Source organism: Saccopteryx bilineata, chromosome 6, assembly GCF_036850765.1.
Source record: "Saccopteryx bilineata isolate mSacBil1 chromosome 6, mSacBil1_pri_phased_curated, whole genome shotgun sequence".
Taxonomy (NCBI): domain Eukaryota; kingdom Metazoa; phylum Chordata; class Mammalia; order Chiroptera; family Emballonuridae; genus Saccopteryx; species Saccopteryx bilineata.
Genome location: NC_089495.1, coordinates 138916596 through 139030033, shown reverse-complemented (window position 1 = coordinate 139030033; position 113438 = coordinate 138916596). Strand labels below are relative to the sequence as shown.

The 113438-nt window shown below is 44.9% G+C and overlaps 1 protein-coding gene across 3 annotated transcripts; it reads right to left on the bottom strand.

The window, feature by feature from the left end:
* Window positions 1-14481: 14481 nt before the first annotated feature.
* Window positions 14482-89011, bottom strand: TAF1B (TATA-box binding protein associated factor, RNA polymerase I subunit B). 3 transcript variants are annotated; one of them, XM_066234614.1, is made up of 15 exons: window positions 88939-89011; window positions 87511-87609; window positions 83071-83158; window positions 80292-80389; window positions 77659-77754; window positions 74035-74185; window positions 56419-56566; window positions 50589-50688; window positions 38230-38377; window positions 32150-32327; window positions 31547-31593; window positions 28284-28374; window positions 21162-21232; window positions 20452-20674; window positions 14482-14936 (listed from the first exon to the last, which is right to left on the bottom strand). In XM_066234614.1, the coding sequence occupies exons 1-15, from the start codon at window positions 88954-88956 to the stop codon at window positions 14735-14737; spliced, it is 1758 nt and encodes a 585-aa protein (XP_066090711.1). In that variant the 5' UTR covers window positions 88957-89011; the 3' UTR covers window positions 14482-14734. The 3 variants fall into 3 exon arrangements, with proteins under 3 accessions (XP_066090711.1, XP_066090713.1, XP_066090714.1); XM_066234616.1 differs by lacking the exon at window positions 77659-77754; XM_066234617.1 differs by lacking the exons at window positions 20452-20674; window positions 21162-21232.
* Between the last annotated feature and the right edge of the window lie 24427 nt (window positions 89012-113438).

Sequence of the window (113438 nt, the reverse complement as noted above, 5' to 3'; positions counted from 1 at the left end):
TGTGGGCCGAAAGAACAGGACCAACCCCCCACCCCTCAATGGAGAGAGGCTGGAGGACGAGGACCGCGCAGAGGAGATGGAAAAGGGGGGAAGCACTGATGTAGGAGGAAAATGGAAGCTGAGAGAAGAAAGTGAGACAAGCGTGGTCAGCAGATCACATGCTTCCAGGGGTCAACTAACACAAGGATTTAGCAACACGGAGGCCACTGGAGCCTTTATTCCGCTCCAGCAATCCCTCACCTACTCTTGACTGCTTCCTCTCCCTGTTTTCCAGGCCCCTTGGGACCTAAGTCAGCAATGACAGACGCTTCTGGCTGTCCCCTCCTGCCATTTTCAATTTCTATCCCTGAGCCTGGGTACAACGCTGGAGCATGGAGCCTGTTCTTTTTTTTACTCGCTGTGTTTTTGTTGTTATTGTTGAAATAAATTATATTTTTAAATGATGTATTTTAAGAAAAATATTAAGTGAAGAATAGCATAGGTGGCCCATAGATAGGGTACATATCATCAGAGTTGTGTTGCTGACGTGACTCAAGCTGGAAACAATGTCTCTCTCCTCTTCCTCTGATCCATCTCTAGATGTGGCCAGAGCAACCTTCCTAAAGCACAACTTTTAGATCATGTGACCCTATTACACTCAAGGTGAAGTTCAAACTCCTCAGCAGGATGTGTAAATAACAGTTCAATCTGCCCTTTTGCAATTCTGCTCCTTCTGGAGCTGCTCACAGCTAAGAACCTCCCTGCCCCTAGTCCCCTGCTCCTCCCCCTCCTGCTTGTCAGCTCCATTCAACCTTCCAGACTCTGCAGGACTCCCCATCCCCCTGATGGTCTCCCACACCCTCTAGGATGGTTAAGTGTCCTGTGCGTGCGGACAGGACCGCATCACCCACTACCATCTTCACCATATCCTGTTACCAATGCGATTTTCTGTTTGTGTCTGTCTCCATTATAGTGGAGTGTTGCTACCATGTTAACACCCAGCCTTCTGGTACACATACAGGAAATGTCCAGTATGTGTATACTAAATGGGGACGTTCCTCTGTAGGTTTCTGATCAGCCTCTGTCTCCACCCTCTGTGCCACATCTGGAGTTGACTTAAATGACCTTCCTGTTGCAGAAGACTGACAACCTCATGCTCCGGTCCCAGAGCCTGATACACAGTAGGCATGAAATAAATATGGGACAAATAAAATCAAACCATAAAACTGAAAACAAGAGCTGTAAGGACCCTGGGTGTATTAATAAAAAAAAAATTCAGTCTATCTTCTAAATGTGAATATAGACTTATTTATTTATTTATTTATTTATTTTATTTTTCCGAAGCTGGAAACAGGGAGAGACAGTCAGACTCCCGCATGCGCCCGACTGGGATCCACCCGGCACGCCCACCAGGGGGCGATGCTCTGCCCCTCCGGGGCGTCGCTCTGTTGCGACCAGAGCCACTCTAGCGCCCAGGCCGAGGAGCCATCCCCAGCACCCGGGCCATCTTTGCTCCAATGGAGCTTTGCTGCGGGAGGGGAAGAGAGAGACAGAGAGGAAGGAGAGGGGGAGGGGTGGAGAAGCAGATGGGCCCTTCTCCTGTGTGCCCTGGCCGGGAATCGAACCCGGGACCCCTTGCACGCCAGGCCGATGCTCTACCACTGAGCCAACCGGCCAGGGCCTGAATATAGACTTATTTAGATTGTCTCTAAGAGGTCTTTAAAACAGAAGTTAAAATCCATACCTATGAGATTTTGGCAATATCTTTTTTATTGATTGATTTTCTTTTTTCTTTTTTTTTTTTTTTTAGAGAGAGAGAGAAAAGGGGAGAGAGAGAGAAAGAAAGAGAAGCATTCATTCATGGTTCCACTTAGGCATACACTTATTAGTCACTTCCTGTATGTGCTCCAACCGGGGCTCGAACTTGCAACCTTGATGTTTTGGGATGACGCTGTTACCCACCAAGCAATTGGTCAGAGCTAGTTTTCTTTCTTTCTTTCTCTTTCTTTCTTTCTTTCTTTCTTTTTTTTTGTTTTGTTTGTATTTTTCTGAAGCTAGAAACGGGGAGAGAGTCAGACAGACTCCCGCATGCGCCCAACCGGGATCCACCCGGCACGCCCAGCAGGGGCGATGCTCTGCCCCTCCGGGGCCTCGCTCTGCCCAGAGCCACTTTAGCACCTGGGGCAGAGGCCAAGGAGCCATCCCCAGCTCCCGGGCCATCTTTGCTCCAATGGAGCCTCGGCTGCGGGAGGGGAAGAGAGAGACAGAGAGGAAGGAGAGGGGGAGGGGCGGAGAAGCAGATAGGCGCTTCTCCTGTGTGCCCTGGCTGGGAATCGAACTCGGGACCTCTGCACGCCAGGCCGACGCTCTACCACTGAGCCAACCGGCCAGGGCCTTTCTTTCTTTCTTTCTTTCTTTCTTTCTTTCTTTCTTTCTTTCTTTCTTTCTTTCTTTCTTTTGTTCTTTCTTTCTTTCTTTCCTATTTTTTAAAACTTCTAAAAAGAATATGTACTCGCCTGACCAGGCGGTGGCGCAGTGGATAGAGTGTCGGACTGGGATGCAGAAGGACCCAGGTTCAATACCCCGAGGTCGCCAGCTTGAGCGCGGGCTCATCTGGCCTGGACAAAAAGCTCACCAGCTTGGACTCAAGGTCGCTGGCTCTAGCAAGGAGTTACTCGGTCTGCTGAGGCCCGCGGTCAAGGCACATATGAGAAAGCAATCAATGAACAACTAAGGTGTCGCAGCGAAAAACTGATAATTGATGCTTCTCATCTCTCTCCATTCCTGTCTGTCTATCCCTATCTATCCCTCTCTCTGACTCTCTCTCTGTCCCTGTAAAAAACAACAACAAAAAAACAAAAAAAAGAATATGTACTCATAGTGTTAAAAAAAGAAACAAAAAGAAAGAGGGAGAAGTAAAGGGGGGAAAAGGAGGAAGAAAAACAGAAAAGAAAATTCAAAAATTAAAAATACACAGGGTTTAGAACAGAGTCCCTCTGTCCCCCCCGTCCTGTCTACCTCCCCAGATATGACCACTGGAGATTTTTGTGTCTTTTCAGACATTACCTATGTATGTACAGGCATACATGTGTTTTATTTTCTTACACGGGTGGGATTCACATTGTGCATCTACTTCTTAGCTTGCTTGCTTCCCTTCCTGTGCCTTAAACATTTCCCTGTCAGCACACAGACATCTACCACACTTAAAAGAAAATGGCTGCATGGGATTTCTTTGAACTGATGTATGACAACTTAACTAGACTTGATTGAGGAGCAGTGAGAGTTCTTTGCCCCAGTTTTTCACAACTACAAACATCTTGCAACAAACATCTCCCTAACTGTATACTTTACACCCTTGATCAAGGACAGCCACAAGATAAGTCCCTAGTTACTGTGAAAAAGGTACTCCTCTTTGCAGTTTTTAGAGATCTTACCAAATAGATTTCCGAAAGGCTGCCCCACGTAGACTCCTACCAACCGGGCATTGGACCGCCTGAAGGGCCACCCCTCATCACCCACGGTATCAGCAGACTTTGTTTTGTTGGTCTGTTAGATGAAAAATAGCATCTCCTTGTTTTTGTTTTGTTTTGTTTTTAAATTCTATTTAGAGAGAGAGAGAGAGAAGGGGGAGGAGCAGGAAGCATCAACTCCCATATGTGCTTTGAGCGGGCAAGCTTAGGGTTTTGAACCAGCAACCTCAGCATTCCAGATCAATGCTTTATCCACTGCGCCACCACAGGTCAGGCCAGCATTCTCTTGTTTTGATTTACACTTTTAAAAAGTTATGACTGAGGTTTAGCATCTTTTTATTTGTTTTGCAATAACCTTTTAAAGCTCAAGAATGAGGTCATGCTTTTTAAAGAGCAGGTGGACCTTTGAGGTACCTTCCCAAGCAATGGGCCTCAGAGAAGGAAATGACTTTTTTTTTTAGAGTGAGAGAAGCATCAGCTTGTTGTTCCACCTAGTTGTGCCATTTACTGCTTCTCACATGTGCCTGGACTGTGACTCAAACCAGGGATATCAGGACTGAGCAGGCGCTCTCGAGGTCAAACCCTGAGTGGGGCTCAAGCTGGTGACCTCGTCACTCTGGGGCTGCATTTTATTCACTGTGCCAGCCAGGGCACGGGAATGATTTTGGACGCCTCTCTAGCAGGGGACCATGTGATTCAAACAGACTTGTGGAAGTCAAGAGGCAAGTGAGTGAATAGACAGAGATGCGAGACCCAGGTGCTACTGGCCCACAGGGTAACTTCAGTTGAGTCATTTCTCTCTGGGCCTCTAAAAAAGGAGGAGGATGGACAGGTCATCTGGTCCCCTCCAGGTCCACTGTCCCATGCATAATTCTAAGAATGGTCGCTGAGAGTAGTTCTAATCTTAACTGCCCACAGTGTACAGACTTAAGCCCCTTAGCTTAGCATTCTAGTTTCTTCTCCATCTGGTCCTAACATACATTTTCCAAACGTATTTCCCGGTTAAAAGCCCTCAGTGCCCTGGACCCAGTCACAGTGCTCCCCTGAATATATCCAGGGCTCAGGCTCCAGGTTGCCTGCTCCATTCCTTCCCGCCTCTCCCCACCCACTCCAGCATCTTCCCACAAGGCCAACCTCCAATGCCACATCGCCCAGGCACCCTCCCCATCCTATTCCCATGACCCTGGAGGGCTCAGCTTATCCTTTATTAAACCACTCATTGAAGACTTGCTCTGCCTTTTAGTTGATTCAGTTCCGTGTGAGTTTGAGAGAATAATGTTAAGTCAAGCAGCTCTGGGTACAAATCTCAGAACCACCTGCTGTGTTTACATGAAGCAATCTATTTCTTGGCTGGTCCTCGGTTTCCTCATCTGTAAAATGAGAAAACCACTATCAAGTCTTGCAGTGTTAATGAAGAAAATGGAGTCGAATGGCACACCAAGACACTTTCTAGTTTGGCCTCCATATTCTTTAGAAATTAGGAGGAGAGGAACCCCGTCCGATTCCTCCTGCGCTTGCAGGTTGGCCGTGCGACCTAATACTAACCTGACGGACCGCGTGCAGGGCTCATCATGTACAGGGACCTCACCCTGACAAAACAGCCTGTATTGAAGGAGCATCTAAAGTAGTTGCGACATAATAGCAGAGCCTCCATGCCTGACATCCAAGACTCTGTCCCACCCAGCTCCCGGGAGCCACTGTGTCTCGTGCTGGGTGCCACTGCCCGTGGTGAGTTGAAAGTCTTCCCCTGTGGAGAAATGGGGTGTGGAAGGGAGAGTGTGGCATCTCCACCCTTACCTCCCAGATCTATGACTCAAGAAAGTTATTTAACCTCTGAGCCTCAGTTTCCTCAATTGGGAAATACGGGATAATAATTCCTATCACCAACTGTTCTGTTTGTTAGTTTTGTTTTTGCTTTGTGAAGTGTCTCAAACAATGCCAGACCTATAGGAACCCAATAAATATTAAATATTTCACCTCCCCATTTTTTTCTCACTATGAGGGACAGAAACTACATCTCATATAGAAAAAAATCCCTCATAACATAGAATAAGGGTAAGCATATTATAGAGGATCAAGAATTATTGTTATTCAGAGTGGTAATGACATTAACCTTCCTTCGGCAGTTTTCGAAGTTCCAAGTGACAGCATACCTGAACTCATTTGAGTGTCTTTTTTTTTTTTTTTTAATTATTGCTTTGAGAGAGAGAGAGAGAAACATGGATTCATTGTTCCACTTATTTATGCATTCATTGGTTGATTCTTGGTCATTTGATTTTTAATTTTATTTTTATTGAATTTATTGGGGTGACATTGGCTAATAAAATCATGTAGGTTTCACGTGTACAATTCTAAGACACATCATCTGTGTATTGTACTGTGTTTACCACCCCAAGTTAAGTCTCCTTCTAAGGGTCATTGGATTCTTAAAACAACCCTTCGGGGTAGACCGGGTTACACTCATCTTGTAAATAAAGAAACGAGGTCCCAAGAAATCAAATGATGCATTCAAAGTCTCAGAGCCAAAAAATCCAAGACTTGAACCCAGACTCTCGTTTCCGGATCCCACACGTTCCTTTCTGAGTGGCGGTAACTGCCGATGTGTATGTATTCCCACTCGATATTCTGGGTTGAACCCGTGGCCCCGTTATAGAGCAGCCCGGGTGCTTTAAATCCAGCAGAACCAGTGCTGGTTCTTCCCAGAGACAATGTCTGGTTTGGCCCAGGAGATAGCATTTGATTGTTCTCTAAATTGATTCTCAGATGCAGGGAACATGTTGACTCTCGGGGCTGTCCCAGGGTTTGGCCTCCACGCACTCTGTTTTCAAACGTCCTCAGGGGCGTTGTCATGAGTGTGCTTGCCCATGAAGGCTTTGTCCTTTCCTCACCATGCCTGCCCCCTGACGCCAGGGTGACAGCGGTCTCAGGGAGTCTGGTCAAATACCCAGGATGTAATCCAGACTCTCCCTGTCCTTGAGTGGAGGCAGAAGAAGCTATGTCAAGGTGGGCGTCACCCTCTGGCTGGCATATTCTTGCTCTCTCACATTCTTTTCCTGTGGCTTCACTGTAGATGGATCACTCCAGTGAAGGCTCGGCAGTTGCAACACAGCTGCCAGAAAGCCCTTGGCCGCTGAACACTGGCCTGAACCTCCAGCAAATGTCTCTGGCCTGTGACAGATTGGGAGGCATGGAGCTATTATTCTTACTGCCCTTTCAAGAAAACATTCAAGGGGGGTCCTGGGAGGGCTGGGAGGCGAGGGTTCTGCCTGCTGGCTCATGCTTGCTTATTTTATTCTTTGAGGAAAACATTGGTGGTGGTGAAACATCTTCATTACAAAACAATGTCCATTTAAAATTGAGTTGTTATCTTCACTTTACAGGTAGGAAATCAGTGACGAGGGATTCAATCACTTGCTCTAAAATGACATTTCTTCTTTTATTTTTTTAATTTTTATTTATTTATTTTTTATTTAGCAAGAGCGAGTAAGTGAGAGAGAAAAAGAGACAGATTGGGACAGACAGACAGGAAGGAAGAGAGAAGAGAAGCATCAACTCATAGCTGCGTCACCTTAGTTGTTCACTGACACTTTCTCACATGTGCCTGGACCGGGGGGTGGGTGTGGGCTGCTACAGCAGAGCGACTGACCCCTTGCTCAAGCCAGTGACCTTGGGCTTCCAGCCAGCGACCTTGGGCTCAAGCCAGCAACCATGGGGTGGGTCATGTCTATGATCCCACACTCAAGCTGGTGGGCCTGCGTTCAAGCTGGCAACCTCAGGGTTTCAAACCTGGGTCCTTAGTGTCCCAGGCCAATGCTCTATCCACTATGCCACTGTTTGGTCAGGCAAAATGACATTCTTTTATAGCAATCCTTCCCCAGCTAAGAGTGTTCTTTACTTGAAATTTGACTCCCTTTTGTACATATGTAGAAGTAGGCGACAATTAGAAAGGGGAAACTGGTGGTTGGAAAAGAGGAGGGAACAAGTCAGGAGCATTTGGTGACAGCACCAAGACAGAAGAGATGTGGAAGCAGCTTTTCCATTTGTGAGATGGCTTTTCATGCGGGGAGGGGGCCGGGGTATGTTTGGTCTGAAACGATTGTGGGCATGGCTGCAGCTCTATTCCTTTGGAATTGGGAGGTAGATGAACATTCTTACTTAGGTATCCCTCAGTCCTTTTATGAAGAGTGCCTCGAGGAAGCCCCAAAACTCCAAGTGACTCTGCTTTGTGGATCAGCAGATGGAGGCGCCAACTCTGAGACCAGAAATCAGAGGACTTTTAACGTGTGGATAGCGGACCAGGCAGAGCACAAAACAAATGCTTCGTAGTATGTACCCGAGCCTTCACAAAGCAGAGCAAATGTACAGGCATCTCATTGGAAATGCACAGGAGGGAGGTCCTACAGGGTGTGTGATGAGCCGCGGGCAGTTGGTGGACAGCACTACATGAACCTCGTCATGACAAATTAGACAGGTAAACTGTCCTAGGTATGCTTATTCTCTGGCATGTTGCCTAGATTATTTTATCTTTGTGAATTCTATTTTTCACGTAAGGTCTCATGTTTCTTAACCTCAAAATCTTCCACCCCTCCCTTGGATGTACATGGACACGACTAGATCACAATCCAGCACTCACGCTGATGGACCTGAAGGCTGGGTCCGTCAGCACACATCTTGTCAGGGCGCTAGGGGAGGTGTGTGCACTGTGCTTTGGGCATGATGAATTCCTCCTGGGGGCCGAGGTGGGGACGTGGAGGAGATGGCATCCCAGCAGGGTCACAAAGGGAGAATGTGGGCTCTCCTGAGAAGACCGAGGACATTTCTGACAGAATGCAGCATGAGCAAAGGCCCTGAGGTTAAGACATCATAACTAGTTCAGGAGCCCCTTGCCTGAGATCAAGGGAGGCGACCAGAAAAGTGCGGGATACAGATGTGTTGTAGAATTGTGCACCTGTATAATTTTTTTTATATAAATTTATTTTATTTTATTTATTTATTTATTTATTTTTTACAGAGACAGAGAGTGAGTCAGTGAGACGGATAGAAAGGGACAGATAGACAGGAACGGAGAGGGATGAGAAGCATCAATCATTAGTTTTTCATTGCACGTTGCAACACCTTAGTTGTTCATTGATTGCTTTCTCATATGTGCCTTGACTGCGGGCCTTCAGCAGACCGAGTAACCCCTTGCTGGAGCCAGCGACCTTGGGTTCATGCTGGTGACCTCGGGGTCTCGAACCTGGGTCTTCCGCATCCCAGTCCAACGCTCTATCCACTGCGCCACCACCTGGTCAGGCGCACCTGTATAATTTTGTTAACCAGTGTCACCTCAATAAATTCAATTAAAAATAAAAAGGAAGAAAAGTGTAGAAACCACACTCTAAGGAACCCCCCAGGCCAAGCTATTGGCTGTAAGCAGCTGGGAGCCACAGAAGGATATTGAGCCTTATAGCGTGATTAGCTCTATTTTTAGACAGTGCCTGGCCAAGGAATGACACAGGCTTGGACAGGAGAAACCTCTTGAAATCCACCAGGAAGGAGATGACGAGGGCCTGAGCAGAGCAGTGACTGTATCTACAGGGACTGGAGACCCGCCAGAGAGGGACCCAGTGGTGGAACTGTCAGCCTGAGTGACGGCTGAGATGTCGGGAGTGACAGATAGGGAAGGCCTGGCGATTTATAGTGTGGGTGATTAGGAGACAGAGCAGCAACAAGAGACAGGGTGCAGAGAGGACAAACAGGTTTGGTGCGGAGGTTTGGGGGGTGGGGTGGGGATAGACTCCAGTCATAAATGCTAATGTTTTCTTCTTCATAGGAGCACTGGGGTTCCTATGTTCCAAACTGACATCGCCAGGAGTTAAGGTCTTTGAGAGGCTGTCAACCAGGGGAAACCATAGATGTTGGCTAGCTGGCCTGGGACCAGGACATCTCAGTCAGTGTCCTTATTTGTGAAATCACACAGAGCCGCATCACAGGGGCAGGCAGATATTTGGGGAGGTGGTGGGGTATACTACGGGCAAAAGTCATGCCCATTTCCCCCCATCTCTTTCAAAAGTACTCCAAGTTGATCCAATTTGGAAAGCAGACACCTGAGGTCGTTCATTAAGTAGCGACCATTGCCCTGCAGTAACCGATCAGAAAGTAGGAAGCTTTTGGTGCTTTTTCCCTTGTTATCACCCTAGCTAACATCAAGGGCATCTACGGAACATCTTTTGGATGTAGGGTTCTATACAGAGCCCTGAGGAGCGGCCCCCTGTCTCAAAGACTTCCAGAGAGTTAGGAAAACAGGACAGGGCATGGGTGCCCTATGTGAAATGTGCAAGCAGGATGTGCGGAGGAGTTGAAAGGCTGCAGGGAGAAGGTGGGAAGCCCCACCCTCCGTGCCTGGGGGTGGGAGTGCGGGGTGTCCTACGGTGAAGGACAGGCCCTGGTCCTCAAGCCTTGGTGAGGAAAGGCGGGCAGGGGAGCCCCTGCCACGTTGCTAAGGAGCATCGATCCTGGAGTGTCTGATGCAGGTCCCTAGAGAAACTCTGTGGGTAGATAGTGAGGAGTGGAGAGGGATGGACATGTGCAAATTGTGTTTTGGCAGGACTGACAGCAACCCAATGGGGGGGGGACCCAAGTTCTCTACCCCAGGTCCTAGGAAGGGTGCTACCTAGGGGACAAGGGGTCCCAAGTAGAGGAGACTTTTCCAGGGAGACTTTTCCTCTGCTGTGAATTTCTAAGGACAGAAAGGTTAAAAAAAAAGTAAGCAAACACATTTTATAATATTTTCTTAACCTCTAACATGGTCAAGAACACATTTTTCCTACTTTTCTCCTTGGGAGTTCTAAAATTCAGAGACCACCTTTTTTACTGCAGGTAACAATCTCTTCATCTGAAATAATGTGGACAATGGTGACCAAAGGTCATGATATTTAAGCGCTATTTTAACTTAAAAATGCTTTTGGGAGTATTGGTGAGTCACCCAGGTCAACGCAAATATCTACAAAACATGCACCAATTGTTCCAGAAGGAAATAATCGTTGCAGAAGGGCAAACGGCCAAAGGAGCTGAAATGCCAGGTTCTTAATTTATAAAGTCAATAAAAGAACCTCTTTTGTGAGCTCTTCTCAAGTCATAGTGTATTGTCAGGCAAGTCTGGCACTGAAATCACTTTTATGCTTAAGTACTTCACACGGATGCAAAACGCGGGAACCATAAACTAAAAGCTTCTTGAAAACATTTTTTTTTTTTGTAAGAGACTTAAGATTGGGTAGAATTTACTCAGCTTTCAAGAATGCAGAGGCATTTCAAATAAAAAAAAGCCAGCACCTAACTACTCAGGATAAAAATACACCCTTTTTACTACCTGCCACATGGCCTATTTCACAAAACTCTTATGGCTGCCGCACTTTGGAAATTCTATTCAAGGTTTTCCTTGAGACTCAGAAAAAATGTTCCTTCTCATTTTCTAAGCAATATATCATTTTGTGTAAATACCTATAGGGTTGGATTCATACTGACTTTTTTTTCTAGGTGGCTTTGTGCCAATGGAAGAAAAAAAAAACCTAAATAAATAACAAAGAACTATAGACACGCCCCCAGCTCTGGGCTCTCCTCCTTTCTTTGGGCGTTAAAAGGCTCCACGTCTGTGTGGCAATGACAGGTCTGCCACCCCCTCCAGTGAGATAAGGCATCCATGGCTCATGGCCCTGTTAACCATCATTACATCCCGTAATAATGTTGATTGACCTGATGTTGGAAAGGAGCCAAAACTGGCAGGTAGATGACACTCCCTTTGCTTTTAAGTCTAACACAGAACCTCAAGCTGCCTAAAGAAATCTGCATTTTTTTAAAGGATTAAGAGGAAGAAAAAAAATACAATCAACAAAACTATGTTCAAAATATATCAGATATCCCTGTAGATTAATGAAGTATTTGGGCCAATGTTTTGGATTCTCGTGGGAAAAGACTCAGTGCATGTTCATGGATGCGTTTTTAATATAAAACACGTAACAGCTTTTGTTTTAACCTATGGTGACCAAACCTTTCTTTGCTATAGTTGTAGATAGATTTCTCTAGCTAGGTTACATGAGAAAACACATAAAATGTTCAAGATAAGATAATAAATGTGTTTCACACCTGTGTTTGGATGATTCAAATTTGATACTAAGACCACTAAAACCACAGCATTTAACTCAATTTTTGCACACACATGCTATATGTGCATGGCTTTGAGGTTGGACTAATCACTGAGAGACATAAAACAATTTTTTCCCCCAAGTGAGAGGAAGGGAGATAAAGAGACAGATTCCCGCATGTGCCCTGACTAGAATCCACCCAGCAAACCCCATCTGAGGCTGATGCTCTACCCATCTGGGGCCATGCTTGCAACCAAGCTATTTTTAGTGCCTGTGGCAGATGCTCTACAGAGCCATTCTCAGAGCCCTGGGCCAATGTGCTTGAACCAATCAAGCTATGGTTGTGGGAGGGGAAAGGGAGAGAGAGAGAGAAGGGGAAAAGGGAGGGTGGAAAGGCAGATAGTCGCCATCTCCTGTGTGCCCTGACCTGGAATTGAACCCCAGACATCCACACACCAGGCAGATGCTCTATCACTGAGTCAACCGGCCAGGCCTATAAGACAATTTTTAAAAACTCATTTATTGATTTCAGCGAGAGGAAGGGACAGAAAAAGAGAGACAGGAACAATGAGGTGCTCCTGTATATGCCCTGACTGGGAATTGAACCCGCAATTGCGCCTCAGGATGATGCTAATAACTGAGCTATCCAGCCAGGGACATAAGACAATTTAAAGACTCCTTTTTTCCCCTTAAGTATCTGCTGCATTCTATTTTCAGCCCCCAGCAGTCTCTGGTTTCACACTATCACCATAGTTACTGGATCTGAGACCCCGTAAAATTGTACTTGATTTTATTTCCCTCTAAGATGGTTGCCTAAATGGTAAAATTATATTTCACTGTAGTGGTATGGAATTATTTAACAAAAAATGTAATTTGTTCATAAAAGATTCCACCCAGCCTGACCTGTGGTGGCGCAGTGGATAAAGCGTCGACCTGGAAATGCTGAGGTTGCGGGTTCGAAACCCTGGGCTTGCCTGGTCAAGGCACATATGGGAGTTGATGCTTCCAGCTCCTCCCCCCTTCTCTCTCTCTGTCTCTCCTCTCTCTCTCTCTCTCTCTCTCCCCCCCTCTCCTCTCTAAAATGAATAAATAAATAAAAATTAAAAATAAGAAAATAAAAAGCTATACTTAAAAAAAAAAAAAAGAAAAAAAAAAAAAAAGATTCCACCCAAATCAATAAATATCACAAGTCACTCTAGTGGTAAAATAATGTATTAGCACCCATGAAAGGAGATTAAACATTTGATCCCTGGCCCTCCACAGGATACCTTCCTGGGAAGCCAGCTCCTCTGAGCCATGGTCCTGCCTGGGGTGTCCACCTCTTCCTCTTCCACGCCCCCCACTGAACCCCACTTGTACATGTCATGGCTCTTAGCCTACTGCTGCCTTATTTCATGACGGTGGACCTTTGTGGAAGTAGCTGAGGCAAGCATTTAGGAAGAGATAGGGGCTTGAGGAGCCCCTGTCGGCCAGCTCCAGGGCCCATCTACCTCTGAGCCTGGCAGGGACCCAGGGGACACATGTAGGTGGGGGCTCTTTGGCCATCTCACCCTTGAACCCAGAGGCCATCTGGGGGAGACAAAGAAGGGAAAATCAGCCCTGATAAGGATTTGAACTTTCACTTGGCTAAATATTTACCCCAAAGTGACTGTTTCAGCCCCAAAGAGACTGATATCTTTAATTGGTAGGACTGAAGGTTCAAGGAGCATTCCTCCCAGCAGGATAAAGGCTTGGGAAAAGTTACAGATAATAAAGTCAAGTGGCATTATTTTTATAGGTCGTGTGTGGTGAAATGAATTTTGACTCTGTTAATATTGTAAGTTTCTTGAGAGCAAATACTGCTCAAGTCTCTTGAGAGACAGCGTAGTGCAATAGTTCATTCCAGATTAGTTGTGTGATTTTGGGCAAGCTACTCAACCCCCGTGGGTCTCAGGCACCCCATCTGTAAAATGAGAATAACCACATCATGCAGATGTTATAAGAATAAAAGTATTATTAGGTCTGTCCATAAGACAAGAACAAATCTGGGGGCTGCAGTTCTTGTGTACTCCGCCAAATTCCTCTCCTGAGCAGAGGAGGTGTTGCTTGTTTCAATCGTTTCTTCCTCTTCACAGCTAAGTAGTATTCCACAGCATGGATATACCACCTCCATTACCTGCTAATGGCTGTTTGGGTAGTTTTACTTTTTGGGCTGTTTCAGACAAAGTTGCTCTGAATATCTGTGTATAAGTCATGGTGTGGAAATGTGCTGTTATTTTTCTTGGCTAGACACCCACAAGTGCAGTGACTGGGACATATGGTAGGTGCACTATTCACTTTTGAGAAACCATCAAACTGTTTTCTAAAGAGGTGTTTAATATTCCCACTAGCAGTGGGAGTGCCAGGTGCTTTAAACCCTTGCTAACTCTAGGGTTGGTCTTCTAGAACGTCAGTCATTCTGGTGGGTGTGTGGCAGTCTCTCCTGGTTTTAACTTGCATTTTCCTAATCATTAACAATAATCAAGCGCCTTTCGTGTGCTTACTTGTTTTCTGTATGTTTTCTTCGGTGAAGTGTCTGTTCAAATCTTTTGGTCACTTTTAATTGTTATATTTATTACTATTGAATTGTAAGAATTATTCGTAGGGATACAAATATCTTTCTCCAGTTTCTCATTTGCCTTTGACTTCAGTCACATTATCAATCTTTTCCTTTTGGCTTCTGGTTTTCAAGGATGCTTAGAAAGTCCTTCTCTGTTCCAAGCTCATCAAAGAATTCATATTTGTTTTCTTCTAATATTCGTAAGACTTTATGATGTTTTGATCTTTGACCCATATGGGATTTACTTTGGGGGATAAAGAGTAAGGAATGATCTGGTTTAAAAAACAAATTTATCTCTAAAATACAATAAACACACATTTCTGGATACCATTTATATAACACTATTGTTTTAATTTTCTCAAAGAATATTTATAATTAAACAAAATAAATTCAAAGCTCCCTTGTTTTCCAATATACATTGTATAAACACAATGGATACATATATGTGATATATGTTTGCATGTCTATGTATGGATATACGAGGCAAAGAATTCTATTTCCCATGATTCTCTGGACTATTCTATTACAATTCAACATTAAATTCATTATTAAAATATCTTCCACAGAAAGTTTCTATTTTATTTTTCTCATTTTTTCACTTTCTTGGATCCTGAAGATTTCTTTTTCCCTTCACTGTATCTTTTTTTAAAAAGTCTCTTTTCAATTAAGCTCACTTCTTCATGGAGGGAATAGGTCTTTATTCTTAGCAGGAAGGAGAAGAGTTTTAGTATAAACTGATAACTCAGGGAAAAATTGGATTCTTCATAGGTCGTCACATGTTTACAATAGCTAGAAAGGAAGAAAAAGGGAGATGTTATCTTTAAATGGCCATCTAGAAATGCATGCATCTATCCCTTGAACATCTCCCAAATGGAAATGAACAAATATATGTTAGACTTAAAACAGTAATCTGGACTGAAAGGAAACTTAGAAAACTTTGGTAAAACTCCTTAATTTTACAAAGGAGAAAACTTTAGCACTGCCCCTGGCCACCACACAAGGGATACATAGGTGGTCCTGGAGCCAGGTGTCACAACTCCTGGCCCAGAGAGTCTGCCACTCTAGGTGGGCCCTTACTTTGTACCATGAGCAAGGCAAACAAAAGCACACAGGGAGAGATTCTGGACCTATTTTTTAAAACAAACAAAAGAAAAGAAACAAGCTAGAACTGCCACCCAAAATAAGACACCAGACTTAATTCTGCAGCTTTCAGTGTATGTATTATAGGAATAAGAGTTTGCAAAGCAATTTCACTTATTTTAAAGCAATAGTACCTGAATCTAACCAAATCCCTATCACCAAATCTCTAATTCTAACTGCCAATCTCTCACTAACTCTGACTATACCAAAGTATAGGCAATCAGGGGACAAAGGAACATGGTAAATGGCTCTTGGGACAGAGATAACAATTATATGATACGGGAAATCGTACAGAACACATGACCTAGATTACTCAATAAGTAAATTGCAAGGGGAAAAAAAGAGATAAAGGAGGAATTTACAAACTAAACCACTTAAAGGATATCTCAGCTACTTACAATTGTGTGGACCTTATTTGGATTCTGACTTATCTAAAAAAGCAGATGACAATCAGGAAACTCTAAAAAGTGACTACGTGTTTGATAATTTTTTTTTTTTTTTACAGAGACAGAGTCAGAGAGAGGGATAGATAGGGACAGACAGACAGGAACAGAGAGAGATGAGAAGCATCAATCATCAGTTTCTCGTTGTGGCACTTTCCTTGTTCATTGATTGCTTTCTCATATGTGCCTTGACTGTGGGGCTACAGCAGACTGAGTAATCCCTTGCTCAAGCCAGCGACCTTGGGTCCAAGCTGATGAGCTTTTTGCTCGAACCAGATGAGCCTGCGCTCAAGCTGGCAACCTTGGGATCTCGAACCTGGGTCCGACACTCCATCCACTGCGCCACCGCATGGTCAGGCTGTTAATATTAAGAAATTATTTTAGGTTACTTTTTATGTCTAATGGTATTATAGTTTTGCTTTTTAAAAATTTACTAACTGATTTTAGAGAGACAGAAAGAAGAGAGAGAGGGAGGGAGAGAAAGGGAAGCATTTATTTGTTATTCTATTTAGTTGTGTGTTCATTGGTTTCTTCCTGTATGTACCCTGCCTGAGATTGAACCTTGGTGTTTTGGGACAATGCTCTAAGTGACTGTGTTAACTGGCCAGGGCTATGGTCTTGCTTTAAAAATATTTCAATGTTTGGAATTTGCTTCCAAATAGTCTGAGGTTTGGGTGGGGGTGACTGAGCTGAGGTATTAGTGAAGCAAGTCTAGCCTTGTTTGAAGCTGAGTGACAGGCACATTCTACTATTCTCTCTTCTTTTGACTTTTCATTTTTTATTTCTTTTTTTTTTTGAGAAAGAGAGGAAGCAAGAGAGAGGGACAGGGATGAGAAGCATCAAATCATAGTTGCATCACTTTAGTTACTCACTGATTGCTCCTCATATGTGCTTTGACCGGGGGCTCTAGCCAAGTCAGTGACCCCTTGCTCAAGCCAGCAACCTTGGGCTCAAGCCAGTGTGACCTTGGGTTCATATTGGGGATCCCACAATCAAGCCAGCAACCTTGGGCTCAAACTAGTGAGCCTGCACTCACACCAGCAATCTTGGGGTTTCAAACCTAGGACCTCAGTGTCCCAGGTCGATGCTCTATCCACTGCATACCCACTGGTCAGGCAGCAGAGGTCTATATTTAAGACGGGGCAGTGTAAACCCTTCGTATGAGAAGTGCGACCCTCTATAGGAGTTCAAATGCATGCAAAGGGAATGGGCTGACGTGTGCACCACATACAAATAGAACCTAGTGACAGAAGTTATTATTTGGTGGTCTCAAGTATGCTCAAAATGGCATATGACATTTGAGCATTATTTTTTACTATAGTTTTAACAATTAAATATAAATCTTAAACAATTCAAATCACTTCTTTGGGACACCCCAAGCGCCTCCATTTCCCATGAAGACAACCTGAAACCCGGCTGTGCCTCCTCCTGAGGAAGGGCAGAGGAAGCACCTGCCCCTTTTGGGAGGTCAGGGACAGACGCCCTATTAGCCAGCGCCTCCGGAAGGTCTCTGGACCTAACTAATTCTCAGTCACTGGCCTTTGTACAGACGGGGACTTCTGTAAATGGGAGGAATATTAAGGGCAGTTCATCCACGCAGGTCGTCAGCTCTGCCACAGGCAGAAAGCGTAACCAAGCAACCGCATCTGAATATTCCTGCAGCCTTTGGAGAAGCACTGTGAGGAGCATGAGGAGCGCACTCAAGAGTGAGCTCTGCTAACTCAGGCCCAGCAGGGGACATGACAAGGCAGAGACCAGTGGCACAAAGCCGCCTGACTTACCAGTCTTGCGTGGGCTCCTCACGGTCCAGGACTACAATGAAATTTTAAACTCTGGAAAAGCCACGGCACTGACCACTGCAAAGGCACAAGCACCTCAGGGGTGGCGCTGACCTCAGGGTGGTGATTTGGCCTTTTGTGGCTGCTGCTATGAAGACACTGCCCCTCCTTAACCCTCTTACACTCACTGAGCAAGTTTAGAGCAGTTAATTTTAATACAGGTAACTTAATTTTATCATCTTCATCTGATTATCGTGATAAACAACTCAGGAAGTGAAATTCAAATAGAAAATTAGTTTTGATTAAAATAATCAGAATTATCATAGTTATCATTTATTTAGTATTTACTATGTGACAGACACCAAATAAATACCTCCTTTGACTCTCATAAGAACCCTTGGGACAACTTCCATCGTTCATTCATTCAACAAAAACTTGGTGAGTACCTAGGCCCTGATATAGTCCCTGGGATGTTTCATTAATAAGACAGCGGCCCAGCTAAAGGACCTGACGTGTTCATGTGGGGAGGAAGACAAATATGCAAACAGACACATATACTGTAACATTCAACAATGACACAGGCTATAAGGAAAGAGACAGCTACAGAGCAAGGCAGGCAGAGAATGATGAGATGTGTGGTGGAGGTGGTGATGGTGGTGATGGTGGTGGTGGTGATGGTGATGGTGGTGGTGATGATAGTTGTGATGGTAGTTGTGGTAATGGTGGTAGTGATGGTGATGATGGTTGTGGTGGTGATGATGGTGATGGTGGTAATGGTGGTGATGGTGGTGTTGATGATGGTGATGGCGGTGGTAGTGATGTTGATGGTGATGGTAGTAGTGATGATGATGGTGGTGGTGATATGGTAGTGGTGGTGATGGTGATGGTGGTGGTGGTGATGATGGTGGTGGTAGTGGTAGTGATGGTGATGGTGGTGGTGATGGTGGTGGTGGTGATGGTGGTGGTGGTGGTGGTGGTGGTGATGGTGGTGGTGGTGATGGTGATGGTGGTGGTGGTGATGATGGTGGTGGTGGTGGTGGTGGTGATGGTGGTGGTGGTGATGGTGATGGTGGTGATGGTGGTGGTGGTGATGACGATGATGGTGGTGATGGTGATGGTGGTGGTGGTGGTGGTGATGGTGATGGCGGTGGTGATAGTGGTGATGGTGATGATGGTGGTGATAGTGGTGGTGGTGGTCTTGGGGGGGGCTGGTGCTATTTTAGACAGAATGTTAAGAAAGGCCTCCGTGGGGAACCAAAAGAACTGAACCCATGTGGATATCCAGGGGAGAAGCCTTCCAGCCTGAGGCATGACATGTGCAAAGGCCCATGTGGGGACTGTACTCAGTAAGTTCAAGGAACAGTTAAGAACCCTATGTACAAGGGGCAGTGAGCACAGGAAGGGGTAGCTGAGGCAGTCAGAGAACAGCAGGGCCTGTAGGCTCTCCTCTGAATGAGATGGGATCCACTGGAGATGGTGAGGGGAGGAAACGGGCAGCATTACACCTTACTTTTATAATCAGGGCAACAGAGCTGTAGATATGGTAAACATCTTGCCCACAAGCAGCAAGTAGTGGAGCTGGGATACAAACAGCCAAATTCATTAGCACATCCCCTTAACCACCGTGGGAAACTGCCATATAGACAAGTTCTATGTCAACATAGGAACAAGATTAGTAAAAAGAGACTTTTCACAATGAGAAAAAGTCTTTATAATCTAAAACATTTTGAGATATTATTGACATATAAATTCTAAGTGCACAATATGATGACTGGATGCATGAATAGATTGTGGGATGATTATCACAATAAGATAGGTCCTCCATCCCTAAAACTCTTAAACAAGACTTAATGTATAATTCCTATTTTCTTTTTTTAAAAGTTTATTTATTTATTTATTTTCTTTACAGGGACAGAGAGAGAGAGTCAGAGAGAGGGATAGATAGGGACAGACAGGAACGGAGAGAGATGAGAAGTATCAATCATCAGTTTTTCATTGTGACACCTTAGTTGTTCATTGATTGCTTTCTCATATGTGCCTTGACCGTGGGCCTTCAGCAGACCAAGTAACCCCTTGCTTGAGCCAGCAACCTTGGGTCTAAGCTGGTGAGCATTTTTTATTTTGCTCAAGCCAGATGAGCCCGTGCTCAAGCTGGCGACCTCGGGGTCTCGAACCTGGGTCCTCAGCATCCCAGTCCAATACTCTATCCTGGTCAGGCTATAATTCCTATTTTCTTAATTATAAGTTCATATTCTTCTATTTCCAACAAACAGCCTATCTGGCTCTCATGACAGTCAATTCCCTTAAATTTTATGTGCCTTAAAAAAAAAAAAAGGATTTTATTTACTGATTTTACAGAGGGGGAGGAAGCAAGAAGTATCAACTCATAGTTGCTTCACTGTAATTGTTCATTAATTGCTTCTCACATGTGCCTTGACAAAGCAAGCCCAGGATTTTGAACCAGTGACTTCAGCATTCCAGGTCCATGTTTTATCCACTGTGCCACCACAGGCCAGGCATATGTGACTTTTTTTTTTTTTTTCAGAGACAGAGAGAGGGAGAGACAGGGACAGACAGACAGGAATGGAGAGATGAGAAGCACCAATCATTAGTTTTTCGTTGCGAGACCTTAGTTGTTCACTGATTGCTTTCTCATATGTGCCTTGACCGTGGGCCTTCAGCAGACCGAGTAACCCCTTGCTTGAGCCAGCGACATTGGGTCCAAGCTGGTGAACGTTTGCTCAAACCAGATGAACCCGCGCTCAAGCTGGCGACCTCGGGGTCTCAAACCTGGGTCCTCTGCATCCCAGTCCAACGCTCTATCCACTGCGCCACCGCCTGGTCAGTCGTGACTTTTTTTTTAATTAGAAAAGAATACTACTTCAGGGCAAACTAGAGATTTTATCAGGTTTTTGTCCTTTGATTTCTACAAGTATCACGTACCTTTTACAGAATTTCTGTGTACTAAGCCAATATAGTAAGTTCTTGGTTATCACTGACTGGCCTTTCTTCTGTAGTATTCCCTGGAGACTGTGTCCATGGAAACAAGTTCTGTCTGTGTCTTCTTCAGTCCAGTTGAACTGAAAACTTGACGGGCTTTTTTTTGCAACAGTTGGTGCTGAATCAACCAGTGCACTAAATTGTTTTTGCAGATTCACCACCATTTCTGGAAATGGAGGAAAAGATTGAAATATAAATGAATGTTAAATCCCTATAAAGTCTTTAGTTCACTTGATAGTAAGGTCCCTATGTTGGTTTCTTACTATGACAAGTGCTAACTGAAACTGGACAAGGGGTCTAGGGGGAACTACTTTAAAAAAGGCTAAAATGGTTAAGTTTTAGGTTATATACATTTTACGACTTTAAAAAAATGAGTAAGACAACCTAAAGGCAATTCTCCAAACCGAGAGTTTGGAGAGTCATAGGAAGATAGGACTGGGAGTTGTGGTGGGAACCACGGCAGTCTGGTGGACGGGCTCGTTCCTAAAATAGAGTCCTAGAGAGCTCTTGCAGAGGCTGTTGTATCTTTGGATGTGCATTGGAACACTTGTTAAAGAAGAAAAAATTACTTGTGAATTCACTTTTCAAGTCAAGATACGTAGCTGTTTTGCAACTGCATTGCTACCTGGCATTCGTGAGAGGATGGAACTCACCTCTCCTTTTGTAGACCACCGATTTGTCAATGGAGGAGTAGAACAGTGGCTTTTCGCTCTTCCACACATACCTGTACAAGGTAGGAAAACTGTTGGAGCAGGACGAAAAGACGGACCTACGCCCAGTTCAGAGAAGTTTCTCTGAAGCAACATCTGAAATTCCTGAAGTTCAGTGTAAGAGCGCTGGCGTGGAGTGACCAACGGATCCGTGCCTGTGCTCACCTCAGCAGTCAGCACGCAGCACGGGAGCAGAGAGCAGGCCAGCAGGAGGGCGGGGCCTCCCATGAGCCTCCAGGGGCCGCAGGACCCTGAAGAAGCTGTCACTCATGCAAGGAATGCACAAATGGGTTCCCTCACCACGAAGCCCCCCTGCTGCCTTGTCTCATAAGGAGAAGCCACCTGAAAAACAACTGCTTCTCCTTGCCTTTGCCCAACTGCCCTTTTGTTGAGGATTGAGTCAGTGGTTCCTCTGCTTCTGATAAGCTGACAAAGTAAACAGTAAGTACCAGCCTGCCATCATTTAATGCCTGGAAATCAGTCCTGACCCTGTTGGGCACAAGAAGGAAAGATCTGGATTCCAGCAGACACAGTCCTAACAGTGCCTGCATGGACTAGCCACCTTCCCTTTGGGAATCCCCGCCAGGAAGGTTTCACTATGAAATGGATATCCCGCATTGACCTACAAAATACACACAACATTCCCTCCAGAGTGAAGACAGACACGTGGGGTTCTTCCAGATCGGGGGACCACCCTCGAGTCAGGCTCAAGGGAAGTGGCAGGCTCCGCCTCCAGGTCTAAGGACCCCTGCTGGATGTCACCAAGTGGACTGCTGCTCTGGAACAAAGAACACTTAATGTTCATTTTTTGGTCCCATTTTCATCAACTCTTGAGTTTCCCAAAGTGAAGGATTTTCCTAATTTACCATAAAACATAAGAACTGCTGCCATGGCCAGATAGCTCAGTTGGTTAGGGCATGATCCCGAAACACAGAGGTTGCTGGTTCAATCCCTGGTCAAGGCACACACAGAAACAGATTGAGGTTCCTGTCTCTCTCTCTCAAATCAATAAACATTAAAATAAAAAGAACTCTCTTCTTCTTGATCTCAGGCCATGATCTTATTTTGTAAGGCCGTGGGTAATTGGAAGAGGTCTGACTCAGAGGGCCTGGTTCTACCACTTCCCAGTGCTGTGACCTCATGTGAGTCATTCGTGACAAATTCTGGAGGTTCTCAAAGGTGGAGACTGTCTCACCCTTCTTTGCGTCCCTAATATTGGCAGTGAATGGCATGTGGAAAGGACTCATTTATTTATATATTTGTTGAAGAATGAATGGAAGAATAAAAGAACAAACAGAAGAATTCAACATCTCTAAAGCAGTCTGCTTTTACAGGGTTGTTGTGAAGAAAAACTAAGATAATGCATGTAATAATTCTTTGACTTCTATACAATTGTCAGAAGTGATTAATGCCCAGTGCTTGACAAAGTGTCTGACTAGTAGACACTCAAGAAGTATCTGGCCTGACCTGTGGTGGCGCAGTGGGTAAAGTGTCGACCTGGAAATGTTGAGGTCGCGGTTCGAAACCCTGGGCTTGCCTGGTCAAGGCACATATGGGAGTTGATGCTTCCAGCTCCTCCCCCCTTCTCTCTCTCTGTCTCTCCTGTCTCTCTCTCTCTCTCTCTCTCTCCCCCCCTCTCCTCTCTAAAAATGAATAAATAAAAAATTAAAAAAAAAAAAGAAAAAAAAAGAAGTATCTGGATTTTCTAAAAAAAAAAACTGCCTAGCGTGTGGAGGACCCGGGTTCGATTCCCGGCCAGGGCACACAGGAGAAGCGCCCATTTGCTTCTCCACCTCTCCGCCGCGCTTTCCTCTCTGTCTCTCTCTTCCCCTCCCGCAGCCAAGGCTCCATTGGAGCAAAGATGGCCCGGGCGCTGGGGATGGCTCTGTGGCCTCTGCCTCAGGCACTAGAGTGGCTCTGGTCGCAACATGGCGACGCCCAGGAGGGGCAGAGCATCGCCCCCTGGTGGGCAGAGCGTCGCCCCATGGTGGCCGTGCCGGGTGGATCCCGGTCGGGCGCATGCGGGAGTCTGTCTGACTGTCTCTCCCTGTTTCCAGCTTCAGAAAAATGAAAAAAAAACAAAACAAAAAACTGCTAAGGAATAAAAAATCAGGAATTTATATATTTTTATTTTTCAAATTTATAGTATTTAATTATGGGTACTTTTTCACCATTCTTTTTTAATGCTGAAAGAAAATGCATACAAAAAGGAAACATTTTAGTAATATTATAATAGCAAATGCCATTTTAACCAATTTAAGAATTAAGATTTTTTTCCAAAGATTTCAAAAAGACTTCATCAAATCAGTAAAATCTTGATGTGGTATAAAACAAAAATGTTAGCTATTTACTTTGAATTCTCATGGGAATTTAAAATATTAAGACAGAAATGGAACTTCTCTAATTATTACGGAGCAGTAGAGGTGTCATCACTGTTAACAGTTGATGGTCTTCCCGAAAATGATGTGTAAAGTAAATTTTAGCGGGCTGTACCACACTTAACATAATCAGCGAACTTGTCATTTACTCCTACTAAATGAATTCGTAATTTTTTCAGATATCTTTTTTGTTATTTGTCTTCTTTTTTTTTCTTTTCTTTTTTTTTTTTGTATTTTTCTGAAGCTGGAAACGGGGAGAGACAGTCAGACAGACTCCCGCATGCACCGACCGGGATCCACCCGGCACGCCCACCAGGGGCGATGCTCTGCCCACCAGGGGGCGATGCTCTGCCCCTCCCGGGCTTCGCTCTGCCGCAACCAGAGCCACTCTAGTGCCTGGGGCAGAGGCCAAGGAGCCACTCCCAGCGCCCGGGCCATCTTTGCTCCAATGGAGCCTTGGCTGCGGGAGGGGAAGAGAGAGACAGAGGGGAAGGAGGGGGGGGTGGAGAAGCAGATGGGCACTTCTCCTATGTGCCCTGGCCGGGAATTGAACCCAGTCCCCCGCACGCCAGGCCGATGCTCTACCGCTGAGCCAACCGGCCAGGGCTTGTTATTTGTCTTCTTAAATAATAAAAGTAACAACACATTCAAGGTAAAAAGAAAAAATCTCAAATAGAGTCTCAAAAAGAAGTTCCCTGAACAGTTCTAATTCCACTATCTGGATAAACTCACTGCTAAAAATTCCCTGTGAATACCTAGTCTAGATAGATGTTCTTAAGCATTTATAATAAATGCCTACACAGGTATCAGGGATGCGACAGTCAAGGAGGCATTATGAGTTTTTTGGGGTCACAGGCCAAGAAAATGTGAAAGGCAATTTAAAATCACAGAAATGTTTATATCTGTGTTTTTCCACTGCTAGTCCACCAGAAATTTCATGCAGGTCTGCCAGAGCTGGCCACCCTGATGTTGTGTGAAGGTTATCGAATTCTATAATCAGCGTTGCCAACTCTTTTGCAGTCCAACACCAATCCACGGACCGGCAGTTGAAAAACACTGGTTTATATGTCTCCTTCAGAATTTACTTTATTTTGCTTATCTCTTTCCCAAACTACAAAGCTACAAAAAACGGAAGCACACAACAAAGTCATAATGTTTCCTACAGGATGCCACAAAGTCCTGTACGCTGTGAAAAACTGAGGTGTAACTTACATAGAGCAAATTTGTCCTGTGTACTACAAAGTCTGCCAGCTCTACAGACAGACACCGTCACATAACCAGCACTGCGATTTATGCAGAGAGCGGCTCCATTGCTCCCCGAATCCCTCACGCCTCTGACAGTCAACCTCATCCAAACCCCCAGGTCTTATCTCAGCAACCACGGACCTGATTTTCCATCCCTATAGTTTAACCTTTTCGAGACTGTCAGATAAATGAATCATACAGTATGTAACCCTTTGAGACTTTCATTTAGCATAATGCATTTAAGATTCACATGTATTGTTGGGTATATCAGAAGTCTGCTCCTTTTTATTCCAGTGTACATATATACAGTTCATTTTTCCATTTACCAGCTGGAGGGGGTTTGGATTGTTGCCTGTTTTTGGCCACTGTGAATTAAGCCACTATAAACATTCGTATATTAGGTTTTTGTGTGAACTTGTTTTTCACTTCTTTTGGGTAAATATTTAGAACTTAAAACTACTAAGTAGAATAAAAAGTATATATATAACTTTATGAGAAATTGCCAAACTTTCTAAAATGGCTGTATCATTTTGCAATCCCACGTTTGGCACCATCAGTTTTTTGTTGGTTTTGTTTTTCAGCCATTCTAATTGGTGTGGAATGACATCTCATCATGATTTTAATTTGTATTTCCCTACCAACGGTGAACATTTCATGGATAACCTATACATCTTCTTTGGTAAAGTATTTGTTCGAATCTTTTTTCCATTTAAAAAATTGGAATATATAAAAAATTTCTTATTACATGATAATTTTTTATATATTCTGGATATAAACCTTTTATCAGATAAGTGACTTGACATGTCTCCCAGCCTGTAGATTCTCATTCTCTTAACAGTGTCTTTTGAAGAGCAGTAGTTCTTTCCTCTTGATAAAATCCAATTTATCGTTTTTCTTTTATGGATCACACTTTTAATAACTCTCCTCTGACAACATGGAAGATGATGTCCAGAAGAATAGAGAGAAAAATTAGAAACTTATGTCAACAATGGGGTGGGGTAGGCTAAGACAGAGACAGGTAGTCACATGCACAGTGGCTTTATGCCCAAACACTGTTCAGTAGTTATTTACATATGCTAGCTCATTTTTTAATTTAGAAATTAAATTCAATGGGGTGACATTGGTCCATAAGAACACAGGTTTCAAGTAAACATCTATATAGCATTTGAACTATTCATTGAATTGTGTGCCCATCACCCAAAGTCAAATCATTTTCTGTCACCGTATTTGTCCCTCTTACTCCCCTCCCCCACACCCCTTCTCCCTGGTAACCATTTTACCTTTGTCTATGTCCATGAGGCTCAGTTTTATATTTCACCTATGTGTTGAATCATATGGTTTATAGCTTTTTCTGATTTACTTATTTCACTTAGCATAATGTTCTCAAGGTCCATCCATGTTGTCACAAATGGCAATATGTCATCATTTCTTATGGCTGAGTAGTATTCTATTGTCTATATGTACCACATCTTCTTTATCCAATCTTCTATCGAGGAATATTTCGGTTGTTTCCATGTCTTGGCCACTGTGAATAATGCTGCGATGAACATGGGGATGCAGGTGTCTTTGAGTACCAATGATTTCAAGTTTTTCAGGTAGATACCCAGTAGGGGGATGATTTCTGGGTCATATGGTAGCTCTATTCTTAATTTTTTAAGGAACTGCCATACTGTCTTGCATAATGGCTGTACCAGTTTACATTCCTACTGGCAGTGAATGAGGGTTCCTTTTTCTCCACAACCTCTCCAACATTTGTTATTACTTGTCTTGTTGATAATAGCCATTCTAATAGATTTGAGGTAGTATGGCATTGTATTTCTGACTTGCATTTCTCTAATGGCTAGTGAAGACGAGCATCTTTTCATATATTTATTTGTTGTCTTTTTGGGAGAAGTGTCTGTTCAGGTCCTCTCCCCATTTTTTGAATTAATTTTTATGCATGGAGACAAACTGTAGTCAAGTTTCATTTTTTTACATGTGGCTTTCCAATTTTTCCAGCACCATTTATTGAAGAGGCTTTTCTCCATTGTGTGTTTTTGGCTCCTTTGTCAAAGATTATTTGCCCATATATATGTGGTTTGATTCTGCTCCATTGGTCTGTGTGTCTCTTTTCCTGCCAGTTCCATGCTGTATTGATTACTGTGGCTCTGTAGTATAATTTGAAGTCAGCATCTACTCTCTGAAGTGGGATCTTAGTAATGGATCCTCTAGACAACCTCCTACCTGAGGCTGGTGTCTCCCAGGAAAATACCCACAGATACCCAATTAAAGAGACATTTCTCCTCCAACCCGGAAGTGGAAGAACCGGGATCCTGGGTGTCCAGGGGTTATCAGAACACATCCATCTCCCACCTCTTCTCCATCATCATCACACATCAAGCACAAACCGTGAGAAACCATTACACTTCTTGCTTTTTGACAAGAATCCTCTTCCCTGTTGGGCTTTATTCATCCCTGGAAGTCTGTTTCCCTATTTAAAAATCTCTCTCAAATTAGAGGAAAAAAAATCTAGTTCTACCTGTGAAAAATGAAATTTAGTTCTTACAGTATAAAGCAGGCATTATTATTTCAATTTATGAGGAAACTAGAACTAAATGAATTATTTAACTACTTTTAGCAACCTTGGTTTTACTCAAAGGATTTAAATTATTTGACTGAATGAGTACTATTATAAATTTACATAAAATACAGAGATTCTAACTTTTTCTTCAAAGTCTCATAGAGACTCAAAGTTCTAAACATAGATGAAACTGTTCAAATCAGAGGTCAATAGAAATGTACTCTACATATAAGATATAGTATTCCTGAAAATTTATAAGCAAACTAAATTTCAGTGCACAGAGGCTAAAGGTTTAATAACTTGCCCCTGAGTCACACAGCTCATCTGTAATAGACTAAGGATTCAGACCTAGCACTGAATCTATGCTCGTTCCAATTTACCGCAATAAACCGATGTCAGAATGAGAATTCAAAGTCAAACAGTGAGACCAACTGAATTAAATATATTCTCTTTCTGCTTTGCTTTGTTTTGATTTCCATAGGGATCTTTATCTGGGGAGAACATTCCAATTAAGGAAAAAAGTTAATTAGAATATAGTTGCTGCCTGACTTGTGGTGGCGCAGTGGATAAAGCGTCAACCTGGAACGCTGAGGTTGCCGGTTCAAAACCCTGGGCTTGCCTGGTCAAGGCACATATGGGAGTTGATGCTTCCTGCTCCTCCCCCCCTTCTCTCTCTCTCTCTCTCTCTCTCTCTCTCTCCCTCTCTCTCCTCTCCATAATGATTAAATAAAATCTTTAAAAAAAAAGAATATAGTTGCTAATATTTCTAGAAAAAATGTCACAATACTAATGAGTCTATACTGATAAAACTTCAGCTTTCGGATGGAAAATAAAAGACTTGGAAATAAGTAGGTGAATATAAAACTAGGAGAGATAACATACTTTGCCCTGGCTTCCTCCCATTGTTGTTTTTTCTCATCAAAAGATTTCTTCATAACTTGGTACCATTTTCTGAAATCAAACCATGGCTTATCTGGAAAAAAAAAGAATCTATGATTATTAACCAAATAAGTCACATTATAATAATATACATAGTTCATCTGAATCTTCATTCACAGATATAAGTAAATATTTATGTAATAGCCCTGGGAAAATATGGATGGAGTCTCTGTCTCTGGACTCTGATATAACTCCCCTCTCTGAGCATCTACTGACACCACGGCCCGACAAGAGTATGCCGAAACTACCTTCTTCTGGGTCTGTTTTTCCTGGATTGACTACTACTGCCTTGAGAACAGAGGACATGTTTTGTTCGTCACTGCATAATCAGGCAGGCCTCTTCCTCTCAACCCAGCACTGTGTTTGGTACATGTGCGCTGGTATGTCTGGGACTACCTGGATTAAAGAACAAATGGTTGGCCCTGGCCAGTTGGCTCAGTGGTAGAGCACTGGCCTGGCGTTTGGAAGTCCTGGGTTTGATTCCTGGTCAGGCCACACAGAAGAAGCACTCATCTGCTTCTCCACCCTTCCCCCTCTCCTTTCTCTCTGTCTCTCTCTTCCCCTCCCACAGCCAAGGTTCCACTAGAGCAAAGTTGGCTCAGGCACTGAGGACAGCTCCATGGCCTCTGCCTCAGGTGCTAGAATGGCTCCAGCTGCAACGAAGCAACACTCCAGATGGGCAAAGCATCGCCCCCTAGTGGGCATGCTGGGTGGATCCTGGTTGGGTGCATGTGGGAGTCTGACTGACTGCCTCCTGTAACTTAAAAAAAAATACAACAACAAAAAAGAACAAATGGTTGACAAACATGTAAAATGGCATGGCAGTGGCTGAACCCAGACTCCAGTGTCATCAGCTCATATCTGGTTCCTTCTAGTCCTAATCCAAACCCAAAGCAAGTAAGGCAAGTAAGAAAGCGGACTGGGTGAACAGCTGGCGTACGTGTTCCTGATGTTGAGGGCAGAGAGGTGACAGAGCTGGACGGAGCGAAGCATAGTCGCCGTTCACTCCTGCGCATACTCTACATGGGAAGATGGGAAGGGTGGGGAGGAACCATGAGTGACAGGTAAAGCAGAAAAGAGGACTACAGGGGGAGGCGGAGGAGAAAGGAGAGCCGGCTAGGGAGGAAGATGCTGAAAGGCTAAATTTTTACATATTCTCTCATGAAGATAGGCTCCTTCTAGGTCTAGTCAAAAATCTTTTCAACTGGCCAAAAACCATCAATTAATCCAGTACAGCCTTGGAGGCCACAAAGCCACAGAGGAGAAGCTACACCATAGGGCCAAAGACAGACAACAATGATCACAATCGGCAGGACACCAGGCCCTGTGCCGTTCTCTAGACGACAAGTTCCCTGTCGCGATGTGGCAGGGATGGTGGCCAAAGACGGGAAGCAACACCCCCACTGACAGCACAGACTCACACTGAGGATCAGACAAGACAACATGTCAGAGTGCTCTGTTTATGCTCAGTATCCACACAGTCCATAATGGCCCTTCCGCGTGAGAAGGGATATTAGGAGCCATTTTGTTCAACCTTTCATTCTACACAGGAGCCAACATGAGGTAACATGGAGAAATAAGTATTATAGGTGCGTATATTCTGAAAATAGCACATACATCACTGAACATATATGTGGAATGTAAGAGAAAGTTAAACTCACAGAGGGAGTAGACACATGGTTGCCAGGGGCTTGGGGCAGAGGGAGTGGGGAGAGGTTGGGCACGGATACAGACTTTCAGTTGAAAGATGACAAGGTCTGAGGATCTGATGTAAAAATGTTGTGACGAGTTCATGACTGTACTGTGGAGGTGAAGTTTGCTGAGTTACACTTAAATGTTTTCACCAAAAGAGAGAAATATGTGAGGTAATGAATGCATTAATTAACCAGATGGGAGGAATCCTTTCACAATGCATATGTATCTCAAATCAGCACAATGTACACTTTAAATATTTTACAATTTTATGTGTCAATTATTCCTCAATAAAGCTGAAATTAAAAAATAAAAGGACAGGCCCTGGCCGGTTGGCTCAGTGGTAGAGCATCGGCCTGGTGTGCAAAAGTCCCGGGTTCGATTCCCGGCCAGGGCACACAGGAGAGGCGCCCATCTGCTTCTCCCCCCCTCCCCCCCTCCTTCCTCTCTGTCTCTCTCTTCCCCTCCTGCAGCTAAGGCTCCATTGGAGCAAAGATGGCCCGGGCGCTGGGGATGGCTCTGTGGCCTCTGCCTCAGGCGCTAGAGTGGCTCTGGTCGCAACATAGCGACGCCCAGGATGGGCAGAGCATCACCCCCCGGTGGACAGAGTGTAGCCCCTGGTGGGCGTGCCAGGTGGATCCCAGTTGGGCGCATGCGGGAGTCTGTCTGACTGTCTCTCCCCGATTCCAGCTTCAGAAAAATACAAAAAAAAAAAGAAAAAAAGAAACTAGCATTGAATCTAAGAATTCACGTAGTTATCAAACTTTACTGAGTTTTCTCAGGCCAGTCAATGTTAGGCGCCAAGGATACATTTCTTTAAAAAGGAAGAACGATATGGCCCTTCCCTTTAGAAGCTCATAATCTACTTATTTGTCTGTATGTTTATCATTATGGACCACCTACTAGAAGTCAGATATTCTTCTACACACTTCACAAATACTGACCATCTAATAGGGACAGACACACTTAGTCTACTGGTTGTTATCAATGTGCTAAAAATCTAACAGAAATCTGGACAGCAGTGGTTGCGGCATGACTGATTAGTTCTGATTTGGGAACAGGTGATGGGAGTAAGTGTGAAGAGAAGGCAGAAGAGGGTATTTATGTAGCATCTTGAAGAATAAAGACAGATCTGCCGATTTTAGGAGCTGGAGGTAAAAAGGGAAGAGGGTCTCAGGTAGAAGAACCAGTGTGAGCGAAGGTCGAAGGCTTTGGGACAGAAGGCGGCGTCATAACACTGCCCGCAGGTTCATGGTCTAGTATGGCTAGTGAGTGGGGGCTGGGAAGAAAAGGCAAACTGGCCTCTACACACTGTAGTTGGTCATGGGAGGTTTTTAGCAGCCTAGAGATACAATTAAATAACTATATGAAAAATTAAGCCGGACAGAAGGTAGATTTATATACATGAATATGTGTATGTGTACATGTGTGTTTTTAAAGTTTCTTCCCTACATTTATTGTATCTTTTAATCCACTGTTTATCTTTTAGTTTGATTGACAAAAAAATTAAGTACCTTCTTTGTTCTCTTCATTGTATCTTTCAGCAACAGTAGACAAAGTCCTGGAGATACCAATAAACAAATGAATTTATTTAGAAATCATTTATATGAAGACAGTGAAATTTTGAATCCTTCTGAAAGAAAAGTATGAGAAGTCTTGAAACTGATGGCAATGCTAATGGAGAAGCACTCACTGATACGTGGAGAAGATGCTACAACCGCCGCTCTTTGATGGTATCTGGGAGGGGTAATATTTTAAAATTTCTTTACTTTCCAAAATAACCTTTGAGACATAGTGCCAGGAGCCTGAGGACTAAGTGCTAAAGGGTCCCCTGGGGTTTGTGGGCGAGGATTTAAAACTCAGAAGGAACAATGGTAAACGTGTGTCTGCCTACAAAAATATAAGTAAGACATGACACGACCAACTTACTGATGTAGAGTGAAACCTCTGACAACTAGCTGAGTCACAGCATTCTGTGACAGCAGCTGCCACTAATCAACACTCTGTACCAGCACGTCTCCATTTTCTATTGGGATAATACATGGAGTTGTTCACTCTGAATAATCAGGTAAGAACAACACAACCCCCCTCCCCCCATAAAATGGATATAAACTTACCATTCTACACTGTCATCCAATAAAAAGAGCAATTTCAATACTATCACGATCACAGCCATGGCTTGTACATCATATTTAACAGTTTGTCCCTTTTTACCTATGGGGTCAAATGTCAAAAAACCTACTTCTCCTATTCCAGCCATTTTTACCACCTGGCAGGTGAAATCATTCATTTCATCTGTGGAAGAAAAAACAGTCAAACATGAAATAAACTCTCTGGCCAACTAATGTGTCTATCCATACGACAGTCTTTATCTTAAAACACGGTACTGCGCTACAGCTCGGAGACACATTTCCTATCATGTGGGAAACTAATGGTAGGGTCTTCACAACGCATATCTTCTCCTGTTTTTGACTTCCTAAGACATCTACTATTTATAAGCTCCATCTTGGTACCTAATCCACAGTCACGAGTCAGTTCCTGCTGTTTTATACATGTCTCTTGTCTGTGTTTCTGTAGCAATTAGTGCTCCCCTGAAACTAGCTCTCCAGCGAGACCAAGATCTTCTATATAGACCTATTGTGCACTGTAACTCGGAGGCAGGGAGTTTAGGGTCTGTGCTTAGGGTTTCTGATCATTGTCTCCGGGACTGGCGGAGTCACTGACCTCAGCTTCTTCATCTGTCACATGGGTCACAGTGAGGAGGTGAGGAGAAATGAGACTAACTACCGTATTTCCCATGTATAAGATGCACTCCCTCCCCCCCCGAAAAATTTGGGATCTAAAAACTGGATGCATCTTATACAGTGGTTGTAGATTTTTTACTTGCATTTCCCACTTTTTTGTGCTTGTTTTTGCGCTCATTGTTGAAGACAGTGATTTGTCATCAGACACAGATGAGGACAAGCTAATGGGAGTTTTGACAGTGATGAGGAGTTGTATGAATTTTATGATGAATGAAACTTGAGTTCAATAACTTTATGTAATACATTTTTTTTCAAATGTTGGGCTCCCAAATTAAGGTCTATCTTATACATGGGGAAATACTGTAAGATAGTGCTGGTAAATACACTGAAAACTCTAAATTACTACACAAATTTTTTACTCACTAATCCAAGTGAGTAATTTCAAGTAGAACAGCTATCACTCCTAAGTGCATTATCAATCATACCGAGTTGAATTGAAGCTCCTACATGCATGCAGCCACACGTCCTATTCACTCTACTCCCTTACTGGAGTATACAGTACAGGGGTCAGGAGTAGTTAGGGAACCAGACTGCCTGCACTAGAACCCCTGCTCCATCACTTACTAGCTCTGTGACCTTGTATAAGTTACGTGACCTCTCTGCACCGTAGCTTTCTTCATCTGTCTCAAAAAGGAATGACAGTAGTACCCAGCTCACAGTTATTGTGAAGATTCAATGAATTAATATACCTAGAGTGACCCTGGCCAGGTGGCTCAGCGGATAAAGCGTCATCCCAGTGCACCAAGGTTGTGGGTCTGACCCCCGGTCAGGGCACATAAGAGAAGCAACCAGTGAGAGCACAACTAAATGGAATAACTAAGTGGAACAATGAGTTGATGCTTCTCTCTCTCTCTTTCTCTCTCTATGCCTTTCATTCCCCCTCTCTCTCCTATTCAAACCCCCTTCTCTCTCCCTCCTCCCATCTTTCTTTCCCTTCCCTTTTCTCTTTCCCTTTCTCAATGGGGGAAAATAGGTGTGTGTGTGTGTGTGTGTATGTGTGTGTGTGTATACATACACACACAGATCAGTGCCGGGCATAGAGTGGGTACACACACACACACCCCTAGAGCTCTCAGATCAGTCAGTGCTGGGCATAGAGCGGCACACACACACACACACACACACACACACACACACACCCCTAGAGCTCTCAGATCAGTGCTGGGCATAGAGCGGGCACATACACACACACACACACCCCTAGAGCTCACAGATCAGTCAGTGCTGGGCATAGAGCGGGCACACACACACACACCTCTAGAGCTCTCAGATCAGTGCTGGGCATAGAGCGGGCACATACACACACACACACACACCCCTAGAGCTCTCAGATCATTGCTGGGCATAGAGCGGGCAGACACACACACACCCCTAGAGCTCTCAGATCAGTCAGTGCCGGGCACAGAGCGGGCACACACACACACACACACACACACACCCCTAGAGCTCTCAGATCAGTCAGTGCCGGGCACAGAGCGGGCACACACACACACACACACCCCTAGAGCTCTCAGATCAGTCAGTGCTGGGCATAGAGCAGCACACACACACACACCCCTAGAGCTCTCAGATCAGTGCTGGGCATAGAGTGGGCACACACACACACACCCCTAGAGCTCTCAGATCAGTGCTGGGCATAGAGCAGGCACCTAATATACATGAGCTGTTGTCCTGACTGCTCTCGAGTCCAGCCACCACTCTCCCTGTTCACTGCTGCACCTTAGCTGACCCTCGTAAGGGGTCTTCCTTCCTCTGTCTGACCCTGCTGTGATCCAATTATCTTGCTCCCCTGCTCTCACTAACTCATTAAAACATGAAAATAACACTTGAATCTATGTTAACACAATAAATAAAAAAATTAGTAAAAGAAAAAAAAATCAACCTAAAAAAACATGAAAATAATTCATTTTCAAATACATTCACTAAAACTATGTATTATCTGTATTGGAGTACAGAGGCTATAGTCTCTTAGATAATTTAAAAACTGAAACCATAGTATTGTTATTATTATAAAGAATGACATTTCTTGAAAACTGTCTTCTCTATTTTTTTAAATTAATACCTTGAACTGCTTCTCTTACACCAAAAGTACAGAACAAAAAAAAAAAAAGCAAATGGAAGAAATTATGAGAAAGGCAGCAGAGACAGTAGAGAAAAGTAAGGCATGCAGGCTCCTGAGCCAGTGCCCAATGTGAAGAACACCAGCTCCAGAACGTGAAGACTGGGGTCAAGTGTGCCCTCTGTCACTGGCCAGGCAAGTGCCATGGATCCTTGCCATGTCTCCCTGTAAAGGAGGTGATACACATGGAAACACTCAAGTCCCCTGCAAATTATATATATGATTGTAAAACCTGCCAGAAATTCTCTCTAGCAGGCCTGTCAGTCCCAGTATGAGGAACAACAATAGAAAATGCATTTGGTGGCGCAGTGGATAGAGTGTCAGACTGGGATGCAGAGGACCCAAGTTCGAAACCCCGAGGTCACCAGCCTGAGAATAGGCTCATCAGCTTGAGTGCAGGATCGCTGGCTTGAGCCCAAGGTCACTGGCTTGAGCAACGGTCACTCGCTCTGCTGTAGCCCCGGGGAAAAGCACATATGAGAAAGCAATCAATGAATAACTAAGGAGCTGCAATGAAGAATTGATGTTTCTCATCCCCCTTCCTGTCTGTCTGTCCCTATCTGCCCCTCTCTGACTCTGCCAAAAAAAAAAAATGCATTTGGAACTCATTCAAAGCCATCAAAGAGTCAGTGCTTAATCAGCAAGGATGTGTGACACACTGGATAAAACCTTCTACCTAGCTCGAGGCCCACATGGTCACCCGTAAAGGCTCTTGGGAGGGGCATTTGCTGCTGCGCCATGCTTACAACAACTGTCAGCTTTCTGGGAACCCTACGAAGGGCAGTAAAAGTGCCAGGTGCACGGTTCTCTTCTTTCTGGCACTATAGACAGCAAAATAGCACATATGAAAATGTCAACAACCTACAGATCTCCATCTGTAGGAGATGGGGAAGTTTGCAAACCAATGTCACATTTTGGAACCTAAAGAACCTAAACCCTAAGGTAGAGGGACTAGAACATCTTAATTTGTAGATGTCTTTTGTGTACTGTCTCCCACACTGCTAAGTAATACAACCTCAATAAAGGGTGTTCATAAGACCCAGAAAGGTAGAAGGAAGGAAAAAATGCACTACCATCACTTAGAAATACCACTTTAATGTTTTAGTATATTTACTTCTAATATTTTTATGAATATTTTTATTTTATGTAGCTGTAGTTATGTTATACATAATTTTGTAATTTGACTTATTTCACTTTTTATTGTAACAAACATTTTCCATGCTTTTCTGAAATATTCACAAACGTGATTTTAAAAGCTACATAATGCTCCACTGAATATGTGTACTACTATTTACCTAACCATTACCTTTCTGTTATATATACTGCTCACAAAAATTAGGGGATATTTCAAAAGGAATATGGAGCTATAAAATATCCCCTAATTTTTGTGAGCAGTATATTTAAGTTGTTTCTACTTTTCACTATTATGAATGAGGTCAATAAATGACATTTATGTATACATTTCTTTCTATATTTGAAATTATTCCTATTAAACGGTTTGTGAGGAGTGAAATATCTTGACCCTGATTCTTTTTTTTTTTTTTTTAAATTTTTTTTACAGGGACAGAGAGTCAGATAGAGGGATAGATAGGGACAGACAGACAGGAACGGAGAGAGATGAGAAGCATCAATCATCAGTTTTTCGTTGCGACACCGTAGTTGTTCATTGATTGCTTTCTCATATGTGCCATGACTGCGGGCCTTCAGCAGACTGAGTAACCCCCCCGCTCGAGCCAGTGACCTTGGGTCTATGCTAGTGAGCTTTTTTGCTCAAGCCAGATGAGCCCACGCTCAAGCTGGCTATCCTGGGGTCTCGAACCTAGGTCCTTCCTCATCCCAGTGTGACGTTTTATCCACTGCGCCACCGCCTGGTCAGGCTTGACCCTGATTCTTTATACTGTCTCCACAAAGGCGCTTAGTAAATATCAGAGGATAGCAACGTCTCTCTGCACAGTCTCTGGGTTAATTCTACCTGTCACTCTCAGGTAGAATTAGGGAAGTTAGGGGAGAGATACTGCTACCCCACACACATCGGCCAGCACAAGTGCCGCTCCCTCTGTCCGGGTGCAGCCATGCAAGCCAGTGTCTGCTGCAGCCCAGTGGTGGTGGCTACATTTTGGGAGTCCCTCTGCTATTTCTTCCGCTCCTAGTACTACTCCCTTTGGAAGTTCAAGATTTTGGAGTATGTGAAAGAACACAGGAACTTGCCATATTTTGAAAGAACCATCAAAGAATTAAATTTAAAAAAAAAATCTAAAACAGTAATTCTGCTCAATGCAATATATCAAAATACAGAAATCTGAGTTTCCAAATTTTGGAATCTTAATCAAATAGACAGTAACTTCTGAAATTTCCAGAAGAGATGTAGATTCCCTGGCTTGATAAATATATTTTAAAAGCTTAGATTATTTTTGTTCCTTTAAAAATATTTTAAAATTATACTCAATATTTACATTTGTGTATGTCACTACATATTTATATTTATTTTCTAGTTAAAATTATACTATACACACAGTTTTACATATTGCTTTTCTCATATATCCATTTTCCTTTTCTATTAAAAATATATTAAATCATATTTTTTTATATTACTTAAGCAATAGTATACTCACACTATGTTTGTATTTTCTCTTAAAAATGAAAGTCCTGAACTTCTCATTTTTCTAGTTTAGCAAGAAATTCAAGAATGGATTCCATCAGCAGATTCTATCGGATAACCTGTGTCTTATACATTGTGAACAAAGCCTAGTGAGTCTCTTATTATATTCTGTGTTTCACTGCCTAAAGAGTTCATGTGATCCAACCAGACTTTAATCTCCATTTGTTTCCAGGACTAGAATTAGCATTATGTTTCCAACAGTAAAAAATGTTACTATAAATTAGCTTCCGCACTTTTTAAAAATTATAATTCATTATGTAAAAATAACATTTTATGCAAATGAAGAAGTGCTGCTTTGCGGGGGGGCCCCAGGTCATTGATAACACATAGAAAGCTATTACTTTATTGTACTCAGCAAACTTACTGTAAAAACCAAATACATGCGCTCAAGTGCAGCCCTCTCACCAAAATAGAACTCTTCATTTCTGAACAGTACCCGTTTCACCATTTTAAGTGGTCTGATGTATTTTAAGAAAGGAGTGTGAAATAAGCTTCATGTTGCTATGGACCCTGTTGGGTGGCTCTACGAGTCTATGATTTGAGAGGACTCTCTATCTTGATCAACAGGACTGTAGTCAGTTAGAAGCTTCCTCACCACAAGTAGCACTCGCTTACCAGGGAGATTGACTTCCATCAAGTATTTCATGCACAAGATGTTTGGGTGAAAGTAGGAGTCTTCAGTTATGTCTGGGAAACGAGGCAGGTCTAAAAATACGGCAAGTTCAATCACCTTTTTATAGATGTCCTCATAGGTAGGCCAAGACTGAAATAAGAGAGAGACAGTTAAGGCAGCAATTCTCACAATATAAATTAGTTTTTCAAGTATTTTCTGATTGTAAGGCAGTGTTTCTCAAAGTGTGCGCCCTGGCGCACTGGTGTGCCTTAGAACAGTGGTCCCCAACTTTTTTTGGGCCACGGACCGGTTTAATGTCAGAAAATATTTTCACGGACTGGCCTTTAGGGTAGGATGGATAAATGTATCACGTGACCCAGAAAAGCGTTAAGAGTGAGTCTTAGACGGATGTAACAGAGGGAATCTGGTCATTTTTTAAAAATAAAACATCGTTCAGACTTAAATATAAATAAAACGGAAACAATGTAAGTTATTTATTCTTTCTCTGTGGACCAGTACCAAATGGCCCACGGACCAGTACAGGTCCGCGGCCCGGGGCTTGGGGACCACTGCCCTAGAAGATTTCCAGGTGTGCCCTATGGTATTTCAGAAAAATATGTGCCGGTTGGGGACCAAAAATCCAACAGGGTTTTGGAGTTTAGATTTTTGGGGGACAGAGGTGTGGGGAACTGGCTGTAAACTGACAGTGTGCCCAACCCCCCAGCTCACTTGCCAGATTAGGTTGCAAAAGGCTGTTAAGCTATGGTGCAGGATTGTTTACAGTCCTCCATCTTCCCCAGAAAGACTGGAGGCAAGTTTCTTCTATCCTTTGTATGGTGTAAAGTTAAGATGATATGTATGGTGGGGGTTTTCTGCACTCAACACAATCAAGAGTAAAAAGAGAGGAATTCTTCAATGTATTGACGAGGAAATGAAAGTTTGCCTTTCAAAAACATGCCCAAACATTGAAGAAATCACTAGGACACATCAGGCTCATATTTCTCATAAACACAAGAATGAAAAAACTTAACACATTTGTGCCGGGACCTGCTGAATTTACTAAATCTTACTAAGAATGTATCTATATATATAAAAAAATAATATTTTTGGTTTTTAAAATTTTTTAACCCCTCTTTTTTATGAATTCTAAAAAGCATAACAAAAAATGTAACATAAAAATGTTTTTTAATGTCAGAATAAATTTAATTTTGTCGTATTTATTTTGTTTAATTACCATAAAAGCATGCTTGTACTTTATATTTTTTTCAATATTTGACTTAATTGTTATAACATAGTTCTCAAAAATTTGTATATAATGCACCTACAATTATTTGTAGGATTTTAAATGCGCCCTAACTTCAAAAAGTTTGAGAACCACTGTTGAAAGGTAATATGCACGCACTGAATGTAACTGGAGAAAAGCACGAAGGGAGGACACCCTCTACCCTAACTCAGCAGTTTTACATAGCAGTCACACTAAATTAAAAAGCCACCAAAGTTCTGTTTGGCTCATAAATTCTTACTGCCCGTTACCCACGATATAAAGTGAAGTCATAACTTCTTCCCAGTCATAGAAGAAGTTAGGGGGACAGATAGAGCTGAGACTCACTGCGAGTGACAATGTTGTTTTAACTGTTCAACGCAGGTACCCCCCCACATTAACCTCCAAATTCACAGCTAGCAAATTTAGCTCATGTTACATAATATTCACACGCTTCTAGATGACTCAAACAGATACTTGTATACCAATGTTCACAATAGCCAAAAGGTGGAAACACCCCACGTGTCCATGAATAAATGGGTAAACACATGTGGTTTATCCATGCGATAGAATATCCTTCAGCCTAAAAGGAATGAGACTCTGACATGCTACAACAGGGATAAACCTAGATGTCATCTGAAGGGAAAAAAATGCCAACATATTAGAGACAACATAATTAGAATAATGAAGCTAAAGATTTAAAAAATTTAACATAAGGCAACCAACCTAGTGGGAGATGATTATTTGCAAACAACACCTCCAAGAAGGGGTTAATATCCAAAATTTATGAAGAACTCATATAACTCAGCACCAAACAAGCAACCCAATTAAAAAAATGGCAGAGGACCTGAACAGACATTTCTCCCAAGAAGACATACAGATGGCCAACAGATACATGAAAAGATGCTCAACATCACTAGTTACAAGGAAAATGCAAATCAAAACTACAGTGAGCCTGACCTGTGGTGGCGCAGTGGGTAAAGCATCGACCTGGAATGCTGAGGTCGCTGGTTCGAAACCCCTGGCTTGCCTGGTCAAGGCACATGTGGGAGTTGATGCTTTCTGCTCCTCCCCCCCTTCTCTCTCTCTGCCCCTCTCTCTCTCTCCCTGTGTACCTTCTCTCTAAAATGAATAAATAAAATCTAAAAAAAAAAAAAAAAAAAAAACTACAGTGAGATACCACTTCACACCTGTCAGAATGGCTATCACCAGCAAGACGGGCAATAGCCAGTATGGGTCAGGTTGTAGAGAAAAAGGAACCCTCATTCACAGCTGGGAATGTAAACTGGTGCAGTCACTATGGGAAACAGTGTGGAGGTTCCTCGAAAACTTAAGAATAGAGATACCCCTCTTCTGGGTATCTACCTGAAAAATTTGAAACCATTTATTTACAAAGATATGTGCTTCCCTATGTTCATCACAGCATTATTCACAGTGGTCAAGACATGGAAACCACTGAAGTGTCATTCGATAGAGGACTGGATAAAGAAGTGGTACATATATACAATGGAATACTACTCAGCCATAAGAAATGACAAAATACAGCCATTTATGACAACATGGGTAAACATGGACCTTGAGAATATCATGCTAAGTGAAATAAGTCAATTTAAAAGGCTAAGAGCCACTTTTAGGTGGGATATAAAACTGAAACTCACAGGCTGCCCCTCAAAAGGGTTAGTAAAGGGTAAAGGGCCAAACATCTGGCAACAGAAGATGATCTGACCTTGGGTGGTGGGCACACAATGCGATATACAGAACATGTATTATAGAACTGTACAACTGATACCTATATGACCTTATTGACCAATGTCAGCCCAATAAATTTTATTTAAAAAGGGAAAAGAAACCCAAAGAAAAAAATTAAAAATTTAAGATATATAAAATCTACAAACATTCAAAATCTGTACTACTTGCTAATATCTAACTTTATTTTACATAAAATATCTTAGCAATAGAGACATATCCTTGGGGGGACAAAATTAATAAACTGTAACTATTAAATATATTAACACCAAGATCTAGTGCCTCTCCTGGAAGACAAAACGTGCTGAGCACAGAGAGAGTGTTAACACCCACCACATCTCTTGCTCAGGGCCTCTGTCCAGAGATACCGCCTGGTTACTAGTTAATGGTTCTAGTAGGAGACTGAAAAGGGTCTTAGTGCCTCAAATGAGGGAAGGGTTATAACTAGATGTCACCACTGCCCACCATTTCCGTCCCAGGGGCAACATCAAAAGAATCAGAATGCTACCTTCTTCCTCCGTCATGGCCTAACCGTCCCTACACAGGTGGGCTATGGACTAAGCTCCCTACACATGTGCTCCCCTTCCAACTGAGCCAGGCCAATCTAGGGGGCCAGGACTGCTAGCTCCCCCAGGTATTTAACACTCGTGGCAGAAAAGGCCGAGAGCGCTGTGGTCAGAGAATAAGACTGGAGTGAAACGTTTTTGCTCTTGTCCCTTGGTTCTCAGCCCAGAGAGAGGAGTCAGGCTCTAATTCTGACAAGATTCTAAACCATGGATAACTTTCATGTAATAATTACAGTAAACTTTTTTTTAGTGTTTTATTTCTTTTTAGAGAGGAGAGTGGGAGAGAGAGAGAGAGAAAACGGTGGGGGGGGGGAGCAGCAAGCATCAACTCCCATATCTGCCTTGACCAGACAAGTGCAGGGTCCTAAATCGGCGACCTCAGCATTCCCAGTCGACCCTCTGTCCACTGCGCCACCACAGGTCAGGTGTACAGTAAACCTTTAATGGCTGTGTTAGAAGAATCTTATTTTGACTTTTAGGAAATGCATCCATGCAAAGAACAACGCAAGGGAAGGGTCTCAGAGAAGCTGTGAGGTGTTTGTACCATATTTTCATCGGGTGTGTGGAATCTCTGATGTATTAAGTAGAAGAGGCCAACCAGAATCCTGTGTAAAACACTGCATGTTTAGTAAGGCCTAATGGCGTGTTTTTACTGCACTTTGGTTATCTGCTAGTTTAGTAAGGCCTAATGGCGTGTTTTTACTGCACTTTGGTTATCTGCTAATCAGTCTAATTCTACTTCAAATATTTTGTGGAACAAGCTGGAAGAGTAAAAGAAAAAAAGAGGTGGAGATGGAAGACTAGTCATACTGCTCAAAGCACCATCTCCACCAGAATCAGCTGGGTGGTGTTTGTTAAAAGTGCATGTTTCTGCATCCCATACCAGACTTACGGACTCAATCTCTGACATTGGGTCTAAGAATCTGTAGTTTAAATAAGATCTCTAGGATATTCTTATGCAAAAATAAATCAAATAAAATGCAGTGGCTTCTCCTTCTCCTCTTCCATGCAGCCCAGAAGAGACCCTCTCCTGATGTCTGCCCATAAGCTTGAAAACAGCAGTGCACCCACAGGTTCCAGGGGCGGCTACGACATCGTGGGAGCCGGAAGCAACCCTCACGCTGTCTGGCAGCAGTGACTCTGGGAGGGAGGAGGGTGAGGGACACTGAGAACACCTGTCATCATGACACTCACCTTAATTCCCCCCACGGGCAGCCTTCAAACCTGTCGGGTTATTATTCCAACAGAGGTTGCACAAACTACCCCAACAGCTACACAGGGCCCACAGAGTGATGGTGAGCAAATCCAGAGTAAAGTTTGATGGCTTGGAGTGTGCTGAAACCTGATCCGGTGAGACCGTCACCTGCAGGTGCCTGAGTGGTGACTGCTCTGAAGGAGGCTTTCTTCCCTCCCCGACAGGGACCTGGTTTCACAGAGGGTGTAAGACCGCTCCAAGGCAAAATGAGTCATCATGGCAAAGTGCCACTCAGTGGGTTTGGCGGCACCAGCATGACATCTTTTCTTTTTACTCATTCAGAGAAGATCAGAATGTTGTTGATCAACATTCAGAACACTGGAGAGGTGCTTGGGGAGGAACATCGGTGTCCTCTCGACCCTCTCGCTGAGTCTGCTGAGGGGTGATGAAGCAAGGACTCTGGAGGGGTTCAGAAACCCTGTCAAAAGCCATGGTAGAAAAAGATCTGCTTAGAAATTGGTCTGTGGGTGGGAAACATAAAAAATAAAGCAAATCAAGGCTGAAAAGGTAGCAGCAGCCCCACTGGCAGAAAAAGCTGTGTCTCTAATAGAGGCAGGTGTGTTTAGGCCCAACTCTGCCTTAAGCAGTGATGACTACTCAGGACCTGTACAGAGATGGCGTCCCTTAAAGGGACCAGATTTGCAGTTTATTCTACTAGGAGAGAGAGGTAGGAAGGGAGGGAGGGAGGGAGGGAAAGGAAGGAAGGAAGGAAGGGAGGGAGGGAGGGAGGGAGGGAGGGAGGGAGGGAGGGAGGGAGGAAGGAAGGAGAGAGAGAGAGAGAGAGAGAAAGTTATCTAGCTGAAGCTGGGGACCACAACTCAGCAAAATGCTAAAATGGAATGTATGCACCTGTCTCCTGTCCCGAGCTTGCTCGAGGCAGGGTGACGGCAGGAGGCGTGCCAGGAAACTGAAAACACACCACCCCATCCGTGCTCCGTGCTCTGTTCCCGATGTTTCCAGTGAGCTTTGTCAGACTCACATTTACTGGGACAGAGGGGCCCACTGAAACACTAACAGAACCAACTTAATGGAAAAAAATAGTTCACCTAGGATAAAGGGTTAAGGGTCTTTAAAGCTCTCTCTCTCTTTTTTTTTTTTTTTGGTTTGTTTTTAAGGTGTGCTCTACTTTCTGGAATAACAAAAACAAAATAAAACCCAACGCAGAAGAAAAACAGTCCCTGGCAGCCCACACACACAACACTATGAGGGCATTATCTTCACTGCCATCTCCCAGAACAATTGCACCTTTTGTCATTTCTGGTGGAGGTACAGCTGCTGAAGAAGCCAAGACTTAGTGGAGAAAGCTAAGACTTGGACAGAGGGAAGAAAATGCCTCCTTTGTTCATGAAAAGCCGTTTCCATTTAAAAGTTTCAACATACTATGGAAGAGTGAATGTACTTTTGTGAGAAAAGGCAAAGCATACAATGAAGAAAAGCTGCCTGTCAATTAAACAAACAGTCATTTGAAGACATCCTAACCTTCCCCCCCCTTTCTTGAACATCGAGGGGACGGGCAGGAGGGAATAGGACCGTCACTAGCCGTGGCTGGAGATGTGTCTAAAAGGCACAGCAAATACGACCCATAGGCTTCTACAGTGGTACAGACTCATTTAATTATAAGAGTAAAAATCATAAGATTCACGTGTTTTTTTAGAAGACCACACGGCTGTAATGAATTGTCCTAGCACACATTAAAAATGGAGTGCTTAAGAAAGCGTTTTACTGAATTTCACAAATATTTCAGTGAGCGTATTTTCCTTCATGAAGCAATGCCTTCAGGCAGGTAAGAACAAGCTAGAGTTTCTGTTACACAAGAGCAGACTCTTGTGATAAACCTGATTATAATACCCTGCCAGAGGTGAACTTCCTGCTTAGCTATTAAAAAAAAAAAGAGTACAGTACCTCACCCTTATACTTATTGTTGTTCTAAAGCAAAGATTCAGCCAAGAAGAAGCTAATGCTACATGCACCTGTTAATCCACACTTCTTTTCTTTTTTTAAAGAGAAAGAGAGAGAGAGAAAGGTGGGGCAGGAGCAGGAGGCATCAACTCATGGTAGTTGCTTCTCGTATGGGCCTTGACTGGGTAAGCGCTGGGTTTCGAACCAGCGACTTCAGCATTCCACGTGGACGCTTTATCCACTGCGCCCCCACAGGCCAGGCTGTTATCCAAACTTAACACAAGACTTTCTATTACAGAGAACAATTAATAAGGAATAAAAGTACTGCCAGAAGTAATGACAAAACACTGTAATGTGTTATTTGTGGAGGAAGGACAAAATGAATTCTGCGTGTACTATGAGTCATCTTGCATTTTCAGCCCACTAGAATGATCTTAATGGTTGTAAATCTACCAGGTAGTAAGAAAAAGTACTTTTTTATGTTCAAAGTCTAGTCTACTGGGAGTCTGTGGTGAATATATTACTTTCTGTGAAATACGGTCTTGGTCCTGGGGTGAGACTGTATCAGAAAGATTGTCAGCTTGCACAGATTAGACAGATGTTATGAATAAATAAAAACATATGAACTGATGACCAAGGAAGACTTGCCAACTGCACAGGAGACAGAAATTTGTTTGGGCCCCAGAGTCAGAGCTAGGAAAAACCTAGCAGAGTCCGCCTTCTTAAAAGGTGTCTGTTCTCCAAATACGCTCCTGACTGCCGCATAAGCTATGTTCAGGTTCCACTTATCCATACCCAAGATTAAAAGCCAGCATCCAGGGGAGCAGCTCAGCCCCCAGTAATTTTACTGGAGCTCAGCAGGGTGATGTGATTATGTCTGCAGCGATGTACCTTTGCCACGTCTTCATTTTCTTTGCCCCTGGTTCCCATTCTCTCCTCCTGGAAGAAGAAGGGAGGGCAGGCCAGGCTGACCATGTAGAGACAGTGTGGCTCTAATAGCTGCAGGTACTTCTTACCACACTGCCCACAGGAAGGGAGTGCCAACCTTTATTTATTTATTTATTTATTTATTTATTTTCATTTTTCTGAAGCTGGAAACAGGGAGAGACAGTCAGACAGACTCCCGCATGCGCCCGACCGGGATCCACCCGGCACGCCCACCAGGGGCGATGCTCTGCCCACCAGGGGGCAATGCTCTGCCCATCCTGGGCGTCGCCATGTTGCGACCAGAGCCACTCTAGCGCCTGGGGCAGAGGCCACAGAGCCATCCCCAGCGCCCGGGCCATCTTTGCTCCAATGGAGCCTTGGCTGCGGGAGGGGAAGAGAGAGACAGAGAGGAAAGCGCGGCGGAGGGGTGGAGAAGCAAATGGGCGCTTCTCCTGTGTGCCCTGGCCGGGAATCGAACCCGGGTCCTCCGCACGCTAGGCTGACGCTCTACCGCTGAGCCAACCGGCCAGGGCCTTTTTTTTTTTTTTTTTTTTTTTTTTAAGTAAGAGGAGGGGACATAGTAAGGCAGGCTCCTGCATGCGCCTAGACCCAGATCCACGCAGCAAATCCCGTCTGGGACCAGTGCTTGGATCAACCCAGCTATCCTCAGTGCCTGGAGCCAATGCTCAAACCAATTGAGCCACTGGCTGCAGGAGGAGGAGAGAGAGAGAAGGGGGAGAGAAGCAGATGGTCACTTCTCAAGTGTTCCCTGACCGGGGATCAAACCTGGGACTTTCGCAGCTGTGCCAACACTCTCTCCACTGAGCCAACCGGGCAGGGCTGGAAGTGCAGATCTTATCAGAAAACTTAATCGAGGCTTTGGAGATACATGATCCATAGTGGCTATTATAGTAACAGTATCTAATTCTGCACCTTAAATATCACTGTCACAGTCATTTAAACATCTGGCAACAGTGGGATCGATTACTATTTGAAAGGATACAGAGAATAAATATTTAGTATTATTTTTATAGAGTGAAGTTTGAGTCTCTATGTGTGTGTATATATAAAGTGAAATCAAATTTCTTAATCCAGAAGGCAATTCCTGGTTAGATATAAATCTCAACCATATAACCCAAGCCCGGAAAGCAATATCCTTTGCAAGAAGCTGAATTTATGGTAATTAGAATTATAAGATACCATGATGAAAAGTAAGAGTTATATCCACAAACTTCCTGGAACCTACTTTGAAAACTTTAGTTTCCAAAAATGACACCTTCTAGTCCTTCCAGCGGCTTGACTACCCTCCTCACCCCAGCACCTTAGAGGAAAAACTCTCCCATCTGAGGTCTGGAAGGGAGCCCGTTATAATTTGAATATCCTTGACATGCCTCCATTCAGAATATATTATCTCCAATAACCCTCATTAGAACCCTAATGGAGTGAAGGTATATTTATTCCCAAGTCACGTTTCTTGTCAGGCCAGTTTTCTTATTGAAGAAATAAGAAAAGTAAACAAAGCGATCTCTAAATTGCCCCCAGCTTCAATATTCCTCTTCCCGTCAGCAGAATGTTTAAAGGCTCAGATGACTAGCCACAATTTTTAGCAGCTAAATTTAAAATGACTGATTAATGAATTGTTGTTTTTTTTTTAAAGTAATATTTTGACACAATATTTTTTTTAAATTTTTTTATTTATTTATTCATTTTAGAGAGGAGAGAGAGGGAGACAGAGAGAGAGAGAGAGAGAGAGAGAGAGAGAGAGAGAGAGAGGAGAGAGAGACATGGGGGAGGAGCTGGAAGCATCAACTCCCATATGTGCCTTGACCAGGCAAGCCCAGGGTTTCGAACCGGCGACCTCAGCATTTCCAGGTCGACGCTTTATCCACTGCGCCACCACAGGTCAGGCTGAATTGTTTTTAAAATAAATTATTTTAAGAAAAACTTCCGTGTGACAGTCTCAGGGTAGCAGCAGTACTGTCCCAGGAATGCCCAGGAGGTCCAGGCTTCCTGTCTCATCGAGTGTGGGGTGAAATCTGAGAAGATGAACAGCCAATCAGCCTAATGCACAGGCTAGTTCTGAAACTAAGAACTCATGTTGCTCTTTCCCAGCCATGAAGGGCTCCGGAAGTGTCAAGTGCACCTTGTACCTCGGGCTTGTCCTCCCGGATTCTGCCCAAATTCCACCACATTGCTGACAAATTAGCTGGCGCCTGGAGTGTCTCCTGTCCTTTGTAGCAACCATCACAACCCTGCTGGGCTAAGAAGGAGACTAACCTGCCTTTCCATAAAGGTCCACCTCCAGGAAGGCTGTCCTGGTCAGCCAGCCTATGCCCCAGGCCAGATATATGTCCTCGCTACCCCACTATCACCACTGACAGGATCACCCTTCAGCTGGATGCTCTGTTCCATGCGCTGTGGCCCCAGTTGCCACCTCTGCCACAGGGCCACCTGTTGGCTTCAGTACCAGTGTGGAGCGCCTTTGCTCTCAACAGCCCACTCTCTCTCCCTGCCCCGCTGCTCCTCCTTCTCAGTGCATGCATTCTCCCTCTTTTCTGTCTCCTTCCAAAATGGAGGCTGCCTGACTCACACTGGACTACATTCAGGGTGAGAATACCAGGAGTTACCTCATATCTCCGTGTTTCCTCATCTGTAAAACGGGGAAATACACTACAATGTATCCCATAGGGTTGGTCTGAACCAGTGGTAGTAGTCAACCTGGTCCCTACTAACCACTAGTGGGTATTCCAGCTTTCATGATGGGCGGTAGCAGAGCAACCAAAGTATAAATAAAAAGATAGATTTAACTATAGTAAGTTGTTTTATAAAGATTTATTCTGCCAAACTTAGCGAAAATCCTACTTAAAGTACTTGGTAAGTAATTATTATTATATGCTTTAACTTACTGTAACTCTACTTTATAAATTTTATAAAGTAAAGTTACTTCCCTACTTTATAAATCACCATTACTCTGGAACTGGTAGGCGGTTAGAAAATTTTACTACTAACAGAGATACAAAAGTGGGCAGTAGGTATAAAAAGGTTGACTACTCCTGGTCTGAACAATAGACGAGTTACAAAGTCTCTGAAACAGGCCTGGTGTGTAACAAGCACTCCTACTGCTATTATTTCTTTAGTGTTCTCCTGGGCAGGTGGGGCTGCAGTTGTGCCCTCCTTCCCTGTGCTTCCCACAGCTGGGCAAGCAAGCACATCTGGAACCCATCCTTTCCCCCCTGGGTACAGATAAACAGTGACTACCCAGAAGCAGCACAGGGAACCCCCTCCAAGATCCTTCATGTTCTCTTCGTCTATGGGAACTGCTCTGGAACAAGTTGTTCTGAGGGTGGAGCCATTGCTGGTTTAAAAACCTAATGTTCTCTTCAACTCATTCACAGAGACCAATAATCTAATTCAATGCAAAATGCTGCTGATATTTAGTAACCTCAGGAGTAAAATGTTCCGGTATGTTACACTATGTGTTTCCCATCATGCACTCCTTCTGGCTCAATGCTTCAACATGACACGTCCTAGTCATTTAAGTGTTCTGAGACCACGGGTGACAAGGGCAGAACAGCAGGCCAACAGGGCAAAATACGACACAGTGAGCATGAGGCCTGATGTGAGACAGTTCCAAGTTTGGGACCAGTAACTGTGCGACTCTGGCAAGTCATTCTAACTTTCTGAGGTGTTTGCTTATACATAAAATGGGGATACAGTGAACCACAATGACCATAGTAAGGACCACAAACATCTCAAGTTAAACTGCAAACAAAGTGAAGGTTGTGAAGATTAGGGAGGCCTCTGAAAATAACTCCTGAAGTGGGCAAATGGGAGAGAATGTTTAATATTAATACTATTTAGTAAACTGAAACCTTCTGATGATGGAAAAGGGAAGCCTGTGAGTACTATAAAGTGATAAAGACTCATAATGGAAGGACAGAAGCCCTTCTTCCATAGGAGACATCTGGAAACATCCAGAAAAGACTAATGCAAGCAAGGACTGACAATAGTGCCTCTTGAAGCAAGATAACAACTTTCTTTCATTTTCTCCAAAGCAACATAGTGTACAAATAACAACAAAAAAATTTCTTAGAAAATGTGAAATTACTTGAGGCTCTCTATAGAAAACTTTCAAAGTTTAGTCTCAACAATATACCTTTTTGCAATGCACACACCTTACACTACAGCTATATTTTGAGGATAACCTAGAGGATTAAAAGAAAGAACGTAAGATGAGACTCAGAGACATGAACAAGAATGTGATGGCAACAGGGGTGGGGGTGGGGGGAGGGGGGATGGGGTGAAGAAGGAGACGGGTTGGGGGAGGGGAGGGGCACAAAGAAAACCAGATAGAAGGTGACAGAAGACAATTTAACTTTGGGGGAGAGGTATACAGCACAATCAAATGTCAAAATAATCTAGAGATGTTTTCTCTCAACATATGTACCCTGATTTATCAATGTCACTGCATTAAATTTAATAAATAAATTTTTTTTAAAAAGAAAAGAAAGAACGTAAGGAAAATAAAAAATAACAACACTACTCTTCATTAAATTATGACTAACATTCCATATTTGGACAGAACATGAACTAAATGACATTTAAAAAAACTCTAACACCAAATGAGAAGTCGGACAAGGAATGCAAATCACCATACTACTCTATTGTCTTATTAGTGACTATAAAGTAAAAAAGGAAATAACTTACCTCTATTGTAAAGATTCCTTTGTCACGCCCATATAATTTCATATCTTCTGGAAAATGCTCAAAAGCATTTATGTAAGGAATACGGCCCTCTTCAACAAATCTGTATTTTTAAAGAGTTTCAATAAGATATATGTCCTGATTTAGCAAAGTAATCGAAAGAGTTGTATTTCAAAGAACATGGTAAGAATCAGTTGAGTGTGTTGTCCTCATATTTTTCAGGATGATACATCTGAAAACATCTGTTACTCTCTGTACCCACGTGTGGAGAAAACCTCTAGTTACCTAGTGATCTCTTCAGTTTCTGATTAAGCAGATGGGCTACTTCTAGGAAGCGGCATCCTGCCTGTCAATCCCCGCCCCCCCCCAGGCTTGTCAGCAGGGCAGTCCTCCTCTCCCTGTCTCCTCCACACAAGGAGCTCCTCTTCGGCTCTCAGTCACTTCTTCAGGGAGACCTTCTCTGACCTGTTTCCTTTGTTGGAACAGCCCCTTGTCTACCCGTCTGTCCCCATGACCTGCGACAGTACGTGGCAGAAGACTCTCGCTAGCAGAACAATTAGGGGAAGGGACCTTGCCCATTTGCTTACTGCTCCATCCCAATGTCTGGGACATTGAGGCTGATCAAATTATTATGAGTAGATTATTGCATATGAAGAAAATAGCACATATGTAAAAATAAACACACGTACATATTTATTTACAATTAATTCATTAATTCAACAGAAATTCATGGAGTACTACATACCCAGCACTAGTCTGGGCTGTGGGGTTACAGCAGTGGACAAAACAGGGAAATATTCTCATTCTTAAGGAGTTCACATTTAGTGAAAAGAGAAAGACGGCCAATGAAACAAACAAAATACATAGGATGTTAGGTAGAAAAAATAATTTTGTAAGGAGAAAAATAAAGTGGGGAAGAATATTAGAGTTTTAAAAATATTTTTATTTATTGATTTTAGGGAGAGAAGAGAGAGAAAGGGGGTAGGGAGAGGAGAAGGAAGCATCAACCTGCTTCTTATTCGTGCCTTGAGCGAGCAAGCCCAGGGTTTCAAACCAGTGACCTCAGCATTTCAGTTCAACGCTTTATTGGCTGCGCCACCACTGGTCAGGTGATAGATTAGATTTTTTATTTATTTTTATTATTTATTTATTTATTTTTAGTGAGAGAGAGAGAGAGACAGGAAGGAAGAGAAATGAGAAGCATCAATTCGTAGTTGCAGCACTTTTAGTTGTTCATTGATTGCTTCTCATACATGCCTTGACCAGGGGGCTCCAACTGAGCCAGTAACCCCTTGCTCAAGCCAACAATCTGGGGCTCAAACCAGCGACCTTGGCCTTCAAGCCAGCAACCTTTGAGCAGAAGCCAGTAACCACAGGATCAAGTTGATGATCCCACACTCAAGTCAGTGACCCCGCACTCAAGCTGGATAAGCCATGCTCATGCCAGTGACCTCAGGGTTTCAAACCTGGGACCTTAGTGTCCCAGGTCAATGCTCTATCCACTGCACCACCACCAGTCAAGCTGTATATTAGATTTTTCAAATAAGAACATTGTTAAGGAAAATATGATCAAGACAGAAATAAGTTAGTATACAAAATTTTTGCCTCAAAGTCTGTTTTTGGTAGAACCAGTGGTTCAAGATCAATATTGATTCAACTCTAATTCCAAATTAAAAATGTGATTTAACTTTTTAGTCTCCTGAGCATTAAAGTAAATGTTATATGTAACAATGATGTTTTATGAAGTATAGCGATGAATCAGAATTCACTAGAGCAGTCCTGTAGGGAGACCCAGCTAGGTTTACACAGCATATTTTAAGTAGAAGTATCTGTGCAATAGCAATCCCTTTTCACATTATGTTGGAGCTTTCTGGTTCAATATTATTTTATATGCAGGATGTACTACATGTTTATCACTCATAACTATCTAGCATTCCATATTAATATATTCATAATTTATTAGTCATTACCCCTGTTTGATTATATAGCTATATTTTCCAGCACTGTGTAAAGCACTAATTGCTCAGAGAGGAGTGAGACATGGGGCACGCCCAGCAGGACTCACGCGGGACACACACACAGTGCGTGCTGGGCGCCAAAGGCACAGAGGCAGAACGAGAAACCTGCCAGGGGAAGAGAGACATCTGCACACGGCAGGTCTCGGACACCTGGGGTTTTAACAGTTTTTGCCATTGATAAATATTGCTGCACTTCACCTCTTTCCAAAGTATTTTTTTTCTTTTTGAATTTCCTTTAAGAAAAAATATCTAGATTTTCCCAAAGTTCTAAACAATCTATTTGCCTTGGTAAGTATTATCAGACGGGTCCTGGGATCAACCCCAATGCCTAACTCGGCAGACAGACCCATCTGGCCTTTGCTTCTGAGCCCCCAGCCTCATTTTCCGCCTCCCTAAGATCGCCACTGCCACCAGCCTCCTCCTGCTCACGCACAGAGCATGCTCTCTCGCTCCAGGGTTTGGCTTTTGCAGCCTCCCTCTACCTGGATTACTAGGAGTACTCCCATGTTCACCTGCTGGTGCTATTTTCATTCAAAGTGCGGCTTAAATCCCCGTTCTCAGGGAGATCTTCCCTAATCACTAGCCTGAAGCAGCCAGCTGGTCCTCTGTCTCATCACCCAACTTCAGTCTTCTGCACAGCACCTCACTGTTTGATCTTGTTTTACACATTTATGTATTTGCTCATCTGTTTCCTCCTCTAGTCTTAAACTTCATGAGAGCAGAGACTTGATCAATATGGTTCACAACGGTATCTCAAGAATAACACCTGCATATAGTCAATATTCGATAAATACTCGTGGAATGAATACATGCTGGCTATTTTTATTTATTACTGTTATTGCTAGGTAGGCAGGGTCCAGTCATGGCTATTTTTAGGGTTATGAGTTTATCTTAAGGAGCACGGATGCTGCTAACAGATTTAAACAGAGGAATAACATATAGGACCAGTATAAGATAGATGGGTATTGTAGCCAGACTAATCAAGTATTCTCTTCAAATCAATGTATTTAAAATATTTGTCAAAGATAGGGAGTAGTTCTCAATTTAGCATCTATAGGAATCTTTTGGAGGGATTATTAAAACAGATATTACCAGGCCATCCCCAGAGTTTCTGATTCCAAAGGTTAGAATGGGCCCAAGTACTTGCATCACTAACAGGTTCATGAGGTGATATGGCTGGTCAGGGGGCCCCACTTTTAGAGCCCTTTCTATGAGAAAAGCAGAGAAAGAGAACATTTTCTTCTTTTACTCCAAGCAATTAAGCTCGGGCCCCAAATCTGTATGTGCACAAAGCAAAATAAAAGCCCTCCGGCTAACCAGATTCAAGCTCCTCCAAGTCACTGTAGCATTCCCCTTGGAGGGAGAGAAAGGGAAGGAGGGGAAGGAGAAGGGAAAGAGAGAGCAAGGGAGAGGCAGAAGCAAAGAGAGAAGGGGGGAGACAGAAAGAGACACAGACGTAGGATCTTACCCCTAGTCTTCCAACCACCTATGATATTCCCCTGAGAAGAATTTCAGGTAAAGTCTGATTTCCAGGAGAGTTTTGCTATCACCTCAGAGATAGCTCCGGGAAGGATGGCCAGCCCTTTCTCCAGTGTTAATGACATGATTAGGTTGCTGTTTCTGAGAGCCCTCTGGTTATGGAGGGAAATGAGGGCTGCAGGCACAGGGCTCACATGGCAGGCTTCTCAGTAACCCAGGTGAAGACAGAGACAGAGGGAAGGGGGAAAAAGAAAAGTCAAACGAGTTACTTTGTAAGTATAACTGATGGGATGCAGTGACTGACAGTATATGCACAGAGGGATAGGATGTAGTGACTGAGTTTTTGGATAGGATACAGCAGAGTGCACGGTGCTGATGAAGAAATCACAGGAGTGGGACTGAGGCAAAGATGAAGACCCTCTTTAGCCTTGCTAGTCTCGAAATGCCCTAGAGCAGTGGTCGGCGAACTCATTAGTCAAGAGAGCCAAATATCAACAGTACAACGATTGAAATTTCTTTTGAGAGCCAAATTTTTTTAACTTAAACTATATAGGTAGGTACATTCCTTATCGAGGTAGCGCCCACATGTGGTATTTTGTGGAAGAGCCACACTCAAGGGGCCAAAGAGCCGCAGTTTGCCAACCAGGGGTCTAGAGACACTGGAGGAGCGTCCAACAGCAGGTGCATCCCTGAAAACATGGGTTCGACCCTCAACAAACAAGTCTGGGCTGGAGACGCACACTTGTGAGTCATCATCTTAGAGACAGTAATTAAGGCCTTGGCAGAGTTTGAGGTCACCCACTGAGGGCATACAGAGCAAGCTGAGGTTTTTAACTTAGCAGTAAAATTCAGTGAATGAATGAATCACGGACCATCTGCAGGCAGAGTTTATCACATCTGAGAAAAGCTTCAATATTTGGTTGATGTAGCCAAATTCAAAGGCACCATCATCGTTTACAGGAGGCATTTTATTTAATCAAAGGGCCTACTGCCAATAGCAACGATGAGGGTGAAGAAGAAGAAGGAAGAGGAGGAGAAAAAGGAAGAAGAACAAAGAAGACAAACAAGAACTAGCACCAAGTTCCTGTGTGCCAGGCACTGCTCTAAATGCTCCTCATGCAGGACCAACGACTGGGGTCCTCACTGCCTCTGACGCAGGCGCCACTACTCCCACCTTACCAATGAGCAGACAGAGACAGAGAGAAACAAAACTTAAATTAACAGTTACTCCAGGTCACAGAACATATAAGCACCAAACCCAGGATTCAAACCCAGAAGTGGGGTTCTAAATCTATGTTCTTTCTTTATTTTTGAGAGATAGAGAGACAGATAGGGACAGACAGACAGGAAGTGAGAGAAATGAGAAGCATCAGTTCTTTGTTGCAGCACCTCAGTTGTTCAGAGATTGCTTTCTCATATGTGCCTTGACCAGGGGGCTACAGCAGAGCGAGTGACCCCTCCCTCAAGCCAGTGATCTTGGGCTCAAGCCAGCAACCAAGGGTTTAAGCCAGCAACTTTGGGCTTCAAACCAGCGACCTTTGGGCTCAAGTCAGTGACCATGGGGTCATGTCTATGATCCCACGCTCAAGCCAGCAACCTTGCGCTCAAGACAGCAACTTCGGGGTTTTGAACCTGGGTCCTCCACGTCCCAGTCTGATGCTCTATCCACTGCACCACCACCTGGTCAGCCTAAATCTATGTTATAAAAACCACTCTACACATTGATTAAACCCAAAGGTTATTAATTAGAATACATAAAGAAAAAGAGAATGAATACATTAATGATTTTCGCACATCTTCTATTGAATGAGAAATTCTTATGCACAATGCCATACTTTACTCATTAACTATAAAACCCCGTAGATTATCTTGAAACAGTGTAAATGCCAACTATCTACATACTAGGTTCTTCCAACAGTTTCATTTCAGTTTTGCCTTATAAACATAGACAATCTCTATTTTAACTCTTAACCACACTAATGCATACTTTTGTGTAACTTCATTAATAAGCATTTGCCAATCTAAGGGTCATCTGTTCACCTTCTCCCTTAGAAATAAAAAACACTAGTACTTCTACGTGTCACTTTTTACCTTCAAAACATTCTACTCACAGTAAATAATTTTCCAACACCCCACGTAAGGCAACTACTATTATTTCCACTATATAAACGAGAAAAACAGCCCAGGGAGGGTTAAATCTCAGAAGTAGGACTCAGGCTACCCAATCTTTCCAGTCCACTCCTCAATCTAGGCGTCTTTGTAAAATTAAAAATATCAAAGGTGTCCCTTAGTTCGCATAGATGGTCAGCAAAAACATCACAAGAGGCCCAGCTTACCTCAGAAGGTCTGAAAAAGTAACTGTCTCTCTCTGCCACAGCAATGACAGATAGCAGAAAGCGAGGGTCCTCGGCACGGCCATCTTCATGATCCCCTTCCGCAGCGAGTACTCAGTTCCATCGAGGGACCCAGAACAAAAATACATTCCTAAGGGCATAAATGGAGAGTATTTATTTATTTTGTATTTTTCTGAAGTGAGAAGCGGGGAGGCAGAGAGACAGACTCCTGCATGCGCCCAACTGGATTCTACCCAGCATGCCCACCAGGGGGTGATGCTCTACCCATCTGGGGCGTTGCTCCATTGCGGTAGGAGCCATTCTAGCGCCTGAGGTGGAGGCCATGGAGCCATCCTCAGCACCCGGGCCAACTTTGCTCCAATGGAGCCTTGGCTGCAGGAGGGGAAGATAGAGAGACAGAGAGGAAGGAAAGGGGAAGGGTGGAGAAGCAGATGGGCGCTTCTCCTGTGTGCCCTGGCTGGGAATCGAACCCAAGATTTCCACATGCCGGGCCGACGCTAAAAGAAGATTTTTTAAAGCGCAAGTAACAAGTTTGGACAAGAGAAGAAATAATAAAATCCACAGAAGGCACTTAAAATATCTTAAAATCAGGTGGTAATTGATAAAGTCTTTATAAAGAGCAGTCTGGCAATAAGCCATGACGATTTAAGAGGAAATTGGCCAAAAAAGGTAATTGTTGGTTCTTTGTGGGAGTTGGATGGACTTAGATACTAAAGAGAAATTTGACTTTTGAATATTTTATGAACAATTTTTTCAAATAAATGAAAGTATAAACAATTACAAAGCAAAGCAAAAAGGTTGTTAACTCCTTTGACCCAGGCCTCGTGTCACCTGTCCCCTTCCCTGAGAGGCTCTGCAAACACCAGCGAGGTGGCACCCCGCCCAGCCGCATGCTCTGGGCATCCTCTACCATGGGCATTGGTTCATCCTCACTCGCTCAATCCACACTTAGTCATCTCATTCTTTGTGCCACAGTTCTAGCTCTGGGGAAATGACAGAGAACAGTGTATCATCTCTCTTTTAACTTATATTCTAGTCATGGAAGAGAGTCAATAAACAACAACAAAAATGGCAATTGAAAGATGGTATGTTACATAGAAAAAGCAATGCAGGGACACAGTAAGTGATGGAAGGGCCTGCCATTTCGCAAGGGTGGACAGAGAAGCTCTTTGAGCCTACCTGAACGGAGTCAGACAAGAGTCTTGAGGCTCTCAGGGAGAACAGCAGGTGCTTCAGCAGGAGTGAACTGAAGGAACAGCCAGGAAGCCCGTGGGCTGAGAGCATCATGGTGAAGGGAAAGGGGTCGATGACACAGGAGGGAGAGAACAGCATGGAAGGCTCTGTGGGTCACGGGCTGTACTCTGGATCCTACTCTATGAGAGCCGGTAAGAAGAGTCCGAAGGCTTTCAAACAGAGAGCAACATGACCTCCTCTGTGTTTTATAAAGGTCTCTCTGGCTGCTGTATGAAGAACAGTGTCACGGGGGCCGTAGTGGACCCAGGACACCCCTGTCTCAGGACAGTGAGGACAGGCTCCTGGGCTGGAGCAGCGGCACTGACAAATGCTAGACTCTGAACACAATCTGAAGAAAGTCAAAAGGATTTAAGAAAGAACTGGATGTGAAATATGAGAGAAAAATGAAGACAAGAATGATTCTAAGGTTTGTGTCTTAAGCAACAAGAAGAACAGAGATACCATTTACTGAGACCAGGAAGATGGCAAAAGCACAGGTTTGATGAGATCAATCAAGATACTAGCAGTGTTTCAGGCTGGGACCTACTCCTAATTTAGAGCTCTCTTTCCCCCTTTTGCCAACTTGTATTATGAATCTACCTTTGCCACCCAGCTTAGTGTATCCCAAGGTTCTCTTTACCATGCCACAGTTGCAGAAGAGCTCCAGGGAAAAGCAACCTGCTCTCATCTCTCCAGGCAGAGGAGAATAGAAGCTCCATATCCACGCATGCTGCAAATGGCTTTTCCAGTCTACCTGAATCATTACCAGCTAGAAGCAGCAGTCATTGGGACTTGGACATGAGCTGCAAAGTATAGAATGGTGACAACAATTCCAGTGCCATGCGGACTTTTCCTGGATGTGGACTTTTCCTGGACTCCTGCTCCCTGTGACAGCTCCTAACAGACTGAACTGTGGTTGGGTTGCATTTTTCAGGGATTTGGCATGGTGATGGGGCCAACTTGGACTTGGTGAACATGTTAAGGACACTACTCTTTTATGGATTCTTGCTGTATTGGCCAAGAGTTTGCTTAAAGGCTTTTAATCATTGTAAAAAAAATAGAAGACTGGATAAAGAAGATGGGGCACAAATACACCATGGTATACTACAGGGGTCCCCAAACTACGGCCCACGGGTCGCATGCGGCCCCCTGAGGCCATTTATCCGGCCCCCGCTGCACTTCCAGAAGGGGCACCTCTTTCATTGGTGGTCAGGAGCATAGTTCCCCTTGAAATACTGGTCAGTTTGTTGATTTAAATTTACTTGTTCTTTATTTTAAATATTGTATTTGTTCCCGTTTTGTTTTTTTACTTTAAAATAAGATATGTGCAGTGTGCATAGGGATTTGTTCATAGTTTTTTTTATAGTCTGGCTTTCCAACGGTCTGAGGGACAGTGAACTGGCCCCCTGTGTAAAAAGTTTGGGGACCCCTGGTATACTATATTCAGCTAGAAGAAATGATGACATCGGATCACTTACAGCAGAATGGTGGAATCTTGATAACATTATGCGAAATGAAATAAGTGAATCAGAAAAAAAACAAGAACTGCAGAATTCCATACATTGGTGGGACATAAAAGCGAGACTAAGAGACATGGACAGGAGTGTGGGGGTTACGAGGGGTGGGGGGAGGGAATGAGAGAGAGGGGGAGGGGGAGGGGTACAAAGAAAACTGGATAGAGGGTGAAGGAGGACGATCTCTCTTTGGGTGATGGGTATGCAACAGAACTAAATGACAAGATAACCTGGAATGTTTTCTTTGAATATATGTACCCTGATGTATTTATGTCACCCTATTAAAATAAAAATTTATTTATATATAAAAAAAAGATACTAGCAGTGTACATGGTCACTGCAACATCTTGTTAATTATCCGAATGGAAATGCTGAGTAGGCAGCCAGACATAAAGCTGCAGTCAGGGGGAGGCTGGGTGGCAGACAGGGACTTTGGAGTGCTCAGGAACCAGCTGCTGCTTCAGCCAGAAATGAGGGTAGGTGAGGGCAAGGATGACCCTGAGAGACTCCGAGCTTCCTGGGACAAGAACTCTCCAAGTTATTCCTCAAAAACCCCTTCCTCCCAATCCTGCGGACCCATCCTCACAGCACCTGCCAGAGACTGCTCTTCCTTGTGCAGTGTGCACGTGTGGTCCGGCTCCTCCCACTGCCTCTAAGACCCTGGATGCCAGGCAGCTTGCTCCCTGGTGTCCCCAGTGCCCCGAACAGGCCCTGGCACAGAGCAGGAACCAAATAAATATCTGCCAGCAAACAGATCTTGCAGTTCTACTCCCTAAGATTTTCATCCTGGTGAATGATTTCTAAAATGTGCAAAGATTCAGGGTCAAAGCATGTTGTGGCAGCCCTGCTTACTCTATGAAAACAAATATTAAACAACCTAAGTGACAGGGTTAGAAATTGAATTAAATAATTCCATACAATGCTGTATTATGTACCACTTCCTAAATATTTTATCTTTATTTTTATTTTAGGTTTTGTTGGTTTTAGAGGGGAAGAGGGAAAGAGAGGGAGTGAAAAACATTCCTATGTGCCTTGACTGCACAAGCTCGTGATTTCGAACCGGTGACGTCAAAGTTCGTCAATGCTCTATCCCCCGTGCCACCACAGTTCAGGTGATAATTTCCACAGTATTTTAAATCAGTGGTTCTCAAAGTATGATCCCTGGACTAACTATGTTAGGATCACCTGGGAACATATGAGAACTGTGCCAATCTGTGTTCTAACAATCCCTGTGGGTATTCTGGTGGATGCTAGAGTTTGAGGATGACCGTTTTATTTTAGTTGGTTGATTCCTATATGTGCTCTGACTGGGGATTGAACCCGCAACCCCAGTGTGTTGGAGGGACAACACTAACGAACTGAGCTACCTGACCAGGGCTGGCCGAGGATGACTGTTTTAAAAGAATATATAAGAACATAGGTTTTCACACAACATTATGTTAAATATATACATATAAAAATATGTATAAAACAACACGTAGGAAGTTAAGATATCAGGTTGAAAACACACATTTGCCTCTGCTCTGTCTCACTAAAACAATTATAAAAGCAATTTTAAAAGATATCCCAGAACAAACCACATGGGAGGGGAGACAAGAACAATGGAAATTTAAAGTTGGAAAGCATGTGAACAGGGGTTACTGCCTGCAATCTGAGAAACTGGATCAAAGCCAGTACCTGGAAAAGCCAACACCAATCTAATTTCCCCCTGGGGACTACTAAAGAAGGCTCTGGAATTGGTTAAACTGGGTACCACTGGACACAGGGTGAAGGCAGGGCTCACCCCAGGACTGCTTGGAAGTCTGTTTAAGAAGCAGTTAGAGGCCCTGGCTGGTTGGCTCAGTGGTAGAGCATCGGCCTGGCATGCAGGAGTCCCGGGTTCGATTCCTGGCCAGGGCACACAGGAGAAGCGCCCATCTGCTTCTCTACCCCTCCCCCTCTCCTTCCTCTCTGTCTCTCTCTTCCCCTCCCACAGCCAAGGCTCCACTGGAGCAAAGTTGGCCCAGGCGCTGAGGATGGCTCCTTGGCCTCTGCCTCAGGCACTAGAGTGGCTCTGGTTGCAATAGAGCATCGCCCCCTAGTGGGCACGCCGGGTGGATCCCAGTCGGGCGCATGCGGGAGTCTGTCTGACTGCCTCCCCGTTTCCAACTTCAGAAAAATACAAAAAAAGAAAAAAGAAGCAGTTAGAGCTTGGCCTGTGGTGACGCAGTGGAGAGCATCGACCTGGAGTGATGAGGTTGCTGGTTCAAAACCCTGGGCTCGCCAGGTCAAGGCACGTACAACAAGCAACAAGCAAGCAGTGAACAACTAAAGTGAAGCAACTACACTTTGCACTCTTTCCTATCCTCTCTCTATAAAGTCAATACATAAAGTTAATACAAAAACGAAAAGAAGTTAAGACACTCAAATTCCTACCCCAACACCCTGCAGCCAAATGCTGCCCCTCCCCAATCTTGGCAGAACATTGTAAGTTCTGCTCTAGAGAGTAAAGAGGTCTCCAGACTAGGGACCCTAAGGCACATACACTGCCCAGAGCAGGGGTATCTTGCTGAGAAGAGGAGTGAGTGAAAGTTTACACATGAGTCTGAGACACCCCCTATGCCCCAGAGGGCCTTTGCCTCCCGCCCACTTCCCAGAACAGCCAGGATTACACCCTCTAACCTGAAGACTCAAAGAGGTTTCTCGGACAATCTGATCAGCTCTGGGGAAAAGATTTCAAGGTGATAGTGCCGGAGATGCACTAACAGCCCAGCTAGGCTGCCCCCTCATGCAGAGCGGAGCAGACAAGCTCACCATGCGTGCAGTTTCCAATCAATGTCTTAGTCTCCATTTCTCAGCAGGAAGAACCATTGTAAGCTCACTACACATTTGAAAAAAGCCTCTAATACAGTCACACGTCATTTAACGGCGCGTTATGAGAATTCATCATGTGAACATCATGGAACCTAGTTACACAAACCTGGCCGGTATTTAGCCCAGGATGTACCCAGAAGGCTGGGGGGCGGGGGCGGGCTGCACGGGAAGGGCTGAGGGGGCAGCCATGGAGGGGTAGTAGATCTCAGGAGGAGGGAGGGAAGAGAGAGGGAGAGCAGAGATCAAGAGTCACAGATTAAAGCTTGAAACAAGAAATGGTAAAAGAAAGAGAGAGAGGCCGAGACTGAGAGAGAGGAGGCGGGGAGAGGTGGGAATGGGACTGGAGGAAAGAGCTGGAGACATGCAGCAGAGGAAGTGAGTTTGTGTAGTGTATGCATGCAGGAGGGGGCGCAGCGGAGGAAGTGAGTTTGTGTAGTGTATGCATGCAGGAGGGGGCGCAGGGTGGGCTCTCCTCCTCCCCAGCCCAGTCCTCACCCCGCCCCGCCCTGGGTCTCACCTCCACAGGTACAGGGCCACTGCATTTACACCACCCAGAGTGAGCAAGACAAAAACTCAGTATCACAGTTGGGTCCAGCCTTTCTTTTCAACACTGCGAACCTGTTGCTTGTAACCCATTATAACCTCATGGGACTGCAACGTGTACGTGTTCCCCATTCACCCAAATGTCGTTTGTGGTGTGTGACTGTATGAACAGCAGAGGTCAAAACAATAAAATTAGGGGAGGAAATATCATTAATATCCTCAGCAAAAGAAGATACTCCAAACAATGAGGGGGGTCAACCAGAAAAGATGAAATGGGATCAAGGAAATAAGGAATTTAACGAGAGAGGTGACAGAGGGGCAAGGAGACCACAAAGACAGCTGGGTCACAGGTCAGAAGCTGCAGAAAGAATTTTTCCAGAACATAAAGATGACCGAATACCTAAGGAACTGAGAGACGTTTTCAGAACTGGGCAAAAGTGTGGAGCAACCCCAGTAATGAATTATAGAATAGCAATAAATAAACAGAACACTAAACAAAGAAGATAATTACCAACCAGAAAAACCAAAGGATGTACAGAAAATGTAACCATGATATGTAATGTGGCTCAGGTACAAACTTATAATAATTTAAGCACTAAATATTGATCTAATAGAAAATTATAATTATACTGGGAAGACAGAGAATGAAAAATGCCTAACTGTGTGCTGCTAACCGCTGGGAGAAAGGGGGTGAGGAATATGTGGAAGGACTGGGACTTCATCTCCCACAGGGGGAGTTTCCTGGTTAATTCCCAAACCAGAGGGCATGATGCAGCACCAGAAGCGTGTGACCCAGAAACACGGAGGAGGTTGCAGGAGAGGGAAACTGATGCCACAGGGGGACAGGCCACTGAGGGGAACAGTGGGCTACAATTTTGTTTTTACAACTTTTTATAACAAGTCTTACAAATATATTTGAATTACATGCATGTACGATTTTTATTTAACGAATAAAGAAATAGTTTGACCCTGGTCAGAGGCTCAGTGGATAGAGCATTGGCCTGGCATATGGTCATCCCAGGTTCAATTCCTGGTCAGGGTACACAAGAGAAGCAACCATCTGCTTCTCCTCCCCTCCCTCTCCCCCTTCTCTCCCTCTTCCCCTCCCACAGCCAGTGGCTTGACTGGCTGGAGCATGGCCCTGGGCGCTGAGGATAGCTCCATTGGAACACATCAGCCTCAGGTGCTAAAAATAGCTCAGAACTTGAGCATTGGCCTCAGATGGGGTTGCTGGATGGATCTTGGTTAGGGCACATGTGGGAGTCTGCCTCACTATCTCCCCTCCTCTTACCTAAAAAAAAAGAAAAAAAAATAGTTCACTTTTTTTGCAAAAACAAAATAAGAAAATGTTCCCTTTCTATATGTACATGAAGAAGAAACTTCCTGGAATGATCTATAGCAAAAGTGATTATTTCTGGATGGTACAACAACTGCTAATTTTATTTTCCTGATGATTATCCATATTCTATAGTTTTGTGAAAGGAGTTATATTAAGTTGCTTTTAACGTAAACACTAAAATAAAACTGTAAGGACCATCACTTACCACAAAACAAACATACAAGACAACACAGGTCAACAATCATGATGCTTAAAAGGCTTGATGGTTTTAGAGGAGCGGGCCCCCTGGGAATGCTTGCGGAAAGCAAGGAGAGGAAACTCCAAAGATTCATAGCTGCCCAATTATTCTATGACACCAACTTCTTTACTTCTTTGGACAGAAAAATAACATCTGACATCTGTGTCATAGTGCAGTCTAGCAAGTAATGCAGATATGCTGATTAAAGGAGTCTTTAATCTCTGAAGGGCAAGGGGCCTGTGAAGAAGGAGTTCATACAAGAAATATTTTGTTGAAGATTTTATATAACCACACTTTGGATTTCAACAATCTCTAACACCAGAGGGTTTGGAAGCTGTCTCCAAAAGAACTCTCAACACACATAAAGATTCTAGTAATCTGTAATAAAAGCTGGTTTAGAGAGTGACGTCATGAAGATGGCGCCGTGAGCAGCGCATCCGTCAGATCTCCCCAAAATCTCAACAAATTTGTCAACTAGAAACAGAAAAATTTATCTTCGGAGCATCCTAGAGTTCCACACACACACTGAAAGCAAAAGGACTGTTGCTGAGGAGGGAATACGCCTGTGGTGAGTCAACCCACCGTGCAGCTGCCCGCGCCGCGTCCCGGGGAGTGCCGGCAACCACCAGCGTGCTCTGAGAAGCCGCATGCCCCGCCCACTTGCCGCGCCCCGGGGAGTGCCCACAACCGCCAGCGTGCTCTGAGAGGCCACGCGCCCCCCCCAACCGCGTTCTGAGAAGCCGCGCGCGCCGAGCCGCCGAGTCCCGGGGAGTGCCGGCAACCACCGGTGTGCTCTGAGAGGCCGCGCCCCCCCCCCCAGCCGCATCCCGGGGAGTGCCGGCAACCACCTGCGTGCTCTGAGAGGCCGCGCCTCCCCCCAGCCGCGTCCCGGGGAGTGCCGGCAACCACCGGCGTGCTCTGAGAAGCCGAGCGCGCCCCGAGCCGCGTCCCGGGGAGAGCCGGCAACCACCGGCGTGCTCTGAGAAGCCGCGCGCGCGCCCTGAGCCCCCACGTCCGTGCCAGCAACCACCGGCGTGCTCTGAGAAGCCGCGCGCACCCCGAGCCGCGTCCCGGGGAGTGCCGGCAACCACCGGCGTGCTCTGAGAAGCCACGGGCCCCGTGCCATAGTCTGGGAGGGGCGCCAAACCTGTCTTTCCTAGTCAGGAGATTCTCTCCGTGGACGGGGCACCTCACCCAGCCATTCGAGCTAACAATCAAGCGTTGGGCAAGGGGCGCGTAGGCAGCCTGAAATACTCTCTGGAGCACAGCTGCGGATCCAATCACTGAAATTAGCTTAACCCACGAAATCTACGCACCCACGGGGCTCTAATTGATAAGATCTCTCCCAGTTCAGTGATCCAAGACAAGAGGCATAATATTTTTCAGTGCCTTTCGCTAAAGGGGCAGGGGCAATATCTGATTGACAGAGCCTCCATATTCAGGGATATACCTAACAAGAGGGACTTGGCAGATATTAAGATCTATATAGCAAGCAGCGAATAGTGCATCTTCTTTCCAGCCAAAACAGGCTACAAAGTGTGGAAAGCCTGGGTTGAGTGGTCCAACTGAATGGTAGGCGCTGAACAGTCACCTTGACAACAATTGACTCCCAGCCCCACCTGATTACGCTGGAGGCTCTGACTGCCAGAGCCTTACCCAGAGCCTTGGGCTGAGTGAGGATAGAGTGGGGATTTCCCAGCTCTTTGAGCCTCTTACTCCCCAGACAGAAGCAGTGGCAGCCTCATAGCTGGATCACCAGGCTGCTATTTCAGAAAGGGGAGACTAGAGGAGAAACTCCAGGAAAGCAAACTCTCTCTCATTGTTGGACTCTACAAACGCCAACAAGCCTTGACTACCAGCGAGACTAAAGCCAATTATATGACATTGCCATAGAATCCCATCAACTGCAAATCCCTACCTAAGCGTGACACAGGGGCAGAACCTGGGGTACAGAGTCACCGACCAGGAAGAGGGAGAGAAAAGAAAAAGGAAGAAGTTAAACTCTCAATATCAAGAAAAATCCACAGACTTTATAACTTGTTCCACTAATTCTTTGTTGTTGTTGTTTCTCTCTTCTTTCTTATTGCCTTTATTTGTATTTCCTCCATCTCGGTCCTTTTATTCTCTGCCCATCTTATGCTACCCTTTTCTTGAACTACACTACCCATGAGTGTTACATTTTATTTCTTTTCTTCATCCTTACTCTCCCTTAGGGTTACACTCCAAAACCCTTAACTCTCACTCTCTCCCCTTTTGATTTCTTTTTGTTCTTTTTTGTTTTTTTCCCCTTTCCTTTTTTTCTTCCTTCGTTTCTCTCTTTTTCTTATTTTTTCCTTTCTATTCGTTCCTTCTTTTCTCCTTTTACTTTTCCTCTCATTTAATCCTCAATCACGAACAAATTATTTAATTTGGGACTCAAGTTTTTTTTTGTTTTTCTTGCTTGTTCTTTTTTTTTTTATTTTTTTTTATTTTCTGCTTTTGTTTTTGGTTTTCCATTGTTTGTTTGTTTTGTAGCATTTTGGGTACTTTTTACATTGCTTTTTAACTCACTAGCATTCCTCCCAACCCAAAGTCTCCATTGTATTTAGTCTTCACTCCACTTAATACAACAGATTTTTACTTATTATTTTTATTTTTTTCTTCTTTAAATATTATTTTTTCTCTCCTTTTTTCAGTTTCCCTCTTATCCCTCTCACTATAACTCTTAGTCGACCATCACTTACAAGCAAATCATTTTATGCTTGTCTAAGATATCCTCCTTTTTTTTTTTTTTTGCATTTAGTAGGTCCCTACTCCCTTTTTTGCCCCTTGAACTCTTCACCCCAAATCAGGCCCTCTGTTATAGGCAGTTTTTGTTCCATTTAGCATAATATAATTCACAGGTCATCACAATATTTACCTAAAGAGGTGAGAGGAGGGGAGGAGAAGAAAGGAAAAAGGGGAAAATAATAAATCATTACTTTTTTTGAGTGTGGAGTGTTTTTCTTTTTTTTTTTCCGTCCCTTTTTATTCTTTATTAATTCTAATTAACAATATCAACAAGACCACCTTCAGATGCCAATAAGTAAAAGGAAATTGAATATTATGGATACAAAAGATAGAGAGGTAACACAAATAGATGTGGAAAGATCTATGGAGAAAAGATTTAACATACTGGAAGCCTTGGAGCCAAATGACAGAGAATTTAAAATAGAAATCTTAAAAATACTCAGAGATATACAAGAAAACACAGAAAGGCAATTTAGGGAAATCAGAAAACAACTCAATGATCACAAAGAATATATTACCAAGGAAATTGAAACTATAAAAACAAATCAAACAGAAATGAAAAACTCAATTCACGAACTGAAAAACGAGATAACAAGCTTAGCTAATAGAACAGCCCAGATAGAAGATAGGATTAGTGAAATAGAAGACAAGCAACTTGAGGCACAACAGAGAGAAGAAGAAAGAGACTCAAAAATAATAAAAAACGAGAAAGCCCTACAGGAATTGTCTGACTCCATCAGAAAGAATAACATAAGAATAATAGGTATATCAGAGGGAGAAGAGAAAGAAAATGGAATGGAGAATATACTCAAACAAATAATAGATGAGAACTTCCCAAGCCTGTGGAAAGAACTAAAGCCTCAAATTCAAGAAGCAAACAGACCACCGAGTTTTCTTAACCCCAACAAACCCACTCCAAGGCACATCATAATGAAGATGACACAAAACAATGACAAAGAAAAAATTCTCAAGGCAGCCAGGGAAAACAAGAATACAACATATAAAGGAAGACCTATTAGATTATCATCAGACTTCTCAGCAGAAACTCTACAAGCTAGAAGAGAGTGGACCCCAATATTCAAAGCCCTGAAAGAGAGAAACTTTCAGCCAAGAATACTATACCCATCAAAGCTATCCTTCAAGTACGAAGCAGATATAAAAATATTCACAAATACAGAAAAGATGAGAGAATTTATCATCAGAAAGCCCCCACTCCAGGAAATACTAAAGGGGGTTTTCCAACCAGATTCAAAGAACAAAAGAAAACAAAACCACAAGTAACAGCTCCACCAAGAAAACAATAAAACCAAACTTAAACTGTGACAACAAAAGAAAAAAAGGGGGAGAAAGGATGAAGATTAACAGTAGCAAAGGACGATGAAGCGCAGAAATACTCATAAGAAAGGGTACTACAATGAATATGGTAGGTACCCTTTTCATTACTTAATGGTAACCACCCTTGAAAAAACCACCACAAAAACACCTGACTTAAAAAAGGTAGCAACAGAAGAAAGAAGTATGGAATACAAACAAACAAAAACAAATGATAGAAAAACAAAAGAGAAGAATCAAACAAGATACAAAACTAACAGAAAGCAATTTATAAAATGGCAACAGGGAACCCACAAGTGTCAATAATTACACTAAATGTAAATGGATTAAACTTACCAATAAAAAGACACAGAGTAGCAGAATGGATTAAAAAAGAAAATCCAACTGTATGCTGCCTACAAGAAACTCATCTAAGCAACAAGGATAAAAACAAATTCAAAGTGAAAGGCTGGAAAACAATACTCCAAACAACACCCAAAAAAAAGCAGGTGTAGCAATACTCATATCTGATAATGCTGACTATAAGACAAAAAAAGTACTCAGAGACAAAAATGGTCATTTCATAATGATTAAGGGGACACTGAATCAAGAAGACATAACAATCCTTAATATATATGCACCAAACCAAGGAGCACCAAAATATATAAGACAGCTACTTATTGACCTTAAAACAAAAACTGACAAAAATACAATCATACTTGGAGACCTCAATACACCGCTGACGGCTCTAGATCGGTCATCCAAACAGAGAATCAATAAAGATATAGTGGCCTTAAACGAAATACTACAATACCTGGATATGATAGACATCTACAGGACACTTCATCCCAAAGCAACAGAGTATACATTTTTCTCTAGTGTACATGGAACATTCTCAAGAATTGACCATATGTTGGGCCACAAAGACAATATCAGCAAATTTAGAAAAATTGAAATTGTACCAAGCATATTTTCTGATCATAAAGCCTTGAAACTAGAATTCAACTGTAAAAAAGAGGAGGAAAAACCCACAAAATTATGGAAACTAAACAACATACTTCTAAAAAATGAATGGGTCAAAGAAGAAATAAGTGCAGAGATCAAAAGATATATACAGACAAATGAAAATGAAAATACGACATATCAGAATCTCTGGGATGCAGCAAAAGCAGTAATAAGAGGAAAGTTCATATCACTTCAGGCCTATATGAACAAACAAGAGAGAGCCGAAGTAAACCACTTAACTTCACACCTTAAGGAGCTAGAAAAAGAAGAACAAAGACAACCCAAAACCAGTCGAAGAAAGGAGATAATAAAAATCAGAGCAGAAATAAACGAAATAGAGAACAGAAAGACTATAGAAAAAATCAATAAAACAAGGAGCTGGTTCTTTGAAAAGATCAACAAAATCGACAAACCCTTGGCAAGACTCACCAAGGAAAAAAGACACAGGACTCAAATAAATAAAATCCAAAATGAAAGAGGAGAAATCACCACAGACATCATAGATATACAAAGAATTATTGTAGAATACTATGAAAAACTATATGCCACCAAATACAACAATCTAGAAGAAATGGATAAATTCCTAGAACAATACAACCTTCCTAAACTGAGTCATGAAGAAGCAGAAAACCTAAACAGACCAATCAGCAGGGAGGAAATAGAAAAAACTATTAAAAACCTCCCCAAAAATAAAAGTCCAGGCCCAGACGGTTATACTAGTGAATTCTATCAAACATTCAAAGAAGACTTGGTTCCTATTCTACTCAAAGTCTTCCAAAAAATTGAAGAAGCAATACTTCCAAACACATTTTATGAGGCCAACATAACCCTCATACCAAAACCAGGCAAGGATGGCACAAAGAAAGAAAACTACAGACCAATATCTCTAATGAATACAGATGCTAAAATACTAAACAAAATACTGACAAATCGAATACAACAATATATTAAAAAAATAATACATCATGATCAAGTGGGATTCATCCCAGAATCTCAAGGATGGTTCAACATACGTAAAACGGTTAACGTAATACACCATATCAACAAAACAAAGAACAAAAACCACATGATCTTATCAATAGACGCAGAAAAGGCTTTCGATAAAATACAACACAATTTTATGTTTAAGACTCTCAACAAAATGGGTATAGAAGGAAAATATCTCAACATGATAAAGGCCATATATGATAAACCATCAGCCAACATCATATTAAATGGCGTAAAACTGAGGACTTTCCACCTTAAATCAGGAACAAGACAGGGTTGTCCACTCTCTCCACTCTTATTTAACGTGGTGCTAGAAGTTCTGGCCAGAGCAATCAGACAAGACAAAGAAATAAAAGGCATCCATATCGGAAAAGAAGAAGTAAAGGTATCACTTTTTGCTGATGATATGATCCTATACATCGAAAACCCAAAGGACTCCACAAAAAAATTACTAGAAACAATAAACCAATACAGTAAGGTCGCAGGATACAAAATCAACATACAAAAGTCCATAGCCTTTCTATATGCCAACAATGAAATATTAGAAAACGAACTCAAAAAAATAATCCCCTTCACGATTGCAACAAAAAAAATAAAATACCTAGGAATAAACATAACAAAGAATGTAAAGGACCTATATAACGAAAACTACAAGACATTGCTAAGAGAAATAGAAAAAGACACAATGAGATGGAAAAATATTCCTTGTTCTTGGATAGGAAGAATAAATATAATTAAAATGGCCATATTACCCAAAGTAATATATAAATTTAATGTAATTCCCATCAAAATTCCTATGACATTTTTTAAAGAAATGGAACAAAAAATCATAAGATTTATATGGAACTATAAAAAACCCCGAATAGCTAAAGCAATCCTAAGGAAAAAGAATGAAGCTGGGGGCATTACAATACCTGACTTTAAACTATATTATAGGGCCACAATAATCAAAACTGTATGGTACTGGTGGAAAAATAGACACTTAGACCAATGGAACAGAATAGAAAGCCCAGAAATAAAACCACATATATATGGTCAAATAATCTTTGATAAGGGGGCCAACAACGCAAAATGGAGAAAAGAAAGCCTCTTCAACAAATGGTGTTGGGAAAACTGGAAAGCCACATGCAAAAGAATGAAACTCGACTACAGCCTGTCCCCGTGTACTAAAATTAATTCAAAATGGATCAAAGACCTAAATATAAGATCTGAAACAATAAAGTACATAGAAGAAGACATAGGTACTAAACTCATGGACCTGGGTTTTAAAGAACATTTTATGAACTTGACTCCAATGGCAAGAGAAGTGAAGGCAAAGATAAATGAATGGGACTACATCAGAATAAAAAGTTTTTGCTCAGCAAGAGAAACCGATACCAAAATAAACAGACAGCCAACTAAATGGGAACTGATATTTTCAAACAATAGCTCACATAAGGGCCTAATATCCAAAATTTACAAAGAACTCATAAAACTCAACAACAAACAAACAAACAATCCAATAAAAAAATGGGAAGAGGACATGAACAGACACTTCTCCCAGGAAGAAATACAAATGGCCAACAGATATATGAAAAGATGCTCAGCTTCATTAGTTATTAGAGAAATGCAAATCAAAACTACAATGAGATACCACCTCACCCCTGTTAGATTAGCTATTATCAACAAGACGGGTAATAGCAAGTGTTGGAGAGGCTGCGGAGAAAAAGGAACCCTCATACACTGTTGGTGGGAATGTAAAGTAGTACAACCATTATGGAGGAAAGTATGGTGGTTCCTCAAAAAACTGCAAATAGAACTACCTTATGACCCAGCAATCCCTCTACTGGGTATATACCCCAAAACCTCAGAATCATTGATACGTAAAGACACATGTAGCCCTATGTTCATTGCAGCACTGTTCACAGTGGCCAAGACATGGAAACAACCAAAAAGCCCTTCAATAGAAGACTGGATAAAGAAGATGTGGCACATATACACTATGGAATACTACTCAGCCATAAGAAATGATGACATCAGATCATTTACAGCAAAATGGTGGGATCTTGATAACATCATACGGAGTGAAATAAGTAAATCAGAAAAAAACAAGAACTACATGATTCCATACATTGGTGGAATATAAAAACGAGACTGAGAGACATGGACAAGAGAGTGGTGGTTACCAGGGGTGGGGGGAGGGAGGACGCAGGAGGGAGGGAGGGAGAGAGTTAGGGGGAGGGGGAGGGGCACAGAGAAAACTAGACAGAGGGTGACGGAGGACAATCTGACTCTGGGTGAGGGGTATGCAACATAATTTAATGACAAGATAACCTAGACATGTTTTCTTTGAATATATGTACCCTGAAATATTAATGTCATCCCATTAACATTAATAAAAATTTATTTAAAAAAAAAAAAAAAAAAAAAAAAAAGCTGGTCTATATTTAGAGGTCTGTTTTCCACCATGGTTTTTTGTTTTTTAATGTAGTGTAAAAATAGCCCTGGCCAGTTGGCTCAGTGGTACAGCATCAGCCCGATGTGTGGATGTACCGGGTTCGATTCCCAGTCAGGGCACACAGGAGAGGTGACCATCTGCTTCTCTGTCCCTCCCCCTTCCCTTTCTCTCTTTCTCCTCCTGCAGCCATGGCTCAATTGGTTCGAACGCATCAGCCTTGGTGCTGAGGAGAGCTCCATAAAGCTTCCACCTCAGGTGCTAAAAATATAATAGATCCGTTGTGAGCATGGCTCCAAATGGGCAGAGTATTAGCCCCAGATGGGGGGTTGCTGGGTGGATCCCAGGCAGGACGCATGCAGGAGTGTCTATCTCCTTTCCTCTCACTTGGAAAAGAAGAAAAAAAATGTGGTTTAGAAACAACTAAAATCATGAATAAATGCTTTGGGAAGGTCTGTATCTGTAACCTTAAATAGATTCCTTATCTATTTTAAATTATAGAATTAAGTCAGAAAATAAAATACACATACACACATGTAATATGGTTGTTTTTTGTGTGACAGAGACAGAGAAAGGGACAGATAGAAACAGACAGATAGGAAGGGAGAAAGGAGAAGCATCAATTCTTCGTTGCGGCACCTTTGTCTCCTTACTTGTTCATTGATTGCTTTCTCATATGTGCCTTGACGGGGGGGGGGGGGGGGGGGGCGGGGGGCTCCAGCAGAATGAGTGACCCCTTGCTCAAGCCAGTGACCTTGGGCTCAAGCCAGTGAACTTTGGGCTCAAGCCAGTGACCTTCGGGCTCAAGCCAGCGACCATGGGGTCATATCTATGATCCCATGCTCAAGCCAGTGACCCAACACTCAAGCTGGTGAGCCTGTGCTCAAGCTGATGATCTTGGGTCCCCAAACCTGGGTCTTCTGCATCCCAGTCCAATGCTCTATCCACTGCGCCTGGTCGGGTACATGTAATATGGTTTAATTCAGCTGGATTTAGCCTATGCCTAGAAACTGGAAATATCATCTTTGCCTCCTGTCTGCCTTACCAGATGACTAAGTTCTATCATTTTTCTACTGTAGCTTTTCTTTGGAAGTTCTGAGCCCACACGTATATGAGCTTTATAGAGTTGGCCCCCTTTGTCCTGGATCCACTCACTGTTTAGCTCCCTTTAAACATCAAACAAAGACATTCATGTGGAGACAATTTATCTTCTTAAAAATGACATGAAGATTACATTTTATTTCCCTTTTTCTTAGCCATAAATTTTGCTAGGCCAACTTCCTTTCCTTGGACTATGAAGAGACTGGACTACATTATTTTTGAGATGCATCCCCAACTTTCAAATTCTAGGCAGATGGAGTCTCCTCTTTACCTGATTGTGACGGTCTGCTGCGTACCGGCTTCCGGGTGTGGCCATCAGGCTGAGACTCGGCGCCACTCTCCAAGGCAGAAGGGCCGCTGAAGCCACTCAGCAGCTCAGGCTCACTGTCCCAGGCTGAATGACCGGGATTGTCTCCTGATTCCTATTTGCAAAATAATACAAAGTCACTGCATAGGAATTTAAAACTGCAATCAATTCTCATAAATTTAAACAATTCCTGACCATCACAAACACCATAAAGAAACCACTCCGACTAAGTGCCACTATCTACCGAGTCCCTGAGGCCCAAAGGGCGCCCAGGCAGCTCAGCCAGGGCTCCCCAGGGACGGACTGTGGACGAGCATGAGTGGGGAACCACCAGGCTTCCTCTCTCTGGAACTGCCACATCCCTGGTGGCTCCAGATCCAAACCAACAGAAACACCAGTGTCAGCAGGGACCCCCCGCATACCGCCCGCCGCTCCACTGAGCCTGCCTGGGGAACCTCTGCTCTGTGTCCTTCTAATTCCATTTCTCCTGCTCCACCACCCTTCCTTCTCCTCCTCCCCAGCTTAGCTATCACACCGGCCTTCCAATGGCTCTTCCACAGGGAGTTCTGTCTCTGAACTTCGGTGGCACTTACTGCTCAAAACACTTAATTGACGAGGGTTAACGATCTCATGCCATTGTTTAATTTTTCACACGTGTTGTTAAAATGGTGGTTAAAGTGTCTCTAAAAAAGGTCCACTGGTTGCCGACCTAAAGGCCCCATTCGCTGACATTAACCGTGGAGGAATCGTTAACAGAAAAAGAAGCCCTGCTTCTCAGCCGTACAAGTCAAGAAACTTGATTTTATTAAGAAGAAATAAGACTCATGTTAAAAAAAAAACTCACAAGAGAATAAAACATCGGGGACAGGCCACTGTGTCCTCTGTCCAGCACTCCCTCTTTATAGGCGAGCAGGTTAAATGCAAGTCACTACAGAGTGGCAGGTGAGCCTGCACCCACGGAGAAGACTGAAACAGTCCGAAGGAAATGTCCACAGGCTCATGCCGGCATCCACTGCCAGCACTGACCACTACCCCACCCTGTCTGGGTCTGCCGGTAGACAGCAAGCTCATCAGTCGGAAGCCCGATTCTCCCTTGTGCACTCAGCTCCTCCTGCCCCCCACACGCACAGATCACGTGCACTCTCCTTCGCCCCGTTCCGGCCCTGTCAGCAATGGATGTGCTCGTTCACCCCCCTCAAACACCTCCTGAGCCCTGGCCGGTTGGCTCAGTGGTAGAGCGTCGGCCTGGCGTGCAGGGGACCCGGGTTCGATTCCCGGCCAGGGCACATAGGAGAAGCGCCCATTTGCTTCTCCACCCGCCCCTCCTTCCTCTCTGTTTCTCTCTTCCCCTCCCACAGCCAAGGCTCCATTGGAGCAGAGATGGCCCGGGCGCTGGGGATGGCTCCTTGGCCTGTGCCCCAGGCACTGGAGTGGCTCTGGTCGCGGCAGAGCGACGCCCGGAGGGGCAGAGCATCGCCCCTGGTGGGCGTGCCGGTTGGATCCTGGTCGGGCGCATGCGGGAGTCTGTCTGACTGTCTCTCCCCGTTTCCAGCTTCAGAAAAATACAAAACAAAACAAAACAAAACAAAAAAAACCCCACCTCCTGAACTCCAGGGGCGACGCAGTGTCACTCCGCAGCCAGACTGGGTGGTATCAGGCCTCACTTTACTGCGCTCCACAGATGTGGCATTTTTTTACGAATTGAGGGCAAGACCCTCCACCAACAGAAAGATGACAGCTTGCTTTACTGCGATGGTGGCAGGAAGCAAGCCCACTCGAGGAATGCCGGTGCTTCTCGCAGCAGAACAGCATTTTGGATTTGATGGTCACAGTGTAAACTGACAGCCTCCCCATGTATAACTCCGGCCCACAAGCCTCCTCTGTACTGAGGACCTGCGCATCGAATGAGTATGTGGCATTTTCCCTGGGATGTCCACAGGCCGCCTCAGACTAACAGACCAAGATTGAGCCTGGCCCTCCTGCTCTGCCCGCTGCACTCCTTTCTGCCAGCTGCTCAGCCCACATCCCAGAGTCATCCCTGAGGATGCCTCTCCTTCTCTGTCCTACGGCCGCTGCACCAGAAGAGTCTGTGGGCTCCATCCCAAGCGTACCCAGAATCCTACCACCTGTCATTCCACTGCTGACTGCCCGGGCAGAGCTACTATCATGTGTCATCTAGAGCAGTGCTTCGCAAACTTCAGTGTGCACAGGAAGCACCCAGGAGCTGTCCTGAAGTGTGGGCTCTGGCTCAGTGGCTCTGGGCGAGGCCTGAAATTCTGCTTATCTGCCCCGACATGTCCCCACAGCTTCCTCTCACCTCCATGAGGTCCTCACTGGGACGCCTTCCCTACCACTTCGTGTCAAACAGCACCCTTAGCTGCCACCTCGTTTTATATCCCACTTCCCCCGCTTTATATACTTGCTTATTTGCTTTTTCTGTAAGTTCTAAGTACCGTATTACTTTAGATGGGTGTTTACTCAAGTCAGCAAAACACTTTTTAATATCTTAACCTAAAAATATTTAAGTCTTAGATAAAATCCAAGGTTCTGACTCAGATTTTCTATAGCTAGATAAAGCCCCAGTGCATAAATATAACCAACAAATACCTTAGCTATTTAGTTTTAAATGTCAGGTTCTTAATCATTTGGCTGCTTCTGTCTGTCTGTCTGTCTTTTTCTCCTTCAAAGGTCGCCCGAGAGCCACACAGCAACTTCGCTTCTCTTGAGAAGCACCTGCCTCCTGAATCAGGATGAAGTTTCACAACTCTATAATTACAAAATGTTGTTTTTCCCAGTAAATTCAAGTTCCTTCTCTTGAGTTGATTTAAATTCATTGTCTCCTATTTAAAAGGACATTTCCTAAACTAATTCTTTGCACTTTTATCACTGTACCTTGCATGACCTGACTACTCCCAAAGTTTCCGTTCTTAGACCGACTCCTTCCACCCAGACCTGGGCTTCTTGGTCCTGAGTCACTAAACTCTGCACGTGGAACCTACGAGGCCCCAAACAAACAAGGACACACTGGGCCATGTTCCCAAGCCCTCAGCAATGTCAGTCAACAGATTCGGAACCCATTTTCAGCCCTGGAGAGCGAGGACCGCACATCCAACATGCCCAAGTTCATCCAGTCGCCCTTCTCAGCAGTGGAGACCCCCGCACCCTAAATAAAATGTGCCATGGCACATTTATAAAGGGATTAAAAGCAACTGGGGGGACAGGAAAGGTGCATGAGGAACGGGACTTATGTTTCTGCACATATAGACTTCTAAAAAGAGACAGTAACTGAATTCAATCTTGAAGAGCTAGGTAAAGTAAGTATAGGTATCATAACCAAAAGGACAGTTATAGAACTTCTTTAAGCTTCTATTTAGAACTTAATCATATATTTCTTTATGTTTCAATCAGTCAAATAAGAAGTCACAATTAATTCCAATGTCTAGATCAGTGACCGTGTCCTTGTGGACTACAACGAAAACCCCTTCACTGAAAGTCCTCTGACAAGCCTCACAAGCCCACATGCGGCTGAGCCCACCAGATCTAAGCCTCGCTGCGCCTTTCTGCCCACGCCTCAGACCTGTCACGTACCAGAGCTTTCCTTCCACGGGTGTACACTGGGTTTTCACAATACGCCTGCTTACTCTTCTGAAGGTAGCGCTTCCAAAAAATATGTAAGACTTGATTCTAAGGTGGAAGGGAAATGAATGGTCACTTGGGCTTATGACGACAAATGCACCAGCACATTGAAACCCCAGAGCCTCTCGTACGGTACGCACTGTCCTCCGTCTCCGTGTGTTGTCCTATACCTCCCTGCACCAGCTATGTGACTGAGCCTCTGTGGGTCACACATAGGCCTTTGGTGTGTGACGTTCTCGAGTTTCTAATTCCTATTATCCCATCCTATTCCATCCTATCCTGTCCTGTCTTGTCCCATCCCATCCTATACCGTCCCATCCCATCCTATCCCATCCTATACCGTCCCATCCCATCCCGTCCCATCCTATACCGTCCTATCCCATCCCATCCCATCCCATCCCATCCTATACCGTCCCATCCCATCCCATCCCATCCTATACCGTCCTATCCTATCCCATCCTATCCCATCCCATCCTATCCCATCCCATCCTATCCCATCCTATACCGTCCCATCCTATCCCATCCTATACCATCCCATCCCATCCCGTCCTATCCCGTCCCATCCCATCCTATCCCGTCCCATCCCATCCTATACCATCCCATCCCATCCCATCTTATACCGTCCTATCCCATCCCATCCCATCCCATCCCATTCTATCCTGTCCTATCCCATCCCATCCTAAGAAGCCCAGAGTCCCCTTTGGTCATGCATGGACCTAGAGGTCACTTTGTTTCGGCTTGCCCCAACAACAGCAAAGGCTCCTCAACAGATCTTTCCTCGGTGACTTCGTCCACATTGATCTTCCTCCCTTCTCTTTTTGCCCTTAATGTCACTTAAGAGCATACCATTATCCAGTTTTGTGTTTATTCATTCCACAACATATAAAACCCTCTCCTCAACAAGGCTGGGTCTCTTAGCACTCGCTTTCCAATGAAGGCAAGCAGCAAGTGTGAGGGAACCACTGTTGCTATACAACTGGCCTTTAAAGAATTTTTGAAATGGTTTCATATGAAATGCAAATAAGAGCAGGGATACTCCTGAAAGGCAGCAAGGTCAAAGTACGGTCCCTGGACCAGCAGCAACAGGGTCACCTGGGAACTTGTTAGAAATGCAAATGATTGGGACCTACTCCAGACCTACTCAATCAAAAGCTCCAGTATAGCATCTAGCAATCTGTGTTCTAACAAGCCCTCCAGGTAATTCTGACACAAATTCAAGCCTGAGAACCACTAGTTTAACATATCATTCTCCAAAGTGCATTCTGGAACTCAAGTGCTGACAGATGCTGCACATAGCAAAAGATTCTGTTCTCTAATAGTGAATATTGCACACTACATCCTCTTGTTAACTAAACAAGCACATTAACTCATAGAAGTCTGCAAAGTTATTTGTTTTACTTTAAGCCAATGTTTCCTAAATGTTTGATGACCAAAAACATTTTTAAAAAGTTTTCCTTTAAATATATTATTGCTGCCCTGGCCGGTTGGCTCAGTGGTACAGCATCAGCCCGGCATATGGATATCCCAGATTTGATTCCCAATCAGGGCACACAGGAGAAGCGCCTATCTGCTTCTCCATACCTCCACCCACCCTCACCCCTTCTGCAGCCATGGCTTGAATGGTTTGAGCTATATGGCCCTGAGTGCTGAGGCTGGATCCTTGACCTCCGCCTCAGGCGCTAAGAAAGAGATCGGTTACTGAGCAATGGAGCAATGCCTCAGATGGGCAGAGCATCACCCCCTTGTGGGCTTGCCAGCTGGGGGGGATGCCAATCAGAACGCATGTGGGAGTCTGTCTCTGCCTCCCCTCCTCTCACTGAATTTAAAAAAGTATATATATATATCATTGCTTATTTACATCTTGTAGAACACACTTAGGAACTGCTAGTCTCATAAAAGGATTAAAGGGTAGCTCAGTTGGTTAGAGTCTCCATACACCAAGGTTGTGGGTTTGATCCCTGGTCAGGGCCCATAAAAGATCATTCAATGAATGTATAAATAAGTGAGACAACAAATCAATGTTTCTTTCTAAGATATCAATCAACATATAAAAGTTTTTCTAAAAATCACAAAAAATAATAGTGTTATTACCAATAACTCTTACTTTTCTCCTTAGTTTCACTCTAAATCTTACTATTCTTAGGGGGGGGAGAGAGAGAGAGAGAGAGAGAGAGAGAGAAAGAGAAAGAGAGAGAGACAGGAACATCAGTCTGTTCCTGGATGTGCCCTGACCAGGGATCACACCGGCAACCTTTCGTGTATCAGGATGATGCTCTAACCAACTGAGCTATCAAGCCAGAGCAGAATATTACTGTTCTTAAAACAGAAGGAGAGAGGGGTTGGGGGAGGGGAGGGGCACAAGAAAACCAGATAGAAGGTGACAGAAGACAATTTAACTTTGGGGGAGGGGTACACAGCACAATCAAATGTCAAAATAATCTAGAGATGTTTTCTTTCAACATATGTACCCTGATTTATCAATGTCACTGCATTAAATATAATAAATTTTTTTTTTAATCCAAAAAAACCCCACAAAAACCAAACAACCAAGTGGAAACCTAACATCTAGACACAAATGGACTTACCTTTAATTCTGGGCCTATGCCAAGGGTCTTTAAGGCTTCTGCTTGCTGGCAAAGTATGTGCTGGAAACCTTCGCACACGTACCAATCCCAGCCTTTCTCTAAATGACAAATAAGCTTTAGACATCTGCATTCCTAATTTCCTCACTGCATGCTACCACATAGTTACAGCTGTGTTTTACACATTGCAACTGGAATTTTTTTGTATCCCTGAATAAGGTTTCCAGTTTTGTTTCCAACCTAGCAAATCTATACACAAATGCCAAAGCCAAACATTACAGTCACCATGTTAAAAAAATGAAATCAGTTTTAAAAATGCACGGTACTGAACAACGCCCAGTGGCGTCCTGAATGGGGAACCCTCAGTGTCCAGTCACTGCTCCCCTGTGCAGACTCACAGTGAACGGGAACAGTGAGTCTTTGCAGAATGAACGAACAAAAGCCAGGATGTAAGGGTCCAAGGTCTAGGAAAGGGCAGTAAGAACATTCCAAAACACACCGCTCAGTGGCATTCTGCTTTTCTGAAAATGGTTACAGGGAGAAACTGAAAGCAAAGAAATAAATGCTTATAGAGCTCCGCCTAGGTACCAGGTGTGCTCTAGGCATTACAATTAGGTTCTTCTCTTCAGTCCTGAGAGCCTGGGAAGAAGTCTGCCACCACAACAGACAGGACCTACATGTTTAAACACACCACCAGTTACAGAAAATGTTAAAATCTGTTAAGACCCTGATATTTTATCCCTCCTTTCTGGACAAATACTGGACTTTTTGAAAAGCTGGTTATCAGCCTTTTTACATATAACTTCTGAAATCTGTTGCTATGACTCTAGGATCCCCTCTGGCATGCAGAATGTCATAGGGCTGCCACTCGCTCTCTTACCTCAGTGTCACAAGGTTCCCCTACCCCAGCTGACTAACCCAGTTTCTGGGAAGGGTTTTAGGTTGTACACCAGTAAAACAAACCACCTGTCACTCTGATGCATCCTTCAAGTGAAAGCTGAGGGGGTTGAAGTGCCTCAACCTGAACACACGGGCTCTCTCTCCTCCCCGCACACTGTTCTCACCTTGTTCTCTCTTCTCCCCGCACACTCTGTGTTCTCTCCTCCTCGCACACTGTTCTATGTTCTCACTCCTCCCCGCACACTGTTCTCACCGTGTTCTCTCTTCTCCCCGCACACTCTCACTGTGTTCTCTCTCCTCCTCGCACTGTTCTATGTTCTCACTCCTCCCCGCACACTGTTCTCACCATGTGCTCTCCTCCTCGCACACTGTTCTATGTTCTCTCTTCTCCCTGCACTGTTCTCACCGTGTTCTCTCTCCTCCCTGCACACTGTTCTGTGTTCTCTCCTCCCCGCACACTGTTCTGTGTTCTCTCCTCCCCACACACTGTTCTATGTTCTCTCTCCTCCCTGCACACTGTTCTCACCCCTCCCCACACACTGTTATGTGTTCTCTCTTCTCCCCACACTCTTCTCACCGTGTTCTCTCTTCTCCCCGCACACTGTTCTCACTGTGTTAAGTTCTGAGTCTGAGGTCCTATTTTACATAAGATGCCATCACCACTTGCATCTTACAGATGAAGAAACTAAGGTCAAATAGCTTGCATGTAAGACACTTGACATCTAATGTAAAGCACCTAAGTTCCTGCTGCAATTGAAGTTCAAACTATACCTTTTAATTATTTACACAGGTGAAGTCCAAATGTATCAGGCTTTACCCTAATAAAATTTAATTTAAATTAATCAGGTTTTAGCCTAATCAAAATGGTCACTATTAAAGGTTAAAAAGGAACAGAAGTTAGCATTTAGGTATTCTCTCTGCTACCCACCTAAGAATGTCAATTTACAATATTTCATACAGAAAGCATATTACATTTGTACATATTTATTTCATGTGTGTGTATCTGTAAGGCTATAACATGGAGGAGCAGTCGTTATCATTAGCCTGGTTTCAAACTTGAGGATCTGGTCCTAGGTAAGATTGGTCACAGTAATAAAAAGTACCAGATAGACTTTACCTCAGATTCTTCTCAATAATGGTTAATTCATGTCCTCACTGGATTAATGAAATAGACTACCTTTCAAAGCACACCCAGGCTGAGCTATTTTAAGGGAAAATAACCTCCCCTTTTTTAAAGGGGTGTGTTCACAATTCAATGTGAGAAATGGATTTCTAAAAGTTGAATATCAGGTTTAACTCACCTAACCTGACAATTCCAGCTGAATCATTTTAGAAAAAAAAACATTTTCTTTTTTTTTTTTTTAAACAAATTTAATATTTTATTTATTTATTCATTTTAGAGGGGGGGGGGGGCAGGAAGCATCAACTTCCATATGTGCCTTGACCAGGCAAGCCCAGGGTCTTGAACTGGCGACCTTAGTGTTTCCAGGTTGACACTTTATCCTCTGCGCCACCACAGGTCAGAAAAACATTTTCTTTTAAAGTACAGAAAATCATATTCATAACAGATGATAAATACAGAACAGAAAAACAGATGCCAACAGATAAAAAGAGACATGCTCCTTCTGTTATCATTCTTCCGTATAACTGCTGCTCCTTTGGGAGAGCAACCTAATCATAAGCAGGATAAAAAACAACAGGCTTTAAAACATTTGCTTCCAATCTTACCATCGATAATTACCTACTTTAATTCCACTTTGGATTACCTGCTTAACATGCTGGCAATTTCCTGGAATCTACTTGACATCCCATTCCACATCCCCAAACACGAAGGTGAAAGCAGGCCTGAAGACTGCCAAGGACACATGAAGAAAGAGCTTACCGGGCTTTTTTTTCTTTCTAAGTCCCCGGTTGATGGCTTTTATTTTAGTGTTAGGAATAGGCTCAGTGCTCAAAACTTCCTTCGATCTCTGCAGGAAACAGAAACATATCATTAAAAAGTTAGCTTTACATCTCCCTCAATCTATTTCCAACCATGCGCTGGAACTACAGTGGTCCCTCATCTATCGCGGGGGTCAGGTTCCAGAACCCCCTGCAATAGGCGAAAATCCATGAAGTAGCAACCTTATATTTATTTTATTATTTATATATATACACTTACGGCTTTATTTCAATTTAGTATTCTTTTAATATGTTTTAATTAATATTTTTATTTTTTTTCAATTTTTTAGGCTAGAAAATGCTTATTTTACTGCAAAAATAATTAAAATAACTATATAAAAATACCTATATACTGCAAAATCTCACGATATAGCAAAAAAGCTACAATATAAAATTAGATATATACAATTTAAAAATTTGCGATACAGTGAGACCGCAAAAAGTGAACCGTGATATGGCAAGGGATGACTGTATAATGAACTAAATTGTGAGTGCCAGAATGAATAATGGTAACATTTTGGAAAATCATATAAATTGGAACACTCTGATTAACCTTTTTGTTGCCTTGTCATTCAAAATTACTCAAGTGACTAGAATATAGTAGACACTAAATAAATGTCTGTCAAATGAATATACTTTTATTTCAAATAAATTTTTAATTGTTTCAAATCAAACCTAAAGTCTCCGGTGCCATATTCAAAGCAGTTCTAATGGACTGGGCTAGCTACAGTAAGAATGTAAGACATGTCAGAATACACACCAACACAGTCACCCAGCAGAGACATGTGCAACTTCTAAAGAGAAGGCAGGGAAAAAAGGCTTAAAACCTGGACTAGACAAAATGTGAAATAACTAAAAGGTAGAAAAAGCCTAATATTTAAATTAGAGCTATAAGTAAGTGACCCTGACCAGGCCGTGGCACAGTGGATAGAGCATTGGACTGGGATCCGGAGGACCCAGTTTCAAGACCCTGAAGTCGCCAGCTCACCAGCTTGAGCCCAAGGTCGCTGGCTCGAGCAAGGGATCACTCAAGTCTGCTGTAGCCACCCTGGTCAAGACACCTATGAAAAAGCAATCAATGAACAACTCAAGTGCTGCAACCTGAGAATTGATGTGTCTTATCTCTCTTCCTTTCTGTCTGTCCCCACTGTCCCTCTCTCTGACTCTGTCTCTGTCACAAAAGAAAAAGATTCAATAGCACTCATCCACATCCCCTTCCCATACACAGCAAAAAAGAAACTAAATAGAAACATTGAAATGTTGTGTATTGAGATTGATTTTAACTTTCATCTTCATAACTTCCAAATTTTCTATAATAAATTTGCTCTTATAATCATAAAAAACTGTTAAACTCACACAATTCTAGCCTACAACTTTTATTAAATACTCGCAAAATACTTGCAAGAATATCTATTTTAAAAATTGGCCAGATTTAAGGCCCGACAAAGTTTTTCCTGCATAAAATAAACCAAGAGAAACATCTAACTCCTTGACCATTTCAGAAGGCTCTTTCCAGGAAGTATAGTATCCAGAGTTGAGAATGATACACAGAGTACAACGGAGGGCAGTGCAAGGGGCAGAGAAATGGGGAAAATCGTACCATGACTTATCTTCATAGATGTAACTCCTGTCTAATCAGCCATTCCTCACCCACTGGATTTCAACATCTGCAACTACAATGCCACATTCCAGGCAGCACCTGTCACATCACACTCTATATGAAGACCACGCCTGGACTGCCAGGAAGCCAAGAGTAACTACTGAGATTAGAAAACACAGTTTGGCCTGACCAAGTGGTGGCGCAGTGGATAGAGCGTCGGACTGGGATGCGGAAGACCCAGGTTCGAGACCCCGAGGTCACCAGCTTGAGCACGGGCTCATCTGGTTTGAGCAAAAGCTCACCAGCTTGAGTCCAAGGTTGCTGGCTCGAGCAAGGGGTTACTCAGTCTGCTGAAGGCCCGCGGTCAAGGCACATATGAGAAAGCAATCAATGAACAATTAAGGTGTTGCAACGCGCAAAGAAAAACCAATGATTGATGCTTCTCATCTCTCTGTTCCTGTCTGTCTGTCCCTGTCTATCCCTCTCTCTCTGTCTCTGTAAAAAAAAAAAAAAAAAAAAAAGAAAACACAGTTTGTCTATCATATGGTAAGCACTGAGTCAAGTTCTTGGCCTTTATAAATATGTTGCTCACTTTCAAGAATGCAACATTCTTGGCCCTGACCATTTGGCACAGGGTAAAGTGTCAACCCCGCACACCAGAAGTCACAGGTTTGACCCCCTGGTATGGGCATGTACGAGAAGCACTCAATGAGTACACAACTAAATGGAACTGAGTGAAACAATGTGCTGATGCTTCTCTCTCTCTCTCAAATCAATGGAAAAATTAAAAAAAAAAAAAAAAAAAAAAAGAATGCTACATTCTTGACAAGTTACTCCATTTGGGTTGAGGGCCTTTCATATGTGGAACCAGGTAATGGTATTAGGATCTTACAAGGTAAGAAAATGACTGCAGCAGATTTTATCAGACAGAAATAAATAAACACATCATCAAAGACAGAAAAGAAGCAACTAGTTAATAGTTTGATTTCTATAGGAATAGGATGCTGATCCGTGTAGACACGCTTCCTTCACATGTTTACATTTGCACTGCTGGGGCACACGCAATGGTGGGTAAAACTGACAGTGCTCAGCACGTGCCAGAGCAGAGGCTCGAATGACATGTGTTTAAGTACAATTTGATATGTGTGTGTGTGTGTGTGTGTGTGTGTGTGTGTGTGTATCCAAGGCCATCACCATCAGGATGATGAACACATCCATCACTCCAACCACTTCATCAGAGGAGCCCTTCCCTCTTAAATATTCTGGGCGACTAAATGGAAGTAGACATGAGAACGTCCACTGCAGACGGAGGGACAATGAGTGTCTCAAGGAAAAGCTCTTGTGTGACTATGTTGCAAGCTAAATCTTCTCAAGGCAAATGTCTTTTTTGCTTGTTTCAGCTATTTTTCCAGGCTTTCGTTGTTTGGGTAGGAAGGTAAATCTGGTTTCTGCTACTCCTTGGCCAAAAGCAGAAATCTACAGTTACTTTTATCTGTCCCAAATGTGGCTTTCTTAGGCCAATGGAGTAAAGGTAATAATATCTTCTCCTTCCTGGCTCTGTAGACTTTGAGGAAATCCTTTTCCAGAGAGAAGAGCTCTGGCATGTTTAGCCTGTCCAAGAGCAGGCTGTCCAAACTGCCCTGGAAGACTTAGCACTCCCAGCCTTCAATTATCTAGGTCACGGCAGGGTGGTGTGACAATCTCTAAGAGGCAGGTGTGGTGGGGCAAAATGAACATTGGAGTCGGAAGATTTAGGTTCAAGTCCTGGCTCAACACTTTATGCTTCTGTGACTTTGGAAAATTTACTCAACTAGTGAGCCATACTTGCCCTATCAACAGATAGGCATAATAGTATATGTCACAGGTTGGTATGAAGAAGAAATTAAATAATGGGTAAGAAAATACTGTAAGGTATTGCACAAAGATAAAATAATAATGAAGCATATTTCCAATACACACAACAGTCCTCAATCTTTCTAACACTCCATTTTCCAAACCTCTAAGCTACCACAACACATTAAAAACTCTTAAGTAAGCATTAACTAATAAAAAGAAATGCACCACCTTCTAAGTACGATTTTAGTTATTTCCCCTTAAACTATATAGTCTGAATCAGGAAATCACCTATGCATATGGCCCAACATAATTTCAAAAGCTCATCCTAAATCTAACTTACAAATTCCTTCACCATTGTGTAAGCACCAAGCCTACTTACACTCTTGGAATTTGAGTACTGCAAGACCAATAAAAATAGATCAACTCGATCAATTCTTTGCCACGGGAGGCTGAAACTGCTATTTTTAATTTTTAATTTTTTATTTTTGTATTTTTCTGAAGCTGGAAACAGGGAGAGACAGTCAGACAGACTCCCGCATGCGCCCGACCAGGATCCACCCGGCACGCCCACCAGGGGCAATGCTCTGCCCACCAGGGGGCGATGCTTTGCCCCTCCGGGGCGTCGCTCTGCCACAACCAGAGCCACTCTAGCGGCTGGGGCAGAGGCCAAGGAGCCATCCTCAGTGCCCGGGCCATCTCTGCTCCAATGGAGCCTTGGCTGCGGGAGGGGAAGAGAGAGACAGAGAGGAAGGAGCGGGGGGGGGGGGGGGGGGGGGGGGGGCGGTGGAGAAGCAAATGGGCACTTCTCCTATGTGCCCTGGCCGGGAATCGAACCCAGGTCCCCCGCACGCCAGGCCGATGCTCTACCGCTGAGCCAACCGGCCAGGGCCTGAAACTGCAATTTTTAAAACACAAGCAAATTCGTAGATGAGATGGATTACTTACTTCTGTGACGTTGTGGCAGGAAATACAGTAATATTTGCCTTCATCAGTAAGACCCCAGGAGACAGCAGCACACTTAATACAGCGCTCTCTGAACTCTTTCTGTAGCAGAAGAAGAGGACAGTCAGGACATTGTACCTCAACTCTGCAGTTCTGCTAGAGGGTGACCAGCAGTTTTACCCCATAAATAAATAAATAAATAAATAAATAAATAAATAAATAAAATAGAACATAGAAAATATATAAGAGAGATTATCTATAAGCAATGAGAACAGCACTTCAGTTTCTTGAGTGGTTCAAAATGGAATTAAACTATTAAAGAAAACTTTCTAAAATATGCAATGTGTGAGGGGGAAAAGCGTGAAGAAAAGGTGGTAGGGGCAAAATGGAAAGAAAAGGTGAGTAAATAAAATTCCTTGAAAATGCTGTGAGGAAAAAGAGATGACAAGATTTAAGTACAGAGAAGACTTAAAAAACAGAAATAGAATGCCATTTGGAACTTTTTCCAGGACGCTAAAAACAAGCAACTCACCCCAAAGACACCAGATTTTTATTACAGTTGTTTCAATTTACTCATTCAGCAACACAAGGAGTATCAACTACCTGTGTACTAGCCATTTAAACCAGGTGATGAGCATTCAATCTGACAGGAGCCCTACTCATAGCAATACAGATTAATGGTGTGACCCTGATCAACGTCATCACCCTAGCAATTACAGACGTCACCCACGCATCATTCAGTAAACATCTACTGAGCACCTACAATGAGGTAGACCTTCTGTTTCCATAATGCTTCTAAACATACCTCGACTGTCACTAAGTTACTGACCCCCAGGTCTTTGGTGTTTGACATGATCGTTGATCTAACTATAGAATACTCTGCCATCAAAGAGTACGGGCAATTTAAGCAGCATGTCAAAAATGAACGCCAAAGTTATTTTGGCGAATGGGTAAAGCTTCCATCAATCCCGTACTGATCACTACCACGCCTTGGTTTGTCCCCAAACCCAAATGCGGAGTCCCGACAGCAGACGGTGGCAAGGAATCCCAGAGGTTACTGGGGGGCATTCTGGTTCCAACCCCACCTTCCCTTGCCCACCCCATCATCAAGGGGAACTTGTGGGGGGTCCTGTCCAGAGAGGATGAGCCACATGGGTGGATCACCCACAAAACCCACAACTTCACCTTCCTCCTGAAGCACATTCAGAGGAGAGGACATCGCCCACCCCCCCCTTCATCCACATCCTCTTCCCCCAAAACGCACCCTTCCATGTCTGCCCGCCCCATCCCTTTGCCGGCCGGTCGGTGGCCGTCCCCGTGGCCAGTCGGCGTCCTGCGCCCCTTCTCCTTCCTCAGCTTCGTTCCCCTCCCGCCCCGCCGTGTGGACCTCCCGCAGCACCCCTGCCCCATCCCGGTCCACCGCCCGCTCACCGCCTCCTCTAGGTCCATAACGGTGCTACCGCCGCTGCCGCCGCCGGAGCCCGTTACCCAGGCAGCGAGCGCAGCTTCCGGGAGCGGCAGGAGCAGCAGTCCGGCAGGAAACTGAGACCTTGGCTTTGCATTCCGGACTCCTGCGGCCGCTGGGAAGCCTCGGCGCGCTCCGGGGGCGGAGCCAATCTCGCCAATCCTGCATCCCCCTCCCAGACAGCATCCTTTTCCAAGTCAAAGATAACGGACGGACGCAAACCAGTAACAAACTGGGCGGTGCCCCATACCGAGCTGGTCCGATCTCGCTCTGTTCTGGCAGCTGTTAGTTCCGAGACTCGCTTACTGATTCAGGCTGCCAGGGAGCTCGCCACTCCAGGCTGGCTTTTAAACGCGCGGGCGGGGGACTCGGGGTTCTGCAGGGAAGAACACAGGGTGCTGGGCTTCTCACAACGGCTTTCCTGCTTCCCTATGCCTCAGTTTCCTCCGCAAAAGTTCCCTGTTGCTCGTGAGCCCCTTGCTGAGCCTCAACCTAAGTGCTCACAAATTAGTGTTGTAAAGTATCCGTACCTTACTTCGCGAGTTTACGTAGAGACACTGTTGGTCAAATAAGTTTGTAAATATGATATATATGTTTGCTCACTTATAGTTTGCATTGAGTGTGGGAGACAAGCTGTAAGCAAGCAGGGTCGTGATAGCCTTAGGCTTAGTTTTAAAACTAAGCTTTTCCCCACACCCTTGACTGTTGCATGATGTGGGGTGGTGCACTCTCATGAGGAATCCCATTATGCCTCAGACAAGTGACTTTGTATCAGAGACTTCCTTGTTTGTATATTGGATTAAATGTTTTGATTTCTACACTATAAAATGGTGCAGACCAAGGCTTGCTCTCTTTGGTTCCTGAAATTAGCATTGCAAGGAGAGCAGAGAAAGGTTACATGGAGCAGAAGAGAAGCAGCCAAGATGGCGGAGTGTTGAAGAAGCCAGTTTGTGCAGAGTTTGTGCAGAGAGAAGGAGATGGGGAAGAGAGGTGAATAAGACTGGTGAGGTAGAAACCTTTGATTCTAGGAAACTCAGGTAAGTCAGTGGCTTTGGGAGCCCTGAATGGAAAGGGAAGTGTTTTCCCACTGTGTGTATTTCTTGCCCGCCAGGAGCAAGCTAGAATGAAAGGTAATGGCCCACCAGTTCTTGGCTCCATTGTTTCATTACTGTCTGTCTGAATCAAATCTGAACCTTCATGGGCCAGGCGGCTGTGATGGTGGCTGTGGCTACTGGCTTTACAGACACCAAGTCCAGATGAATTTTGAAGGGTTTTATTAAAGGAGGAGATTTATTAAATATGACGGCCGCATATGGCTAACATGCGGCATTGCAGACCCAAATCATGCGTGCCAGATACATTTCAGGGGCTGGTTATATACCCCTAATTACACACAGGTGGGGGGGAGCATGACATCATGGCACAATCATTAACAAACTTACAACATTTGTTTAGGGGATCCACGAAAAAATTAAAACTTTCAAGGTAATACAATCAAGGACATTTACAAATCTTTTAGTGTCTATCTCCCCTCCTTTGCCTAGAGGTTTGTTACTCTCAGGATTTCAGTAAGGGAGGAAGAGCCAAAATCAATGTAAGGTGGTATGAAAATTCTGTCTCTTATTGTAAGAGAAAAGAAGTTCCTCAGACAACCTTTATTCTATAGTTAAAACTAAATGACCCATTGTCCTTATAAGTCAGAAAGCTTTTGCATTCTTCTCCCACCCCTCCTCAATTGAGGAAAGGATAGATAGAAAGCCTGATCTTTCCTCCTAAAATATCAATATTAATTTTGCAGCTTTTTGGTACCTTACCACATTAGCTTTTTTTTTTTTTTTTTTTTTTTAACAGAGACAGAGAGAGAGTCAGAGAGAGAAATAGACAGGGACAGAAAGACAGGAACGGAGAGATCAGAAGCATCAATCATTAGTTTTTTGTTGCGCATTGCGACACCTTAGTTGTTCATTGATTGCTTTCTCATATGTGCCTTGACCATGGTCCAAGCTGGTGAGCTTTGCTCAAACCAGATAAGCCCGCGCTCAAGCTGGCAACCTCGAGGTCTCAAATCTGGGTCCTTCCGCATCCCAAGCCAATGCTCTATCCACTGTGCAACCACCTGGTCAGGCCACATTAGCTTTTATTGTTCCTTCATTGGGCACGTTTTACTCCCTGGTTTCTTCATGAAGCAGGCGCTGTATTAGGTCCTCAGGATTCAGCAGGTCCCTTTTTGCTTCCTTTTCATGGAGGTTGTATTATGGTGAAGAGCAACAAAAATGAGTAAGGAAATATATGGTATGATACGTGGTGCTAAGTACCAAGGAGAAAAACAGAAAAGGAGAATGGAAGCTCTACTGTGCTTTCGGTTTTCAATGGGATGGTCAAGAATGGTCTCACTAAGAAGGGGACCTTTGAGGCAAGAAAGCAAGAGTGACGTTGGGAACGTCATTCCAGGCAGATGGAGCATAGTAAGCACTAAGGCCCCGAGTCCTGAGCTTCCTGCCATGTCATTTAAATATCAGCAAAGAGGTCAGTGAGTGACTGGAACAGTGAGCTAAAAAGAGAGAAGAAAATGTGGCGGCGGGGGGGGGGGGGGTAAGTTTCAAGGACTTTGACTTGGAGAAATTGGGGAAGCCATTGGAAGTTACACAATCTGACTTAATGTTTATCAGATCAGACGTTTATGGATTTGTCTGTTTTTGTTTCTTGGCTTGCTGAAGATGTTTATAAGCTGATGAAAACGAACCTCTCAGAGAGATGGAAATGATGGTGCAAAGGAAAGAGAATGGTTTCAGGGGGCCATCAAGGAGCTGGGGAGAGGGGATGGGATCCACGGAGGTAGCAGGGGGGCATGTGAGTCAGACACAGGCACTGGCAGGAACACAGTGGAGGACTTTTCTGAGTGGGAAGCAAGTCACAGCTGGGCATGGAAGTAGGGGGTATGGTACAGGGTATGTGGAGAGAGCAGGGACGTAACATCTCTGGGAAATGAGAGAGTTAAATCAGAAACCTGGGAACTTGTCAGGCAGCATTAGAGGTCCCTGGACATCTGTGGTCATAAATACAAAGCCAGTCAGCACACCCAGCCATTCAGCTGCATACTTTGTTAAAACATTCCCCTTGCCACGAAGGGACAAATTAAGTGTATTCACAACTTGAAAAGTATCTTCCAGGTACTATACTACTGACAGCTACCTTTCATCACAGGACTATGTGCCTTTTTGTCTAAAAGGCAAAAAGGTAACTCATTGCTAAGTCTGACAGGTCTTTTAAGTATTTTGCTATGAGACAGCCAACACCCTTCTGAGTGGAACAAAGGACTCTCTCAGATACTCCGCTCACTACAGGTTACGGTAACAATCCCAGGAGGTCGGAAAGCTCTTGTGTGTCTAAAATTAACCCCGTCAGTGGCATTCTGTAGCAGCCCTGCGTGTCTGCCTTCCACTTCCTGCTGGTGAATTCCACCCAAGGTGCCTCAGCTGTCTAATTTCGGCGTCTTTTATTATTTTAGTCAAAGCAGCCAATCCTTCAGTAGTCACATGGACATAATTTTACCACAAAATACTGCTTTTATGGAAGAAACGATTTAGTGCCCAGCATATCCTAATGCATATTTAGCATTTTCTGAGCCAGGCATTATTCTAAACATTAACTCATTTGAATATTATAATCATCATCAGCCCCATTTACAGACAGGAAAGCAGAGACAAAGAGAGGTCACTGAAAGCTCCCATTAGCAGCTGAGCCAGGAGCCTCGTAGAGAGCGCACATGTGGCTGCCACACCGTGACCCGCTCAGGAGGGGCTGGGCTCGATCTCATGAAATACGGCACTTCACGAAAGATTTCTGTGGCTAAATCACCAATAAGATGTTGACTATGTAAGCATCTCAAATGATATTATAAGAATCAGAAAATGTTTTTATGTAATTGCTCTTAATTCAAGCTAAGAGACAAATTCATTACCAAAAACAATATAAAAATTCTCTATTTTGAGTCTACAAGTTACCTAGTGGCTACTGATTTAATGGGGAATTTATTGGAAGAATTTGTTACATCTCTCTCCATTGAATCATAACTGCAATAGGGGCGTTATTATTTTTTTTTTTTTTGTATTTTTTGTATTTTTCTGAAGCTGGAAACTGGGAAGCAGTCAGACAGACTCCCGCATGCACCCGACCGGGATCCACCCGGCACGCCCACCAGGGGGCGATGCTCTGCCCTTCCGTGGTGTCGCTCTGTCACGACCAGAGCCACTGTAGCGCCTGGGGCAGAGGCCAAGGAGCCATCCCCAGCGCCCGGGCCATCTTTTGCTCCAATGGAGCCTCAGCTGCGGGAGGGGAAGAGAGAGACAGAGAGGAAGGAGAGGGGGAGGGGTGGAGAAGCAGGTGGGCACTTCTCCTGTGTGCCCTGACCGGGAATCGAACCTGGGACTTCCGCATGCCAGACCGACGCTCTACCACTGAGCCAACCGGCCAGGGCCAATAGGGGCGTTATTTAATAAGTGAGAGCATACCAAACAAAAGATCACACCAATGATTTCTGAAAACCTACAGATGACTTAGAAATCATTAGATTGGTTTGATGGATGCTCAGTGTAAAAGCTTCCATCAAAGCTTTAAAATCATTTTATAAGCAGTTTTATTATATAGGTAAATAGATATACTTTGGTTTATTTAGATAATAGAAGGGAATTTAGTTATAATTGTTTGTTTACGTAGAAACTTATACATAAATATACATTCCCCTACCAGTTGTTAAATGTGGGTGTTTCAAATAGTATTCTCTCCCAGGCCACAGTCTAGCATTTCAATTTAACTCTTAAGTTCATTGAGAAGTTGTTAAAGGATTTTAACGAACAGAGGAGTGACATTGTCTAATAATGCTTTCACGCGCTCTTCAGGCCTCCATGTGGGGATACGGGCAGCATGAAGATAACTAATCGGGGTCTGGCCCTGGCCGGTTGGCTCAGCGGTAGAGCGTCGGCCTGGCATGCGGGGGACCCGGGTTCGATTCCTGGCCAGGGCACATAGGGGAGGCGCCCATTTCCTTCTCCACCCCCCCTCCTTCCTCTCTGTCTCTCTCTTCCCCTCCCGCAGCCAAGGCTCCATTTGAGCAAAGATGGCCCCGGCGCTGGGGATGGCTCCTTGGCCTCTGCCCCAGGCGCTAGAGTGGTTCTGGTCGTGGCAGAGCGACGCCCCAGAGGGGCAGAGCATCACCCCCTGGTGGGCAGAGCGTCGCCCCTGGTGTGCGTGCCGGGTGGATCCCGGTCAGGCGCATGCGGGAGTCTGTCTGGCTGTCTCTCCCCGTTTCCGGCTTCAGAAAAATGGAAAAATGCAAAAAAAAAAAAGATAACTAATCGGGGTCTGATACAGAAGTCCAACCCGACATGGCAGTCCTTGGACACGGGGCGATGAGACAGAGATATACTTTGAAGGTGGAGCCAACAATCAATTGGGTGTAGTTGAGAGAAAACTAGAGGAATCAAGGATGCCCACAACTGAGATGGTTATGAGCAGGTTTGGGACACGGTGCCCTGGTGGTGGCTCAGGAGATAAGGCGTCATCCCAGTGCAGAGGTCGCAGTTTCAATCCCTGGTCATGGCACGTAGGAGAAGCTATTGATGAGTACACAACAATGTGGAACAACTAAGTGGAACAATGAGTTGATGCTTCTCTCCCTCTCCCTCTTTCTTCCTCCTGGCCTCTCTCTCTCAAATCAATTAAAAAATAATATCCTGAGTATCTTCAGAAAACGTAATAAATTGAAATCACAGAAAGAAATGGCATATTTCTCAAAAAACAAAACAAAACCAAGGACAAGCCCTGGCCGGTTGGCTCAGCGGTAGAGCGTCGGCCTAGCATGCGGAGGACCCGGGTTCGATTCCTGGCCAGGGCACACAGGAGAAGCGCCCATTTGCTTCTCCACCCCTCCGCCGCGCTTTCCTCTCTGTCTCTCTCTTCCCCTCCCGCAGCCAAGGCTCCATTGGAGCAAAGATGGCCCGGGCACTGGGGATGGCTCTGTGGCCTCTGCCTCAGGCGCTAGAGTGGCTCTGGTCGCAACATGGCGACGCCCAGGATGGGCAGAGCATCGCCCCCTGGTGGGCAGAGCATCGCCCCTGGTGGGCATGCCGGGTGGATCCCGGTCGGGTGCATGCGGGAGTCTGTCTGACTGTCTCTCCCCGTTTCCAGCTTCAGAAAAATGAAAAAAAAAAAACAAAAAAAAACAAGGACATGTTAAGTTTGATGCATCTATTAGAAATGTACAGGAAACACTGAATAGGAAGTTGGACACATAAGTCTGCAATTTAGAGGAGATGTCTGGCTGAAGATGTGAATTTGTGAGTTATTGTGTAAAAATGGAATTTAAAGCCCTGGAACTCAGTGGGAGCCAGAGTAGCCACCAGACGAGTGGAGGGAGCCCAGGGCATAGGCACGGGCACGGTAACGCTTAGAGGTCAGGACGAGTGGGTACGTCCAGGCAAGGTGGTGGAGAAGGAGCAGCTAATGTGGAGGGAGAAGGGCCCGCAGTGTGGTGACCAGGGTCCCAGGAAGAAAGTTTCAAGAAAGAAGAAACGGCACATGCTGATGAGAGCAGGGTGAGCTGAGCCCAGGTCTTAGCAAGCTCCAGGTCATCGACAAGATGATGTTGGGGAAGGGGTCAGGTTGGACGTCTCACTGGAGTGGGTTCACTGCCAAACAGAGGAGAAGTAGATAGCAAGCAGGGACAGAGCCTGCAGGAGTTCTGCTGAAAGGAAGAGCAGGGAACTGGGCCACAGGGGAGGGAGCCCCGGGGAAGGTTAACAACTTGGACTGTTGCGGCATATCTGTGCGCTAACGGAAATGAGATACCGTTTGCTCCGCAAGAGGGGAGAGTCACAGGAGAAAGTCAGAAAGACAGATCTGGCCCCCACCCGATGAGGCTGCCCCGACGGGCTACATTATTCTTGTGTGACCAGGCCATGACAATTTCAGGAATGTGGCCCCAAGTCACCCAGGCTAAGGCCCTGGTCTGCAGGGCGTGGCCACATTCGAGCTGGCCCACTGTCCCCTCCAGAGCCCCTGATGCTGCCAGCACCGCAGTGCAGGGAGCCCAGGACAACTCAGCCATACGTTTAGTTAAAGAGGATCTTCTGAGTGTGGAAATAGCGAGATGTTTCAAGGAGGCAATAGAGCAGAGATTCTGCAATCGGGAGTAGATTTAAATCCTGGCCCTGTGTAACTGATGTGCTAACTTTGTGACCTGGATAAGTCACTTCTTCGAGTCTCGGTTTTCTTGTCTGCGTGATGGAGATGATAACTTTACCAAAAGACCTTCTTCTGAGAGGGTGACAAAGGTACAAATGGGATAATGGCTGCGCAGAGGCTTTGTCAGAGCTTTGCAGACTGAAAAGTGGGACACGGTGCCATGGATTGTCATGCGGTGTAATTTGCTACATAACCCCCCCCCATCCCCCCATTCATCTCACAAAACAGGCCTTGCTGGAGGTGGAGACATTTCTAAGGATGTGTTAAAATTATTAAATAAATAAATAAATAAATAAGGATGTGTTGTTCCAGTGCCACTCTTCTCTGTGACTTTAATTTTCATAACGAGACTGTTAATGTTTGTTTGTTTGTTTGTTTTTTAAAGATAAGAGCAAGTCTTGATTCCTTGTGAGAAGCTCTGAATATCATTATAAACATAAGTGTATCATGTCAAGATCATCAGTTAAAAAGGGAGGGAGACGTATTATTATCTTCAAAGCTTCCTGGGAACCTATTAAATGCTAATCACAAAGCACAGAGATACTCCAGAAAGCAGACACCATCCTCTGCTCTTCTCATACACATGACTACTTCCTCCCTAGGCTGGCATTAACATTTCTGCCAATGAGGTAAGAGAGAATCAGGTACATCCTCTGTGAATGAACCCTCTGGGGGCTCCAAGCCCTGCTTATGGCCCGGTCTGTTCGGACCTGAAACTGAAATGCCTATGGTTGGCATATCCCTAGAGAGAACGGTAAAGGAGCGAATACTTGCTGGACACAGAGTATGTCAGGCATGGTACCAGACCCATTGCCCAGGTCATCTTGTCATTGGGCTGGGTGGTAATCATTCTCTTCTCCTCAAACAGGAAGGTACACTGAGGCTCAGGAGGTCGAATCAGGTGATGTGGCCAGCATGAAGCAGAGGATCATCTTAACCCAGTTCTATCTGCTCCAAAGAACCTGCTCTCTCTGCTAACAGGGTCAGTACTTCACGAGGTTTCCTGAGTGAGTGAGCAGGTGAATGAATCCAGTCCTCTGGACGTCGTAAAACTGCCTTGTCAAAGGACATGAGCTGCCAAGAGACACAGCCCCAAATGACACAAAGCAAAAGACCTTTGAAGATTTGTGTGAGGTACTCAAGAGTTTGGCTAAAAGAACTCAGGAGTTTCCCAAACCCTTGAGTGATAGGATCTCAGGTAAGTTGCAGAACCTGTCGGGGTGGGGCTGGGGCTGGTTTATCCATTTCCAGTCTTGGCACAAACCAAGCCTTGCTCCTCCCTTTCTTCCAGGAACAAAGCCACTGGAGGTGTTGCTCTGACCATAGACCTCAAAGTCCTTGAATGATGCGACCCAGCTTGTGACCATGCATCCCATGGCCATTGACTGGCTATATATTTCCTGTTTTCTTTTTTAAAATCTTTTCCTAACCTGCCTGACCAGGTGGTGGCACAGTAGATAGAGTGTCAGACTAGGACGCAGAGGACTCAGGTTCGAGACCTCGAGGTCACCAGCTTGAGTGTGGGCTCATCTGGTTTGAGCAAGGCTCACCAGCTTGAGCCCAAGGTCGCTGGCTTGAGCAAGGGGTCACTTGGTCTGCTGTAGCCTCCCGGTCAAGGCACATATGAGAAATCAATCAATGAAAAACTAAAGAACCGCAACAAAGAATTGATGTTTCTCATCTCTCTCCCTTCCGGTCAGTCTGTCCCTATCTGTCCCTCTCTTTGACTCTCTCTGTCTCTGCCCTCCCCCCCAAAAAAAACCCCCAAAAAACAAACAAAAAAAACTTTTTCTAACCCAAGATCACTAAGATTTTCTTCTTTTTTTTTAATTTTTATTTTTAAAGAAGGTTTATAGTTTTAGCTCATTTTAGTACATCTAGCCAACCAATTATTCCAGCACCTTTTGTTGAAAAACTTATCTTTCCCCCCATTTAATTGTCTCGGCACCTTTGGCAGAAAATCAATTGACCGTCTATGTATATAGGTCTGTTTACGGGCTTTCTACTCTGTTCTGTTGGTCTGTTTGGCAGCCTTTACTGGAATGCCATCCTGTCTTGGTTACATTATGATGGTCTTGAGACCACACTGTGGCTGTCCTCCACCTTGGCTCTTTTCCACACCTGTTTTCTCTGTTCTGTATGCTTGGCGTCCCCGCGTAAATTTAAAATTTGCTTACTGAATTTTTCAAAATAAGTCTGCTAACATTGGAATGTCATTGTGTTTAATCTGTAGGTCAATTTGAGGGGAAAACTGGCATTTTAGCAATATTGAACCTCCGAGTCCTTGAGTATGGTGTAGCTCACCCTTTATACTCACCTTCAGTTTCTGTCCATGATTTGTTTATGGCACATAGTTGTTATCCCTGTTTCATAATTCTGCGTGTGTGGGTGTGTGGGTGTGTGTTTGAGAGAGGGAGAAAGAGGAAGTGAGGGTAGGAGGGAGAGAGTTTCCTTTATGTTCCCCAAAGTTGAGCAAAAGAAAATTGGTTAATTAAGGATTTACTGATTTCCAGTTAAGTAAGGTTTGACTGTGTTTAGCATTCATAGTCATGGCTCTGATTATGTCATACCTCCTTTGCAAAGGAGGTATGACATAATGCAAAGGAACAACTTTAATGACAATAATATGGGAAATAATTATAGGATATGCTCAAAGATTAATAAAGGGAAGGATTGGAAACAACTGAGCAGGCTGATTGACTAGACAGTGCTGTAGTCTATCGTGCAACCACAAAAATGGCGCTGTGCAACAGCAGGTTTTGGATGGGGTCAAGATGACTTGTAGTGTCAGGCAGGCATCAGGGTCACCATGCATGTTCTGGTCACAGGAACTCTATTTTTATTCCTTTTCGGTTTTAAGGTTCCTGGTTAGATTTTGTTAAAAATAGTTCCAGGGTATAAATGTACCGGGAATCCTCGGGTTACGAACAAGATAGGTTCTATAAGTTTATTCTTCTGTTGAATTTGCATGTAAGTTGAAACAGGTACATTTGCCTAGTAAATGCAACTTAAGACAGATGCTTGTCTTAACATAGTATTTGTTTTTACCTTCCTGTGCATATAAACACTTGAGCATTTTCAAGCCAATAGAACCTACCTCATTCATAACCCAGGGACTGCCTAGATTGTAAAAGAATTGTTAATGCCCAAGAAAGATGTCAACGGAATTATAATCAGATTAGAAAAGAATCTGTGTTTTATGTACCTGTTTGGGGGGGGGGGAATATTTGTCGAGAAAAAATTGGAAAGGTTATACACGTATGAAAACATGAATAGCAATTATATCTGGGCAGTTAGATTGCAAATTATCTCTAAATGTTTGTTCTCATTTGTATTTCTTTTTTTTTAGATTTTATTTATTGACTTTTAGAGAGGAGAGAGAGAGAGGAGAAGCAAGAAGCGTCAACTCATAGTAGTTGCTTCCTGTATGTGTCTTGACCGGGCAAGCCCAGCGTTTCAAACTGGCGACCTCAGTGTTCCAGGTAGATGCTTTATCCACTGCACCACCACAGGTCAGGTTTGTATTTTTCTAAATACATACACTGTAAAGTGTATTTATTATTCTTTAATAAGACTAGGATGAATTACAGATTCCTTAGATGTCCTCCAAGGCTGTCCACCATCTGACATTAAATGTCTTTCTAGACTCCTTGCTAAATCTCAAGTCGTCATGAAGTTACAGGTTAGCCTCAGATAATTACCATTTCCTCAGTACTCCCTGCACTGCCCTGTCCCCACTCCCTGTTCCCAGCGACATTCGTAGTCCAGAATCCCCGAATTGTGTACCCTCACTTCCTGCTGGAGTTCAACCTATTCAAGATGAATGTGATAAAATATAAGTTAAATAAAAAGAAAAACAATTCAAAATTATAAAGTGCCAGTGGTTTCAACTAGTTAAAGAAAAAAATGCAAAGGAACAACTGGAAAGGAACAATGTAAATGATTTACAGTAGCAGTGTTGGGATTATAAATCTTTTGGGTTTTGGTGTTTTTTTTGCATTTTACTATACTTTCCAAATCTTCCACAATGACCTAATAAAATAGTAAAAGAGGGAAAAAATCATACCCACTTTAAGACCTGTATCAAATCCTAACCCTTCCAAGACCTTTCATAAAAACAGTAATGTCGATTTGAAACTCCCCGGCCAGTGTGTCCTAACAATTTAACTGGGTCTGTGTGTGTCCAAGCCGCAGCATGAAGTGCCCTGACTCTGGGGCAGACCGGGGGTCCACAGCGGCCTCTCTTTCTGGCCTGAGCTGGGCAAAGCACCTTGCCTCTCTGGGTTTCGGGTCCTTCCAGGGCTGTGGCAAGGACTAACTGTGGCAAAGTGCAAGCTGTCGAGTGCTGTTCAGATGGCTCTGCATCTGATTACCCTACGCGGCTGATGCTCAGTCACTCCAAGCCATCTACCGTCGGTGACACTTGACAGACAACTGTTGATTCAAACCTTCCAGCAGTTCCAAAAGTACAGCAAAAACTCTCTTTGTATTCTGAACTGTGACCAGTAGATGGGTTTAATAAAGGCCTGTGCTCCAGAGAACCTGTGATTTTCACCATCATTTGATTTTCCTTTGCTATTTCCAGGACTTGTCGCCTAAATGAGCTGTCCCACAGCCAGGTCAGCCATCAGCGGGCTCTGCACAGCCCTGGGGTGCCCTTCGGTGTTATTACAGTGGGAAATCACAGGCTAGAGCAGCACTTACACTGAAGAGGGCTCTGCTGCCCTGGGCAGAGAGGCCTCTCGTTGTCCCCCTCTCTGAACGAGATGACCCTGAACAGAGTCCCCATGGGTTTCAGCCCGGCCCCAGCCTTTGTCAACTGAATGGACCCCAGGAGGGACAGAAGGGACAGGCACCTGAGCTATCTGGTCCAATCTCTTATTCCCCTGAGGGGTCCTGAAGCCCCAAGAGGGGAAGCGGCTTGCCAAGGGCACCTGCGGCCGAGGTCAGAGCTAGTTAGTGCTGGCACTGGGGATGCATGTGTGGGACCCGGACCCGCTGAGTTAGCCGGCTCCACTGAGGCTGCTCTATGGCAGCAGGAGCTCCCACTCTGCTCCGCACCCCTTGGCACCGCTCGGCACAGTTGGTCTTCCACAAGTGTTCGTGGTCACAGACACAGCTGTGCACACATCGGTGTCTTCCTTCCCTGAGACGCACCTGCTGCCACCAGAAAGATCCTCTCCAGACGGAAGCAGACCCAGCCGCCTCTCCAGGACCGGGGCTGTGCAGCGATTTACAAACCTTGGCCATCATGGTTCCATCCCAGGGAGGAGCAGCTGTGAAGGTTGTGGTAATGGGGACCCAGTGAAGCCGACAGATGGAAGAGGGAAGACCCACTGGTCAGAGACAGGAAAGATGGGGAGGGGGCCCAGTGTTGCCGGCGCTTCCAGACTTTTTCTTCCTCTTTCAAGATAAATCCTCATTTTTAAAGAAGTCTCTGGGTTTTAAAATTCTAAAACATCTTGAGGTCAAACAAAGTAAGTCTGCTAATGGGTGGCCTGTGTGTCTGCCACCTCCAGGGTGGACATTTGTCTGGCCGTTGAGTCTGGGCTCTTGAGACCTCTGGGATTGAGAAAGACCCTTAGATGTCAGTGCCTGCTGGCCGAGTGACCAACTTCATCTGTCAAGCCTTCGGGTCCTAAAAATGGAAACCATAATGCATACATACCTCATGGGACTGTTTAGTTCAAGAAAATCCTGCAGGGAAAAAGTACTTTTAAACAGGAAAGCAATGTACCAAGAGTTAGTATACGAATAATAGTAACATGTGATATCTCTTTTTTTTTTTTTTTTTTTTTTCTGAAGCTGGAAACGGGGAGAGACAGTCAGACAGACTCCCGCATGCGCCCGACCGGGATCCACCTGGCACGCCCACCAGGGGCGACGCTCTGCCCACCAGGGGGCGATGCTCTGCCCCTCTGGGGCGTCGCTCTGCCACGACCAGAGCCACTCTAGCGCCTGGGGCAGAGGCCAAGGAGTCATCCCCAGCGCCCGGGCCATCTTTGCTCCAATGGAGCCCTGGCTGCGGGAGGGGAAGAGAGAGACAGAGAGGAAGGAGGGGAGGGGGGTGGAGAAGCAAATGGGCGCTTCTCCTATGTGCCCTGGCCGGGAACCGAACCCGGGTCCCCCGCACGCCAGGCCGACGCTCTACCGCTGAGCCAACTGGCCAGGGCAACATGTGATATCTCTTGAAGCCACCAAAGTTAGGCAGCTCTGGGTTTAAGACACCTGACCCCAGGAATTAACCCCTTGAACTGCATTCTTGACTCTAACCCAGAGTGCTGCTAAGGGCCAAGCCTTAGTGAGCTCAGAGAGAGCACATCCTGGTGGCAGTCTGCACTTATCAGAACATTCGTTCTGAGGGTGAAGTGTGGGAGAGAGAGTATAGACAGCAAACCAGGATTCCAATCCAATGTTGCCGCCGGGGCCACATGTCCCTGGGTACGTTCTTTCTCCACTCCGGGCCTCAGTTTCTCCATCAACAATACGAGCATACTGGACCAACCTCCTTCCATCTCCAAAGTCCTCAGATGTTATAGCATCTCTGTCGGCTTTGCCTGCCGGTTCTCCGGCCTGAGCCTGGCCATGGGCAGCCTGCCGGGAGGGGCAGGGCAGCCTCTATGGGAGCCAGCATTCTGATCCTGCGACCTCATCCGTGATTTCAGTCTGGGACTCTGGAGCAGCTTGCTGAGGTTTGCTCCCATGATCTCACCGCATGTCTCCCTGGAGCCAGGGCCACGTGGCACAAACTCACTCTCCTCTGCATGACCTTGGACAAGTCCTTTCACCTCTTTGGGCGTGCCTTCCTGGCTCATGAAGGGAGAGAAGGGGCACAAGATGCTCGCTGAATGCCCTGCACTGTAATGTCCCGTGCTCCTGTGGGTGCTGGCACATCCCCCCTCAGACCAAAACCTGCGTGAAAAATAAAACCAGAAACCCTGTTTCATTTTCTGAAGTGTCACTGGAGGCCTGATGATTAGAAAGAGCAGGGATCCAGATTGGCCAGATTGTCAAACGGGCCCTCAAGACTCACGGGGACTGCGTTCTAGAAACTTCTGAAGGTCCCAGATTCACAAATGCCAGCAGAGCACTTAATTTCTCTGAGTGACAAATGCCGAGCCTGGAATGAAACACGTACATATATTGTTTTGTCTGATATTGTCAGATCATCCCCATAGGGCTTGACCATTTTATTTTTATTTTTTGTATTTTTCCAAAAGTGAGAAGCAGGGACACAGACAGCAGACTCCGCATACTGCTGACAGGGATCCACCTAGCATGCCCACCAGGGGGCGATGGTCTGCCCATCTGGCTGTTGCTCTGTTGCAACAGGAGTCATTCTAGCTCCTGGGGCAGAGGCTGTGGAGCCATCCTCAGCACCTGAGCCAACTTTGCTCCAATGGAGCCTTGGCTGTGTGAGGGGAAATGAAAGATAGAGAGAAAGCAGAGGGGGAAGGGTGGAGAAGCAGATGGGTGCTTCTCCTGTGTGCCCTGACCTGGAATCGAACCTGGGACTTCCACACACCAGGCCGACGCTCTACCGCTGAGCCAATTGGCCAGGTACTTGATCATTTTGATTTCCACCAGCAATGAGTGAAAATGCCGGGTTCTCCATGGCCTCTCCAATGCAGTGTGCTGTCAAGCTTCTGAATTTCTGCCAATCTGATGGGTGACAATGGCATTTCAGTGTCATTACAATTTGTATTTCTTTTACTATGAGTAGAGTTGAACATTTTTTCCCTTATATTTAGGGGCCATTTTATTTCATTTTTGTGAATTGTATGGTCATGTGTTTTGCCCCATTTTCTATCAAAACTTTGGGCTTTCCCCCCAAGCTTTAAAGAGTTCTTTAAATATTCATCATAACTAGTCTTTTGTCTTTGATATATGTTATAAATGCTTTCCTTCAACCTGTCATTTTGACTTCAAGGATAATGTTTTTCTTTGCCATGCAAAAGTTTCCTTTTAACTTTTATGTGGTTGGATTTATTAGTTTTGTTTTTTTGTGTGTGTGACAGAGACAGAGAGAAAGACAGAGAGAGGGACAGATAGAGACAGACAGATAGGGACAAACAGGAAGGGAGAGAGATGAGAAGCATCAAATCTTCATTGCAGTACCTTAGTTGTTCATTGATTGCTTTCTCATATGTGCCTTGACCAGGCAGAGGCTACAGCAGACCGACTGACCCCTTGCTCAAGCCAGCGACCTTTGGGCTCAAGCCAGCAACCATGGGGTCGTGTCTATGATCCCACACTCAAGCCAGTGACCCTGCACTCAAGCTGGTGAGCTTATGCTCAAGCCGGTGACCTTGGGGTTTCAAACCTGGGTCCTCTGCGTCCCAGTTTGACACTCTAAGCAATCAGAACACTTTCCCTAGGTTTTGCCAAATGCCAATCCTACTGGACTGAGCTAATCTGCTCCTCTTTCTGAAACTGTGGTGGCAAATATTGAACAACAATTACTTTAATCTATCTATCTATCTATCTATCTATCATCTATCTGTCTATCTATCTATCATCTGTATGTATGTATGTATGTATGTATGTATGTATGTATGTATAATCAGTCTTAAAGCTGGAGAGACACAACCCTGGGCAGGCTCTGGTGCAGACTTGTCACAGAACATTTAGTGAGTGACTTCATCTCACTGGGCCGCAAAAAGGTCCCTTGCTCCAGGTTCAAACTGTAACTGCCTTGCACCAACAGGAAGGGTTTTAGGTCAAGGCAGAGCTGAATGCTAATACCAGGCCAGCTGGTCCATGTGTTATCACTGTGAATTAAGCACTGATGGCCTTGGGAACCAGAAAAGAATTCCAGAGCCAAAAGAAACTGGTTTTACTGGTTATTACTGTGTGGTTCCCTCTCTGATATGATTTGAGGCACTTCAGAAGGCTTCCCCTTTCCATACTCGGTCAGCCCCAAATACAGGCCTGCCATCGTGCTTGAAATTTCACTCTTGGACACTCCTCTGGACTAAGGCATTGAACACAGAAGACTACTGTTAGAACACCTACTGTTACCAGGTAGCGTTGTGTGAACACACACAATCTGCTAATACTGACCTGTGAGCTCATCGGCTCTCTCTTAGCAAAGCTTGGAGAGGTAGGACTCAGAGAGGCCGTACTTGGAAAGGAAAACTGAGTCCGGGGTCCAGGGCGGTACAAGGCATCGACCTGAGAGAAGGTGTCCTTGTGCAACCATCCAGGGAAGGATGTGGAGCCAGACAGTGAAGACACTGGGCAGGAGCGTCAGAGCACAGGCATGGTGTCTGGTGACTGTCCCTCTCTGCTTCACTCCCTTGTGCAGTGGCCCATGGAGGACGTGACTTCGTTCTTAGTCACCCTGCCTCTGCTGTCTCCTTCGTCCCTCCTTCACGTGCAGCCAGAGTGGTCCAGAGCCTCTCAGAGGCTCCTGTTGTCTTCTGTCCTAAACTGAACACTTACCAGGGCGTTTTGAGGCCCATCTCTCCAGGACCCTCTCCCTCCAACTTGGCCCACAGACCCCACGAGCATTCTCTGAACAAAAGTATCAGGACGTGCAAAATAACAAGAATAGAGTATTCGTGACAATTGGTTCAACACTAGGACCCCCCTCACACGTCTGGGTTCAGGCCCCCAGCAGAGTTGGGAACTGTCTCTCCAACGCACTTCCATACCTCCAGGTGCTCACAGGGCTCCCTCCATTTTGAGGGTCCTTTCCCCATCACGGAACTTACTGAGCCTCCCCCCCACACACTCCCTATTCAGAAAGGTGCCAGGACGCCTCTCTTGTGGAAGGCCTCTCAGCTCCCCTGGCCTCAGCCTGTAGCAAGATCTCTAGTCCCCTTGTTGAATTCAAGTGGTCGCCGCACTTGGACCAGAGGCAAGGATGCTGGCGCCACCTTGTGGGTTTATGCCTTCATTGCACAGAACGCTGACCCTTAATTAGCTCATTGCGGCCTATTCCAAAGCTGGGGTGGAAAGACCCGGTTGTCCCAGCCCTCCTGTCCTGACGTCGCACCCACGCCAGAGCCTCCTTTCAGGGAAGGATAGTTTTAGCCCTTGAAATAGGAAGGTCCTGCTGATCCCATTCCTGCAGGTCCTCTCCCCCCCTCCAGGAACCCCCCTAAATCAGAGGCCCCAAGTGGGGCTGCACCATCATCTGCTCTGTTGGGGTGCAGGGAGGTAGGAGATGACGATGAGCTTGGAAGCCTGGGTTGATCAGCTCTGCTGTCGCAAGCACACCCCTTGATCTCTTGGGGTCTCAGGTTTTCATCTTTTAAAAGAGGATCGTGTATGTCACGGTGGTTCCCTAGGAATTTGGAGATATGGACCTAAACTTTTGGCAATTAATAAGTGCCCCCAAAAAAGAAGAAGAAAGTCAGCTGTTAGCATTGTGAGCTTGAATGGCAGCCATGCCTCTCCTCCCGGCTTGTGACGTTAGCCCTGTCTGGAAGACATCTCCCCTCTGGTCGCTGGGTGCCCTCATCACACCACACTGACATGGTGTTGTGCAGTCACTTGCAGCACCCCACCAGCCTGAGAGAAGGTCAGCAGCAGGTCCAGGGTCATCTCTCATGGCGCCGAAGCCTTGCACGTGCTCAGATGGATGCGTGGGTCAGGCAGGGATGTGGGAGCTGTCAGACCGCTTCAAACCAGATGAGGATGTCGCCTGCAAGTCTCTTGAGAGATGGGCAGTGACTGAAGAGGTGGGGAGGCCTGCAGTCCCTGGCTGTCCCTGGAGGACTTGGGTGGACCGCAGCTCTGCCCCATTGGGTCAGAGCCACGATGCAGAGAACAGTTGTAACGCACTGTCAGCAGCCAGGGGTGGGGGTGGGGAGGGTGGCAGGAGCAGACCAGGTGCTGTGCGGGCCTCAGTGAGCTGGGGTTGCTTCTAGACCTGTCTGGAAAAGAAGGGGCCCCGCTCCCAGCCCACCCCCTTTTCTCATCTTTCTAAAAACAGCCCTCTAATGCCACAGGGAAGAGGGTGCACACCTGCTGGGCCACCAGGGCTTTCGGGCCCCACATCCCCTGGTGGTTTCGCCAGGGGCTGAGCCGCGCCTCTGGGGCAGGAAATGTCCAGGTAGGTAAGGTGCAGACCCACCTTCCCTGCGGTACCTATGCAGTGGTTCCCAGGCTCCGGATGCATCCCTGGGACAGGGGAGCAGGCCAGGTGGCCACAGTCTTTCCTGCCAGGGGAACGTGTTTGCTGGCCTCCCTGTGGACGCTGCCCTTGGATCTGGGTCAGGAGAGTACATGCCAGTCACGCTGGTTTTGGCCCCTCTCCCCGGATGCTGGGGGCCGGGGGGGGCAGAGATGTGGGCAGAGCCGCACAGGGCGGCTCTGACACCCCTCTCCTGTGGGCAGGAGGGCTTCCCTGGCTGAACTCCAAATGTGCTCCATCATTCCCAGAACGTTCTACAGGGCAAGGGTAGGGCACGGCCTGGTCTAGCCAAGTCGGGACCATTTGTCTCAGAGCACCTCGAAGGGTCTCACCAGGGGGGCATGGAAGCATGGGAGGGGCCCCCCACCCCCTCCTTCCCCACCTCCCCTCATCTCTTCCCCCACCTCCCCAGACACTGCTGGGGTGACACTGACTGTTCCCACTCTCAGAACTCCCTCCAGCCACCGGACACTGCTCTGGTCTGGTCTGGTCTGACTCCCTCTCCACTGGCTTCAGTCCCAGTGGCTGAGGCAGGGGGAGGGTCCCGGGAGTCGGGTGTCACCTTGTCTGAGCCCACAGGCTGCGTGATCCTGGTGGCCTCATAGCCAGGCCCCCGAGGGCGAAGCCTGAGCTGCCTCCCCTCCCTTCTGGCCAAGGTCAGGGCTCCCACCTTTGTAAGTCAGGCAGCGTGTTCCTTCCCTATGGCTGTTGTAATAAAGTGCCACAGGCTGGGAGGGAGGCTTAGGACAGCAGAAATGTGCTCCCTCACAGTCCTGGAGGCCTGACGTTCAAGGTCAAGGTGTCTAGAGGGCCTTGCCTCCTCTGAGACAATGGGTGGAGTCCTTTTTTTTCTCTTCTAGTCTGCTGTGGCCCTCCGTCCTCCATCCTCCGTGTTCCTTGGCTTTTATTTATTTATTTATTTATTTTTATTTTTTATTTTTTCATTTTTCTGAAGCTGGAAACAGGGAGAGACAGTCAGGCTCCTGCATGCGCCCGACCGGGATCCACCCGGCACGCCCACCATGGGGCGATGCTCTGCCCACCAGGGGGCGATGCTCTGCCCATCCTGGGCGTTGCCATGTTGCAACCAGAGCCATTCTAGCGCCTGGGGCAGAGGCCACAGAGCCATCCCCAGCGCCCGGGCCATCTTTTTGCTCCAATGGAGCCTTGGCTGCAGGAGGGGAAGAGAGAGACAGAGAGGAAAGCGTGGCGGAGGGGTGGAGAAGCAAATGGGCGCTTCTTCTGTGTGCCCTGGCCGGGAATCGAACCTGGGTCCTCCGCACGCTAGGCCGACGCTCTACCGCTGAGACAACCAGCCAGGGCTGTTCCTTGGCTTTTAGACACATCGTTCCAGTCTCTGCCTCAGGTGTCACATGGCCTCCCCCCACCCCACTCCCAGCCTCATGTGTCTGTCTTCAAATGGCATCTCCCTTCTTATAAGGACACCAGTCACATCGAATCAGGTTCCACACTAATGACCTCTCTTTAACTTGACCATGTCTGCAAAGACCCCTCTCCAACAAAGTAAGGCCACAATCACACATTCACAGGCATCGGGGTTGACAAGAACATATCTTGGGGGAGGGGGCGGCACAACCCCCCCCAAATAGGGAAGAAGCTGATCTGCAGTGAGGTCAGGCGCAGAGCCTGAGGCTCAGTTGCAGATTTAAAATTTCTTCGAAATCTCAGTGTTTAGTCTTAAATTTTCTTGCATTTTAAACTAATCTCTGCTATACTTTCATGTTTGTTTTAATGTGAACTAATATTTCTTCTTTGAAAAAAGAAGGCTAAGTTGATTTGTATATGCTATGAATCAGCAAACCACAGCCCACAAAACAAATCTGGCTACCACCTGTTTTTTGTAAAAAAAAAAAAAAAAAAAAAAAAAAAAATATATATATATATATATATATATATATATATATATATATTATAAAACACACGCACACACATAAAAATAACCTTCAAATCTTTTACTCTTTAGTGAAGAGATGTGCTTATTCTATGGCTTCATCAGACTTCAGTATGTTTCTGAATTTTCTCAAGGGACTTGATACCCCAGTTAGACATGTACAAACCAACATAAATTCATTTCGTTCCCATACATTCCCCGGGAGGCAGGGGAGAGAGGGGCCACCCCGGAGGTCAGTTCCTGGGCTCCCTGACTGGTGGTCAGACGATAAAGCTGACGCCAGGGGAGACAGGAGGGTGTCCCCTGACACTCTACATGGGTGGAGAGGGATTTCTGTACCTGTTGTGAGGTTCAGGGACATGACTTCCAAAACGTAAACCCAGCTGGCCACGTGGCAAAAGCCGTAACATTTTTACCAAGAGAGAAAGGCAAACCCTCTGACAGCACGTTTGCATTTGCTGTCCCCAGACACTCACATTGGAAGGGGGGAGGGAGGGCTGTCGTTGATTAGTTCTGCCTGGGATGAGGAGGGGACTTAGCTCTTTTCATAAAAAGATGGTTGTGCCCTGGCCGGTTGGCTCAGCGGTAGAGCATCGGCCTGGAGTGCAGGAGTCCTGGGTTCGATTCCCGGCCAGGGCACACAAGAGAAGCACCCATCTGCTTCTCCACCCCTCCCCCTCTCCTTCCTCTCTGTCTCTCTCTTCCCCTCCCACAGCCAAGGCTCCATTGGAGCAAAGTTGGCCCAGGCGCTGAGGATGGCTCCATGGCCTCTGCCTCAGGCACTAGAATGGCCCTGGTTACAACAGAGCAATGCCCCAGATGGGCAGAGCATTGCCCCCTAGGTGGATCCCAGTCGGGTGCATGCGGGAGTCTGATGCCCTGGAGGGGCAGAGCATCGCCCCCTGGTGGGCAGAGCATCGCCCCTGGTGGGCGTTCCGGGTGGATCCCAGTCGGGCGCATGCGGGAGTCTGTCTGACTGTCTCTCCCCATTTCCAGCTTCAGAAAAATACAAAAAAAAAAAAAAAAAAAAAAAAAAAAAAAAAAAAAGATGGTCATTTCCAGTGTCTCTGTGTGAAAGGACCAGAATTAGAGAGACACCCACCATGGCCTTTACCCAGCCTCTCCCTTCATCTGGTCATCTGGTCACCCGCCCCCATCCATGGAGCAAACCTCTCCCGAGCACCTAACCCTTACTGGGTGACTCATCCCCGAGTGACACACCTGTGCAGGTGGGAAGCTCATACACAGAAAACACGTGGTCATGACAGGAGAGGAGCAAATGGGGGTGGGGGAGGAGGCGGGGAAACTTCTGGGTCAGTGGCTGAGTGTGCGTAAGTGTGTGTGTGTGCGTGCGTGCTTGTGCACACGCAAGGGAGTGGGCCTGAGCTCCACATGCCCATTAGCCCCATTATTGCCCACCTGCTCAGTTTCACCTGCCGTCCTAGCCCCTCCCTATAAGCCGCCTCCTTGGATGGGTGAAGCCAGGACGCCTGTGCCCACTTAAGCTCCTGCTGGGTTGCCCCTGTGCCGGCCCTGAGGGCAATCCAGGCTGGGACACCTGGACACCCCTCCCCTGTCTCAGTGTTGGGCAGCCTGGTCCTGTCCCCCTCAGCGTTGCTGGGCTGGGCCCAGGCAGCCTCTGTCTGTCTGCTCCCAGAGCACCCAAGCTTCTCCATTAACCAGATATTCACTAGACGGTACCAGTAACTAAGGCAACCTTCCTTTTGGGTGGACCAGGCTGAGTCCCTGTCCCTTCTGGGAGGCTCTTCTCTTAGCTATGCCATCCCGCTGGGAGAGGGAATGACAGCTCCCCCTTCTGAGGCTGTTTACAGACAGTGTTGCTAATCCTCCCAGCAGGAACTGCAAGGCCTGAACGACCTGTTTCATTTCACAGAGAGGGTAGGCAACTTGCCAGAGGGCTCCACGAAGTGGTGCTTTGGGGCGGTCTGTGATCTCAGCTGATGTTGAGAGTGGACGTGGGGCTATGACAGGGACACCAGCGAGTGTACGAAATTGAGATGCCCCCCGGCATACCAATCTCAAAACTGGTGATCTGGGGGGCAAATCCCAGCTAGATGCTGTTGGGCAAATGAGTTTGTAAAATTTGTATTTTTTGAGTTTGCTCACTTTTATTGTTAAAAAAATGGCTCTGGGCAGTCACATGTGTGCTTGCCCTCAGAGCAGGGCAGTTGATTGCAAATTGCAAACTGCATTCCTGCTTGGGAAGGGCCATTGTTTTACTGATGTTTGCTGGAGCAGGGGTCTTTGTGAGCCCCGCCAGTTTTTCAGGGAGGGCAGATAGAATGCAGGGTGCTGAAGAGGGAGCTAGTTTTGCAGAGAGAGAGAAGGTGTGCAGATAGGGAACCAGAGGTGAGGGGCTTTGGGAGCCCTACTGAGGCTTGTGGGGGCCTTTGATTCCAGGAGGAACCGGAGAAGATTCTCCTGGTTGTGAAACTGGAAAATGCGTCAGGGTTTTGGGAGCCCTGAGCGAAAGGGAAGTGTTTTCCCTGTTTGCTCATCGGCTGGTGTGAAACTTGAATAAAAGAATGGCCCACCATTTTTTTGACTCCACTGTTTATTTACCGTCTGTCCGAATCCAATGAGAACCTGCATGGCCATGACAACAGCTGCCACTGGCCCTACAGATGCCACCTGAAGGATTGTAGCCACTCTTCATGGCAGGAGGAATGCAGCAGGAATAAGTCACTGCCACAGTCAAGGGCCCCGCAGTCCATGGTTACATGGTAGTTATGGACAGGAGAGGATGGTCTCCTGCTGCATGGAGGGGGGTACCCACTGGGCTCCAGCTCTCTGAAAAAAGACTTTCCACCACTCCCCTCTTCACAATGCCAGCCCTTCTGAGCTTCCATTGATGCCAAGTGCTTCAAGAATTATCAGTGGTTCCGCACGGCCAGCCTGACCTTTCTCGCTGCACACCATGTCCAGCGGCTCTGGCTCTCTCTTCAGAATCTGAATTCCGAAGGGAGCAGTAGCTGGCCTGGTTGAGCCCCGAGCCTGCCACTTAGCCTGCAAGGGAGGTGGGAAGCAGCGGAGAGCTGAGGAAGGGGCCCCTCCAGGCCGTGGTCCCACCAGCTACTTCCTGTGTGGAAGAGGCCATTTTGCATACTGGGGAATGATTTAAAAGGAAATAGAGGCCCAGCGTGTCCAGCCCTCTCTTAAGTGGTTGTCACACCTCTACTGGGACCTGTGTGTATTGATGTCATGGCCCAGTTCCCAGAGTGGCTTCACAGATGCAGACTCTGATGCTCAGAGGAAGCTCAGGTGTCCCCAATGTCCACCAGGCAAGCCCTGGGACTGGGCCAGCCCTCTTTCATGTGGAGTGTTTGGGCCAGGCGAGCTACAAACACCTTCCGGCCCAAATGTCCACACCGCCAGTGTTCGGAGAAAGCCGTGCAGCTGGCCTCCCTCCCGATCCGTTTCTCCCTTCCTGAGTCCCCTTTTCATAGGTTCCTCCTAAGAAACTAGGGAGTTGGGGATGGAGCGGAGGCCACACTGCAGGTGGGCCGGCCAGGGCAATGTGTCCTCCAGCCCTACTCCTGGGTACAGTGGACCCCCCACCTGCTGACTCAGGTGTGACCAGCACCAGGCACTGCCCGGACCCCTGTCCAGTCGCTGATGAGGGAATGCAGAGGCTTTCTGAACCACCCGTCTTCCAACGCACAGACCGCGTGGGAGTATGAGAGCTGACCTGGCAGCAGAGAGATGAGGCAGAGACCCCCCTCCAGCCCTGGGCATACCCCTGGCCCCTGCAGCTCGGCCTCTGCTCAGAGAGGCCTCCTCTGGCCACAGCTTGCCACACGCCCCTCTGAGCACAGTCACATGTCTTTCCTGAAGCCTCATGTCAGACTGGCCGCAGGGCCGGGACGTTTCCGAGGGATTGCAGCGGCAAGGATGCCTGTCCGTGCTGTAAGACTCTCTCTTCTTAAAGTAAGAGATGGAACTAGACAAAAGGACACTAGATGACTGGCAGCAAACTGGACACCAGGCTAGTACCACCCCCCAACTTTACTTCTGAAAGTTTCTCAAACTGGGGACCCACGGGGTCCTTGGGTAGATGTTTGGGAGTCCAGGATTTCTTTTTTAAAATTTATTTATTTTAGAGAGAGAGGAGACAGAGAGGGAGAGAGAGAAGGGGGAGGAGCAGGAAG

Coding starts and splice junctions, on each gene's coding strand:
- TAF1B (XM_066234614.1), bottom strand. Junction 77,755..80,291: donor GCATAGGCCCAGAATTAAAG/GTAAGTCCATTT, acceptor CTTCCACCTTAG/AATCAAGTCTTACATATTTT. Junction 20,675..21,161: donor GGTGGTCTACAAAAGGAGAG/GTGAGTTCCATC, acceptor CTCCATTTCCAG/AAATGGTGGTGAATCTGCAA.